The sequence below is a fragment of the Lemur catta genome, unplaced genomic scaffold (genome assembly GCF_020740605.2).
Source record: "Lemur catta isolate mLemCat1 unplaced genomic scaffold, mLemCat1.pri scaffold_63_ctg1, whole genome shotgun sequence".
Lineage (NCBI taxonomy): Eukaryota > Metazoa > Chordata > Mammalia > Primates > Lemuridae > Lemur > Lemur catta.
Genome location: NW_025423863.1, coordinates 463791 through 607969, shown reverse-complemented (window position 1 = coordinate 607969; position 144179 = coordinate 463791). Strand labels below are relative to the sequence as shown.

The window sequence follows — 144179 nt, the reverse complement described above, 5'->3', positions numbered from 1 at the left end:
GTCTAAGGTAAGTTAGGGTGATCTATGATGTTCAGTAGGTTAGGGTAGTCAATGCATTTGGGTTTTGGGGGATTTTTTTATAAGGAACATTTATTTCTGTATCATTTTATTAGTCTCTCTAAAATGTTTTTCTTTCTTTTGCTATGTAAAAAAAGATTTAGCAGGCAAATGTAATAGCATACAACACATTTTGCCCTGTTTTTCATCTGGGTTAGATTGGAACTCACACACCTAAAGAAAACAATGTTATAAAATAACAAAAGAACAGTAAAAATATAGGTACTCCCTGTGGAAATACCATTTCTTCTACTTTTTTCATAATCCTTTTTCCATATGAGAAGACACAGGAGTAAGAGACAATATTGTTCATAAGAGAGAGATTTGATAAAGAATGGGTGCAATTAATAGACTCAGATTTGGAAATTTTATATGACAATATTTTAAAATAGAACTTATGCTTATGTTAGACCTACAGAATTTTAAGTAGAAATCCCAGATGAACAATGGGAGGCTGAAAATTGAATTTAGTATTTTCACTACAGTATTTTCAACTTACAGTGGATTATTAAGGGCATAACCCCATTGTAATTTGAGGAGCATTTATACATTATCCCAATGCAGGGATCAGAGACAGTGAAAACATATGGCATATAAATCCAGATGTCCCTTATATAAAAAGATAAAACAATATTAAGGCTGAAGCTATATGATAATAAGTGGGCGAAAAGAGAATCAAAGGGGGCATTATCCATTAATGAATGCCATCGTGGACATGTACTTAATCACAAGGCATGGAAATTCTAAGGAATTGTCTGTATTCCAGACTTAGTCGTCTTCTGCTCTACTGTGAAGTATTTGTCCAGTTTACTCTTGGTAGTCTGGATTAATCACCCCAACTGGCACAGTAACTCCCTTCTTTGCCTTTTTTTTTTTTTTTTTTTTTTTCAGAGGCATGGGGAGCCCTAACTGGTCGGGAGGAAGACTTAACTTTCAGTCCAGTAGAATCATTGTTCTGTCTCCTGGTGGAAGCATTCCCCTCTTTGTAACTAAGACCTCTAGGTCAGTAGACCATGAAGTCACAGAAACAGGAAGCAAAATTTTTTCTAGTGGGTCACTAGTGGTAACAGTGAGTGGTGCCACTGCCATTCACACCCTTTGATCCCTAGACCCTTGAATTGTGGCTATAGCAGAAACAATGCCATGTATTGGATGCTGAGTCAGAGCATATGTAGCCTTCTGGGGAAGCTTGCCCTAGCCCTGCATGATATTGCCACCTGGCTGGTGCTGTAACTAAACATTCAATAGGCCTTCCACTGTTCTATCAAGCCAGTTGCTTCTGGATGGTGGAGTACGTGGTAAAGCAAGTGAATTCCATGAGTATGGGCCCACTGCAAGACTTCATTTGCTATGTAGTGAGTTGCTTGCTGTGTGGAATTCCCTAATGGTGGATAAGGCATTCTGTATGTTCACAGGTGGTAGTTTTGGCAGAAGCAATGCATGCAGGGAAGGCAAATCCATATCCAAAGGAAGTATTTATTCCAGTAAGAACAAAATGCTGCCTTTTCCGTGGTGGAAGCAGTGCAAAGCAATCAACCTACTGTCAGGCTAACCACCCAGGGAAATGGTGCCATATCAGGGACTCAAAGTTGGTCTCTGCTGCTGGAAGGTAATGAACTCAACCATGGCTGTTGCCAGGTTTGCCTGTGGGAGTCGAAGTCCATGTTGCTGAGCCCATGCATAATCTCCATATCTCCCACTAAGACCATTTGTTCATGAGCCCGTTTTTGATAACAGAGGTGGTTGAGGGAAAAATCTAACCAGTACCCACTGAATGGACCATGCTATCCTCTTTATTATTAAAATCCTTTCCCACTGAGGTTACCCTTTGGTGAACATTCACACGGGACAAATGTCTTCATTTTTCTTTCTTTCTTTCTTTTTTTTTTTTTCACCCATTCAGAGAGGTCTATCTGCACACCTCTTCTCCGTATCTTCTTGTCACTAGGTTAGATAGAAGTAATGTTCCAGTCAAGCCATTGGCCCCAACCCATGAATCAGTATATAATCATATGCTTGGTTATTTCTCTTCCAAGCAAAGTGAACATCCAGTGACGAATATCAAATGAAAAATGAACAAATAAATAAATAAAAGTCTTTAAAAAAGGGGGCTTTGAGTAAATAAATTATTGCATTCTCATATAAAGGCTTATTATTTCTCAATTAAAATCATTTTTAAATAAATATTGTACATACCTACATATATTAAATATGTTTATCATTTTTACTTGTGTTTTTAACATTCCTGCCAACTTTATATTTCAATTACCAATGAGAAGTGTAAAAAATAAAAACAAAAATTAATTTATCAATCCAATATTCCCTTTCACATCTTACCTCTTTCTCTTCTTAATTCAGAGCCAAACTTCTTTAAAGTATTTTACAAACTCGCTCCCTCTACTTCCCCTTCCAGGCACTCTCAACCCCACAAGAATCTGGCCTCTACACACATGAAGTTCCTGGAATTTTTCTCTACATGGACACCACTAACCTCTTGCCATTAAGCATTTAAGGAGAATTCTTACTTTACCTGACATCTTACTAGGATTCTATACTTTGGGAATTACTCCATCTTTTCAACTCTCTATGTTCTTATTTTCTAAGAAAGCATACTTACCTGATTTCCTTACTACTTCTCTCTCCATTTCATTTCAGGTTTTTGGTAAACTCTGCCTTCTCTTGTTGGAGTTCTACCAAATTCTGATTTCTCTTTTATTTTTATTCTGCATACCTTTGTAAGTGATTTCATTTATGCTCATGGTTTTGATTAACCCCTAAATGTGTAGGCTTCTTCTACATCTATAATCCAGATCTTTTTTCTTGAGCTTTAGACCCTGATAGCTTTCTCTCCCTCTCTTTCTCTTTCTTTCATTACGCTTGGTTGTCCCAAGGATGGTATTCACTCCCTTTTGCCATCTTAGTTTTTTTCTTTTCCACTACACCAGCAGTTTCTTCTGGGTTTTCTAGCCTCAGTATATATAATGACTATTCATTCAGCTATCTGGATGAGAAACGTGAGTAAGCCTTTAGTCTTCTTTTTCCTCATGCTCCTTAAAAATAAAACAAAACAAAAACTATTCATATTTTCTTCTCAGTTCATAGTCTCATCTCAATTAAATTTTTGATCCTCTTGATTCCAAACATATTCTGATTGTCTACTCACCCTAGCTTTTGAAATATCTAGGTTAAATTCAATTTGTTCATGCCATCAATCTCAGGATTTTTGTCAGGAAAATAGCAATCAGAATCACTAAAGGTATTTCAAACAGGAAAGTGTTTAATACTGGGAGTTTAGTGTTCAACAAAATTTATGCAATGAATGGAGGGAAAAGATCAGGAAAATAGTTTTCTAGTTATAGGGGTTTCTATTAAGTTTTCTAGTGTCAGAACAGTTCTAGAATCCACGGGAAGCCACACACAATGATCATACCTTTCTGGAGGCTTGGAAGTGAGAGATTTGCAGTGAAATGCCCTAGGGATGCTCAAAAGAAATCTTTTCTCAAAGCCCTGAACTTCCTACTACTGCTGGATGAGGTGCAATATGCGGCTGAAGCACTGCATGCGCATGTGCTCCCCTTCATTCCATGTCTTTCCTATGCTTGCACTGTCAGTCTCCATAATACCAATTTCAAATAAAACACCTACAGAATAAAATTATTTACTTTTCTTTGCCATTCTAGTAAGACAAATTACCAAACCCCAATTTTTAAAAAACTTTACTTACAGATTAAAACCTACTCATCCTATTTCATGGTTGACAAGATGAGCTATTTCTAACAGACTTCTTAAAAAACACACCACTATACCTGGCCTGAAGGAGTAGGAGTAGGGCACCTGCAGACATTACGGTGAGAGCTGGAGAGTGGCCCTCAGTGTCTGGCCTGGTAACATACATGGCCCAGGGCACACTCACAGCCCCTGTAGCAACTGCTAATGCCTAAGCAGCAGCAATAACTCTAGTCTGGTGGCTCCATTGTGAGATTCAATACTGAAAATATATTAAGAAAATATTTGCTTTCAAAAAAGTAAGTTTTTTAAAATATTCCATCATGAGCCTGGACTAGCCAAAGGTACTGTTCTCAGTGAGCATGCTGAACAGCTTCTCTGAAGGGATGATAACTGGGGGACAGCCCAAAACTCTGATAGCCAAAGCTGACAGCCCTGTCGAGGATGACTTCTTGAGGTTCCAGTAGGCGAACAGCTCAGAGCTCTGTTTTTCAAGCACTTCCTCTGCCAACTCTGCAAGCACCATGTCCTCAGGTACCTTTGCTCTCAGATTTTTCTTCTTCATCTTGGTCAAGAGTGACCACAAGTTCTCCTCTCCCACAAACTCTTATGAAGGGAAACCTGTATCACACCCATTGGAGGCAGGCATGTGATCTGAGGTAGAAGTAAACATTTCCGATGTTGTATCTGGAAAACCCAAAGGACTCAACCAGGAGACTCATGGAATTAATTAATGAATTCAGTAAAGTCTCAGGTTACAAAATCAATACACACAAATCAGAGGCATTCATATATGCCAATAACATTCAATCGGAGAACCAAATTAAGGACTCAGTATACCCTTCAAAATAGCAACAAAGAAAATAAAATATCTAGGAATATATTTAACTAAAGAGGTAAAGGACCTCTATAGCGAGGACTATGAAACACTAAGGAAGGAAATTGCAGAACATGTAAATAGGTGGAAAACCATACCATGCTCGTGGATCAGAAAAATCAACATTGTTAAAATGTCTATACTACCCAAAGTAATCTATAGATTCAATGCAATTCCTATTAAATTACCAACATCATTTTTCACAGACTTAGAAAAAATAATTTTACACTTTGTATGGAATCAGAGAAGAACCCGTATAGCAAAACCAATTTTAAGCAATAAAAACAAAATGGGAGGTATTAATTTGCCAGACTTCAAACTATACTACAAGGCTGTGGTTCTTAAAACTGCCTGGTATTGGCACAAGGGCTGGGACACAGACCAGTGGAACAGAACAGAAAATCCAAATATAAAACCATCCTCATATAGCCATCTAATCTTTGACAAAATAGACAAAAACATACTCTGGGGACAAGAATCCCTATTCAATAAATGGTGCTGGGAAAACTGGATAGCCACATGTAGAAGACTGCAACAGGACCCACAGCTTTCACCTCTCACAAAAATCAAATCATGGTGGATAACAGATTTAAACCTTAAATGGGAAATGATTAGAATTCTAGTAGAAAATGTAGGAAAGACTCTTACAGACATTGGTCTAGGCAAAGAATTTGTGAAAAAAAACCCTAAGGCAATCACAGCAACAACAAAAATGAATGAATGGGACCTGATTAAATTAAAAAGCTTCTGCACAGCCAAAGAAACAGTCACGAAAATAAACAGACAGCCTACAGAATGGGAAAAAATTTTCGCATACTACACATCAGATAAAAGACTGATAACAAGAGTCTATTTAGAACTCAGGAAAATCAGCAAGAAAAAATCAAGCAATCCTATCAAAAAGTGGGCAAATGACATGAACAGAAATTTTTCAAAAGAAGATATAAGAATGGCTAACAAACATATGAAAAAATGCTCAACATCCCTAATCATCAGGGAAATGCAAATCAAAACCACAATGAGATACCACTTAACTCCGGTGAGAATGGCCTTTATCAAAAAATCCCAAAACAACACATGTTGGCATGGATGCAGAGAGACAGGAACACTCATACACTGCTGGTGGGACTGCAAACTAGTGCAACCCCTGTGGAAAACATTATGGAGATACCTTAAACAGATTCAAGTAGACCTACCATTCGATCCAGCAATCTCATTATTGGGCATATACCCAGAAGAACAGTCATTCTATAAAAAAGACACCTGTATTCGAATGTTTATAGCAGCACAATTCACAATTGCAAAGATGTGGAAACCACCCAAGTGCCCATCAATCTATGAATGGATTAGTAAACTGTGGTATATGTATACCATGGAGTATTACTCAGCTATAAGAAATAACGGTGATATGACATCTCTTTGGTTCTCCTGGAGAGAGTTGGAACCCGTTATATTAAGTGAAGTATCCCAAGAATGGAAAAACAAGCATCACATGTACTCACCAGAAAATTGGTTTCCCTGATCATCACCTAAATGCACATCGGGGAAGGATACCAATTGGATATCAGACTGAGACGGGGGGTCGGTGGGGGGAGGGAATGGGTGTATGCCTACATGATGAGTGCGTTGTGCACCGTCTGGGGAATGGTCATTCTTGAAGGTGCTGACTCAGGGAGGTGGGGGGGAGGGGATGGAGGTATGACTACATGGTGAGTGCCAGGCGCACTGTCTGGGGAATGGACACGCTTAAGGCTCTGACTCAGGGGGAGGGGCGGGACACGGACAATGTATATAACCTGAGCTTTTGTACCCCCATGAAGAGCTGAAATAAAAATAAATAAATAAATAAATAAATAAAAATAAAAAATAGAATTCAACATTTCCATAGTTCCTTGACTAAATCCCACTGTTGCTGTTCTACTACCTCCTGTGTAAACAGAGAAGACTTGTAATGAGGGTCAAACAGTGTAGCAAAGGTGTATCTGGGGTCATGGAGGATGGTGGACAATCAGCTGACCACAGACTCCTTCAAGAACTTCAGCATGGTGTCGATGCCCACCATCTCCTCAAAGAGCACCTCATTTTTTATAGTGAGAATGTCGATCATGGGGATGACTTGGCTTAAAGCAGATACCTGTGTGGCTGTCTCCCAACTGTTAGCATGGAAGTGTTTTGGCACGTGTCACAGACTGGATCACCTTCCACTGGTCACAACCGATTAGTTTTCTCAAATTATGCTCTGTTGGCATCTTATTAATAGCCTTTTTTTGTTCAATGAGTCATTCGAACATATGAAAAGATGTCCTCCATTTGGATGCAGTATTTTGAATAAGATGGTGCTGTGGCAATTTATGTTGCTTCTGCATCTCTGCTAGCTTCTTTTTGGCTTTCAGTGATCGATGTACCCATTCACACATCTTCCGTGCAATGCTAAAGAAGTTCTGCACCACTCTGTGGCTCTTACTATCCTCACATTTACAATCAACTTGATCATATGACTAAAGCACTGCACGCTCCTGTACTTCCTTTAATGTCTTTCCTATGCTTGGATTGTCAGTCACCATAATACCAACTTGAGAGCCAATCGAGGTAACTGAGGCTTTCTAACAACATTCCAGCTTCTTCTGAATGCTGTTGCTGCTACAATCACCATCAATCTGTGACACATCTAAAAAGTGCTGACCAATGGTGGTCCTCATAGTGTGGTTACACTGACAACTCGAAGGAGACCCAGTGAGCCTTTAAATGGTCAGGTCCTCTTGAGTCTGGCTATTCACACATATTCCTGAAGTGAACTGGATCCGAATCTCACCTTTCTTAAGATGTGACACAATTATTTGCTTCGTATTACCACACATACCTGGAATAGCTATTCTAAAGAAGTAAGATGGGGAGGGTAAGGAACATGGAGTTTTCAAGTATTGGAGCAGTCTGTTAGAGCCATCATTGTCTACAAAGATGGTGGAAGGTCAAGTATGATCACTGCAGCTATTAGACTTGTGATCCTACTTTTGCAACTGGGTGAGAATCAGAAAACGTGTCATTGGTGTCACCAAAGGAGGGAGGTCCTAATAATTCTGTGTTCAGTGCCACACAGATGTCCGGAGAAGAGGACTGCACTGTCTCTGAGACTTTGGTTTCAGCACATTGCTGTGGAACGTCTGCAAATTTCTCAGGAGACAACGGGTGCCCAGGGTAGTTGGCTTCTTTCCTCTGCTGATCTGGCCACAGCATAATCACACAACTTCAGTCTGTGGAACAAACAGAAAAATGCTTCCACAGCTTTAAGGTCTTTTTGCTATTCATAGGAAACACAACCTGATTATATCTCATGACCGCTGTTTCCAAGTCAGTTCATCTGGAGAAGAAACTTTCTGCAGAAGCCAAGTGACATACACAGAATTTGCCAAACTTGCACAGAGAAAGCTCTTATGGTTCCTGACTACTTCAGAATGCCATCTGTGCACCGGTCTCCTCATCAGACAGCTTCTGCCCATGGCACCCTTCTTCCCCAGACTGATGACAAAACTGCAGTACTGCATGCTGTCTTGAGACTGCCCATGAAAACTGATGCCGACCTTCTGACTTCAGTCTTTTCATGACCTTTTTATTCTTCTGGAAGATAGCACCACACTCAAACATTCCAGACCTCAACCCTGGGACTGATGCTTCTCAGGAGAGGACATCATGGCCTCCCCAACATCACTGGAGGATGACAACACCAACACAGCTTCCATCAGCACATCGCCAGGGTCAAATGCAATGACAGGTCCTCAGTCAACCAATCAGGGAGGAGGAAGCTGAAGGGGACTCTTTGATCAGTTTTCCTGGAGATGACTACACAGACCTTAGATACTCCTCTGGAGACAGTAGAGAGGGTACCTGGTTTGGGTGGGTGGAGTACAGAGGCAGGATGCCCGGGTCCCCATTCTCCTGCACCACAGTGGAGCACTGTGCTCTTCACACACGTGCCTGATGAGACACCTGGTAGCCACATCCTTCCCATCCTTTCCTTTGCTTAACTCATTCATGCAGTGAACGCAGACAGCTTCAGAATTATCTAGAGGGCACAGGCAGAAGTGCTTCCAGACAGAAGATCTTCTGGACCCAGCTGTGCTCTTTGGAAGTGGTTAAGTTTCCCCCTATGGTTTTTCTGTGGTTTCTTCATGATGGAGAGTTGCCAGGAAGGGAGTCCCTGGAGCTGTAGTATTCAATCCTTCATGACACACACAAAAACATGTAGGGGAGACTTGCTTCTTGTCTTAATGACAGGATGCCTGCCATCTTGATAACATACAGAGTTTCCTTTTGCACTATACCTCATTGGCTTCCTAGCTCCATCTGAACATGGGCCCTGGCTGGTCTCTTCCTGGAAAAGGGATGGAAAGTGACAGGGTTTGCAAGAGGCCTTGGAGTTGGAGTACACTGACTTTGGGTCACCCCTGAGCAGGCTGCCTTATCAGTGGCACCGCTGCTGCCAGGCTGTGCTATGCCACCAGCCGGACAGCCCCACACTCATCTCAGTGCCCTCTCCTGGGCACGCGGCTCCCACTGATTTCATTCATTAGCTGTGACTTAGACCACCCGGCCCCAAATACCCCTGTGAAACCACCAGACACTGCGCCCCTCCTGTATAATATTTTTTGACATCAAATTATTCTAATGGGAAGCTATCTTACTTTTTGGAGGTTTACCTCCAACAACAGTAAATTTTTGTGGATTTTTCAAGAGTTCAATAGCTTCCTGGAATTCTTGTATAGCTTCCCTCCATGTAAACTGACACCGTTTACCAAATAATTTTAAGTAATGGTTAAATTTGCTTAGGTTATTGAGGCTTCATATTTGAAAATCTCAAATTTATTTGCATGTGAGTTAACTGGCCCTGTTCTTTGTTTCAGGGAAAAGAGTACACAAAAATGCTCCCTTTGTAACCACACAGTGGGGTTTCTCCTGATCCTTCTTTTCCAATTATGCAGTCTCCTTGCTAGCCTGACAAAAATCATTCTGAACTTCTTCCATTTTCTCAGTGAGAAAACAGAAGTCAAATAACGCATTGGGGAAGCTTAAAAAGAAACTACCTGGAAAGGAGCAGACCAAAACATGAAACACATCTTTAGGCCAAAGAGCATTCTGAAAATAGGAAATTAAAATCATGATTACATTGTATTTCTACAAAAGCTTACTAGAAATATTTCCAGGAAATACCAAAATTATTAAAAAGCAAAGTTTTCAGTTATTTTTGGTTGGGCTTGGAATGGTCTTTGAATGCTAGTCTGATTAAATCATTCAAAACTTCCTAAAATTTTTATCAAGTTAATGGTTAAAAACAAATCTTTGCCACTCCTCAGCCTAGGAGAAATGTGTACATTTCACACCAGCTACTCTTTGAGCCAAAACCTAGAAACAAAGCAAACGTCCACTTAAAATAGAATGAATATTGTGGTATTTGTATAGTAGATTGCTATGCAGCAAAGATAAAAACAAGTACAACTTCAAATAACATGGATGAATCACATACTCATGTTGGGCAAAAGAAGTCAGACCCAAAAAAGCCTATTCTACATGGATCATATTTACATAAAATTCAAAAACAAGGGAAACTAATGTACGGTATTAGACAGGACAACGATTACCCTTAGGATGGGGAAAGAGTGTAACTAGAAGGAAGCCTTAAGGAGTTTCTGGTAAAGTTTCTTTCTTGAGCTGGGTACTGGTATCATAAGTGTACTACCTTTGTGAAAATGGATTCAGCTACACATTTATGATTTGTATATTTTTGTGTGAATAAACTAAACTTCAACAAAACTTTTAGTTAAAATAAATTTACTGCTGGGTTTATTACAAGAGCGCCTTTTAAAATATTCAAGGATATCCATAAACTGAAAGGAGACTAAAATACATTTGATCAAATACTAGACATAATACCAACTTTAAATTGCAGGAATAAAGCAAAAGAGATTAAACATCATTCACTACTCAAATGAACTACAGTCTCTGCCCAGTTGCTGTGGCAGGAGAATTCCTGACAGAAGAATGGAAAATCTATTGAGAAAAATACTGTTAAGGGGATCAAGATAATGGATGAAGTTATAAATAGTCCCTATTAGTATTTTTAAGGCTGTGCATAAAACCATGCCTATGTAGTCAAAAGTACTGGGTAATGAAATGACATATAAGCTCTTTAAGACTCATAAAGATTGATCACAGGAACTACCTAATGGCAACCCTGCTCTACTAAATGCTATTAAAAATAACCTTGCTCTGTGTTAACTTAGATTTTATACCAACTATAAAATTGATTCTTTTTACCATGGAAAACTTTGTAAGGATCTACCTTAATTCTGAGGTCTCTTTTTCTAATGCTTAGTCATCAGCAAGTCTTTAGTTTGGGACTCAGAAATCCTATCACAAAAGAAATGTGAAATATTCAGTGAATAAATAAATACAATGCAGACAGAAAATAAACATGCCTTAGCTGACCACAGCCTTAATGCAAGTTCAATTTAGAGCAGGCTTTCTGACTGCAGACCTCGGATAGAATGAGAAGGGCCCACTGATGATTCACATTTTTAAATAATCACTGTTGGCAGCCTCTTCCTCAATTGTTCCCTTTTTACAATTCCAACAGGGTTCAAGGCTATTTTAATTGCAAAGCAAAGGAAACGACTGCTTGGTAAAACTACCATAATGATTTCTGATACCTTATTCCCCAACAGTCAAGGTTGAAAAAACATGGTTATTTATAAATAGGGCTACGAATATGGAAAGAGGAAAAGCACAAATAATATCATCAGCCTCTTGAGAGTTAGGCCTCTCCTTACCTAGATCATGTATTTCAAAAATCAAAGACAATCACCCAGCCTTTGTAGTTCACAGAATCAAATACAACCTAGCAGATATGATGGGAAAGCCCAGAGAAGACCACAGTGTGGGGCTACAGTTCCAGAACTCACATTTGCAAGACAAAAAAGAAACAAAAATCAGTAGGAGAAAAGACTCATCTTGATTGGTCTTGACATAATTCGTGATCCCCAACTTCCAGTGGGCCTGACAGTCACAATTCCCATTTCCACTCATTCTTCTAGTCCTCCGTGACTCCATACCTCCTCAATAAACCACTAAGCCCTCCTCTTCCATACATACTCTCCGCAGGTAACTTGAATCTGTCTTCGCTATCTGTGCATTTCCACAAACCTCCACCTACCACCTTACCATCATCTCCACTTTAAAAACTTTCCTGAAGCTTCAGAATCTGAATCCCATATAAACAGGGCAGATGTAGGTGGCAGCCTACCCCTGCAGAAGCTGCTAACTGTAGGCACCTGGGTGAGAGCACAAGGGCCAACAGATCTAAGGATGAGAGCAGGAGGAGCCAGGGCTGGGACTGGGGCTGGGTGGGAGACGCAGGTGGACACATCACTAGATGCTTCTGCTGCTGACTTTGGGGGCGACCGCCTCTCTGCCATACTGCCTGGAACCTGGCAGGTTGTGAGGGGTGGGCGACACCAGGAGCACTGTGCAGGGCGTGGCTGGCGACCATGGCGCCCTTACAACCTTCTCCTGTCCTTACCCCACAGCCCCTCACAAAACAGTCTCCCTCTTCCTCTACACTTTCAATGCCAGCAGCAGCACAGCCTAGGACATCCGCCACTCACCGTCATTCACATTGTATTGCAGAGCCACTCCTGGGAGCAGAAACCTAAGCCCACCCAGCATGAAACCACAGTGGAGAACGTGGTGGTGCTAAAGGGCATCACCTCACACCGGCCCCTGTAGTACAGAGGCTGAGCTTCACCTGATGCCCTCACACCCACTCTGCAAAATCCACCGGAAACCAACCGACAACTTAGGCCCACCGATGGGCGGGTGTGGGGAACATCACCCCTGATCTAGCTCCCTGCTGTACTTACACCCAGCAGCTACACAAACCGCTATGGGGAGGAGAAGCAGAACCTGGACACAGTGTCCCCCCACACACACACACACATGCGCGGTGCCCCTTTCCACTCACGCGCCCATTCCAGGTCTACAAGGCCTCTGAGTACCGAGGACCAAGTCCCTCCCACGTGCCAACTGAGTCCTTGCTTACCTGCCTCTCATGATAGGATCCTCACAAACAAGTCCCTCTAAGTCCTAGTTCGGTCCTTCCTTGGGTGTTGCTCACTGTAGGATGCTCTGTTCCCAGGAGATTCAAAGGCAGTTCTGGCCACAAAGCCCTCACCAACGGAAATCTCTCGGCCAGAGCAAAAGGAAAAACCACCAGACCCCTCAACAAGCTCTCAAGAGCCAAAGGAAAAAAAAAAAACAGCTTCAATCCGTAGCAGACAATTTATAGCCTCGTATATTCAAATGAGGTATTGTAAAATACCCATTCTGATTGGATGTCATTATCCAATCACAATTGGTCTGTCAATTTCTCTTTTCAAAGGGCCTCTTCTAGAATACCCATTCTGATTGGATTGCACCATCCAATCAGAATTAGGCAGTTTTTTTCATCCAATCAGAATGTACATTCCAGAAAGCCTTATTGGAATATGAAAGCCTATAAATGGCCTGCAGAGGCCAGAATAAGCCTTGTGACAGCGCTTCAGTCTTACTGGTGGAGAGTGAGACTGGAAACAGACCTGGCGCCCAGTGGTAGACCTCTTTTAGTCTCGGATTCCTAGGTGAGGAGAGGAAGAGCAGAATGCAGGGGACCTGCTGGCTCGCAGCAGGGATGGAAAGCCTTTCAGGAGCCCCTCGCTCCTTGTCTTGAGCTGTCCTTCTCCCGCAGCACCGCCTCTGCCTTCCGGGTTAGGTGTAGTTGGGTTTCCTCACCTCTGGCCCTTCTTAGGTTTCCTGTTTTCTTCTCTTTTCTCCAGCCACTGTGGGTCTCCTCTTCCTGCACATCGTGCCAATTTCTCACTCCCTAGGGGACTAGCGCCAGAAATCCTTACTCATCCGGCTCCCTGAGGAACCTGCAGCTTCCACTGTGTCTCTATTCTATTCTGTCCTGTTGCTCACAACTCAATCTCTCCACCTTTGTGGGTGGTTTTCATTTTCCCTCTTACCTGGTCTGCCCCACCATTATCTCTTGGGTTGTCAAAAACCTCCTGGTGTCTCCCTTTCCTTGCTCTTTCTGGGCCAATATTTACATTAATTTTTCATTTTTAATTTGAGATACTGAAAATTAAGGTTACAAAATTAAGGTTTAGAAGCTTAAAATTTCTTCCTAGATGTAAAAAGACGTAGACCTTTGGATGTTTATTTTATCCCCTGTGTAAACTTAGTCAAACACATTGTACTGTGGAATGAGATTTAAAAGCGCAATCCCAAAGCCTAAAAATAGGGGACAGTAATGGAAATTTTGGCACTTTGTACCTATTGGGCAATGACACAAGACCTGATTCTTTGAGAGTAATTTTAGTTTGAGGATGATTCTAAGAAAGCTTTGCCGATTAGCCTTTTTAGGAAGGCAGGAAACTGCAGCCAATCAACTCCCTGCAACTGGGAGCGGGAAAGGGGCTACCACAGCAAAACCCCACAGGAACCAGGGCCTGAGGGGAGGCTGCCCCAAGGCAGGGCGGGGAGGGGGCTAGATGCCTGGAGGCGCGTCTCCATTCTCCTGGAGAGGCTGAGTGCATCCCATCTGTAACCCCGTGCACCCGGAAAGGGTGCGGAGGGAAGCTTGGGGTTTGGGGGTGAAGGCAGGCGGCCTCCCGCGCTGGGCAAAAGGCAACGGGCCTGGGGCTCCTGGGTTCCCAGGGTCTCCCCGGATCTGTCCAAGTCCAGGAGACGCAAGCAGCCCGCTGGGAGCCAACTTTGTGCGCGGCGGTCGGGGTCGGGGATGGGGTCTGGGTACGCGTTACCCGGGCACCGGAGCGCGGTTGGCGCCAGCAGGAGCCCGAACGGCGGCGCCCGGCCCGGGGCGGCACGGTCCGACACGCGTGGTGGGCGCGGCGCGGGGCTGGTCCTCTCGCGCGCCCGGCCCTGCCCGCGGCTCCCGGGAGCAGCCCCGGCTTCTACGCCCGGGCGCCCGGCCTGGCTCACTCCCGGAGCGCCACTCCGCCTCATATGCAGGCGCGGGCTCTGCTGGCGCTTCCTCGGCTGCGCCTCTGCGCGCTCTCCTGGGCTCGGCCGTGCGCGGGCGGAGAGCCGGGGGCCGCCGGAGCTCAGCGCCCCGCGCCCTCGCCCGCCGCCCCGCGCTTGGCCCGAGTTGCGCGGCCCCCACCGCCGCCGAGGCTCCTGCGCCCCAGAGCCGGTCCCATCCCAGTCGCGCCGCCGCCGTCTCAGCCAGCCCCGCTGCCGGCCGCCTCTCCAGCCAGCCAGAGAGTGAAAATTAAATTCTTTACTATAGAAATATATACAAAAATAAATTGTACTGTAAACACTAATAAGTTTTATTATGAATATACTCTGAACTAAAACCTCTGTTCTATACATATACATAGATTTATTTCTTCATGTGCCTTATCATACAATTTTCCGTTTTCTGCTATGCTTTAAGCACATACTTGATTGAGTGGTCCTGTCTCTTTTTGTTTGTTTCTTCTTCCTCCTCCACCTTTTAAAAATGATTTACCCCAGCCTAAAGTTCTCCTTGCAGAATACTTTTCCTCAGTTGTCTATCCTTTCAGTGCCTCTGTCTTCATTGTTACCACATTTAGTTACAGCTTTCTACTGAGTAGCTGTTTGTGGCTTTCTTTCAACAATCGTTGCCTCACAAGTTTTATTTTTATTTTTTTTCTCTTTCTTGAGAGAACCTGAATTATACAGTAATTTATCTTTAGCATTTTGACAAACATAATAGAAGTGGTTTATACTATTAGCAAAGCCAACCCATTAAAATAAATTGTTACTAAAAACCGAACTGTAACATTTTCCCCGGCAAGAGATAATTCGTCCAAATGTGAATGATACAAACACATATCACAATATAACTCAAAATTGATTAACTATCTTAATGATAGTTATTTTGATAATCCTCTAAGCTGACTAGGTACATTTTTGCCCCAGGCTATTTTGGTTAAGAATATAATCCAATGGATATTACAGTATTTGTAGAATAATCAAGTATGGGTAAGGGTAGTAAAATTTTGAGGACATTTGTATCATCTTTTCATAATCTTCACCCCATGAGAAGATGTAGATTAGTAAATGACAGAATTGAGGGTTGAATCTGCATCCGATTGACTCCAAATCCTCTTTTCTTTGTGTTAGATCATATAGTAATGGTCAATGTTATAATTATTTTACCAGTTTGATACTTGTTATTCTTAAACGTATTGTTTTTTATTCTAGGATGTTCCACAATGAAGCTTAACAAACTTAATTACTGCTTCTCAGAGATCCAGGAAAAACTGTAAGCTATTTGAAGATAACGTATTCTTGTGTTATTCACTGATTGTTCATTACAAATATTTTCATATATTGTTTACTTTTTACTGTAGTAGAAGCAAAATATTGTACTGTGAGAACAGATGATGGAATCGTGTTTGAGGACAAGGTTTGTGATCATGCAAATGAAGATGTGTTTGAATCCTTTCCTACGTCAGCCAAAGTCCAGAGCTTTTCACATCCTTCATTTTGATCACCTGAGGCTCCTCTGAAACCTTCCTTTCGGTCATTGGAAAACTGTGGCCTTACAAAGGCAAGTTAGGATTTAAAATTTTTTCTCTATATTTTTTAATATACCACTCACCCATCCTCATGATGCAGACAAAAATGGTATAAAGAAATGGACCTCCTCAAGGCCATAATAGAAAACAAATGTAATAACAGAAGGAAGGATGTTCAGGATTGAGATTTGTAAAAAGTTGAGCAGAGTAAATCATTCTTAGGTTAGAAATTGTGGAAGGAAAGAATTAGAAAGCAACCCAAAAGAATAGCTCAACAAATATGGAAATGAGGAGGGGGATGAAGGAGAAGAATTCATTGAGGAAGGGTGAGATGGATACAAAGTTTGAATAAGAGTCAAAATGACAGAGATTATTATGAAAAGACAACAGAAATGAGTTAAATGAGAGCAGGAATTCTTCTATATGTTAGAAATTATTTTCATGCAAATTAAGAAAAGAAAGGCAATGAAAAAGAGGCTCAATTTCTTTTGAATGACTTCTAGGTGGTTTTATGAAAAAAGAAAAGTTAAGGGTGACTATAATGAAAATTCGTATATTGTACATTTAAAAATAGCTGCAACAGAATATTTGAAATGATTCTGCCATAAAGAAAAGATAAATATTTAACATGACACATATCCCAATTATGCTAAGATTCTGTGAATGTATCAAACCATATGTCCCTTCAAATACTTACATCTTTTATATATCAATTAAAAACAATTTTAAAGGGAAAAATCATTTTTAAAAAAATTACTGAAGTAATATCTTATATTTAATCAAGTAAAACCTGTGTTTCCAGATAATGCAAAGTGAAATATATTTTAGGCCTTATCTGATTTTTATGAATTATTAATTTTTTACTCTTTCGTTTCTTCTTTAAGGTTTCTAACTTGTCTTTTGTATATCCATAACTTAACTAATTTATCTTGCTGTTTGATTCAGTCTTTACAGCCATTTTAGATCTGTTTGAGAATAGAGTGAAAGAAATAAGCATTTTATTTGATCTTTTTATTAATCAAAATTAAAATTCCTGGTTATATGAAGGAGGTTCTTAATCCGTATCCATTAAATAAGAACTAACCCTCTTGAAGAAATAAAGGTAACAAGTATTTATTTCTGGAGGTATTCTGACTTATCTTGTGCCAATAATTTCTCCATATAATGGACACACCTGTGTATACATCACATGAATGCAATCATAATTGATCATTGTTCTCTAGAATAACCTACTTATTATCATAGAATTATAAAGAAGGGGCACCTGCCAACAGAGTATACACAGTCATCTCTGGAAGATGATTTTTTACCTTGAAAAATATCTCTAGCATTGGGAACATTTTATATTGTTCTCAGGAAGCTTTATCAAGTTCAGTATTGATAGTTGTTATATTTTGCACATAAATGTGTGTTCATCTGTAAAACTCAGAAATTCTGTAGACTTGCTTTTGTAGTCCTCTCTCCACTCCTCATGTGAATTTTGGGGCCTGGTTGACAATTGTAGTTGTGTTTGAAGATTCTTAAATCTTCAATTTGGGTAATCATAGCTTTATTTTCTGTATAATAGATGATATCCCCAATTTTTAACTACCTTCTTATATAATGTAAATATGAAATTAGAGCTATGAGTATGTTGCTTACGTGGGAGTAAGAAAACCATGTGAAACTTAGTGGAGGATTTTATGTTTCTTTCTTACATGATGGTAGTACTTAGAAATACCTCATAATTCTGCATCACATAAGCATTTCTCCTCTACAGTTTAAAATTTTAAGATTAATTTTAAAAATAATCTTCTTGCAGCATCTTAAATTGGCATTTTACAATTAAAATTTTATTCAATTTAAAAGTGCATATTACCATAATCAAGAAATAAATATTTTCATATATTAATGCTCTTGTATCTCATATCATTCAAATATTAAAAGGTATAACTGAAAAATTGAATCATATTTTTTCCTCCTCTTGTTTTCATTTTCAAAATTTCAGAGTTCTATGTAGGTTTTCATTATTTAATTCTACCCAGTTTAGTATATTTAAATACATTTTACAAATAGTCATCCTTTTTCTCACACTGCCCTGTCTAAAAACCCTTCATGTCCTTTTCCAACACTTTGTCTGTCTTTCATAATATGGCCATATATCTTTGCAGCATGTCCTGTGCTTCCCAGGTAGACCTCACTGCTCTCTCCTTTGTACTCTTACTGTCCTTTATTCACTTTAATGGTAGAAACAGTGAATTATTCTTTTCTTTCTTTCATTTATCTGATTTGATATATCTCATACATTTCTTGCATCTCAACCTCCTCTTGAATATTATCAGCGTCTCCCAGGATAGTGCCTATGATTTGACAGACACAGTAAATGTTTATTGTCTTACTGACTGACTGAGCATGTGAGTGAGTGAGTAAATAATAAGTGCAATGTTTTCTGAAGTTGGGATTTTTTTTTAATAGAATGAAGCAACAAAGCCAGTATCTGGACAAAAGGAAAATGGTATTGGTATTATTGAAAATGCTGCAAGAGAGCAAAAAAATATTGTCAATTTCTTATGTGTGCACACAAATAACAGAAGTGGTGAGTTAGTGAATACCTCTGACAATATTTGATCCTTAAATGCCATCATGAAAAAAACATTGAAAGTATGTAGACCCAAGTATATTATCCATTTCTTTTAAATATTTTTCTTTTGCTGTCTTTATTTTTTTCTTTTTTTTTTATTTCAGCTTATTATGGGGGTACAAAAGCTCAGGTTATATATATTGCCCATGTCCCACCCAGCCCCCTGAGTCAGAGCCTCAAGCGTGTCCATTCCCCAGACAGTGTGCCTGGCACTCACCATGTAGTCATACCTCCATCCCCTCCCTAAAACTGGTTCAACCTTGAAATTATTTTTGCTATTAATTTTATTTTATTGAAAGAAAAATGAATGGTGATAGACTTGTATGTGAATTTAAAATTTACATTAAAAATGTTTCTATGAATGTATCTGTGAATAACATGTTTTAGACAAGATGTCTGCATTGGGAACTGGACAAAATGAAGACACAGAATCACCTCAGGATTTGGAGGTACTGCCTACTGTTGTTATTATTTTAAAATATAAGTATCAAATGATATTAAAACCTAAAAGGAGATGTTTGGACTTTACATTCTCACCTCTGCATATGCCCATAAGAAATTATTTTCTTATATTTTCAGCTCATAATTAAAAAAGTGATTATTATTACATAGTACAACTCTGCTCATTGGTGGGATTCATTTAAGAAACTACTATAGTATAGTGCAAAAAAATAAGGGTTGGAACAGGAATCAGTTTGGGTTCCGATGTTATGTTTATCTACAATCTAAAGAATTATTCCAGGTCAACCTGTGGTCAAATGAATCATTAGATGTGTAAAAGTCCTAATGATATTCAGAGAGAAACCATCTGGACTATTGCGTTTTCCAACTTGGAACATAAAAAGATAATATCCATAACTTGAAGGTGTTAGTGTAATTGGGTTGTCAGGTATAGATCTGCAAGCAACATTTCAGGAGAAGGAAAGGTATGGGAACAGTAAATATGTAGGACTGTAGTAACAGTTTGGTTTAGTGCTGTTTTAGTAAGTAGAATTCCTTTTTAAAAATAGAACGCATTGGATATATTTGTGGCACCCATGTTTGTACTAGTGTAAGTATAAAATAATGACACTGTACATTAAGGTGACAACTGTGGAAAGGGATGGGAAGGGTCTGATGATAGAAGAGCTGCTGCACAGTGGCAGCAGCACTGAGTGGAAGACATGTTAGTGTCCTGGTACTGTCACTTACTAGCCATGGAATCTTGAAAGTAATGATTTATTCTATTCAGATATCAGGGACCTTCTTCAAAAACATGGTACTGACATCTATTCCTTAAGAATGTGTAATGAACCAATATGGTAAGAAATGTGAAAACATTTTGTAAACTAGAGGGTGTTTATACCAATGGAGGACCAAATGATTACACTGATATTCAATGACTTAATAAAGCTTGCAAGTACTTTTTGCAAAACAGAAGGCAATAGTGCTAAGAAAAGAATGGAAGTTATAACAGGCATATGGATTCCTAATTTGGGTTATTTTAAGTTTGGGCAGACTATTACTAGAGATGTCCTATAGGAATATAGTGATTTGATGCTTGAGACCCTCCTGATGGGATTTTAAATGTTTCGCCATTGACTAAATGTCTGTTATTGAGTACCAACTACATACTGAGCAGTAAGACATTGAAAATACAAGATGAGGAGGGAATATGCTATAGGAGTAGGAACAGAAAAACAAGTAAACAACAAAGACATATAAGTCACTATAAGTTCTGCATATAAATAAAACAGAAACGGTTTGTTTAGAAAATATGGAGGTAATTTGTAGTTAGGATGGGGATGGAAGTGGGAGTAGAATTCTGTAGTCAGAGAAGATCTTTCTGAGGGTGGTGACATTTTAGCTGCCCACTTTCACATGACTAGAGAAGGAGCCAGCCATGCAAAAGTCTAGGAGGACATTCTGGAAAGAGAGATCAGTGGATCACATCTCTTCATTTTACCCTTAACATCCTAGAATGACCAGGAAGTGGGATAATTACCGTCCTACTCATTTTTGTTATTATTAAGTATAGGAAAAAATGTGGAAATAAGTGTCCAGCACATTTCAGATGCCTCATGAATAAATATTCTTATTCTTTCCTATTTATTAAGGCTTGATATTCTTTTTTGAAGTATTTTTTTCATTGAGATTTATTTTGTGTATCTCTAATGTTTGCTTGCTTTACTTTATACATCTCTAACATTTGCTTGGTTTTATTGAAATATGACATAAAAAAATGCTTTTCTTACTACCTCATCAGCTTATTCAACCATTCATACTATTAGTAAAAATTTTATTAAAAAATATTTAGATATTTGCAAGCCCTTGTTTCCAAAATGGCACAGCTTGTTAAATGAGCTTTTCATCCTGAACTTGACATACGCTAATGTTTCTTATCATGCTAAGTATCTTAACACTAAAAATTTCTATAGTTAAAAGTATATTAAATATTTATTTACCTAATTATTACAGTAAGTGTATTAAATATATTTTTTAAATACTCTTATTCTTGGTGGGGATTGCAAAGCACAGTTAGGTATTTTGAAGTTACTTCCTTGTTGAAATGTGTATACCCATTATTATTTTTTCTGTGAATATACTCCCTTTCTCAACCATTCTTGGTTTTCAGAGTCAATAGCCATAAATAGGTAAAAGGTAAGCTTGCTCTAGATAACATATGTGAGGTTCCCTATTGAAATGCTTTGATTTTCAATATATGCTTCTCTCATTTTTAAATCTAATTGCTTTTAAAATAGGAAATTCAGATATTTTTAAGAATGTGATTATGAAATCTTGATGGAACTCATTGTTATTGTTTTAATTAAAACTCATTATTGATATTACTTTTTACAGAGTATCTCCACGAATCTTCCACAGAATTATGGTGGTGATTTATGTGGGGCTGAAGTTAACAAACAAAAAAATACAGCCAATGGACAAGTAGAAGGTAAGAACCATATTTTATTAAAAGAAAGTCATTTAAAAGACTTTATTTAAAAACATGTGCACTGATAATATTCTAAAATCCAAAAAAATATCATCCAGCATCAAGAAGCAGGCATATGCAATGGAGGGTGGTCAACTAAAATAATTATTCAGAAAAAGGATAAGCAGAGTGTTAGAAAGGTGGGACAAATAGTAAGTGAGCTTCCAATACCAGTGTGTGTCAGAGAAATATAGCAGACATTTCTCACTCTTCTTATCTCCCTCACTGTTGGGAAGGTATGAAGGATTGAGGCACCTGAACCTGTAGAACTACATTTTCTGTCCTACAGAGGAATAGAAGCATATATAGTCAGCGATGCATGTGTATAATTCAGTGTCATACGAAATGGTGTTACTTCATAGGATAGAATTATATAGCTCAAAATAAAAGCATTGGAAAGAAGAAGAGAATAGGGTCAGTTATGGAGAGATCAGGGAAGATAGAGGCTGATAAACAGCACATTCAAAACATTATGACTTGTAATGCAGTTTCAATTTGGGGGACATGATAGGGAGGAACTTGAGGCTAGATTCCAAAAGGGTCAGTTCAGGTAGAGGAAGGTGGAAGCATACTCAGTGTAGACCAGAGCATCTCCAACTTTCATCAGTCAGCTGGGGACCTTGTTAAAAATGCACACTCTGAGTCAGCATGTCTGGGATTCTGCATTTCTAATATGTTCTGAGCTGATGCTGGTGCTGGTGGTCCTTGGGTATAGACTTCCTTTTAGAGAAATCTGGAAGAGGAGCCATTGGATAACAGTTTAAGACATTACAGGATCGGGGAAAACATTATTTATTTATTTATTTTCTATGAGCATGTTTGTAGCCGGAGGGGAAAGAGCCACGTTATGAGGAAGGAGAAATTAGAGATGTAAGATACTACTGCTAAATAAAGAGGAAAGATGTGGTGGGAATAATACATCAAAAAATGTAGAAGGGGTAGAATAAGGACCACAGATCTCGAGATGACTGTTGTGAAGGAAGAAGGATTGTGAGGGGGTAAGGGGGGAGGAAAAAAAGAAGTTAGGAAGGTTATTTTGGAGTTGATGAGGAAACTTGGGAGGTTTTCAGATGACTTCAGTATGTTCACACTCAAACAGAAGCTTAGATTATTGCTGCTCTAAAAGTTACTGGAAGCAGGAGGGAGTGAACAATAGTAACCTATTTTTCCTGCCCATATCTGTCAGTCATCAAATATACATGTTGTATTAATATTAGTTAATCAAATGAGATTAATTTGAATATAGGAGCATCAGCTGCTTTTTTAACATAGCTGAATTTTTGGTAAGGTAATTATTTCATAAAAGTCTTTTAAAGACTACATGGTAACCAAACTAATTTTAGAAAGAAAGCAAATTATAGAGTTCATTCCTTAAATTCTAAAATTGTTATTTCAATATTGAAAACTTATGCATTTTTTCTTAGATGTGTTGTTGTGGCTTCTTGCATGAGTATATCAAGAAAGTTTAAGGTGACTAACCCAGAGGATACAAGAAATGTAGGCATACCAATAGCCCATATAACTAATGCAAAAATGAATATTTTCATTAACTAGCATTCTACAAATGAATCCAAGCTGATCAGAATACTTGTTCTGATGAGAGATGAATTATACTGTCAACTGAAATGCATTGCAACTGCATACTTCCTAAAGTCAGGAGGGAAGAAGCAGCCCCCACCCCACAATAACAGGGAGGAAGATGTGCTGAAATATCACATGTGAGGATGAAAGTGCCACTAAAAGAATCCTCGAAGGTGCCAGACAGACCACAAGCTAAAAGGCAGTTCCTGGGCACCCAGCCACCTGCCCTGTAAATCCTGCTCATCTTTGCAGCCTCTGTCAGGTTCCACCTGTGTCTGCCACTTGACCACGGTGACCAGCAGAGGGCAGCCATCACCCACAGATGACCAGCCCTCCCCAGGCACCTTCTGTTCCTGCCTCGCTGTGTGGGCAGCAGGTTCTGAAGGTGGCCCCTGGGGTTGGCACAGGGTCTGCCTTCAAGGAAGGACCTTTGCAACTACACACTCCCCGAGCACAGTACCGGCTTCTGCAGAGCCCCCCTCCCTGGCTCTCTCCTCGCTGCTCTGGGCCACCTGGGCATGCAGGGCTTCACTGCTCAGAGCAGACACCAGGAGAGGGCAGCAGCCTCCGGTATTGCAGCTTCCCCGCCACCTCCCCAACCCTTTAGCAGAAATGCATGAAACCGGCCCTCCCCAGGTAGGAGGGGCACTTAGAACTGACCATCTGGGATGACAAAGACCTTCCAAGGCAAGTGACAGTGAATGTGTGGAAACCCCTGTGGACAAGTCAGATTTCTGTCCTCTCTCCTCTCTTCCCCCTCTAACCCATTCCTCTCTGTTCTCTCTCTTGCTCCCCTCTCCCCTTTCTCACGCTACCTCTCTCCTTGTTCATGGTCATCTCTGGGGGTCAGAGGCACAAATGTCAGGGAATGCCTGCTTTTGTTCCAGTGGTGGACAAGAACACGTGATTCATTTGTGATGGTCAGTTTCCCATTTAAGGTGAAGTGACTGAGAAGATTCACCTGTGTCCCGATTTCGTGAATCTGCAGACAGAGGAATCTCTTCACTAGCACCTGCTCAGGCTTGGCGCTTACACTCTGCCCCAACAAGCTTCAGCTTTTGACATTAAGCATCATATCACCATCACTGACATCGTCAACACCATCAGCAACACAATCACCACCACTAACATCACATTATCATCGCCACAATCACCGTCACTGTCCCAACCATCACCATCATCACCATCATCATCATCACCACCATACCAACATCATCACCATCAACACCACCGTAATCATCATCTCCATCACCGCTGCCACCATCATCACTGCCACTGCCAGATGTCAGCAGCTACTTTTCATTGTGATATGATCTTCACTCACCTTATGTGATTACATAACACCCCAATTCTATACTTTTATAGACAAAAACAAGGTGATGATTGGGTTTGTACCTTGATACAAGAGTGTAAGAACCTGCTTTCTGTTGTCACAATGATCTTGCAATCAATGAAAGACAAAACTCATTTTATTCCTCGGCCCCCACCTTGCTGGCCCCTCCCTAGGTAGGTCTGATCTGGACACTCACATCCTCACTGCTCTGCTGTCTTCACCCTCTGATTGTGCTTCCCTGGCTCCAAAGTGTTGAGAGAGCTGCATCCGCTGCACAGGGAGCACAGGCATCCTGCCTTCCCTGGCTGCTCCCTTGCTTTTGCCCCTCATAAAGCCTCGGCTCTAGAGAAAGTGGACTCCTTAATGGTGTGCATACACACACCTGTCCAAGTTCACATGTTTGTCCCTCTGGAAAGGTCACCTTTCTCTGCCCTCTCCACCATGGATCTTTGCTTCCGCAAATCCTGCCTGCTACTCAAGTTCAGATCTACATGAACATTTGCTACAAATCTCTCCCTGGTCCAAGCAGCCATGGGTGAATGTTTCCGTTTGGGGTCCTATAACACTTTTGTGTTCACCAGAGGCATTTATCATTCTCCTGTCAGGGTTTTTTTGGACCAAAGGCCTTTTGTATCAAATATTTCACAACACTGTTTTGTTCTCACAGACTGGCAGGGACACATGGAGATGAAACTGTCCATATTAAAGTACTGTGAAGCCACAAAGTATAAATAGTAATCCAAGTTTGATTTTTATAGAAGTATAGATATAACCAGAAATCAACCATCCGATGTTTTCTAACTTCCTTGCTGCTGCAACCGGTTACTACTTAATTTCACTGTCCTCCCTGACAGGCACAAGATTTGTGACTCCCCCGACTACTTCTGTAAATAAAATTGCTATTGTTAATCCCAAGACTTTTGACTCCATTGCTGTTTAAATCTTAAGACTGGTCCTTAAGGTGTTTTTCAAACTCTGCATCCTGGAGACCTGCTGACACCAACCAGACCCGTGGACAGATGTGGGAATGGATCCAACAGCCTCAAAAGCCCCTACCCAGGAAACCTACCAACTGAGAAGATAATTTCTGCATTCCAACCCTAAGAGCTCATCCCTCACCCATCAGCAGACCCCATTCCCTAGCCCTTTGCTCACCAAACTGCACTTAAAAACCCTTTCTCCCAAATTCTTCAGGAAGATGGATTTGAGAAATTACTCCCCTCTCCTCGCATGGTGCCTGTGATAATAAAACTGTTTCTCTGCTGTAACCCCTGCTGTCTCAGTGTGTTGATCTCCTCTTGAGCAGCAGGCAGTGAACCTGGTCGGGCTGTAACAGATACTGGAGATGTAGAAGTGCCAATGAGAAAGAGCAAGTACAGCAAACTCCACACTGGGAGTCACAGGTTCCAAACTGACCCTCTCGGAAAATAACACTGGTCTTTTTGTTCTTAGAAGAACTCTTATGTTTTCAGCCTTCTCACATATTTCAGTCACATTTTCACAGTTAAGTGTTCTTTGTACAATGCAGTATATTGAAAACTGAGTCAAACTGCTTTACCCAAAATTTGGTTGACAGCCTTTATGAGATGGCCTACTTAGGATAATCTTAACCTTATCCCATTTTGACAGAAAAATGATTTAGGTCCAACTGGTTTTTATAAACTGGTGAGTTTATATGTTTTGCTATCTCATGACTAAACTCCTAAAATGAAAACTGTAAGACCTTTTTTATATGTATATGTATATATACACTATATATATATGTATATTGATGTATTGGTGCATATACACATGCATTATATAATATGTAATGTCTACATAATAAAATCTTGTGTAGTCAGCAAGAAATCCTTTCAAAAGTTGTATTGTGATTGGTTTAAATAAATGAACACTCATAAAATATTTAGTAATTAAATCAAATTAATTTTAGTTCATATGACAAGAAAAGTTTGGCAAATTAATTGTTTTAAAAATTAATGATAACATAAAATTAGAAATGTCTTTAAAGTTGTCAACATACTTTCTTGCCTGGTTTACCGGCTTACTGGTGAAGGTTTTTACATCCATGTAACTTTCTGTACTGCTTTCAAAGTCTTTTGATTATGATTTTGGTTAGATGAATGACTACTATTTTACAGTGTTCTCTGATTTTGTTTTGGTCAAATGTTTTCAGCCCTTTAACATCTTTGACAAACCTCCCCCAAATTGAATTCTAACTTAAGCATCTTTAACCTAGAATTAATTTTCAGATGGGACCCTGAAAAGATTCAAAATATATATATATATCTCATCTTAAAGGGATATTAAATGATTAGACTCATTGGATAAATTATATAAGAAACATGGTCCAATGATAAGTGATACTAGATCTTATTTAGTTTCATTTATTGGTATGTTGTTGATATGAATGTTTCAAAAATATCATTTCTATAAGCATGTAAAGTTTATGGAAGTTTAATATATTATCAGTCATAATTCTGGTTACTATCTGTCATAGATATAGTGAAGTTTCTTTATTGACTGTAAACTTTCATCAGATTTTTAAAATCTCTAAAAATCATTTACAGTAAGATTCATGAAAAAGACTCCAACAAATACTCTTACATACAGGATTCTGATAACTTTAAGGACAATGGACTAAATAAAAATTTCTGGAACTCTACTAAAGAAACTGGTGGATTCATGATACTACTAACAGAGATTAAGCAGAACAAATGTTGACTACATGACATTGAATACCTGATAAAATCATGTCTGTATGACTTTTTTTTATTCAGTATTTAAATAGTAAAAATAAAATAATATGCTTAGATTTTTTAAAACTTAATTTACTGATTTTTATAAGAGATGATGAATATAATAAAATTAATACTTAAATTGTAGCCAAAAATTTAGAAAGTCAGTGGGAAAAAAATCACTCAGAGATGTCTTTAAAGAAAATTATAATAAAAGGGACATTATTTTAATCTTGCTGCAGAAAAAGCCAATATTATTCTCAAGTAACATATTTTTGCATTTAAAGTATTATTAATAATTGTAGACTCTAAGGAGTATTTTTTTCAATTAAGTTCATGGTTCATACAATTGGATTTGGAAATAAAACTGATTTGGTTGCATTTATTTCTCACACGGAGAAGGAATGTACTTAACGAAGTGTGTCCTTCTGTCTATTGGGTAGATAGCGCTCAGCTATTTTTTTAAAAAAAAGCAGCATATAGTTTTATGCAATTAGCTTAGGAAGCAAAATAAATTATTCATCATCTGTCACCCTGATAAGCTCTAACTGTATACTTAAGTTTACCTGTTTGGAAACATTAAATTTTATTTCATGTTCAAACAACAAGATAGAGATCTGTGGACTCTCATTCCAGTGACCTGCTTAGGGAGTAAAACTGAGTTAAGAAAGAGTAGTTGGAAGTCTGTTCAAGAAGGAAAATACAGGCTTGCAGTGTGTACAACTCATGAACTTCTCTCTAGGGGGAAAGCTAAGCTGTTACCCGGAGGTGTGTTTTCCAGTGATAAGCAGATGATAGCTCTGTGTAGAAATTAGATGTGTAAAAAGTTGATTCAGTGCAGAGTGTCATGCAGAGTGCAAACTCCTGAAATACACTGTGATAATTTGGGTCTCCCTATGCCCTCCCTCTGGACACTTGTTAATTATCTGTCTACTACTTGAAAAGACTAGAACTTGGTAACTGGAAATAAATGGAACAACTTTTAACAACCAAGTGGCTGAATAAATTGTGGTAAATCCCTACAAGGGACTATTAGGTAGCTGATAAGTAGAGTTAATCAGATCCATATTGACGTGGTGCGCTGTTTGTGATATAGTAAGTGAAAAAACAAAGTTTCAGAATAATGTATTATTGTAAGAATTTATTTGATCACAACAAATCACAAGAGCAAAAATTCCAATATAAGGTATAAAAACAGTCTAGCAAATGTCATACTAGAAGACTTAATAATGGTCAGATTTAAGAGGGAAAATTTGGCAGATCTATTTACAGTTCCAATAGCAACTGCTGTAAGGAAACAGCTCAGGAAATGCACAGACTCTAAAAGAAAAAACAGGAAAGATGCCTTAAGGATGGATGGATGGATGGATGGAAAAAAGAAGAAAAGGGAAAAGAAGGGGATGAAGGAAATTACTTTTCTTCATCAACCTAAAGGAACCCATTTATTTTTTTAGCATCTTATGTTCCTTATGATAATTTTACTGCCAAAATGTCTTTTCTTCTTTTCATTCTTAGTGTTCTCATATTTCATAACCAGGATTTAGATGTGAGTCTTATCTATCTAAAAATATACATTCCCTTTCAGCTCTGAAAAGTATTTTCATATTGTTTCTTAGATAATTTAGTCCCCTCAATTTCCCCTGTTCTGTTTTCCGGCACTAGGACTTGCTGTTGTACCTCCTGGATAGATCCTCTCTCTGCCCCATTATTTCTCTACAACTTTTTCTGTCTTCTTTTCTTCTTGCTGTACAGTCTGGGAATTTCTTCACTTTTTATCTTTTTTAATTAAAAGGATCTTTCATACATTTGTTCCATTTCATGGCATCTTGTTCTTGCTTTATGTATAAATTGATTTTTAAGTTCTTTCTGTGCCCTGAATTATCTCTGTATCTGTGTGTTTATGAGGGTGAGAGAGAGAGAGAGACAGACAGAGAGAAAGTGTTATCCTAAAATAATTAAGAAACTAGGAACTGTAATTGCAATTAGAGGACAAGAGGTGCCCATAGATTTCTGGAAGACAGACAACATATTAAAAGGTATTGATGAGCGAGAAACAGATGAGGAAGCAAAGCTGCTTCTTAGAATGCACACTGAGAAATGGATATGGAAAAAGGATTGCACTTCCATTACCCAGATGATTCTAGACATTTTACTTAATTCAGAACTTTCACTATTGTTTCATAGATCAAATATACAAGGGTATGTAATATGTATACTTTAAAGAATTTGGTGTACCTCCATCACCCCACTTAAAACATTTAAAATTACCAGTATTTAGAAGTTTCCCTATGTGCTTCTTTCAGATCACAGCCCTCTCTCATCTCTGATCTTGATTTGTGTGTAAGTCATTTTTTCCATCAGTTTTTTAAGTTTGCCATTTATGTTTGTATCTATAAAATATATATATTTTTATTGAATTAAATATAATGTTAATTATATGCATATAACTTAGTTTTTTTTGGTTTTGAACTCATATAAATAGAATTATGCTGTAAGTGTTCTAAGACTTGCTTCTTCATTCAACATTATGTTCTTGAGCTTCATCCATGTTGAGACATTTACCTGTCATTTATTCATTTTCACTGCTGAACTTTATTTTATTGCATAATTATATTACCACTTATTGCTTCAGTCTACTTTTATCAAAATTAGGTAGTTTTCAGTTTGGGGCTATTGTGAGTCATGTTGCGATGAATATTCTTAGGCACATATTCTCTTGAATGAGTACTGTACATAATTGTTGAAACAAATTCTAGTGTTACAGAAATGCATAGGTTCCATAGCTTACTTGATGCTAACCTGATTTCCAAAGTTACTATACTATTACAGCCCAACCAACAGTAGATGAAAGTTCTAGTTCCTCCACATTCTGATCATTTTCATGCATTTTAAACCTTATCAAAAAGATGGTGTACCAGGGTGCCTTATTTTGGTTTCAATTTTAATTTCTATTAATACAAATGAATTTTAGCATCATGTCATATAATTTGAGACAGTGTATTTTCTCTTCTGTGAAAAGCTTTGCTTATGCCACCTGATCATTCTGCATAAGATTGTTGTTGTTGTTTTTTAAATCTATTAAAGAGTCTATCGATTTGCCCATGATCTTCAATCTTCACTAACAGTAATATTTGTTACTCATGGAATCTCCATACGGTCCTCCACATTTCCCAGTTCCTTTTTAGATAAATGGAGCCGTCCTTTTAATGTATGGGAAAAGGTTTATGAGGGGTCACTTTTAAGTCAAAGGACTTATGAGCTGGCACATGATCCTCTCATTCTTGCTACTCAGGCCATAGTGACCAAAACGGCCACAAGGCTCTCTCAAAGGTACAACTACAAGATCATGAAGGTTCTTTTTGCCTGGATCCCTGAGTGATTCTGGGGAGCAGATTACGCACTCCACCCCCACCCACCCCAGCCAACTCACACTAGATTTGTTGTAAGTGAGAAATGTGAAGGAGAATCTGTTACTACTGCATATTCTAGTCTGACCTTGACTTAACTGCTCTTTTATGGATCAAATTTCCATGCAGGCAAAAGTTGGTTTTGAGCTCTGTGTTATGTTCCACAGGACGCTTTGTCTATCCTGGCATGAACAGTATGCTATCTCAATGAGTATAAAGTCATAACAAGTTTTTTACCATCAGTAGGGAAAATCCTTGTACCTTCATCTATCTTGAGGAGGGTTTTGTCTATTTTTATTTTTTATTCTTTTATATATTTTTAGGATCATCTTCTCAGGTTCTGTGCCTGAAAACATCCTTTATTATATTAATCCCTAAATACTTCATATTTTCATGAAGTATTATTTTCTAAATAGTACCTGTTAAAAATTATTTCATACAATTGATCACTACTGGTTTATGAATGTTCAATTAATTTTACATTTTGATATGTATCCAGCCACCTGATTAATTTTATTATTACTTCTAATATTTAACTAAAATTTCTTTTAGATATTTCACATAGTCATAGCATCTGTGAATAATGACAATATTTTTTATCCTTTCAAATATCTATCTTATTTTAGAGATCCTGCCAGGATAGGTAGTACAGTTTTGAAAAGAAATTATAATAGCAGGCATCTTTTCTTGCTCTAAAATCTTACAGAAAATGCTTTCAATCTATCATCATTAAGTATTATGCTTGCTGTATAGTTTTGTAGAGGCCCTTTATCAGATTAAGAAAGTTTCCTTCCATTGCTAGTTTGCTGAGAGGTTGTGTTTGTTTTGTGCTGTGTTTTCATTATTTAGATGTTAACTTTTGTCAGACAAGTTTTCTGCATATATTGAGATGATTAGGTTTTTTTCCTTTAATATGCTAATGGAATGAATTAAATTGATGAGTTCTCTAATGCCAAACTAAGATAGACAAATCTGACAATGATAAATGTTATAATTTTATGTTAATATTTTGCTGGATTTGATTTGCCAGTATTTAGTTGAAGGGTTTTGTATCTATGCTAGTAAGTAAGATGGCCCTGTAATGTTCTTTTCTTATGTTTTTGTCAGGATTTTGTATTATCAAGGTTACGACAGTTTCATCGATGGGTAAGATAGCATTTCTTCTTTGTCTATAGTCTGGACTAGATTGTATATACTGGAACTGTTTATCCTAGGAAAGTCTAGTAGAACTCATTGAAAATTTGGGCTGGTGCTTTTTGTGTGACAAGTTTTTTAATTCCAACTGTAAATCTTTTGAAGTTTCTAGTTATATTCAGATTTTCCCTTGATCGTGGGTCAGTTTGGATTACTTGCACTTTCTTGGCAATTATCAATCTCAACTAAGTTTTCAAATTAATTGGCATATATTATTTTATATTCCATGCCTGACCATTTTTATGCTTTCTGCTGGTTTTCATTTAGTGGTATCTCCTTTCCTTGTGAATTGTGAATTTTTAACTGGGAGCCACTCCTTTTTATTTGAAATTTTACCTGTGGGAATTTTTCAATGTGCGTTTGAATTTGAGTTTTTACAAAAGGATATACATTTTCATCTGCCAGGTGCCTAAGGGCATTACCAAACTGCTACCACTTAAACTAAATGATCTGATTGAAATTTTCTAGACTGCAAAGGCCATGTGAAAAGGTATTAAAATGCACATGAGAGCTGGTTTATGATTACACATTTTTAGAAGAGATTTCTTTCCCCGCCATTCACCACTAAGGTTAAAAAAAAACACAAGTTCTATTGATGTTCCCTTCTGCACAGAGAAGTTTCTCTCTAGTTCACTTTACCCACTGGGGCATAGACCTTCCTTAAGGATCTGAGCATTGTGCAATCTCATAGCAGAGGTCCAGTTGGGGTGGGCCTAAGACTTACCTCCCATGCCCCATGCCCCACAAAGCCAGTCAGAAGCTCAAGTTCCCCAAGCTTCTTAGAACCCCTTAGGAGAGCTCCAGGAGCTGCATTTACCTGAATTACAGGGATCCTGCTTTCACTTCAGTTTGGTGGCCGCAGATTTAAAAAAAAAAAAAAAATACCAACTCAATGGGGCACTTAAATAATTTTTAAAAATATTCCATCCAATAAATAAATAAATAAATAAATGAGATTTGTGGGACTGAGGAATGAGCTACTTAATTTTAATATATTTAAATTTAAACTTAAATATCCACATGTGGCTAGTGGCTGCCATCTAGGACAGCACAGATATAGACAGTTTCCTGGAATAAAAGTAAGAGGAAGAAGCCAGGCACTTGTAAATCCTAAGGCAACAGTGAGTAGATGGAACTTGAAAATCCTGAAAAGTAAACTCAGAGAATGAACATGGATTAGATCTCTCCTACGTCTAAAGAAAACACTGGCTGAAATCAAGCAGAACTTGAGGGATGTTAAGTGCTATGTCCATTTCATCAAGAACTATAAGGCATGGGTCTGTCATACCAGCCGATCTCTTTAATAAAATGGCATCTTTAATTAAAAAAATATTCCATCCAACCTTTCATTGTTCTATTCTAATCCAGCAAATTGCCCAACCCACTTCTTTAATCTTTATCAAATAGATCTCTGCTGCCAAACAGAACTTTCTGTGATCATAAAATATTCCACATCTGCACTGACCAATATGGAAATCACCCCAGCCACATGTGGCCATTGAGCACTTGAAATGTGATTCGTGATTTTTAAAAGTGCATTTTTATTTTCACTTAATTGGTTAATGAATTTAACCAATTTAATCGAAATTTACATAGCTACTTGTGTCTGGTGGCTACTGTATAGGACAGTTCAGAAATAGTCCTTCATTTACCCCAGATGGTACTGATGCATAAGTGCTCTGATGAGGTATAACTATTAGAATTCCCTATAAATGAGGAGAAGAGATTCTGGCTACGTGATTTGGAATGTCATGGCCAAAGAAAAAAATAGAATAAAAGGAAGTCTAAAAGAGAGCCAGTCTTCCTCTTGAATATGCTAAGCCTCCGGCCTCATGTTCTTGTTCTTTTCTGTAAAACAATTTCTGGACATGTAGTATCTACCTGGACACATCACAACAAAGAAATTAGCTTAGGTTGTGTGATTCCATAAGCCAAAAACAGAAACAGAGCACAGGAAATGGCAGGAGGTGCTCCCCAAAAGGCTTCATTAGGATAAATATCTCGGCTGCAGCGGCATTGCCTCCCAGCACTGAGACAGCTATGACTCAGACTGAATTCTTGAATTCATGCCAAAGCCCATTCAGACTCACCACCGGCCTCTCACTGTGTAGCCTCTTATTATTTGTGGCATTGAATCTTTAGTCGGAACTTTAGGGAATCAGCCACTCGGCCCTAGGCTGTTAGGTAGATAGCGAAGGATTCCAGGTCTCCTGGGGACAAAAGTGGGTGCTGTTGCTTTGGTGCAATTGTCCCACCTGGGAAGAAGGTCCCCATCTTGGTCCTGCCCCACCCTAATCTCCCAAGCAACTACCATGTCTGGGGAGGAGGGAATACCCTATGAATCTGCCAATGATAACTTAGTATGCCAGCTGTAAAAGAATGCAGAGGACTCTCTAGCCCATGGCCCAAGCAGCATAGGTACCATACAGTCCGGAACTTGACCTAGAACAACCCACATGCACAGTACTGCAACTTCCAACTGTCCAATCAAAGTGGTTCCATGGTGACATCTGAGCCACTAGGGAGGTCCCCATCTGAGTACTATAACACAAGACTCAGACCATAACCAAGTCCCTTTTTTTGTGCCCTTCCTTTCGCTCTCCCTTTGCTGTGACAATGGGTCTGGTTGTCACCTGTGGCTATGTATCACACTCTGTAATCCTATATCTTGCTCTTCTTCTATAATCCTATTTTTCTTCAATAAACCTCATTTTCTTGCTTGCATTACTTTGGCATGTCTGGCCATTCTTCAGCCATGAGCACCCTAAGAACTGACATTTTCAGACTGAAACCTGACAGGCCCATCCACAGGGGTCCTCTCCCAAAGCTGTTGCTACTAAACACACAACATGTATATTTTCTTTAGGAATATAGATGAGTGTTTACATCAGAGTTCCATTTTGCAGACAATAGGCATAGTTCTGTGAAAACAGCATTGGCTCAGGGTCAGGAGAAATGGGTTCTTATCCCAGCTCTACCATTAGCCAGTTGCTTGTGCAAGTCACACAACTGTCCTGGGTGTCAGTGTCCCTAACTGCAAAAGGAGTGTTCAACACCATCAAAATTGAGATTGCTTCCCACAGTCTAAATGAAAAGATTGAGTTTTGCCAGAACTGGCACATATAAACAGGTAGGAGATGGGACAGATTAAGGTTTCTGTTTCTATACTGATGGGTCTTCGTAATAGGTCAATCCCAGTAGAAGGAAAACTGACCACGAACTAGTAACTGGGGACTTGATGATGAAAGTGGCACTAAATAGAGACTTTGAGGACACAGTATTGCATCCAGATTACATAATTTGTCACATGATGAGAGTTTCCTCATTGACATGGAACAAAACACAGCACTAACCTGGCAGGCCTGACAGGGATTCAACAGGTCAAGAGCTCCTCCTCTTTTTGCTCCATCTGGAACTTTTCAACCTGGCTGTGGTGGATGGAAAGTTTGAGCCCTCAGCATCACCATAGGCATTTTCTTTCCATACTAATCATTAATACTCCTGCTTCTCTGTGGTTCTCTGCAGTCTATCCTCCATGACCTGCTTTGTAGTTTATGGAAGATTAAACACACCCGGTTTCCGAGAGTGTTTCTGAGTCATTTTGTGGGGTTTGTGTCCTCTCTTTAAAGACAATATTCTATTTCCCATCAACATCAATATCACTTCCATAAATGGAAACGTCTTCCTACTACAGAGTATCTGAAGAGTTGGAAATCATAGAATGAACTATGTGTACTGTATATGTGAATCATATGTATTGTATGTTGTATAGATGGGGAAATTGAGCCTCAGAATGGCTAAGGGCTCAGAGTTCGTAAATACTAGGTCAGATCTCACATTTCATCCCACGTTGGTCTGCCACCAAAGCTATGTAGTTTGTCCCACAGTAAGTATTAATATAAGCATCTCAAATCAGAACCAGCTCCCTAACACAATTATATAATTTTTCTCATTGGGAGATTATAAGTAACAGCCCAAAACACTAACCAACGCACCATGAAGGTCATTGGATGAAGTGGTCTAAATGTCTTTTTAAAACTAATTTTGTGCATTTTGACATTTACAACATGATGTTATGGAATATATGGGGCTAGCACAGAAAGCACTAGTAAAGATGAGAACAATAATTTCTTTGAGTGGAGCAATGTCAGTGGATTCTGAATATATTGTACAGCGATTTCTGCTGCACTGAATCATCACCAAAGAGGTTCTAGAAGACATGTAATGTATTCTGCCTGTCACTGTCAAAATATATCTGCTGCCCTTTAAACATTTTACTTTAAAAACTCACCTCTATGAATATACATTATAAATATGCATTTACTACATCCCTGATGAGGGTTTGCCTTTATGTGGCTATAAATGTGTCTACGATGGGGCACTATGTGCCGCATTTGTATACCTATTTATTTTGTTCCACAGTGAATGTATTTATTCAGGCAGTTTCCAACACAAACTACAAACAGGCAGCACACTCAAAGAAAAAAAAGGGGAGTTCAGGTGTGGAATGCCATGCCTTCTGGCTTCAATTCAGGACATGGGCAAAGTTACCATACTAGGGAGACTCTAGGCCTCTAGTGTTCAAAAGGATCATCCCTGCCGAATTAGGGGAGATTGAAGGTTGCACTCCTAGATAAAACTGCATGTGCACCTTTATCTATGGGGTGGGATTCCGGGCAAGTAGGTTAACCTCTCTGGGCTCAATTTTCAGATTCTAAAATAAGAATAAAATGTTCAGATTCTAAAATAAGAACAAAAATATCTGCCCTTTTGTCCCTCATAGGATTATTGTAAGATGTCATTATAATATTACAATGCAAAAATATTTCTTTTATTACAATTACCCTTGTTTTTTTTTTTTAAAAAAAATATCAGTTAAACATTCAATGGGCTTCTTTAAAATGACTCCCTCTGCAAAGTAATTTATAAACGATCTTTGGGAACAAAGCCTTCTAATAGGTAACGGTAGTCTGCACAGGATGTTTTGCATGGTTGAAAGGAAGGGCTGTAGGTCCTATGTGCCCTGAGACCCAAGGCAGCAGCTCCTGTTTTTCTGTAACCCAGGCCCATCATGATTCAGTGTAACAAACACCATACACATTTGCTCTGTGGTTTGGAGGACAGAGAGGTGAAAATCGTGCCAGAGCTTTCTCACCTGAGTAGTAAACACTGAAAAAGAAATATAGGTGGAAAATTACAAAAGGTTAACCAACTCATACACTTAAAACTTTATGGCATCTCTTTGATTCCCCTGGAGAGAGTTGGAACCCATTCTATTAAGTGAAGTACCCCAAGAATGGAAAAATAAGCACCACATGTACTCACCAGCAAACTGGTTTCCCTGATCATCACCTAAGTGCACATTTGGGAATAACACCAATTGGGTATCGGACAGAGGTGGGGGCTGGGGGGAGGCGATGGGTGTATACCTAATTGATGAGTGCGATGCACACTGTCTGGGGAATGGACACGCTTGAAGTTCTGACTGGGGGGATGTGGGTGGGGGGAGGGGATGGGTGCATACCTACGTGATGAGTGCCAGGCTCACTGGGCAATGGACATGCTTGATGCTCAGACTCGGGGGGATGGGGGGGCATGGGCAATATATATAACCTGAACTTTGTACCCCCATAATAAGCTGAAATTTTTAAAAAAGTAAAAATAAAAGTAAAAAAAAAAACTTTGTTAAGAGTGTGAATTTCATGTTTTAGGGTTTTTGCCACAATAAAAATAAATAATAACTGAGCTTCTGTCCATAGGTGCTGATTTCTTCAGTGAATCAAAGATGCTCCATCACCCCCCTTCGCTGACTGCAAGAGGTTCTTAGGTGATCTTTTGGGAAGAGGAACATATGACTCTTAGCGCCTTTACCTGTGACAGACCTCAAGAGTCAGACATCTGATTTCCGTGTATCTAAGAAGTATTTCCTCTGTTCTCTTTATGGGTCCAATGCTGTTCTTCCTGGAGAACCAAGAACTCTTATCTCATCTGTCATTGTGATACAGGTGTTGCTAAGGAGGAGACTGATGGGAGCTCAGCCCCTTCCATGGAGCAAGTTGGGCCAGTGTGAACAGGGTTAACAATCAGGGAATGCCAGCAGCCATTTCTGGGTGCTGGTTCAAGTTTCTGTCCCGCCCCATGGGAAGTAAACAGAGGAAGGGGTGGCAGTATTTCACTACATGAAAGTGAGGCTCAGAAATTTGTAAATATCCAAAATCAAGAGAAGGTTCTTACATTTAGGAAAATATTACGTTTAGGGAAAAAAATTAACGATGCTATACAATTCTACTTTTTTTAAAAAAAATATCAAACAATGGTCGGGCGTGGTAGCTCACTCCTGTAATCCTAGCACTCGGGCAGGCCGAGGCGGGTGGATCCCTCGAGGTCAGGAGTTCGAGACCACCCTGAGGAAGAGTGAGACCTCGTCTCTACTAAAAATAGAAAGAAATTATCTGGCCAATTAAAAATATATATAGAAAAAAAATTAGCCAGGCATGGTGGCACATGCCTGTAGTCCCAGCTACTGGGGAGGCTGAGGCAGGAGGATCACTTAAGCCCAGGAGTTTGAGGTTGCTGTGAGCTAGGCTGACGCCACGGCACTCACTCTAGCCCGGGCAACAGAGTGAGACTCTGTCTAAAAAAAAAAAAAAAAAATCAAACAATAATAGTCTTCGTGTGTACCAAAAAATGAGCGTTCTGTAAAAATAAATATTCTTAACTGGTTTACATTTATTTCAGAAGTGTTTAGATTCTTCATAAAACTGCAAAAGTGGAATCATGTGTAGACTCCTATATGGATGCCATTTAATATTAGATTAAATAGTCTCATTAGTATTAATTCTATACTTAGCAATTTATGTCAGAGAATTTTTGTTCAGTATTCAAGTATAATTGCTTTGGGAAAATCTTTGACTTTTTAGAAGTTATAACTTTTTCATTAAACTTTTCAGAAATTACACAGCACTTACTCAAACTCACTGATGCAAAGATACATTAAGAAAAAGTTAATATTTATTCCCCTTGTTTCCTAGGTAACCAGAGAACCATTTCACATATTTCTCCACAACTCTACAAATACGTGTGATGTTTTGTAATATTTTTACAGAATGAATTTGTATTATTCACATTACCCTTTAACGTTTTCTACTCACTTAGCAATCATTCATGAATATTCCTCCAAGTCTTGGAGCTCTGAAGTCATTTATCATACCTGCAAAATATTTCATTTTCTGGTTGTACCACAGTTTGTCTAATCACTGCACAGCTGATAGACATTCAGGCTGTGTCCAGGTATTTTTTTTTTTTTACCGAGCTAAAAGCAAAAACTTTTATTTTTATTTATTTATTTATTTATTATCATTTTTTTTCTTATTTCAGCATACTTTTTCATCTTATTTCAGCATACTGTGGCGGTACAAAAGTTTAGGTTACGTATATTGCCCTTGCCTCCCCACACCCCCCTACCCCGAGTCAGAGCTTCAAGCGTGTCCATCCCCTAGACAGTGCACATGGGACTCTTTATTTATGTATGCGCGCATCCCCTCCCCCACCCACATCTGCCTGACACCCGATCAATGTTATTCCTAAATGTGGTCTTAGGTGATGATCAGTGAAACCAATTTGATGGTGAGTACATGTGGTGCTTATTTTTCCATTCTTGGGATCCTTCACTTAGTAGATGGGTTCCAACTCTATCCAGGAGAACAAAAGAGATTCTATATTGCCGTTATTTCTTATAGCTGAGTAGTACTCCTTGTTTGTTTGTTTGCTTTTTTGTGTCTGTTTATGTTTTGTACTACAAACAATTCTATGACAACTTGGTGAAGTTAATACAAATACCTTCGAGTCCTGGTGCTGTTACTAACATGGGATAGATTCCCCAAAGCAAGCTTGTTCGGTCAAAGGGCACGTGCATTTTTATTTTACCAGTTATTGCTTGCTTGTTTTCTAAATGCTATAGTAATTTATACACTCACCATCAGTGAAGAAAAGTACCTTTTTCCTTGAGTCATTGACAATATTGGATGTTGCTGTACTTAACATTTTTGTCATTCTAATAGTTGGTTGACTTATAGATTTGAAAAAAAGGCTATGCAATCCTCATTGTCTTGTAATCTGAAAGTCCCAACTATAGTATTATAGAATATTCTTTATATTATTATTTTTATTTTTACAGATACATAATAGATGTTCATATTTCCAGGGTACCTGTGAGATTTTGATATATTTGTATAATGTGTAAAGATCAAATCAGAGTAATTGGGATATCCATCACCTTAAATATTTACATTTTCTTTATGCTAGGAACATTCACATTATTCTCTTCTGGCCATTTTGAAATGCACAAAAGGTTATTGTTAAAGATTCTTTGTTTTAAGTATAAATGTTTGCATATCCTTATTTTCCCCATCATATTTTTATTACATTAACACTTTTATAACAGAACAGATATAGAAAGCAACCAACATCCCTTCATAAATACTTTCCAGATTTTGCTCCTATGCATTTGTGTTTTATAGATGTGGTTTTGGCCCATTGCAATTTTGTGCTTTTAATTTTTACAAAACATTATTAGTACTTTCCCTCTAAATGGCTGCTTAATGTTCTATGGTTTGTATCTATACACTACTTACTAATTCACCTGCTGTTGATTAGGTTACTTTCTGGTTTAGTAATTAGAGATAACTGTGAAGTGAAAATATTCATGAATGCAAAATGATTCGTTGTTGAGCTGATTTTTCTTTGGATCAATTTCCAAGAACAGAATAGCATTAAGTGTGTTAACAGATGTTGAGACATATCACCAAATTATTTTCCAAATGTGTTTGTACCTACTTATCCAGGCACAAGCAAAGAATTAGACTTCTGAATGTCATTTAAAGATCTTTAAATAAAGACCCAGAAATCATTATTTTTAATGAGTGTTTCAATATTTTAAAACTATTCCATGCTACTAGAAAGCAGTGGTTTGTCCTTGTGGGTGGTAGTAATGAGAAGAGGAAGCAAGAGAGTTCTAGGACCCTGGTCATTTTCAGCTTCTTAGGAACTGATTGCTGAGTGTGTTTAGTTTGTGAAGCTAAAAGAGCAGAACACTGAAGATTGGAGCACTCTCTCTATGTATGTTATATGTCAACAAATGTTCAAGAAATGCATTGTAGGAATTTCACAGGAACATCAGTCTCCCTGCAGGAAGACACACGAACAACCTGGAACATTTTGCCAAGCATCACTTGGTTGGAATTAGATGTCTACTTATGCTCACATATTTTTTTCATGTAAGTCATCACAGGTGTTCCAAAGCACCAAGTCTGTGGATATTAGAAAATTAACTCAAGTCCAAGGTGAACAACGTTCTTTATTTTCTAAACTTTAGCAGCAATGGCACCATTAGGAAAGTGAGATCTATCAATCTGGAGTTTACTATTTCTCAGAATAAACTTATCTGGTGACAAGGCCCAGGGGGGATCAAATGACTGCTCTAAGACACACTGCCAACTGGTGACAAGCTAGAACTAAACCCAGGGCCAGGGGTTAACATCACCAGGCTTTTTGCAACATGGCAGATTGCCTTGTCCCTGGTCTGAAATCAGCATCCAAAAAATAGATATTGATTAAAGTCTATCAGGCCAAGTTTAAGTTCTCTGATTCTGTTTTTCATTCTCTTCCCCAACGTGTTCCCAGTCCTATGTTTTTATTACTTCCTGACACACTTTCTCATCCTGGGAGAACTGCATACTTTTATGCTTTGCACCTGTTGCCTCTTTCACCTAAAAGATCCTCCCATGTTAAGTCTTTGCATGTATTAGCTCATTAAAAATAATACACACACTTAAAATAATACACAGTCCTGCAAAGTCAGTTTTACAGATGAGGACTTGTTCAAGAGCACAGAGCTACTAAATTTTCATCCAGTTCAGTTGAATTTCTAAACCCATGTTCTGAACCACTCCTCCTTGCCCTGCCTCTGTTCTTGTATCCATTGCAGGTGTGAACCTTGACAGTCACATGCACACTTGTCGGCAGTGCCTCTCACATTTTCCCTCTCTTACAACTCCTTGAGCTAAGGATTTTTACTGTTCCCGTTTACAGAAAGGTGAAGTGACTAGCCTAAGGTCACACCTTGCTTACGGTCTATGCTGCGTAATTTAATACCCAACTCTCTGTTACCTATTGAGGACTTACTGAAGAGCATTAAACTGGATGCTCTGGGCCTTAGAAATATCTTTCATGCATTGCTTCCTGTGCATGCATGAATTGCTTCTGGTGGGTGCTTCTGCTTCTATCTAGCTTGTAAGATCCGAAACAGAACAGAGTTTGTCCTGTATTGCTTGTCAGCGTCTCATAGTACTTAGTCCAGCCTTGGACCCAGAATTAGTAATTACACAGTATTAGACTGATTACCTCAGGATCATCTTGGTTTCGCTGACAAGATAACCAGATGTCAATCAGCCACCAAACATTCTTATCCTGTGGTTTATTCCAAAGTCATTCATCTCCTGGGTACCCTTGATTCCCTTCTTGGAAAAAAAATTACTTTTAAAAAGCGTTTCTATTCAAACCAGCCCTAGGCAACAAGTATGAATTCCAACCTCCAAAAATGTATAAAAAATCTTCTACTGGTTTGCCACCAAAAATCCTTTTCTAAGATGATAGTAAACACAAGTTCCAGGAAAAAAAATACAACAATTTTTTAAGCATTAACAATTCAAAAATGTTTGCTATGTTATTTAAGAATAAAGTTCAATGACACCAAAAGCACAAATAAGAAAAACAGATATATTGGACTTCATCATAATTAAAAACTTTTTTGCCTCAAAGGATACCACTGAGAAACTGAAAATACAACCTACAAAATGAGGAAAAAATTGCAAATTATATATCTCATAAGGGACAGGCATGTAGAATTTTGAATGTATTCTAATATCTACAATATGTAAAGAACTTCTACAATGTAATAATATAAAGATAAATTACCCAATTCAAAACTGGCCCCCAAAGAAGATATACCAATGGCTAATAAGCAGATGAAAAGATGGTCAACATTATTAGCCAACCAGGGAATGCAAACCAAAATCATACTGAGATACCACCTCATACCCACAAGGATGACTTTAATAAAAAAGTCAGATAATAACAAGTGTGATTGAAGTTGGGGAGAAATTGGAATTCTCATGCATTGCCAAGTGGGAACATAAAACAGTGTGGCCACTTTGGACAATTGTTTCTAAATGTTAGGTACTGGAAGTTCCTAAAAATGTTAAGCATAGAGTTCCTTCTATTCCTAGGTGTATACCCAAGACAATAAAAACTTATTTTCAAATAAAACTTTGTCATTATTCATATTAACCAAAATGTGGAAACAATCCACACATCCATCAATTGACAAATGGTAACAACAAGTGGTATATCTGTACAATGGAGTATTTCTCAGCCATACAAAGGAATTAAGTACTAGCACATACTACAAAGTGGGAAAACCTCAAAAACATTAGGTTAAGTGAAAGAAGCCATTTACAAAAATCCACATATTGTATGATTCTATTTACATGAAATGTCCCGAATAGACAAAGCTATAGAAAATCAAGTAGATTAGTGGTTGCCTAGGAGAGGGCAGTGGGGGGTAGGGGGGAACAGAGATTGAGAAAAATGGGGAATGGCTGCTAAAGAGTATGGGATTTCCTTTCGGGGTGAAAACATGTTGTAAAATTGGTAGGGGTCATGGTTGAACAATTCTGTGAATACACGAAAAACTATTGTGTTATATACTTTGAGTGTATTGTTTGGAATGGGAATTAATTATATGTCAATAATGCACTTTTCTAAAAAAAATAAAAAGAATAAAATACAGTCTTAGAAACCTCAAAAACATTACAAGCATATGTTTGATAACACATCTTTGCACTCAAAACAAGCTAAGGTATAATTAATGCACATCTTGCTTGTGGTTTATTTCTGTGAGTTTTATCATATGTTATGTATGTGTGATATCTTCATTATCATCAGCAGACTAACATGACAAGAACTATAAACCAACCACTTGGAAATGGAATTAGAGAAAGTTGCCAGGTTCCCAGAACTGGAAAAACAGGTTGAATACAGATTTGATATGTCACCAACCAAAGTTATGTACATTATTTCACTCATCGAAAGAAAAAATATTCATTTGGAAAAGAATATGATATGACTAAGTGTGTCAGCAATATCTTCTGGAAATTTAACTCATCACAGTTACTGGACAACTGACACCCCAGTTAAAGGTCAAAACCCAGTTAATATACAACCCTATCTTTCCCGTCTGTATTCAGAGCGGACTCAATTCATCACAATGTGTGTGTGTGTGTGTGTGTGTGTGTGTGTGTGTGTGTGTGTGTGATTTGAGAAAAAGGAAACTGACTATGATACTAGTAGTAATAATAATTTTAAGATTTTAGGAAATGAATGACATTTAACAATAAGAATAAACAAATTAAAATTACACACAATATGGAAATGTCTCACAATCATATTGAACAAAAGAAGCCAGACATCCTGCAAGATTCCATTAATATAAAGTTGAAAAGAGGCCAGGCTAACCTCTGCTGTTGGAATTCAGTATAGTAGCTCTCCTTCGGAAAGCTGGGACTGCAGGAGACAGGCTGGAAGTTCTGGGGTGCTAATGACGTTCTGTTTCTTGTTGGAACATAGTGTCCACATTTTCATTTGTACTGTGTCTGCAAATTACAAAGTGAGTCCTGCCCTTAGCTCTACTCATTGAACACACTTACTGGATTTGGAAATTCAAGAAAAAAATATTTATAGCAGCTCTTCAAAGTGTCATGAAACAATAGTTAAAGGTAGGAAGAAAAAAAAAATCAATGGAAGTCAAGCCAGTCTGAAGAGAGCAAGAATGCTTATGTACATAATAAGTACAGCAGTGCTGGAGCCATTCGACTTTGAAACATGGCTGCCTTATGGTTTGGAAAGGTGAGAAAAAGGAAAATAAGATGAACTTGACCAACTTTGAACCTGAATACTAGACTGTTATAAAACATCAACTTCTATGCTTTTCCTCCCCACTAAACAGAAGAAAAATTCATTTGATCACCAATTACTAATTAATCATGATGATTTATCTATTAGTTTTTGAAAATAATGCTGTTCAAATATTTTGATATAATGGATACTTTTAATTTTACAAGTCCATGCCTTGTCTCCATCTCCTCCACTAGCCTGGTGATCATTAGCCTCTTAAATACCAAATATTCCTTCCTGCAACTGACATCCATATTCAACATCCTATAGCCTATCCTCTATATAATAAGGATGCAAACATTGCTTTGAATTTTTGTTGTTGTTGGTTTGCTTTCTATTATTATAATTTTGTGGGATTTTTTTTTGTTTTGCTTGTTTTATTTTGCTTTAAATTTAAACTTCCAAAGTTAACAGTTTGCCTTTCCTTAAAAAGGCTTAAAATGAGGAGCATAAGTTCTTCCAATACTTTAATTTTTATAGGAAGACTATCTAGTCTTCAGCAATTTAGACTTTAAAATGATCCACAGTAATACAGTGGAGGCACAAGGGGTTGGAAGGAAGCTTGAAATTTATTGAAATCCAAGCTCTATTATGGAGTGCTTTTTAACTACCTTGAACTACAGCTAAACCATTCTTGAAACAGCTTTAATGCATAAAACAGAAATTTAATTACCTATTATGGTGAAGACAATTGTGAAGACTAAGTGAAATGTGGAAAACCCTGAGAAACTATCTGGAATATGAGTCAAAGAGCGAATGAGAGTGGCCACTTAGATACCAAAGAATAGCTTATCCTATAAACGACTAATGCACAATATTCAAAAAATAAAAAACTTGACCTTCATATAAATATAAAATGAACACATCAAACATTTCATTCAACTTATTAACTAATAAACAGTAATATGTAAAGACTAAGTCAAAGCAGAATCTGAGGAATAAATATAGAAAGATGTAGATATATGTATATAGAGAGACAGGAATGAAGAAATGGATTTTCTAACATTAATAGATGTGAACGTAGATACTGTACTCTTGGAAAATACAATATAATGGTGTTAGGGTTATCCTGTCAAGTTGACAGAAGTCAATTGTATCTTTACCAATAAAAATTCATTTGCATTGCTATCCACAAAAATTGTTTTCTACACATTAACTTTTATCCCTACAGAATTGTAAAATAGTCAACAGAAAAATCAATGAAAAGTTGCATACCCCTATAGTATTTGATGATCCTCCAAGAGTTCAGTAGACTATGTTTTGTCCTCCAAGGAAAGGACTCTTGTAATTTCATTCCCATTTCCAAGTCGTGGGCAAATTTTCCTACAAAATTATCTACTATTTATTTCAGCCTGTGTCCATGTAGCTGAATAGAAACAATTTGAAATGCGAAGGCTCACACACATCCACTTTAAATGCCATAGCAGGAAAATACGTTTGCTTGCTTTCTTTGTGTGTATGTGTTTGTGTGTTGTAAGGATCGATAGGTAGGTAGGTGAATTATTGCTGTAGAATATGATTCTAATATATCAAGTGGCGGGGATTATCAGTTTCTCCTTCACCGCTTTTCCTTTTCCTTTTTCCTTCACCTTTCCAACCCATAAGGCTGTTAAACTTTATTCTCATTCTACTAGCAGGGTAAAGTTACAGAGTAGAATACGGAGAAATAAAAAAATAGCACTAACCTCTTTGGACCTTTGTCTTCCAAAAGTGAAGTCTTTGAAGGAACATGGAGACACCCATGTGTGACACCAGCAGGCTTTAGGAGGAAGGGATGTTCCTGAGGAACTAGAAGAAAAGCTTCCAGGTTCCGAGGAGGGCAATCGGAAGAGAAGTCATGAGCAGAGGCACAGGTGGGCCACAGCGGAGGGTCTTGCCCTGCTTCCCAGGCAGTGCCACTAAGAGGAGGGAGGCCCCCTGACAAGGGGAAACAGCTGCAGAGGGAGTTTAGGTGGATGAGCCATAGCCGGAGATATAGGGATCTCTTATTCCTAGCCTGAGAAGGAGGGGGCAGAATGATCCCTTGCCTTGCCATGTGACACAGGAAAAGCAGAGAGAAAGCTCCTACAGCTGAAAGGGGAAAGAGAGCACAATGAGAAGATGCTTAGGAGCAAATCTCAATAACCACAGACATTGTCATTCTTCAAGCCTGCTTTTCCCAGAGCAACCTGATTTCATGACCACTCCTGGTAACTAGACCAATGAACTGATATTATCTCAACCACCTGGGGGAATGTTGGGGGTGGGGGTCTTCAAAATTAAAATTAAATTTGAAGACAAAATCATATTTTTTTGCATATGAATTGTGGGCTGATTTATGTGTGTTGCATTTAAGATTGCTGTGGCCAGAGAGTTTCAGTCCCCCAGCAGACCCAATGCTTGTCGCCTCTTAGAGGCCACACTGGTAAACCTCTGTTATTGTCAATATCAGAAGGGCTTAGCCACAAGCCCTTGGAATCTTAGAAAATGCATTCTTCCCAGGACCCTAGAACCACCTCAAGATTTAACTCTGGGGTCAGGCAACCCTAGGATGGGTTCACCCTTCAAGTGTCTGGGGACCACTTGGACTTTTGAAACCAGGTCATGACCAACAGGGATATAAAAAGATCCAGTCACATTTAGGAGTCCAGATAGATTGCCAAGTAAATTGAGAAACAGACTGAATAAATGCCTACCACAGGGTCTATGCATTCAAGATGTCTAGAAACTGATTTTAAGCAACAGGACTAAAAGCACTTGATGAACATTATTTTAGAGCCTCTAATTTTTACCTACATTGCTGCCTTACTATGGCTTCTACTATAAATCCCATGAACATGAAAAAGGTTACCCTGAGGCAAGCTACGTGCCATCTATATATGAGACTGACAAGGTCATCAAAATCCATATTCTCCTCTTTCCCAGACACAGGGCTAGACTACATTTCCCAGCCTCCCTTATGGTAAGTGTGGCCACATGACTGAGTTCCAGCCAATGGGATTGGGATGAAGCAAAATGTTCCACTTCCTGACCTGTCCCATAACCATTCTATAGGCTCTCTCTCCTTTGACCAAGGAGAAGGTGATGACCACAGTGGCCTTGGGAGCTATGATCTGAGAATGGCAGCACTTGGGTCCCATCAGTGTGGACATTGAACTTTAATTGAGTAGTGTGGTCCCTGCCAATGCCCAGGCCACTTTCTGGCTTCTTGGGTAGAAATACTGAATGTATCAGGGTTATTGGGGGCCACAGTCCTTTGAGCCTTCTAAATGGGAGACCTTACATCAGTCAGACTTGTAGCTTGTGATCATTGAATCTTTCCTCGTAGCTCCATGAGTGTCATTTCATCATTAGTAAGAATATTCCTGGATGAAGAAGAAACACACTTGCTAAAATTTTGCACCATAAGCTTTCTCTTTTATAGGTGGAGATAAACAAGATTTAGCTTAATTTGCCTAATCCTAGCAGAGCCAATTATCCACACCAGCTAGCCCCCGTGAGTGACTGACATATATTACTGAAACGAAAGTTGAGAATGTTTCATTAGACAAAGAACATCCAAGCCACTATCTTTGTACAAGCCAACTGGGTTTTTTTCCCCATCTTCTTTATTTGCAGATAAATTACAAGTGGTTGGTACATTTCCTGTGGTGAAACTAAGTATGAAGCATCAGGAATTGTGTGCGCCTGGGCATGGAGGAGAATGTGTTTTAAAGATGGCATAAACACCTAACTGTGCATGACTCATACAGGAATGTGACAAGAGCAATGAGAACCAGGAAAGAGGCTACTCTGAAGTCTGACTACTCTTGGGTTCATTCTTGTCACATATTTGCTGTGTGGCACCAGCAGCAAGAGCTCAGGGCAGAACAGGCAGACTCTCTGCGGCTGCGCTACTATGTAATGTTTCTGAGACTCAAAGCTAGTGGTCTGCCTTTCCTCTTTCTGGGTCACTGCCCCTCAGGTGAGTAGGGAAGTGTCCTCTGAGGCAGGTAACACATACTAACTGGGGCAATCGGCAGTCCAGAGACCCTGCTTGCATAACCTGCCAGTGCCTGTGTGTTACTCCTGCCACCAGAAGGAAGGGGCTGGGAGCACAAACTAAATACATTTTTCCCTCTTCAGCCACAAGGGATTTAATTCCCCCAAACTCTCTTGATAGAAAAATTCACAAACAACTCTAAACCCTAAAACTCAAACAAGTTTAGGTTTGAAAAAATTTATTGAATTGTACCTTAGGATTTGTGCATTTCACCGCATATAAATTCTACCTTAACAACAGAAACAAACAAACAAACCTCAGAGAGATATAGCAGTACACAGTCACCAGACTGGTTAAAACTTTTTTAAAAGACTGACCATGCCAAGTGTTAGTGAGGCTGTGGAACTGGGATGCCCATTAATGATTGGTGTATGGTGTATAAACTGGTGCAAACACTTGGAAAACTGTTCAGCAGTGTTTTTCAAAGTTGGACCGAGGCACACCTTATGTCCCAGTGATTTCACCTCTAGGTCCGTACCCAACAGAAATGTACATATATAGTTGTCAAAAGTTATATTAGAAAATTCACGACAGCTACAGCTTCAATGGCTAAAAACTGAAACAACACAAATGTCCACAATAGAATGGGTGAATAAATTATGGTATGTTCATAAAATGAAATACTATATAACAATGAGAATGAACAAGTTACTGCTGTCCACTATAAAATGAAAAACTCTCTCAAACATGACAATTGAGTGAAAGAAGTCAGACACTAAAGAATACATACTGAACAATTCTGTTTGTATCAAATCATGAGGCAGAAGTAACCTATGCTGATAGAAATTAAGATAGTGGTTTCTTTGGGGGAATAGGGACTCATGAGTAGCGGAGGGAATGAGGAGGGCTTCAAGATGCTAGACGTGTCCTATTTCTTCATCTGGGTGGCAGTTTCCAGTTGTGTTCACCTTTTGGAAATTCATTGAGCTGTATACTTAGTGTAAATTAGAGTGCAATAAAAAATGCTTAAAAAAGGGTTGGGATGCTCAACTTGAGAATGAACCTATTAAAGCCTTTAAGAAAAAGCACACACAATTGCACCTAGGTGACATGGCTCATACCTATAATCCCAGCACTTTGGAAGGCTGAGGCAAGAAGGTCACTTGAGGCCAGAAGTTCAAGACCAGCCTGAGCAATACAGTAAGACCCGCATCTCTATAAAAAAAAAAAAAAAAAACCAAAAAATGAGCCAGGGATGGTGATGTATGCCTGTAGTCCCAGCTACTTGGGAGGCTGATATAGGAGGATTGCTTAAACCCTGGAGTCTGAAGGTACAGTGAACTATGGTGATGCCACTGCACTCTAGCTTGGCACAGAGTGAGACTTTGTCTCAAAAATAAAATAAAATAAAAATAAACATACACATTTTCTACATTCCTTAAAAGAAAACAATAAGAGCAATCAACAAACTAAAGAGATCCTCTGCGACTCTTTACAAATTTTAAATTACTAGTAATAGGTACTGTGGTAGGCAGAATAATGATCCTCCAAATCCCTGGACCCTGAGAATGTTAACTTACATGGCAAAAGGGACTTTGCAAGTTATGGGTCAAATGATACAAAATTTCAGTTAAGAGGAATAAGTTCAAGAGATCTAATGTACAACATGATGACTATAATTAATAACAATGTATCATATACTTGGAAATTACCAAGAGAGAGGATTTTAAGTTTTCTTAACACCAAAAGGAAAAAAAAGAAAACAAAACTATGGTGAGGTGATGCATATGTTAATTAGCTTGATTTGGACATTACACCATGTGGACATATATCAAAACCCATCATATTGTACACCATAAATATATACAAATTTTATTTGCAATTTAAATTGATTAATTAGTTAAAAATTTAAAGAGACTTTACACGGTAATTGAGGTTATTTTGAGATTATTCTGGATTATCCAGATGGTTGTAATCTATCATACAATTTCATAAAAACAGAGAACATTTCCTGGATGTAGTGAGCCAGAGATGTATGACTAAGGAAATATCACAGAGACATAGCATTGTTAGCTTTGAAGATGGAGGAAGAGGTCACCACCTAAGGAATCTGGGTAGCCTCTAGAAGCCGGAAAAGTTGAGGAAAGATTCTTCCCTAGAGACTTCAGAAAAGAACACAGCCCTGCTGACACCTTGACTTTAGCCTAATGAGACCCACGTCAGACTCTTGAACTACAGAATCTATGATGATAAATTTGTGTTGTTTTAGCAAGTAAATTTGTGATAATTTGTGATAGTAGCAATAGGATATGAATAAAAGTGCCGACCATTTAATTTTCATTTATCATCGCTTGCTAGCTAGAAACACAAAAAAGATTCTATCAAAGCATTAAGGAAAATCATAAGTCAGTTTTATTTTTTCTACAGATAAAGCACATGCTAAAAGGCTTTTGAGAGCCTGTTCGTCATTCAAAATATGTGGTGCTTTTATGACATTATAACTAAAATTAGTGACTTTCTTTCTCCAACTATGATTGTAGACACCCTCTTCTTATATATATATATCCCACAAATCTTTCCTATGGAATACACAAGAGTACATATTTCCTGTCTCTCTCTGGAATTTATTGAGGCTTTACTCAATGAATGTGTCCAGTTTTTCTATTTGATGTATCTCTTAATCTTCAGAGCAATCTAATACTGATCATTCAAAAGACCCAATTGGACCTCTGATTAACAGTCTGATGGACTAACTGGGACTTGGTTGTCCTAGTTTAGGGTCCTGCAAACAGACTCTAAGACAAGGATTAGGGTGCAAGTAGTTTACTGTGAAGTGTTTTTAGGAAGAGTGGATAAGTTCAATGAGAAAGAGAAAAAGCTAATAATGGGTTTTTTTCATAAGAGTTTCTGCTGAGGGCAACAGAGCCACAATTCCATTGGGAACTCTTGAGAGATTAGACCTCAGAATTGTACCATAAATAGAAAAGACATGGGTGGTGTTTATTCTATAGATTCTGTTGAGGGATGCTCTCAGGGATGTAAACTCCCCAGCGTATCTGTCTCACACTGCACAGAGGACAACTCATGCTCAGAGAACCTGCTAAAGCATAGAGAGATACAGAAAGCGGCTAACACATCAGGGAACTCGGGGACCTCCCAGCTAAGCCAAGAGGGTATGGATGTACTTAGTCTGCTACGTGCGTATGATCTATTTCAGGGTAAAGGCATGTGATGTCAAATATGTACTATACATGGCTTTTCCAATCACAATAGTGCACAAAACCCAAAGGTATTAAAACTAAAATTAACTTGATCTTGATTAAGAGTGATAATTTCCACATGATATCAGACAATTGACATGGTCACTTTCTGGGTTTTCTCAGACAATTTCAAGGACTTCTTGGTCAATTCACATTTAATATTTGGTCACATGTAGCTAGCCTTCTTGTGTCATTGTTTATAACCTACTGATGAGACAAATATTTGGAGCTGAATTGTTGCTACTAGGAGAATTTTTCCAGACTGAATTCTTCAAGAAATTTAAGTACTTCCATGTAGACCTGTCAGTACATATTGAGATGTCATGATTTTTTGTACCTATTTAATAGATTGCATAATTTTAATAGATCAGGAAGGCAAAATAAAATATTTGTATTGATTACTTGGTCAATTCAATGAAATCTCACAAAGCATAACAGTTCTTATTATTTCTTTTCTTGATGGTTCTCAAGTCAACAGCTGAAGGAGAGGTGTTATGGTGTTAGGGAAAGGGGACTCATGCTAGACCCAGAGATTCTTGAGTTCTTGACCTACTTCTGCCACATATTATTCTTGTGGCTTTGGAAAAGTCACTTAACCTGTTGTAACTTTAGTTTTGACATCGGCATCACCCTCTGTTAGATAGGTAAAAATTGGGACACTGAGAATGAATTTCTATACACTATATAATTTTGACCATTTGTTTTGGTTATATCTTCCCTTTCCTGCCAACTCTCTATCCCCAAGTGTTCCAATGGCTTTTTCAGAAAACATCAAGCATCTCAACATCCCTGTCTTGCTGACTTCCACCCTGCTACCTCCTTTGTGTTTGCTCTATCAAAAGAGGAGCTGAGAATTAGACCTGGCATCTGGGCAAAAACACCACTTCAGAGAACACCACAGGACCATTGCTAACGAATTTTATCTTTTCCTTTAATGTATTAACAGACAGATGTATTTTTATCTTCGATAATGAGATATCTTGAGTAGAAGATACACAGGTTCTGCTCTTAGTTCTATGTGGGTGGAGACTATATTTTCTTCATTGCTATAGCCAAAGCCTTAGAAACTAAACTAACACATAGTAATAGTTATTCAAACATTTGTTGAGTTTGCCAGTTAACCTGAAATCTATTTAGTTATTCAGAGACACCAAATCTTGCTCGATATTTAGTCTGTGTTTTAGTACTGATCCAGTCTTTAAAGGTAAAGCTAGCACTCACTCAAACTGAACTCCACATTTATTTCTACTGGAGATGATGTGAAGCAATGAGCCACTGCTGCCTATGAACACCAGCAGTGCCTGTGCTGAATGGTTGGTGCATTAGGATGATATTGAGCACATGACAGCAATGCACATATCTCAATATGGCAAATAAAGCAGAAAAGCTTCGAGAGTGAGAACATGCAGCAGATATTTCCTGAAAGTCTACCTGTGATTATCTACCCTCGGCAATTGCAATTAGGGAGAAAAAGAAGTGAAGCAGAGTTCAACTGTGTTTTGAGATGTTTTGTCTACACACAGTTTTTGGGCCCTTTTAAAAAGAAAATACACAAGAAGAAAAAGAGGCCAAGGAATAACGGTGAGAGGAAAGAGAAAAAGAAAAATGTGAAAAGAGGAAATGGAAGAAGGAAGAAGAAAAGAAAAGGAGAAATAGAGGAAATATCTAATGTTCAGAATTTACTTAGTTTTCTCTCAAAATCCTTAATCCCAAAACAGCTTTGTATGGGGCAATAGGGCTTAATCAAAATAACATGGTGTCTTCAACTTGTCTTTCTAAGCAACATGAGGCATTCGGGCCAATAGTCATCAGTGCTCTCTCCTGCCTCTTCCACTCTCCACTCTGTAAGTCTTAGAAGGAAATACACATACACAGGTTTACGTCCCAACTGCCAATGTAATAGCCATGAAAGAGAAAGACCAGTGAAAAGCTATTAAATAGCGCTGCTTTGATGACAACTGACAACAGTTAAAAGAAATGTGGTAAAAATTTTGAGCTTGAGACACAGATTCGGCTGGGTGCACTTGGTATTAACTCCATCTCTTCACTTAGCCCAAGGACCTTGTCTTATTCCTCCAGCACTCCCTGGGATGGAAAATATGGAGACCCTCAATGTATGCAAATCATGGTTATGAGCAGCATTATCTTGTCCTCCTCTGAAAGCCACATCATTCTGGAGTGCAACCAAACCCTGCCCAAGGGAGCTGGGAACCAGGAAATGAGGCTCTGGAAATAGAGATCATTTCTGCCTTTTTGCTTTTGTGTGTTTGTTTGTTTTTGTCTATTACTCCAATAAATGGGTTTCTTTTCTGTGTGCCTGATGTTAAAGAAGTCTTGCTTCAGGAAAACCAGGTGGATGGGCTTGGGAAGACTCAACAGACTGCAAATGATTGACATTCTCCAATACAGCATGTCCCCACAGTGCCATTTGATGGTCATAAGATGAAACAGACCTCTGATGATCGGTTCATTGAGGAATAAGAGTCAATGAGTAAACCAGCCATGGTGGGTGAGGACTGGGACCCTGCAGTGGCCATCTGCATAACAGCACACGCCTCAGTAACAAACCCACACCACAGCATGACTTTCCTACCACCCCAGGAAACATCAGTCCACCAAAATGATTCGTCTCACTTTGTAGGTGGAAAAACTGAGGCATAAAGAGGGTAAATGGCTCCCCCAAAGTCACTTGATAAAGATAATGCAGTCACAATGAGAAACAAAATCCACGGTTTTACTGGAATTCTTGATGGGTTAGTAGCCCTCTTTGTATCAAACGTTATAATGTGAGTTGGGTTTTAAATGCTGTTTGTTATTTTATCATTTTTAAATCATGGAATCATTTTTAAATATCCAATGCAGCAGCATTAAGTACACTCACATTGTTGTGAAATGGTCCATCACAGTAACTTTTTCATCTGCCCCAATTGAAACTCTGTACCCATTAAAAAATAACTTTGCTTTCCCCCACCCCTCTAGCCCCTGGATATTATCTTACAGCAAAATGATATCAGGGCTTCCGAGCTTGGCTTACAATAAAAAAAACATAATTACATGCAACAGAGAATGAGCAGAGGAAGAGGTCAACCAGAACTGACTGTACTTAGAAAACTCTGTGTGTGTGTGTGTGTGTGTGTGTGTGTGTACAATCTCAATCATAAATCCAGATGTGAGGGCATCAGAGGTGCTAGTTCAGGACTCTTCAGGAGGAAAAGACCTCCTACTGTTTTATGGATTTTATTCATTTTGTTCTGGAGTTGGCTGCTGCGTGGAAGCTACAACATAGTCATTTTCCTAAGGAGTAATTATCACTCAGGGCCTTGGCAGGACACAGATGGATACTCGCTGTAGCAACAAAGGATGTTTAATCAAGGGACTATTCACAGATGTGGGGCCTGGTTGAAGGAAGCCAGTCAGGGTCAATGGAGCACCCCAGGCTTAGCAGCAGTGGGAAGCCGCTGGAGAGGCTGGGGCAAGAGGGAACATTGTCAGGTGCTAGGGAGAACCATAGGAGAGAGGCCGCCCTGTTGTGGCTGTGGTGACCCCAGCCTCTCTCTTCCCACCCAATGATCTCACATCTCTAGTGGACCCAACAGGAAACCAATGAGCAACAGCGTCCAGAGGGTGTGTAATCTGTCAAGGTCAGCTTCCTAGGGTAAAGGCAGGGGAAATAATGGATCTGGAGGAACAAAGGAAACTCACTGGCTGCCTCAGGCTGGTTAATTCTCTGTCGGAATCATCAGACTTAGCTGACTAAAGGGGACGTGGTTGCCCGAGCAGCAGAGCTACAGAAATATATGAGGTCGTCACAGCGGCAAAGAGCAGGATGTAAGGGCAGAATGCTGGGGAACATAAACCCCCCTCCAGCAGTAATGCAAACTGCAAGACACTTGGCAATGCTGAAAACAGGCTGCAGCCATCTCTAAATTTTAAATAGCAATTCAGGATGGATGTTTCCTGTGCATTGATATAAACCGTCTTTCTCTTCTGCTCTAAAGCTGTAGAAGGCCCCAGGGAAATTGCAAAATAAAAAAAGTTTTAGGTTCTTGAGTCATCTGCCAATCTCCTGGCAGATACCTTTACATCTCAGAGTTGACCCAGAGCAGTAGCATTATTTATATACATGCATACATAAAGAGGCATAAAAGTAACACAAATATAGAAATAATGCCATGGTCCATCAGCAGTGTGGCTCATCTGTAGGGTTATTCCACCCACACTGTCCATCTGCACTGGCTCCCGTCTCAGAGGGAGCTTCCAGACATAAAGTGGACAAAGCAGCCTGAGATCTTCAGACTCTACACAACGGCTGTGACCTGCACAGGGAATAAGCCTTTCTCCCAGGTAAATTAAATGCTGTGAGAGACAAAGAAAATAATCTCCCCAGACCCATGAGGACAAATGAAAAGCACTTGAGGTGCTAATTATATAAATGTATGTATGTGTGTGTGTGTGTGTGTGTGTGTGTGTGTGCGTGTGTATGATATATATCTATGGTCCCCAACCTCCGGGCTGCAGACCAGTACCTGTCTGTGGCTTCTTAGGAACTGAGCCACACAGCAGGAGGTGAGTGGCAGGTATTTACAGCTTCTCCCCACTGCTCACATCACCGCCTCAGCTCCGCCTCCTGTCAGATCAGCAGCATCATTAGATTCTCACAGGAGCTCAAACCCTACTGCGAAGTGCACATGCGAAGGATCTAGGTTGCTGCCACTTATGAGAATCTAATGCCTGATGATCTGCAGTGGGGCTGAGGCTGTGATGCTAACGGTGGGAGCAGCTGCAAATACAGATTATCATTAGCAGAGAGGTTTGTATGATTATTTCATTATGTATTATAATGTAGTAAGTATAGAAATAAAGTACAGAATAAACGTAATGTGCTTGAATCATCCTGAAACCATCCCCCCTACCCCCTGTCCATGGAAAACTTGTCTTCCTTGAAACCAGTCCCTGGTGCCAAAAAGGCTGGGGACTGCTAATGTATACTATATATTAACATACAGTTGTAGTATATGTAGACTGTACACACACACACACACACACACACACACACATATGGAGAGAGAGAGAATTAAAATGCAGCATAATAAATGCCAAGAGGGGAAGTACAGAGTTCTCTGGGACATGTTACAGGGACCCCTAACTCTGCCTTCGAGGAATATATATACATGTGTGTGTGTGTGTGTGTGTGTGTGTGTGTGTGTGTGTGTGTGTGTGTATAAACATATAAAATAGGCTAGAAAACATATATACATAAGCTTGAAACAACAGGCTTTCAATAAATAATTGCTGGTTTGTTCATAGTTGTTGTTACATAAACTAAGTATAAAATAAAGTGCTAAACTGAAAATGCTCAGGTGTCAAATTCACAGAGTAGGAAACCTCCATTGCCTGTAATCCTGGGGCACAGAACAAGGAGGAGGCGACCTGGTAAAGTATGTCCAACACTTCTACAGAGACAGGGACAACTGACAGACACGAATGTGGCCTTTCCCTAACAGCATTGCCACAGGTGGTGACCAGAAACGTGCCAGGCCTCTGTCATAAGATCAGGGTCCACCCAGGCCAGGACTCTGTCCTGCTCTAATGACAGTCCTTTGTTCCCAGGAGAATATGAAAGCCTCCTCCACTTTGATTGCATCCTATCACACTGATCACCCTGAACCGCAGATGCTCAGTGTTTTCCCAGGGCTACATGTCACTTTTCTTATTTATTTCCCCTTCTGTCTCCTCTGTGAACCATCTTCCATCTGTGGAAATGAAACCTGCATTGAGAGAATAAGGGAAGACTGGCTTTTCATTATATGTCTACTTTTTTTTAAGTTCTTTTTTTACTTTTTCCTGTGTGTTGTATAACATTTTCAGTTAAAAAAATGAGTTTGACAGAATAAAACTCTACATGTTGCCATCAACCATTCTTCCTGCCATCATTATAATATTAGCAGCAGCTAGACTCAAGCGAGACTTGCAGCCGGCCAGGAAGATTTGCTTTGATTCCAGCCTCTGACTCAATCCCATTTCTGCTGTAAAGTAGGGCAGTGAGATACAGCAGCAGAACTGGCCTCTTGCGCTCCATTTATTCCAGTGCTGCAAAACTATTTGACTTTCTTTAACTCCAGAAGGGCCAGTGCACAGGATGCAGCTCCCTGTGGCCTCCCTGGTGAGTTACTACTCTCTGAGCCCCTGTCAGAGGTTGGGTAAGAGAGAGAGACATGAAAAGGGGAAACCTACTGTGTAGTAATCCTCTTACCCAATATATTGGGTAGAAAGAAGCACAATGCTAACAGATAGTCAATTATTATACGATAACCCATTCTTTCATTGATCTAGAAGTTTCACAGTGGCTGACACTCACAGGACTCCAAATCCTTGGGTTATTCCTTCTTTGTGCTTTTACTAGGTGTCTCTGCCTCCTACTGTAAATGCCTCTTCCCCTCCCCTAGCTCGTGACCTCTCTGCTCACTTGGCTTCTTTTCTCTCCAAAACCCAGCTCTGTTCTCTGCTTTGGTGCTTAGCTACCACCTCTGCACCGAGGACCACGGAATGAAAGGAAGCAGGATGGATGGTTTGGAATTGGTCACAGGAAGCCAGAAGAGAAAATGAAGGAAAACAAAACTGAAAGGAAGGGAAGCAAACATTCTCTCTCGCTGGCAAAATATATTTTAGGAAAATAGGCTCTAATTTAGTTGTGTGAAGGCAGGTCTCGCCTTTCACCGCAAAATCATGGCCATCTTCTGAGAGTCAAACCAATTGAAGTTGATTCCTCTGGTCATAAAGACCTCATACGGACTTGTTTTTATATAAATTTTTTTTTTTTTTTTTGAGACCGAGTCTCACTCTGTTGCCTGGGCTAGAGTGCCATGGTGTCAGCCTTGCTCACAGCCACCTCAGACTCCTGGGCTCAGGCAATCCTCCTGCCTCAGCCTCCCAAGTAGCTAGGACTGCTGGCATGTGCCACCATGCCCAGCTAATTTTTCTATATATATTTTTAGCTGTCCGCATAATTTCTTTCTATGTTTAATAGGGATGAGGTCTCGCTGTTGCTCAGGTGGGTCTCGAACTCCTGAGCTCAAATGATCTGCCTGCCTCGACCTTCCAGAGTGCTAGGATTATAGGCATGAGCCACCTCACCTGGCCTATATAAATATTTTTAATTAATACATGCCTTCATCAAATACAAGAAGGATTAAGCTTTACCACTCACCAGAGACCCTGAAATTAGATTGATTGTCTGCATCTTAATTTGCTTTTGCAACACCACTAATTCATTTTTACTAGGTCTCTAATTAGCTTTATCTATTTCTCATTCTGCTTGGCAGACTCAAATGCCTGCAGCTCACCAGTCAGCCTCTGCAACCTTTAGGTACTGCTCTCTGCACAGTATATTAATTTTTAAATTATCTAGCCCACTGTGAGGAAGAACATCAATTAATTTCCATATGAGAGCCAGGCTAACACCTCTTCTTCCTCCCCCCCCCAAGAATGGTGAAATTTAAATGAAGGAAAGGGACAATATTAGGGATAATTGAACCAAAGTCAAGAAGTTTTCACTCATATTACAGAATCTGCTGCCCTTGAAACACCTTCCATCGGAACCAGTAGCTTTGACATCATTTATTGTAGTGAATAAATGCTCCTCTGATGGTACTTGTTAACCAGAGAGTGACCCATGAAACAGTGGTGAATGGAAGGCAGGAACATTTAATATCATGTTTCTTGATGTATCTCAGGCCGCAAGAACAGTACCTGGATGTGGTAGGCAATTGATAACAACTTGTTGAATGAATTTATTATAAACACTAGATTTTGCATAAGGCAAACACTGCTAATGCTCCCCAAACTGAAACATGTAAAATAGAGACAGAAGACAGGATGGTTTGCAGCAAGTAGAAAAGACAAGCAAAGTCAGAGAGAGAAAACACTAGCTAAGTTGTCATGACAAATGATTGAAAAGCAGATAATTCTTACCTCCTTGCTGGGCAGCTGTTGTTTATCAAGAATATCGCTTCCATATAGACATATCCATATCACATACCAGGTGAGGTGATCAGAGACATAATACGATTTATGTGGAGAGAGTAATTGTGAGAGCCTATTCTAGGCAGACCACATGTAAAGAATTGGCTTAATTCTGAGCCCTACAATTTAGGCAGGACATTGACAAACAGGTGGCCTCCAGAGGGACAGATGGAAACGGGAGGGCATGTGAAGAAAGGCTGTAGTATCTGGGAATTTTTAATCTAAAGCAAGCATCTGAAGGGCTGGTAACATCAGTATTAAACCAGATGGAAGAAGTGGATCAATGAAAACAGATACTTAGCTCAGCATAATAATATTTAAAGCAAATAAAGTGACCCCGGCTGCCATTCTAGCTTAGGCTTTCAGTATTTCTCACCTGCATAGGTGGACTAGTCTCTTTATTGAATTCCCTACCGTCTGACTTCCCCATCCCAATCTGTCCCAATGCATCCCTGCCAATAATGCCAGCCTGGCATTTCTAAAGTGCAACATTCACTGCATCATATCTAAGCTCAAAATCTCTTTAGTGGCTTCTAACTTTTCCTGTTGTACCTGATTCAAATTTCTCAGTCAGGGAGGATGCCACAGTAAGGCACAATTTACCCTTCCAGGGATCTTCCATGTACCCCACAGGCACGCTATTCTCCCAGCTAAGCAAAGCCTCTCATTCTTCCTCAAACCAACATTACACTTGCAAATGTCAGTCCTGGTTAATCTCTCTCCATGTGACATGATTCCTGAGCATCTCTGTCTGCCAAAAATCTCACCACCTTTTAAAGGACCCTTACAATTCCTTCCCATTTTTGATGAGATGAACAATTTATTATTCAAAAAATATTCAAAATCTCCCTCAAAGAGAAAGTTGTCTTTGTTTTGGAAATCCCCTTAGTAACTTCATGAGATAGGAAGAAAATCGAAACAGCAGAATCCCAAACAAGAAAGAGGAATGGTTAAGTGTCTGCACATGGGGAAAAGAGGGGACAAAAAACAGAGTTTGTTTTTCCTTTTTGCTAATACAGAGGGGTGGATACAGGAGAAAGAATGGCATGGAAAGGATTTTTGTAGGGTGAAACAGAACTGTGAGATTCGCCTGCTAGGATCACCACTGCTGTGTGGAGCGTGGATTGAGGTATGAGAAGGGAGGGCAGTTGCATTGATCTAGATGATGATCATGATGGCGCCACAGCCAAGGGCATGGTAAGTAGAGACGGTGAGAAATGGTCCGGTTGAAGACATTCACTGGGCAGATCCACCAGGATCACTGATGATCATATGTGGGGAGGGGACGAATCACAGTTAAGACCTCAACCTCTGACTTGAGCAACTGGGCGGTTGGTTGTTAGAGCCAATACTGAGATCAGCAACAGTGGGGTGGGGGAGGTGGAAAACAAACATTCCATTTTGGATGATTATGTCTCAGGTGTCTGTGAGATATACAAATGGAAATAGTTACTAGGCAATTGGATAAGTAAGATGAAAGCCCAAAGGAAAGATCTAGCTTAGAGAGATAAGTTTGGGAGCTATCATTATGAGGTGGCATGTAAAATTATTAAAATTGATTAAATTACCTAGGGAAAGGAAAAAAATGGGAGAGAAAAGAGGCCGGCCTAGTTCCTGGTCTTTGGAAATCCCAAAATTGGGGTTGGATGAAAGAAAAGGAAACTTCAATGCGGACAGAGGAAAGGCAGCCCAAGGGGAAGGGGCACACACGAGGGGTAATGCATGCAGGCAAGATGACCGGAGACTCACCCAGGAGCAGAGAATGCTAACCACATCAGTGTTACAGAGAAACCAAATAACAGGTGAACATAAAGTCGATTTCACCTCCTTAAAGCTGCTAATTCCTTTATTCCTACTGAATGCATGAAGAGATTGGATGCTGAACTTTTGAAGGCAGGAGACTTTGATAAGAGCGTGAACTCTTCCTCTACGATAGCAAGAGCAAGAAAAATATGGATACACTTAGAGATTCCCAAGTCTCCACAGAGCATAATGTCCCTGCAGGCAGCAGCTCTCTGAGAGAGGAAGCAGCTAATGATCTCACCTCCGCAGGACTCCAACACCTGCAGTCCCCTTCACTCTGAACTCCAGCAACACGATGTCAGTATGCCTTTCACAGCAGCAATTTGCGGATTTGCCTGCAAGAATATAAATTCCTGGAGGCGATAAACAATGCTTGTCTGCGTTCTGTGTGGCACCCAACACAGTATCTAGTTAGAAGTCTTCAATGTGTACTTTGCAATTAAGATCATAGGTTTTTTTCCTTTGAAACATTGCTGGAAAGTTCTTAGCATCACCAGTGTATTATAAAAGATAGAAGAACCTGACCCAGAAATTAGTAAAATCACAAATGACTTAATCTATAAATATATTACTTTTCCAATTTAAGAGAAAATCCTCACATGAGCTAAAGAAAAATAAAAAGGATTAATTACACAAGCGACAGGGCTATTTGATAACATATTAGGGATCGGGTAAGAGAAAAGCTCAAAGCTGAGTTCAGTATTTCTTCTGAACTGAAGATTGTAAGAGGAGCATGCCAGAAACAAAAGCCATAGTGTTTGCAGAAAATGTACTTTAAAATAATTTACTCCAGGGCTTCAAATTGCAATGTTCACTCACAACCCAAGGATCTGGAGTTCCAGGAGTGGGTTATGCCAGATGATGTTGCTTTTATGTCTCACACAGAGTAACCCACCATGGCCTTTCATTCAGAGCATATTACCCAGTTTACAGTCTTAAGAGACGGGAAAAGTAATCTTGGGATTTATAGAAGAGGCTTATGCAAAATAAGTGAGTCCAGAGGTAAGAGGAATTTTTAGGGAGAAGGCTAGAAAGAAATAAGAAAAAGCAGAGGTGAGGTTAAGCTATTTTTAAAAAGTCTTGAATAAAGTAGGATGCGGTACTCTGTGCAAGTAGGAAAGGGAGGTGGATGCATCAGAGAGGTGACAGAGAAGTTACTTCCGTTGCTGACCACAAATCTCACATTTTTATGTTTTCTGCACGAAGTAACTTGCAATTCCTTAACTCAATACTTTTGAAACAATGGTAATCTGAGCCCTCAGATTCTCCAACCAGAGCAGGACAAGTCTTTGCCACTATTCCCCCAGTTTTTAACAGAACTTCCAGATAACGCTATTGGTTTTCCAGGATGCTGGGGACCATCGGAACCTGCTCTGCCAGGTGGGTTTGCAGGCTCTGTGGACCACTTCAGCTGGTCTAATTTATCCATCTTGGAAAAGATCTCACAAACTACAGAAAATGCTTGAATATTAGAATCCAGAACCTTCCTTCCAGAACACACAAAAGCCTTAGTCCAACTTACTCATTTTAAAAAGGAGAAAAATGAGACACGGAGATACTATGTGAATTGCACAGCTAAGGCAAGAACTACTGATCCAGCATGATACCATGAATAAGTTTCTGAACTTGCGCGTCAATTTTTTCATCTGTAAGTATGATGATGATCACTTTGCTGGGTGGTGAGAGACAAAATAACTGAGGTATGTAAAATACATAGCACAATGATCAGCTTGATTGACACACAGCAGATGCTGAATAAGTTGGTCTCTCTCTTTCACTCTGTCTTAGACCCAGGACATGATACTTTACCTAATGCTATCAGAAACAACCATTAAATCAAACACAAAACTTTTTCTAGTTTCAAGTGCACCTAGAGAAAGGAATTTTCAGGGTCCCCTTCTTATTCCAAATGAAGCATGTTTTTTCATGTTGCACCCACAGTTAGATTATTAAATACCTTGGACTATTTAAAGAGATTTATGTTGCTTCTTAAATACTACCTTTATTTTTTCCCCCTTTTTTTTTTATCTCAGCATATTATGGAGGTACAAAACTTTAGGTTAGGTATATTGCCCTTGCCCGCCGCCCCGCCCCCCCCAGAGTCCAAGCTTCAACCGTGTCCATCCCCTAGACAGTGTGGATCGCACTCATTATGTATGTATACACCCATACCCTCCCCTCACACATCTGCCCGACACCCGATTAATGTTATTCCCAAATGTGCTCTTAGGTGATGATCAGTGAAATCAATTTGATGGTGAGTACATGTGGTGCCTATTTTTCCATTCTTGGGATACTTCACTTAGTAGAATGGGTTCCAGCTCTATCCAGGAAAATACAAGAGGTGCTATTATCATCATTGTTTCTTATACCTGAGTACTACTCCATGGTATACATATACCACATTTTATTAACCCACTCATGTATTGACGTGCACTTGGGTTGTTACCACCTCTTTGCAATTGTGAATTGTGCTGCTATAAACATTCGAGTGTAGATGTCTTTTTTTATAGAATGTCTTTTGTTCTTTTGGGTAGATGCCCAGTAATGGGATTGCTGGATCAAATGGTAGTTCTATTTGGATCTCTTTGAGATATCTCCATATTGCATTCCACAGAGATTGCACTAATTTGCAGTCCCACCAGCAGTGTATGAGTGTTCCTGTCTCTCTGCATCCACACCAACATTTATTGTTTTGGGACTTTTTGATAAACGCCATTCTCCCTGGAGTTAAGTGATATCTCATTGTGGTTTTGATTTGCATTTCCCTGATGATTAGAGATGTTGAGCACTTTTTTATGTTTGCTGGTCATTATTCTGTCTTCTTTTGAAAAGTTTCTGTTCATGACCTTTGCACATTTATTGATGCGGTTGTTTGATTTTCCCTTGTTGATTTTCTTAAGTTCTGTATAGATTCTTGTTATCAGCCCTTTATTGCATGTATAGAAAGCAAATATTTTCTCCCATTTTGTAGGCTGTCTATTCACTCTAATGACAGTTTCCTTGGCTGTGCAAAAGCTTTTTTATTTGATCAGATCCAATGTGTTTATTTTGATTGCTGCTGTGATTGCTTTGGGGGTCTTCTTCATAAATCCTTTACCTAGGTCAATGTCTAAGAGACTTCCCAACACTTCTTCCAGAATTCTTAAGATTTTATACCTTAGGTTTAAGTCTTTTATCCAACGTGAGTTGGTTTTTGTGAGGAGTGGGGATCTAATTTTAATCTTCTATGTGTGGATATCCAGTTTTCCCAGCACCACTTATTGAATAGAGATTATTTTCCGTAATGTATGCTTTTGTATGCTTTGTCGAAGATTAGATGACAATATGAGGATGGTATTATAACTGGGATCTCCGTCCTATTCCAAAAGTCTGTATCTCTGTTCTTGTGCCAGTACTATACTGTTTTGGCTACTATAGCCTTGTAGTAAAGATTGAAGTCTGGCAGACTGATGCCTCCCAATTTGTTCTTTTTGCTTAAGATTGCTTTGGCTATACAAGGTCTTCTCTGGTTCCAGAAGCAGTGTAGAATTATTTTTCCTAAATCTGTAAAGAATGATGGTGGAATTTTGATATGGATTACATTAATTCTATAGATCACTTTAGGTAGAATGGACATTTTAACAATATTGATTCCACCAATCCATTAACACGGTAGGGATTTCCATCTGTGCACATCCTCTACACTTTCTCAGTGTTTCATAGGTTCACCCTATACATATCTCTCACATCCCTTGTTATATATATTTCTAAATATTTAATTTTCTTTGATGCTATTGTGAAAGGTGTTACATTTTTTATTTGATTTTTGGCTTGACTGCTATTGGCATATATGAACACCATTGATTTGTAGGCATTTAGTTTGTATCCTGAGACTTCACTGAATTTATATATCAATTCCAGGGGTCTCTTGTTTGAATCTTTGAGATTTTCTAGGTATAATAGCATATCATCAGCAAAGAGTGAGAGTTCAACTTCTTCTGCCCCTATTCAGACACGCCTAATTGCCTTCTCTTGTCTGATTGCTATGGCAAGCACTTCCAGCACTATGTTGAATAGAAGTGGAGATAGTGGGCAAACTTGTCTGGTTCCAGTGCTAAGTGGGAATGCTTTCAATTTTTCCCCATTCAGTATGATATTGGCTGTGGGTTTATCATATATGGCCTTAATAATTTTAAAGAATGTTCCATCTATGCCTATTTTGTTAAGGGTTTTTATCATAAAAGTGCACTGTATTTTATCAAATGTTTTTTCTGCATCTATTGAGAGAATCAGATAGTCTTTATTCTTGCTTTATTCATGTGGTAAATTACATTTATAGATTTGCATATGTTGAACCATCCCTGCATCCCTGGGATAAAGGGACCCCACCCCCTGGTCATGGTGAATTACTTTTTAAATGCTCTTGGATTTGGTTTGCTAAAATTTTGTGGAGGATTTTTGCATCTATATTCACAAGAGATTTTCATCTGTAGTTTTCTTTTTTTTTGCTACATCTTTTCCTGGCTTCGCCATCAAGGTGATATTGGCTTCACAGAATGAGGTGGGGAGGATATCATCCTTCTCGATGTTGTTGAATAATTTCTGCAGTATAGGCATGAGTTCTTCTTTGTAACTTTGGTAAAATTCAGGTTGAATCCATCTGGTCTGGGACATTTTGTTTTGTTGTTGGTGGAAGACTTTTAATTGCTGCTTCAATTTCTGTGCTTGATATTGGTCTGGTCAGGAATCCTATTTCTTTCTGATTGAGCCTAGATATGTTCTGTGTAAGCATTTGGAACTTGAAACTTCTCTCTAACTTTAAGACTGTTTCCAAAAGTTAATCAGAAATAAACAAATGAAGGAATGAATGATCAGAAAAAGTGAAAAGCCTTAGGCAAATTTTATTTCTCCAAGAAGAAAGAGTCATATAAATCAGTGCTTAAAATTAAAATTATAAACAGCTGACATTTTGGCAGTCCAAGGATGTAAAACTGGCTTTCATTTGCAAGATCTACTTAAAAGTCTTTCACATTGTATACATTTTTTTAAAAAATTGGCACATATTTCCATGATGCTTTCTAAAGAATGTCTTCATTTAGATTTGACTCATCAGTGAATCTAGAGAGGAAGCTCTTCCACAGGAGAGTATCCAGCAGCACCTGGAAAGGAAAGACAGAGTATTCTTTACCTAACAGATTTCATTGGAACTAAGTGAAGGTGAGTAAAAAACAGTCAAGAAGTTTATCAGCGTGTTAATAGCAAAAAAAATATGTATGCACAAATGTAATATAAAATTATTATTAAATATAATTTGCCTGTAGTTGCACATTGAATTAATTGTCATTGTGGTTAGGTATCAGAGCTTCTGCTTTTCTGAGTCTTCATTCACTTACTCAACAACCATGTGCTAAGGTACTATGACAAGCACTGGTATACAAGGTAAGGATGATACAGCCACATCATTGACCTCAATAATCATATAGTATACTATGAAAAAGAAAACAGACAAATAGGCAATTTCCATGCAGAGTCATAGAGACTATAACAAGTTTAAAAGAAGGCACAATTGGAACACACAGAAGGGCCATATGACTAAGTCTTCTCTCCAACACTATAAACTTTGTGATGCAGTGATATGGAAGCTGATAGCTGAGAGACGAGGAAAATGTGTGCCAGATAGAGGGCAGCAGCAAATGCAAAGTGCTGGACGTGAGGAGGAATGCTGTAGAATTCTAAGTAGTGGAGTTTAGTGAGATGCTACGGCAAAGGGGCAGAGTAGGTACGTGGTAAGAGATAAGGCTGAATAAACTAACAAGAACCACATTAATATGGGTGCTTTCTCCCATGCTAAGAAATATGGAACTTTTTCTGAGGGCAAAAGTACACCAATGATATAGTGAATGACTCATTTACAATGTCACCCGTCAGGTGACTGCATGTGAACTGCAAGTGCTTGGCTAAATGTTGCTAGTGAATCTGGGGTCTTTTGGCCTGAAGTTGCTAACCTAAAGGTAGAAAGTTGATGATGCATTGGTTTTCTGAGAATAGTTCCAGTGTGCTGGCTGACACACTGACAGATTCATGGGGATGGCAGGAGTAAATAAAGTGTAGAGCCAGAAAAAAAAAGTTACATACACTTCATGAGATTTGTAAAAAGCTATGAAACATGATGATGCAATCACGAGGCACAAGTATACTCTTCAGTATGAATGCTAGTGTTTTCACATCTTTAATTACATGTGTGGATCAGGAAATATTTAATGTAGTATCTATTAACCAAACAATGGAGAGGAAAGCCACTTGTTTTTTACAGTTGATCTCAGAAATCATTTTGTTAATCTCAATTTAATTCATAAAATTTGACAAGATACCTTCTTCCAATTCTATAGTTATTTCTTCATAATATTCCTGCCGCATCTCAAATAAGTCAAATACTATTTATAATATTTAGGTAAATCAGATATATTTTCATGAGACTATTGTCAAGACTAAACTTCACTTGAGAAGTGCTTAAATAGAAAAATACTCATAGAAATAAAATAAAATTCCTATTTATTTACATGCAGACAATAGAGAATATATATGTGTGATGCTACTTACATTAATCTAATAAAAAGCACAATTAATATTGGTCTATTGAATATACATCATTTCAAAAGGGTGACATTTTCTCTTATTAGTACAAAGGGTGGAGAATTCAAGTAACATTTTCACATGAATGTGTTACTTTGTAATTCTCAGAAAAATCCTGCCTTTTATATAAAAGTATGATGAGTTCTTCTCACTTTGATGGATTTTTCCTTAAAATTAAGTTGCTATAGTCCACTTCTAGAAAATTAAAATTTTAAAATACGCTTTATGCTGCTAACTTTTTAGCTCAAAATCTTAAATACACACATGAGGAAAGTGGCACTATCATAATGTCATGTGAATATTGTGACAGAGATTAAGTAAAAATATTTTGCTGTCTGTATTATGACTAACGTTTTTTCATATGAACACAAAGAGTTTATACAATTTGCTTGAAAAAAGGATAAATATGCATTACAGGCAGTTTTCAAACCTAGTTTCTTTGATTCATGATTTTCTAGAATTAGAATAAGGCAAAAAATATGTAGTTCTTTAATTGTTACTTTGATTTATTTTCAGAAATTAGTACCAAGTTTTTGAAACATCTGACTACTTGTAGATGCAATTATCTACTTGTTTATGAAATGTGTGAAAACATTTCAAACTATATTGTAAATGTTCTCATCTAGAAGTTTCTTATTTAAATCTTTTATATAAAAGATATTGTCCCTCTATCCTCCTTCTTAAGCCTCCCAAGTAGCTGGCACTGCCGTATGCACTACCGTGCTGAGCCTTTAAAATTCTCCCCCTAGTCAAAAATGGTGAAACATTGGACAAATATCTTAAACTGGGTCAAGTATACTTGAACTATTTTTTTTTTTCCTAAACAGCTCTACAATTACCATAGCTTTTCATTGTTGGATTCATTTTGAGATTTTCCAGAAATAGATTCTTTCGTGAAATCAAATTTTGGATTGGGATGCTCTTCTTACATCGTCAGGGGACATGGGCACCATGTTTGGCATTCCATGGAGTTCTGGGTAGGAAGAATATAATTGATTCTGTTTGGTCATCATTGGTGTTTAAAGACTCTTGATGGTCTTTGCAATCATAGTCACAATCATTCAAATGATACCAACACAGAGAGACAGAAGTGAATGCCATTTTAAAAATTCAGATGTTTGCTTGATTTCACTATTTAAAAAGTGCTGTGCAATTGCCCATCAACAGGCACATTTTACAGAATTGAGATAAAAATACTGTAATTTCCATGGGAATTAAAGATGTATTACTACTTATGTGTAAGAAAAAGAAAAATCTTTTAATTTAAAAAAAGAAGTTAATCTTTGTAGTTCTACAGGTTTATTTAATTCATAAAACTTATTTATCTTGGATTGTTATAAATAATAAACATCCAGATGTGGTTAAGTGTTTGGATGCCAATCATTCCCTTATGATTAAGGGCGGAAAATTTGATGTGGTAGAGGAAAACCTTAAAAGTGTTATGAATCACAACCACAGTCAAACTAAAATCAATTAGAAGGAAGCCAAAGCACCTCTCAATATACTTTCTGTTATTACGCAATAAGATTCAATCTCTAAAATTTAACTTAAATGCAGCTTTTGAAGAAATTTAAAAAGTGTCATTTTCATTACATATATTGAATAGCATTAATATTACTACATAGGTAACTCTTGAAAATGGGAGCTGCAGGGACTTTAAGAAAATGGAAAAATTTCCCTTTCCTCTCTTTATTAACACAGAGAATTATAACCTTTGCTTAGCATGCATAGGTCCTTTAAACAACTCAGTATTTCACCAAATAAAAACAAGTATTATATCAGAAATTGGAAACCCAAAGGAAAGAAGATAATATAACTAACCTCACTCAAGTTGTTCTTCATGCTGGTATGTGAAGTCCATGGGCAGGAAAGAGAGAACGTTGAGTATTCTTTTGAAGTAAATTCTCTGTGAAGACCTAAACCATTATTAAGATTGCCACCAGGACGTGACTATAGGACTGTCCATGAGTGGTAAAGAAAGTTCTGGTCTCCTGTCTCCACAAAAAGATTGCTACTGAATGCTGCTAGTCTCTCAGTAGTTCTGTGTAGACTGCAAAAGACAAAGCTTAGTAGTTCATTTTTTTCCGAAATGATTCCTCAATGATTATATTTTTTAAAAAGTGACCTTGAGAGTAAATGGAATTTCCCACTAAATAGTGTTTTAACTCGGAAAATGTGTCACAGCATGCCTACTCTGTGCAGTTATAGTTTTGCAATTGTTCTAAAGAAGTATAAGCATTCCTAGAGTAATGTCTAAAAATAGTAATTCAAATAAAGTAAGGAGTAGAGAGAAATCTCTGACAATAATGTGAGGCTTAACAGGTAACACTTGCTGCCTTCTGGAATGGGTCTATTTATAAGATTCTTGAGGGTGTCATTAGAAATACTTGTATTTAAAGGGTTAGTAAGTGAAACATTACTAACCTATTGGAAATATGTTATTTGCTTGACTATAATTGCCATTCACTATGTGTAAGTAGATCAAAACACAACATTGTATTTCTTAGATACATACAGTAAAATGCTTATCACTAAGAAAAGGTAGATATTATTGTATTTAGTAAGGCAGTATAAAGAAGTTAATGTACTGAGTGCCAGAAACAACCAAGAGTAGTTGCAGTAATTGACTCTTTTGGTTTACTTTGTAATCTTTCAAAAAGTAGTTAAACTCATTAATATTTCCATTTAGGGACTGGTAACAAGCAATTTTATAACAGCATCATGGTCTAAATTATAAGACTTCAAAAATATTTAGCTGAAAGCCTATTAGGTCAGGTTAATGACATGAGAATATTAAGGGGAAAGAAAGTCATAATAAAACAAAAAATATGGAGAGATGTAAACTGTTCTGGACTACCATTAAAATTATAGTATGTACTTAGCTTTCACGTCCCACTAATGTCATAAACCTGTCTCACTAAAAAGCATGTTTTCAAGGCAAATTAATGAACTAAATTTATTTTCTATTCCATACTTTGACTTACTTTTTAATTTTGTTTGACAAGTATTTTCTAGCTTCCAATTCTAATTGATAGAGGTGCTTGTATTTTCCCAATTCAATATAATGAAAGACTTCTCAAGAAGTTTTCCTGTTGGAGACTTCAGATTCAAGATCTTTCATTCTGAGTTCCATCTGACTTCTAAGTGAAGTTCTCTATATTCTTCAGATGCTGCTTGTGCCTGAATCAAATTAAAAGGATACATTTTTAGCAGTGACAACCTGAACAATTCTTGCATATTTGTTTCCTTCACTTTTCAATCAGACAGCCATTTTATTTTATTTTATTTTATTTTATCTTAAATTTTCGAGACAATGTCTCCTGTCACCCAGATTGGAGTGCAGTGGCCCAATCATAGTTCACTGCAGCCTCAAATTCCTGAGCTCAACCTATCCTCCTGCCTCTACCTCCTGAGTAGCTGGGACTGCAGGTGTGCACCACCATGCCTGGCACATTTTATTACTTTTTGTAGAGATCAGGTCTCATTATGATGCCCAGGCTGGTATCAAACTCTTGGCCTCAAGTGATCCTCCCACCTCAACCACCCTGGGAGGCATGAGCCACTACACCCAACCTCAGAGAGCAATTTTAAATATGTGACAAAAGAAGCTGAGGTTTAAAACATTTAACATCAATTGTCAACTAAATTGATAATTTCATCTGGCTTATAAAGAATTGAATCATTCCTCAATTACTACTTATGTGATCTGATAGTCCAAAGAAAAATAGGTGTAATTTAAAATTTTAAAATTTGAACAATTTAACAGAAATACACTTCAAGAATATGGTACAATTTCTAAATCACAATCTTTTTCTTTTCCTAATAGTCTTCTTTTATGCTAACTGGCCTAAATAATCAAATGATTCTTTAAGGAGTATCAGCCTTCTCAAAGATCCATTTAGTTATAATGATGACAGAAACTAAAAAAGCTAAAGGGAGCAACAGAGGCAACCTTCCTTCTAGAAATCTACAAATCCAATTGCTGTAATGGAAACAGAGGAAACACACACAATGTACACATCAAAAATATAATGTGCAGTGAAATAAAGTAAGTGCATTTCACAATTAACTAACCTGTAAAAATATATTGACTTGTTTGAATTTTTCTACAATACCTTTCTTGTGCTTTCTTCAATCTCTCACTTATAGTGTTCAACTTCACCACATTGAAAGTGCAAAAATCCTGTGGTGCTGGATGAAGTTAGGAGATATCAGTATATACAGAGATGAATATACAGATTACATAGAGATATAAGTATAACCATGGGTTCATACACACACAGATTTTCTAGTTCTGACTGCCAAGAAGCAATGAAAATAAATCTTCGTTTCTATTTTTTCATCTTTCATTTTATTAGTTGTTTTTATTTCTTGGATTCTAAACAACATTTTCAACTATAAGGAATCAGGTCTTTGGAGAAATGATTGATTCTAGGACCAGGCCAATGAAAATACCAGATGATTCTGGAGCATCCTGTGGCGCCAAAAACAAATTTAAAAATGTGTCCAAGAACAAAACAAGAGGGCACGTCAAAGAGGCATGGAGCTTACCTGAACAAGCTACCAATTGCCAAAGCTAGCACTATCTGAGCAACAACAAGAAAGAGTGTTATATTGGGGGGTTATAATTCAGAGTGAAATATAAATATACATGAGTCATACTAATAAAAATAATATGATGAATAAATAAATGGGAGAGAGGAATCATCTTTCCTATGGAAGAGTTTCCAATAATTTATGTAGAAAACATGGGGAAATAGAAAATCACTATTAGAACACCACAGCAGTAGTCACTGCAGGCAAGATCCAAAGTCGGATCGATATTATTGGGTGAAACCTGAAAACAAGAGATTTGTAAAACCTCAATATATATTTAACCACATATTTACTACCTGCTGTGGTTAGTCTGATGCAATTATAACATACACAGTGTGGAAAGGGAAAGATAGTAAGTGCACACTGGAGAAACGTGGCAGACTCCACCTTAACCAGGTGATCATGGTTAATGTCAGCAGTGATATCTTGCCCCCGTATGATGTGAGGAAAAGGTTGCTTCACCTTTGTGTTATTCTCCCCACAAATCCATACCCCCAAACTATACAGAGAAGCATAAACTAGGGGAATTCTATAAATATATAATCTTTATTCATAAAAAGTGTCAAGGTCATGAAAAACAAGGAAAAAGTGAGAAACTGTCAAGATTTGGGAAGACTACAGAATCATAATGACTAAACACAACACAGTAGCTAGTACTGGATCCTGGAACAGACAAAAATAGGAATGGGAAAATGGTAAAATTCTAATGAATTATACAATATATTTAATAGTATCATAGCAATGTTATTTATTTTTTTTTTAGTTTTGTTAAATGTATTATAGTTAAATAATATGTAAACCTTAGGGGAAGTTAAGAAAAGGACATGTGGAAATTCTGTGCAGTCTCTGGAATTCTTCCTTAAATCTAAAATTATTTCAAAATATATTTCTAAATAAAGCATGGAGGAGAATAAACTCTGCAAAGTATGGAGGAGAGCAGTAGGATTTTTGTTTTCATAGGGAGGTCAGAGAAGTTCTGACACCATTGTCATATTGTATCTCCAGCAAAGAGGAAGCCAAGCCTGGGCCATGTCTACAAAACCCTGACGACAGAGTGAACAGCAGATAGAGGGGAACTGAGGCAAGACGCTGGCATGTTCAGGGAAAAGCATAACAGCAAAACCAACAAGGCAGGTAAGACAGGGATGAGGTCAGAGAGGAGCACTGGGAGTGGCAGGAGGGATCTGTTAGCCCTGGGGAAGAATCTGGGCTTTGCTGTGTCACCTGAAACCATCTTAGGTGTTTGAACTGAGGGGTGGCTTGCACTGTCTTGAAGGCAAGACCCTCTTCTGGTTTCTGAGAATAAAATGTGGATGGGCAAGGACTAAGGCAGCAGAGGCCATCTGAGATAGAAAAGGACAATAAAAACTACAGCAAAAGATGATGCTATTGGGGTGAGAGCAGTGGTGGACAGGCAGTGAGGCCTCACAGATACCAGATAAAAGGATAATTTAGGGCCCCAGCACTGGTGGATATATGACATATGGGTTTAAGTGAAAGAGAGACAACAGGGATGACAGCAAGAACACTTTCCTAAGCTACTGGTATGATGTGGTTGCCATTAACTGAAAAACAGAAAGACTGGAGAAGGAGAAGATTGCAAAGCAGAAGAATGGGAGAATAGTGATTCCAAATGACTCCCAGGTACAAAGGCTAAGTGACCCCACAGGCAACTGGACATCCCAGACTGTAGATCAGGAGTGTGGGTCCAGGCTGGATATATAAACTCATGAGCCATCAGCACAGTGATGTTATTTAAAGTCATCAGACTATATAAACTTCCCTGTGAAATAAGTTTAGAAAAGAAAAACAAAGCAGAATAAAAACCAACTATCAAAGGAGTCTGCAAAGGAATGGTTCCTGAGGTAGGAGGGTAAATGAGAGAATGTGGTGTTCTAGAAGCCAAATGAAGACAGATTTAGAACTAGACAAGAGTGGGGATGAACAAGGCCAATGATTACTCCAATATTAAATTAAGATGAAGGCTAAGAATTAAACTTTGGATCTAGGAAGAGGCCAATGATGACTGACCATGGCAAAGTTGGTAGAAGGGGAAGATGGCTTGTATGAGTTCTATATAGAATTGGAGGAGAAGAATTGAAAACTGTAAATATTGATACAAATTGGAAAAGAGAAATAGAGTGGCTTGAGGAGAATATATGGTAAAAAAATAGGTATTATATATTTATATTCAATAAGCAAAAATTACAAAATAATAGTGAGGAGAAATTCTCAGTGCGTGAGGGGGCATTGGTCAATGTCTAGAGGTATATCCATGTGTAGAAGATGGTAGATAGATTCTAGTGCAAGGGGGAGGGTTTGGTGTGAAAGGAGCATGGGCAGTGAGCATGCCTATGGCATCAGGAGAGAAGGCAAGGGCATAGACACACACAGCATGCAGGTGGACAGGTGTGGAGGAAATATGGAAGATCCCTTCTGATTGTTTCTGTTTTCTCAGTCTCAGTAGGAAGAAGGACCTCGACCAAAGAGTGAGCACTGGAGGTTTTGGAGGTTTGCAGGAAGAAAAGCTGTGAAATATTTAAAAAAAATACCATGGGAGCATCACCAGACTAGAGAACATGTTAGAATTTGGGGGCAACACTGAATGCCTTCATGAAGTTACTGGTCATGTGTCAAAGTGACACCAAAGCTTAGATACCCTAGCAGAAATCTTGTCTGGATGAGATGCTGGTGGTTGATCATTAGATTCTTCACCTAGCCCAGGGCTGTTGGTTGATGCCTGAGACCCATGGAGGAAGGGACAAAGAATCATATGTAAAAAAGCAAAAGAAAACACTGCACCACTAAAAGCTTTGAAATATTAACATTACTTTAAAGCACGTAAACAAAAGATGAGAAGATGACCATCTCTCCCCATCCCATCCCTCATCATGGAGCACCTCAAAGAATCTCCTGCTTTGGCACTGGTGGAATTTTCAGCCTTACCAGGTGAAAGTGGTGGTGACCTGAGGAGGATTATGGGACCTGTGAGTGTGCACAAGCAGGAGGACACTGCTGGACCCAAGAAGAGGAAAAAGATCAAGATGTGAACACCATGTGGTGACTGACTAGAACGTCTCACCACGAAGGTCCCTCTGAGAGTTCCCAGAAGGACCTGAATGTAGACTCTGTCGATAAAAGATTCATGAAGATTTGCTGTGGGAGGAGGAATTCTAAACACAAACCTTGCTCTGGCTGTTACAGAAGAGAAAGTCAAAAAGATTTGAAGCACAAGAAGACCTGACACATCACTGCTTGCTTGAAGACAGAAGAAAACCCATGAGATGGAGTGCAGATAGTTATAAGATGCCATGATTGGACCTTGGCTAACACCCAGCAAAGAAATAGACCCCATCCCTAAAACTGTGAGGAACTGAATTCTAGCAACCTGAATGAGCTTGGATGCAGACTTCTCCATAGAGCCTGCAGACAAAAAACCCACCTGGATAACACTTTGATTTCAGTCTTCTGATACCCTGAGCAGAGAATCCACCCAAACTGGGAGCTCTTTGTTAATAAATGAGTGTTGTTTTAAGCCCCTAAATTTGTGGTAGTTTGTTATGCAACAACAGAAAACTAGTACACTAGTCTTTATACATCTTTAACGCAGGACCTCATGAGTTTTAGAACTAGGCCATTCGTGTCTGGTCGGTGGCACTCCGGGAACTCAGTGAACTGGGGCCATGGGACATCAGGTTCTCTCAAAGGCATCAACGTATTTGGAAAATTGTGCTCATCTCCACAGTGATGGAGTTAGTTCCTGAGATCTTTCCCCCAAACTGTTGGGTTAACCTTTGACCATGATTCAGTTTTAAAGCCATTATATTATATAGCATAATTCTATCCACAGACTCCCATTTACTTATAGAAGAATAGTAGGACTTTAATAGGCTGTGAAACAGTTTTACTATGTTGATAATCACAAATGAGACCCTATTAACACTCATTATATCTGTGCCTCCAGTTCATTATTTGTTAGGATAATCAAATGAAGTTGTCACATGGGAGGACTATTGTTTTACTTGTGGAAATGACAGTTTTTTCCCCCAGGTGGCATGCTAATTCTCTCCAACCTAATCACCAGAAGATTCAAGGATTTAAAAAGGAATAAAATACACACACACACACACACACAAATTCTAACTTTAAGACAATTAAAATCTGGTTCTAGCCAAGTTGGAGAAGCCTCAGCATTACCATGTCTGCCCTGTTCCAACTAAAACCCTGGACCCTGGATATAACACAACAAGCAAGCATAGGAAGAATCTGAAAGGTGAAAAGAAGGTGCACTTACTGGGGAATAACACAATGATGAGTTCCTTGGGTCTTCATTTTCTTCGCATATGCTCTGGAGAGAGTGCTGCGGAAGCCTCCAATCAGGACCACTAATAGGCACAGACAAAACAAAACAAGAAGCCTGCTCTCCCAACCAAAGGATTGGAAAAGAATGGCCTAACAGCAGAAAACCTTGCTGGCAATACCCACCCAACTCCAATGAAATACAAGGAGGGTTTCAGTGGAGTCCATTGGGGAGCAGATTATCGACTTCGTATCCACTGAACAGAAGCAGCCATGCTTTGATGTTCTTGCCTGCTGGTATTACTGGCACCAACGAAGGAGCTCATCTTCTATTTCCCATCTGGCAAAAGTAGGCATTATGATTTTTACTTTGGAGTGGTAGCAACAGACAAAGTAGGAAGCTGTTCTCCATCCCCTGCCTGACAAAAAGAAATAATTTTACAGTTCCCTTGACAATGTAGTATCAATGGGGTCCAGAGGCAACCTGAGCCCCCACACCCACCCAGGATGAAAAAGACTTACCAAGACAGTGTGAGGCAGAGCTAATGTCATCTTTGCAGCCCTGATGGCATTGGAGTTCAGCAGGAAGCTGAGCCTCCACCTCAACTCAATAATAAAAAGTCCCACACACTGAGAGGCAAGGCTAGTGTCACCTTCCCTACCCTGGAGTCACTGGAGACAAGTAGGAAGCTGAGCCACCACTGCAAGCCAGAATCAACACACTGACAAGATAGTAGAGTCCAGGCTAATCTGCACTTCCATTTCCCATACTTCTTTTGTCAGCAGGGCCCAGCAGGCACCTGAACCTCTACACTGCCCCAGCTACAATGAGACTGAGTGAGGTCATGCCAATAAGCAATTAGGAATTGTCTGGAAACAAATGAAAACCTTAAAAATTTCAGGAAAGGAAAAGAAGTTATGAGAAACAACCAAATGGTTATGGGGGGTAAGATGGTGGACCGAAGGCACCACCAGCCAGAGCATCTCTATAGAAGGAGAAGTTTTAGATGAAAGAGAAAAAACAGACAGACAAATGTAGATCAGAAAGGGGGCTTAAGGAAGGGTTCCTGAACCCACAGGAGACTCCAGGGGAAGAGGAAGAGCAAGACTGGAAGGAGAAAGGCACCGGCAGGGAATTAAGCCCAGAGAGGCTAGGAGTCCAGGCGGAAGGGTACCTGGATCCAGTACCATACCCCTCCCTTGTATCTCAGACTCTTCCTGGGCTCTTGAGGTGCTGGAGAGACATTCTGTTGATGCAAGCCCAGACAACGCTGCTCCCAGTGAGTGGAGAGCTGCTTTCAAAAAGGCCACCAGACTCCCAGCACCGCTTAGTGCATCTCATGCCGCACAGACCCAAGCAAGATGGGAGATTCCACATTGCTTTTTGACACACCTGCTGCCTTTGTCTTCACCAGGGTGCCCCAAACATTCTGGTTCCATCTTCCTCATCCCAACACAGACATTTCTCAACTCTGGCCCAGACTGCAGGAGCCACATGAGTGCAGTGGGTCCTGGATGATGAGAGTGATTCCACACACCCGTCATTCTGGGTGGACTGCCTCCCAGAGAGAGGTTTGAAGAAGACGAGAGAGTGGACTTTCCTCCACCTAGACTTTTTTTCTTCCCTTCCCCTCCCCCTCCCATGGCTACTGAGAGAAAAAATTGAGCCACCACACAGAGGCTCCCACAGGGAATGGAGCTCATACCTTTTCTCTGGAGGTCCTGTAGCAGAAAAAAGAGGTGCTTGGACTGTGAGTGCACTGCCTGCTGGCCATCCCTGGTACTGTTGCTGGTGACTTCAGCAGAGTGGGACACAGCCCAAAGTGGAGGGACATTGATCCAGCTTGAGCATCCCAGGAGGGACTTGGGAACAGTATGCTTCTCCCTGCTATGTTCAGGGATTGATCTCCAGGGCCCAGAGGATGGGCCCACATGTCAGATCCAGTACACTCAGGTCCCAATCACAAAACCCAGGGGCAAGAGGGGATATTTGTGAATAATTCTCATGAGCTGTGGATGCCTGCAGGGGCAGATTGGGAGAGAGTGCAGTTTGGGTTCACACCTATGGTGTACATGTGGGGGCACCCCTCCTCCCCCAGAAGGGCCCCATTCCCAGCTCTGGCTGGGATCCTGGACAGGGAAACTCTCAGTCCCCATCACAGTCATAGTACAACAAGGCTGGCTTGAGGTCCTGCCTGCCAGCAGAGGCTTGGAAGAAACCACAGAATAGGGGAGGGTGGAAAGAAGTGAAGTTTGTTCCAGACTACCTGATTCAGGGTCTCAGACAGCCCTGCCTCCACACACAGGCTTTCTGACTCAGTAGGCCCTACTTCAGCCCATCCCTGGCAGCTTTGCCCAAAGGCAGGTAGCAGAAATTTGACCCCTGCTAAAACTTCTGTGGAATTTTAGTGCAGGTTCACGAAATCAAGCCACACCCAGCCTCACTCCCCTACCTGGACCTGCTGAAGTGTAAAATAAGGACACACCTGCCAGTTCCAGAGCCCCACCCACCACCTGGGACACTAGAGTTCTTCTGAGTAACTAGACGAGGTCACAGGAACCAAAAACAACACTGAAGCTTGTTCTTCCCAGCAAGCAACACCTACGGATAGGGAGGTCAGTTTACATGCCCTTTTACTACATTTACTGACTCACCATACAGGGTGTGGTCAGTTCTCACACAGAAGCATGACCTCAGGGCTCAGATATTAAACTTGGTATATGTCATTATGGAAACAAAAGAAAATCGAAAGGTTTTACCTCCAAAGAGGTAAAAATTGCTCCATACGAGAAAGAATCAGCAAAAGAACTCTAGAAGTATGGAAAATAAAAGCTAAAGAACACCCAGGAAAGGCTTCACCAGCACTCTAGCAATGGATACCAACCAAAATCATAACACTGAAATGACTGGTGAATAATTTTGAACATGGATTGTAAGAAACCTCAATGCAATTCAATAAAATATGGAAATACAACACACAAAAAAAACCAAAGTGCAGGAAATGAATGAAAAATTCACTAAAGCAGTTCAAGTATTAAAGAAAAATCAAACAGAACTTCTGGAGATGAAAAATTCATTCAAGGAATTACAAAACACAGTAAGAAGCCTTAAGAACAGGTTAGGTCAGGCAGAAGAAAGAATCCCAGAGCTTGATGATACCACCTTTCAATTAAATCAGTCAGTCACAGAGAGAGAACAGAGAAATAAGGGAAATAAACAAAGCATACAAAAATATGGAACTATGATAAGAGGCCTAACATAGGAATCATAGGCATTCTTGAGGCGGCAGAAGAAAATACACAACAGTTAGATAATTTAATTGAGTGAATGATTGAGGAAAATTTCCTTGACCTTGCTAGAATTCTAGATATCCAGGTACAAGAACCTCCTAGAACCCCTGGCGGAGCCATGATGAAGAGGAAAACACAACACATAGTCATCAGAGTGGAGAAATTAAACATGACAGAGGTGCTCTTATGAGCTGTAAGGGGAAAGCAGTAAGTAGCTTACCCAGGGAAACACATCACACTAACTGCAGACTGCTCAAGTGACACCTTACAACTGGGGCTCTATTCTCACTCTTCTCAAAGGAAATAAGGCCCAACTAGAATTTTGTATCCTGGAGAACTAAGTTTCATATATGACGGAGAAATAAAATTGTTCTCAGATAAGCAATCTCTGAGGGAGTTGTTCAAGACAAGACCTGCCATGCAGGAAGTACTCAGAACTGCATTAGTCATGGATCAGCACAATAGAACTCATCAGTGTAAAATTACCCAAAAGCTAAAGGTTAAAGGCCAGATATCACAATGGCACAGAGATAAAACAAAGCAACAGAAATCTAATCAACAGGATGAACAGATCTGACCCACTTATCAAATATTTCAATAAATATGAATGACTTGAACTGCCCACTGAAGAGACATAAATTAGGTGAATGAATACATATACATATGCCAAGTAACATCTATCCTCAGGAAATACATCTAACTCACAAAGACTCATTCAGACTCAAACTGAAGACATGGAAAACAATATTCCATGGAAAGGAAAACCAAAAGAAAGCTGGTGTAGCAGCTCTCATATCGAATAACTTAGTCTTCAAATCAACAAAAGTAATGAAAGACAAAGATGGTCATAATATAATGGTAAAAGGAACAATTCAACAAGAAGACATAACAATTCTAAATATTTACATGGTCAACAGAGCTGCACTCATATTCATGAAGCAAATACTACTTCATCTAAGCAAAATGATAAATGGCAGCACCATAATAACTGGGGTCTTCAAAACCCCTTTCACAGAACAGAACAAATCCTCCAAATAAAATATAAACAAAGAAACAATGGACTTAAAGTGAACTCTATGAGAAATGATCCTAACAGACATTTACAGAACATTTTACCCAAAAACTGCTGAGTATACATTCTTCTCATCAGCTACTGGGACATTCTCTAAGCTTCACTATATCCTAAGCAATAAAACATGTCTCAACAATTTTTTTTAAAAAATGCAAATTATACCATGTATCCACTCAGACCACAATGGAATAAAATTAGAAATCAGCTCCAACAGAAACAATCATCTCTACACAAATTCATGGAAACAAAACAACATACTTCTGAATGATACTCAGGTCAAGGAGGAAATTAAGATGGAAATCAAAAGATTCTTTGACCTAAATGATAACAGGGACACAAGTTATCAAAAATCTGTGGGACACAGCTACTGCAATCCTGAGAGGAAAATTATAGTCATACATTCTTTTTTCTAAAATACAGAAAGATCACAAACCAACAATCTAATGAATCATCTCAAAGAACTGGAAAAGGATGAGCAAACCAATTCCAAACCCAACAGATGAAAAGAAATAAGAAGGATCACAGCAGAACTAAATGAAATCAATAATAAAAGACCTATGCAAAAGATTTATGAAACAGAAAGTTCATTCTTTGAAAAGAAAAGAAAATTGGCATGATCCTGACTAGATTGGCAAGATCCTCACTAGAACCAGAAGCACAAAAGTCAGGGTGCTAATAAGCTCAGTCAGGAATGAAAAAGGAGAAATTACAACTCATACCATGGAAATACATAATATCATGTATGAATACTATGAAAATGTCTATGCAGGTAAACTTGTAAGTGTGGAGGAAATGGACAAATTCTTAGAATGACAATGCTTCCCTAGGCTCAATCAGGAAGAAATAGAATTCCTGAACAGACCAATATCAAGTACTGAAATTGAAGCAGCAATAAAAACTTTCCTAAAAATAAAAGTCTCAGACCAGACGGCCTCACAGCTTAATTTTATCAGACCTACGAAGAAGAACTGGTGCCTATACAGCAGAAATTATTCCACAATATTGAGAAGGTAGGATTCCTCCCCAACACAGTTTACAAAGCCAACACCACTCTGATCCCAAAGCCATGAAAGGACTCGCCAAAAATAGAAAATTACAGACCAATATCCATTATGAATATACATTCAAAAAATGTCAAGAAAATCCTAGCAAATCTAATTCAGCTACTCATCAAATAAATAATCTATCATGATTAAGAGGGCTTCATCCCAAAAATGCAGGGATGTTTCAACATACACAAATCTATAAATGTAATTCACCACATAAACAGAAGTGTAAGCTAAGACCATATGATCCTCGCAGTAGATGCACAGAAAGCATTTGATAAAATTTGGAACACTTTTATGATAAGAACGCTTAACAAAATAAGCATAGATGGGACTTACCTCAAAATGATAAAAGCAGTATAGGACAAACTCTCTGCCAACATTATACAGCATGAGGAAAATTTGAAAGATTTCCTGCTCAGAACTGGAACCAAACAATATTGCCTTCTATGACCAGTTCTGTTCAACATAGTGCTTGGGTTCCTAGCCAGGGCAATTAGATAAGAGAAAGAAAGCAAGCCAATACAAATGGGGGCAGAAGATGTCAAACTACTGTGCTTTGCTGACAATATGATATTTTATCTAGACCCCAAAGATTCAGCCAAGAGATTATTGCAATTGATAAGTTCAGCAAAGTCTCAGGTTACAAGGTTAATGTACATAAATTGGTAGCATTCATATACGCAAACAACAGTCAAACAGAGATCCAAATCAAAGACTCCATACTTTTCACAATGGCAACAAGGTAAATAAAATACCCAGGAATATATTCACCTAAGCTGGTGAAAGACCTCTACAGGGAGAACTACAAAACACTGAGCGAGGAAATAGCAGAGGACATAAACAGATGGAAAGCCACACCATGCTCATGGTCATACTGCTCAAACTGATCTACAGATTCAATGCAATCTCTATTACAATATCAACAACGTTTTTTGCATATCTCAAAAAAATAAATGAACACTTTATATCAAACAAGAGAAGACCGCCGTATAGAAAAAGCAACCTTAAGCATAAAGAAAAAAATGGAAGGCACCAATTTAGCAGTCTTCAAGCTATCCTACAAGGCTAGAGTATCCAAAACAGCATGGTACTTGCACAAGAACAGAGACATAGACCAGTGGAACAGGACTAAAAACCCAGATACAAAACCATCCAGATAGAGCTATCTGCTCTTTGATAAACAAGAAACATACACACAGTGGGGAAAAGAATACCTATTCAATAAGTGGTACTAGGAAATTTGGATAGCCACATGCAGAAGACTCAAACAGGAACTGCCCTTTTTGCCTCTCACAAAAATCAATTCACAATGGATTACAGACTTACACCCAAGGCATGAAACCTTAAGAATTCTAGAAGAAAATGTTGGAAAAACTCTCACAGACATCAGCCTAGGCAAAGAATTAATAAAGAAGACCCCAAAAGCAATCATGGCATCAGTGAAAACAAACAAATGGGACCTTATCAAATTAACAAGGTTCTGCACAGCCAAGGAAACTCCCATGAGAGCAAACAGACAATCTAGAGAATGGGAGAAAATATTCACATGCTACACATCCAATAAAGGGCTGATAACCAGAATCTATATGGAACTCATCAAACAAATCCATACAAAGTGGTCAATGACATGAACAGAAACTTTTCCAAAGAAAAGACTAATGGCAGACTAATGGCCAACACACATCTTTAAAAAGTGGTGACCATCTCTTATCCTCAGGGACATGCAAATAAAAACCACTATGAGATATCACTTAACTCCAGTGAGAACGGCTTTTATCAAAAAGTCCCAAAACAACGAATGTTGGTGTGGATACCAAGAGATAGGAACACTCATATACTGCTGCTGGGACTGGAAACTGACACTACCCTCTATGGAAAGTACCATAGTGATAACTCAGAGAACTAAAAGTAGAACTATCATTTGATCCAGCAGTCCCACTATTGGGCATCTACCCAAAGGAAAAGATATTCTATGAAAAAGACATCTGCACTCGAATGTTCATAGCAGCATGGTTCACAACTGCAAAAATATGAAAACAATACAAGTGCCCATCAATACATGAGCAGATTTAAAAAATGTGGCAGATGTGTACCGTGGAGTACTAGTCAGCCGTATAAAAAAATTAAAAATGATTAACTACCTATTCTATTATATTGGATGGAGCTAGAGTCCATTTTTTTAAGTGAAATATCATAAGAATGGAAAAACACCACAGGCACTCACCATTAAATTCGTACCAAATGATCAACACTAATGTGCACATATGGGAAGAAACATTGATAGGGTGTTGAGCAGGTAGGAATGGGGAAGAGGGATTAGGTAAATCCACAAATAGCTGCTATGGTGCATACTCCCTAGTGAATGGGCACTGTTTTGGGACAGTGCAAAGGCAATTATGTAATCAAAGCCTTTGTAACCCTATAATACTCCGACATACAAAATAAAAACAAGGAACCAAATGGAAATTGTAGATTTTAAAACTATAATAACTAAGTTAAAATTTGGGGGATAAACTCAATAGTAAAAGGGAGAAGATAGAATAAATGAACTTCAAAGCAAATCAATAGAATTTCCCTATTTTGAACAATAAAGGAAAAAACAGATATAAAACAGAACAAACAAGACAGCCGCGGGGACCCATCAGACAGCATCTGTATCATCAGAGACCCAGGGAAAAAAAGAAAGTCGAAAGAGACAGTAGGACTGAAAAAATATTCAATGAAGTAATATCTGAAAATATCACAAATTTGGCAGACAAAACCCTACAGATTCAAGTATCTAAGTGAATTCTACATACGATAAACCCAAAGAAGTCCAGATCAAGACATGTCCTTTAAAACCTTCTGAAAACTGAAAAATGAAGACAGATTAAAAACTCTTCAAAGCATGCCCAAGAGAAATGATGTAGACTGAGGGAGAGATATGGATTCAAATGACAGATTTCTCATTCAAAACCATGGAGGATGGGAGGAAGAGGCCTAACATTTTTAAATTGCTGAAAGAAAAGAACTATCAGCCACTAAATCTGCATCCAGCAAAATTCACACTCAGAAAGGAAGGGCAAATGAAGGCATCCTCAGATGGAGGAAACTAAGACAAGTTGTGCTTAGCAAACGTCCTCTTACCAATGTATAGAGTGAGTTCTCTAAACAGAAAGGAGCTGGTATCAGAAGAATGCTTGGAACCTCAAAAAGAAGAACATCAGAATGGGAAAATAGGGGAGGATAAAATATGCTTCTTCCCATACGTTTTTGAATGATATATGATGTGGCATCCAGTGCAACAGGGGCGTCACTTAGCACCATTCCATTTTAAAAAGTAAAAAGCTGAAGGAAGCTAAATGGAAATAAGGTTTCTACATTTCACTTCAAATGGTAAAACATCCACACCAGTGGACTCTGATAAGTTGTGCATGTATAATAATAATTAAAGTCACCACTAAGAAAATTATAAAAGATATATTATCAAAAACACTGTAAAAAAATCAATATCTAATCCTAAAACTCCTGAAGTATCCAACAGGAGGGTAAGGAAAGAGATGCAGAGGAAAGAGCAAGATAATTAACAAACAGAAAACAAATCAAAAAGTAGCACACACCTGACCCTTAAGCATATAACAATTCCCTTGAATGCAAATAGTGGGCATGTGTCAATTAAAAGACAATACCAAAGTGGAGGGGGAAAGAGCATGATTCAACAAAATTTATGCTGCCTGTTAATGAACGCACTTCAAATTTAACAGCATAGTTACAGCGAATGTAAAAGGATGGAAGTGATAAACTACGCAACCTCAGTTCTCTTTAAAAACTAATATGGCTATGTTAACATGAGATAAAGTAGACTTCAGAGCAAAAACAATTACTAGACATAAAGAGGTACATCACACAATAATGGAAAGGCCAACAAACAAGAAAGACATAAGAGCTGTTTAAATGTGTACACAATATGGCCTCTGTACACATGAAGTACAAACTGACAGAACTAAAAAGAGAAACAGATAAATGCACAATTTTACCTGAGGGCTTCACCACCCCACTCTAGTAATCTACAGACAGAAGATCAGCACAGGCGTAGAACAAGTGAATAACACTCTCAGCCCCCACAAGTGGGTAGTCATAGAACAGTCCACCCAATAATAGCAGATGAAACTTTTTTTCCAATAATCCATGATGAATTCACAAAAATAATCCATATTCTAAGTCACAAAATAAACTTCAAGAAATTTAAAACCATTGAAATCATACAAGTACGTTCACTTAAAATAATTGAATACACCTGGAAATTAATGAGAAAGGTAACAGAAATTCTCCAAACAGTTGAGAATTAAATAGTACCCATCAAAGAAAGCCATGGGTCTAAGAAGAAAGCTGAAAGGAATATAGAATACATGAAACTGGATGAAAATAAAAATATAACTAATGAAATTATGTGAACGCCACTTAAACAGTGCTGAAGATGACATTTATTGCACTAAGTACCTACATTATTATAAAAGGAAAAGTTCAAATCAATAGTCCTAGTTTAAGAAACTAAAAAAGAGCAAGAGAAACTGAAAATAAGAATGACGAGGAAATAGTGAATATAAGAAGAAAAATAATTATATGAAAAACCAGGAAAATAATAAGAAATCAAGAAAAGAAGTAGCTAGTTCTTTAAAAAAATAAATAAAATCAACAAAAATCTGACAAGACCGAGAAAGATAAAAACAGAGAAGATACAGATCACTAATATCAGACATGAGCAGCAAAAAAGGCAGATGTTACAGCCATTAAAATGATAACTAATGAATGCTACAAAAAATGTCATGCTCATCAACTTAACTATGTATAACAAATGGAGCAATTTCTCAAGAACCACAAATTATCCAAACTGAGCCAATATTAAATAGATAACCTGAATAGCTCTGTAACTATTTAAGAAACAAATGGCATTTGGAATAAAACAGCTCCCTCTCCCCAAAGTCTCTAGGCCTAGAGGGTTTCACTGGAGAATTTTAACCAACATTCAAGGAATTAACACCAGGGTTATACAAACTCTCCTAAAAAATTGAAGAAGACAATTACTTACCAAATAGTTTTATAAAGCCAGTATCACCTTCACATCAAAACCAGACAAAGACAGCAAAAGAAAAAAAGAGAACAACAGACCAAAGGATGTCACTAATTTAGAAATAAAATCTGCACCAAAATATGAGGAAATTGAAGCAAGTAAGGTTAGTGTAAAAAGAATTACACACCTGACTGAGTTAGATTTATTTCAGGTACTATGCTTGGCTCATTCAGCAAGTCAAATCTCAAACACAGCAGATACCACCATTAGCGGTCAATGCTAACATCATCAGGAATAAGACAAATCAGATGTGGATCCCATGTTAGGATGCAAAGAGAAGATCCACAGGATCACTTCTGTGATACACTTGTCAAAACACACATGATCTAAATCTGAATGAACAGAAAAAATCAAAACAGTTAGGCAAACTTTTTGTCTCTAGGAAGAAAGAGCCATATAAATCTATGCTGAAAATTAAAATTACATAAGTCTGATGGCACTGTAACAATTGTAACACCTCCAAACATTGACAATGACCACAGTACCTGAACCAAAATGATGTCTGTCTAAATGTAAATTTATCATTATGTATAGTGATGAAAATGGTAAAAGACGAATGAGAAATCAAGTAACTTCACTAAAGTATTCATGAAAACTTGCGTGTTTGGTTATTGAAAGAGCTCACACTTTGACAGTTTGAGGATATAAAATTGGCTTTCATTGGCAAGATCCAATTAAAAGTCTTTCACATCATATAATTTAAAAAAAAATTGGCATATATTGTTGAGATGCCTTCCAAAGAATATATTCATTTAGACTTGACTCATTAATGTATCCTAGAGGAGAAACTCTTCTAGAGGACTGTATCCAGCAGCACCTGGAAATAAAAGTAAAGAATTATATTCTTTACCTAAAAGATTTTGTAGGAAATAAGTGTAAGCTAGTAAGAAAGAGGCAAGAACTTTATTGGTGTTAATAAGAATGATAAATATATATGTAAACAGGCAATACAAAACTCGTATTGTAATATTAATATTATATTATCATATTATTATTATTATATTAAATATTATTGCCCATAGTTGCACATTAAATTAATTATCATTGTGGTTCAGCATCTGGTTTTCTCAGCTCCCTTCACTCATTCAACAACCACATGCGAAGGAACTATGACAAGCACTGGAATGACAAGGTGAAGATGACACAGTCCACATGACCGACCTCAACAATCGTATACTGTAATATGCAAAGAGGAGAAGCAAGGAACACCCTGCAGAGTCAGAGAGACCATAACAAGTATAAAATGGGCACTCTTTTAACACAGACAAGGGCCATCTGTCCAAGTTTTCTATCAGTAGAGTACACTTTTTGGTAGGAGTGATACATAACTTGATAGCTGAGGGACAATTATCAGATAGAGGGAAGAAGTAAAGGAAAACAGGTGGCCGTGAGGAGGTACATTGTGGAATTCTAAGTAGTCTAGTTTTTGAGATGCTAGAACAGAGGGGCAGTGTAGGGTATGTGGCAAGATATGAAGTTGAAAAAATTGACAAGAACCACATTGATGTGGGTGATGTTTCCATGCTAAGAAATATGGAACCTTTTCTGAGGGCAAAAGTATGCCAGTGAAAAAGTAGATGATGGATTTAAAAGGTCACAGGTCAAGTGACTGCTTATGAACTATAATTGCTTGGCTTAGTGTCACTAGATGAGTCTGGGGGTTTTGGCCTTAAATCATTATCATAAACGTAGAAAGCTGATGATGCCTTCGTTTTCTGAGAATAGTTCCAGTGTGCTGCCTGACGCATGAATAGGTTCATAGGGATGGTAGAGTGAATAAAGTGCAGATCCAGAAAATAACAAAACAAAACATAAATTTCATGAGATTTCTCTGAAGCTATGGAATATGATAATGAAATCATGAAGCATAAGTATACTGTTCAGTATGAATGTTAGTGTTTTCACATCTTTCACTAGATTCATGTAAGAGGAAATATTTAATGTAGTATCTATTAACCAAATAATAGAGAGGGATGCCACTTCTTACTTACAGTGGATTTCAGAAATCAAATCATTACTCTCAATTTAATTCATAAAATTTGACAGCATACCTACTTCTAGTCCTACAGTTATTTCTTCCAACTCCTGCTGCATCTGAAATAAGTCAAATATTATTTATAATCTTCAGGTAAACCAGAGACATTTTCATGGCATTGCTAGAGAGACTAGACTTAACTTGAGGATTGCTTAAATAGAGAAATAATCACATAATAAAATAAAATTCCTATTTATTTCACATTTAGATAACAGAGTGTGTATGTGTGATGCTGTCTACAATCATCTAATAAAAAAGTACAATTAATATTGGTCTACTGAATATACATGACTCCAAAAAAGGTGACATTTTCTCTTATCAGTACAAAGGTTGGACAATTCAAATCACATTTTCACATGAATGTGTTACTTTGAAATTCTTAGAAAAACTCTACCCTTTATAAAACATGATGAGGTTTTTTCACTGTAATTGATTTTTCCTTAAAATAAAATTTTTATTTTCCACTTCTAATAAAACTAAAATATTAAAGTATGTTCTATGCTACTAACACTTTAGCACAGAATCATGAATACACACATGAAGAAAATGGCACTGTCATAATGTCATGTGAATATTCTACTGGCTAAGATTAGGTAAAAATATTGTGCTGCCTGTCTTATGACTGACATTTTGTCATATGAACACTAAGATCTCCCAAAATTTGCTTGAAATAAGGATAAATATAGGTTAGAGCCAGTTTTCAAACTTAGTTTCTTTGATTCACGATGTTCTAGAATTAGAAAAGAGGTCAAAAATATATAGCTCATGAATTGTAATTTTTATTTCTTTTCAGAAATTAGTACCAGGTTTTGGAAACATCTGGCTGCTTATAGTTGCAATTTTTAGTTATTTCTAAAAATGTGTGAAAACATTTCTAACTATTAATGTATTGTAAATGTTCTCATATAGAGGATTCTTGTTTAACTCCTTTGTATAAAAGGTATTCTCCCTCTAAATGCCCAAAACGGGGCCTGAAAGAGTATATTCAAGCTAATAAATATATTGTGGTGATAATCATAATATGACATCTGATGCCTTCACAAATGTCTGACTAACACTTTTCCCAGTATTTTGAGAGACTGTTTTCCAGAACACTTTTGTGAGAACACCACCATAGAAAGGCATGAACAAATGAATAATCTGATAACAGTATTACCAGCCAGGTGTTGTAAAAGTACGACTCAATACCAGATAAAGGGAGAAGGCTTTATCAACAGAATCTTACGTTACCATTAATAAACACTATGTAAAATGTACATCGCAACGTGACTTGAACTAAGGGCCTATTAATGTAATAATCTTTTCCCAGGTTACATATGAAAGCTCAGAAGGGAAAGGGACGGACCCAGATCCCAGCAAGGGAGCTGCTCTGGGAGGGGCACCCAGAGGCTTAGGAAAAGGGTCTGGAGTATTGATGCTTCTAGTTTTGTCCTGGCTGGTGGGAGGCTTGAGTGATTTTATCTATATTGACAAGTGAGACTGTCAAATATTAAATGTTTTAAAAGACTCTTTCATTTTATTCTTACTTTCCCCTTAAATCACACATTTTCCTCATATTTCCCTTACTAGAAATTCAGAATTGTTGTCGCCTGAAGGGCAATACAGTGCCTGGCACAGATTATAGAAGGAAAAAAGACAGCAAAATGTCTTGATAGATTTTCCATCTTAGTCATCAATCATTCAAGTGATGGCAAGATAGAGAGACAAAAGTGAATGCCATTTTAAAAGTTCAAGTACATGCCTCATTTAACTAAAAAGTGCTGTGCAATTGCCCACCAATAGGCAAATTTTACAAAACTTGAGATTAAAAGGCTGTAATTACCTTAGCAATTAAACATGTACTTTTATGTAAGGAAATGACAAATCTTTTAATTTAAAAAGAGAAGTTAATCTTTGTAGTACTACAGGTTTATTTAATTCATAAAACTTACCTCTCTTGGACTGCTATAAATAATAAATATCCAGATGTGGTTAAGTGTTTGGATGCCAATCATTCCCTTGTGACTAAGGGTGGAAACTTTGAGATGGTAGAGGAAAACTTCAAAAGTGTTATGAACCACAACCACAGCCAAACTAAAATCAATTGGAAGGAAGCCAAAGGACCTCTCAATATACTTCCTGTTATTACAGAAAATTCAATCTCTAACATCTAACTTAAATGCAGCCTTTAAACAAATCTAAAATGTGTCATTTTACTTACATGTATTGAATAACATTACTATCTGGGTATCTCTTGAAAATGAGAGCTGCAGGGAATTTAAGAAAATAGAAAACTTTCTCTTTCCTCTCTTTATTAACTCAGATAATTATAACCGTTACTAATCATGCATAGGTCATTTAAACAACTCAGTATTTCACCAAACTAAAAACAGTAATTATATCAGAAATCTGAAACCCAAAGGAAAGAAGATCATATAACTAACCTCACTCAAGTTATTCTTCAAGCTGGTATCTAAAGTCCATGGGCAGGAAGAAGAAAACAGTGAGTATTCTCTTCCAGGAAATTCTCTGTGAAGACTTAACCTGTCAACAACAGTTCCAGCAGAAGCTGACTCTGTGCTCATTGTACAAGGGCCAGAGAAACTTCTGGTCTCCTGTGTCTCTGCAACAAGACTGCTACTGAACGCTGCTGGCCTCTCAGTAGCTCTGTGAAGATTGCAAAAAGACAAATGTTTAGTATTTCATTTTTTCTTAAATGATTCCTAAATGATTACATTTTCAAAAAGTGACCATAAGAGTAAATGGAACTTCCCAGTAAATAGTGTTTTAACTTTGAAGATGTGTCAAAGCATGCCTACTCTGTGCAGTTACGCTTTCACAATTGTTCCAAAGAAGTGAGTGAGTGTGTGTGTGTGTGTGTGTGTGTGTGTGTGTGTGTGTATATATATATATATATATATATATATATATATATATATATATATATATATTCCTAGGGGAATTGCTGAAAAAGAAGTAATTTAAATAAAGTAAGGAGGGTAGAGAAATGTCTATCAATGATGCAGCAATGTATGGCTTAACAAGTAATAATTGCTGCCTTCTGCAATGGCTCTATTTATAAGATTCTTGTGGATGCCATAAGAAACACTTGTATTGAAAGGAATAGTAAGTGAAAATGAACAATGTGAATTTATCAGTTTGGTGCAATATAATGGCTATTTCACTATGTACAAACATATCAAAACATCATTTTATACTCCTTAAATACACACAACAAAATGATTATCCCTATGAAAAGGTAGATTAGTAGTATTCCATAGTTACATATCTGAAATTTTACTAATCCACTCATGTATTGATGTGCATTTGGGTTATTTCCACATCTTTGCAATTGTGAATTGTGCTGCTATAAACATTGGAGTGCAGATGTCTTTATGAAAGAATGTCTTTTTGTTTGTTTGTTTGTTTTCTGAGACAAAGTCTCACTCTGTTGCCCAGGCTAGAGTGCCATGGCATCATCCTAGCTTGCAGCAACCTCAAACTCTTGGGCTGAAGCAATCCTTTTGCCTCAGCCTCCTGAATAGCTGGGACAACAGGCATGTGCCACCATGTCTGGCTAATTTTTTCTGTCTATGTTTAGTTGTCCAGATAATTTCTTTGTGTTTTTAGTAGAGACAGGGTCTTGCTCTCGCTCAGGCTATTGCTCAGTCTCGAACTTCTGAGCTCAAATGATCCACCTGCCCCGGTCTCCCAGAGTCCTAGCATTACAGGTGGAAGCCACCATGCCTGGCCCTAGAACATCTTTTTTTCCTTTGTTTAGATGCCCAGTAGTGGGATTACTGGCTCAAATGGTATTTCTACTTTTAGCTCTTTGAGGTATCTCCAAATTACTTTCCACAGGGGTTGTGCTAATTGGCAGTCCCACCAGCAGTGTAAAAAGTGTTCCTATCTCTCCGTATCCAGGCCAGCATTTGTTGTTTTGGAACTTTTTGATAAGGGCCATTCTCACTGGAGTTAGGTGATATCTTGTAGTTTTGAGTTGCATTTGCCTAATGAGTAGAAATATTGAGCACTTTTTTATATTTGCTGGCCATTATTCTGTCTTCTTTTGAAAAGTTTCTGTTCCTGTCCTTTGCCCATGTATTGATGGGGTTGATTGTTTCTTGTTGTTTTCTTAAGTTCTATATAGATTCTTATTATCAGCCCTTTATCAGATGTGTAGAAAGCAAATATTTTCTCCCATTCTGCAGGTTGTCTATTCACGCTAATGATAGTTTCCTTGGCTGTGCAAAAGTTTTTTAATTTGATCAGGTCCCATTTGTTTATTTTTGTTGATGCTGTGATTGCTTTGGGGTTCTTCTTCATAAATTTTTTGCCTAGGCTGATGTCTGAAAGAGCCTTGCACCTCTTATATTATCCTGGACAGAGATCGAGCCCGTCCTTTGATGTGAGGTATCACAAGGGTTGAAAACATGCACCACATGTACTCGCCATCAAATTGGTACTAACTGACCAACACTATGGTGTTCACATGGTAGTAATACTGAGTGGGTGCTGGTCGGGGGGAAGGGTAGAGGGTAAACCCACAACTAATGGAAGCAGAGTACACTGTATGGGGAAGGGACATGCTTGTAGCCCAAGCTTGGGCAGGGCAAACAGTATTGTATGCAACCGTTAGGTTTATTACAGGTAGAAACCCAAAAAGGATGTATAGGACAGAATGTGGTTAATGCAAAGCTTAGGCTCATAAAACAATAGCCACAGCAGTCTGGGGAGACCCCGGACTTTGTAGATCAGACAGTTGCAGCCAGCATTCCTTCCCGCTCCCTCCCTGATGTAGACCAAAGCTATCCCTCCCTAGGTCTCCTGATAAGGACTATGCCAGAACAGAAGGATGGATGCGACTGGGGAAAGGGGCCATAGGACTTGGTCATTTTAAGAAAAATGTACTACAAACAACTGTTGTGCCCACTGTCCTCTGCTGCCCATAGCAGGAAGCAATTCTCCACCTGCCAGTGTGGCCCAGAAACAAAGAACTGAACACAGCTGGTGGGAGGGGGTCGGCTATCCCGGTTTATAAAAAACCTGATTGAACTCCCTTCTGTGTTGACACTTCTGACTCAGCCCACCCACACCCGGGTGAATAAACCAGCCACATTGCTCTCACATAACCTGTGTGTGAAATGTGTCCTTTAGGTCATTCATTCACCCTTTCAGTAACCAAAATGTTTGTACCCCCATAACATCCTGAATAAATAAAAAAAAAAGAAAATGTAGAAATTATTATTTTTGGTAAACCAATATAAACAAGATAATTTACTGAGTGCCAGAATGCACCAAAAGTAGTTGCAGTACTTGGCTATTTGGTTCGGGCTGTAGTCTTCCAAAAAGGAGTCAAACTCATTAATATTTTCATTTAGGGGGATGGTGACAAGCAGTTTTATGACAGTATCCCTCTCTAAATCATAAAGCTTCCAAAATACTTAGCTCAAGGACTATCAGGTCAGGTTAACTACGTGAGACTATTAAGGAGAAACAAAGCCAGATAAAACAAGAAAAGAGGGAGAGATGTAAACTGTCCTGCACTCCCATTTTAAAGGCAAGTTTATTTATTAATATAATTTTCCAAAATTATATTATCTAGCTAGCTTTCACTTCCCACTAATCTCATGAACCTGTCTGTCTTAGTAAAAGGCGTGCTTTCAAGGCAAATTAATGATCTTAACTTATTTTCCATTCCATATTTTGACTTACATTTTTAGTTTCTTTGGCAAGTATTTTCTGTCTTCTAACTCTAATTGATAGAAGTGTTTATATTTTTCCAGTTCAATACAATGAAAATCTTCTGGAGCAGTTGTCATATTGGAGACTTGGGATTCAAGATTGTTCATTCTGAATTCCCCCTGACTGCTTATTGCAGCCAGATGATTCTCTCTCAACTGTCGTCTGTATTCTTCCGATGCTGCTTGTGCCTGAAACAAATTAAAAGGATACATTTTTAGCAGTGACAACCTAAACAATTCTTGCATATTTGTTTCCTTCACTTTTGAATCAGACAGTGATTTTATTTGATTTTGCTTTATCTTAGTTTTTAGAGAAAGTATCTCCCTGTCACACAGGCTGGAGTGCAGTGGCCCAGTCGCAGTTCACGGCAGCCTCCAATTCTTGGGCCCAAGCGATCCTCCTGCCTCTACATCCCGACTAGCTGGGACTGCAGGTGTGCACCACCATGCCTGGCACATTTTATTATTTTTGGAGAGACGGGGTCTCATTATGATGCCAACGTTGGTGTCGAACTCCTGTTCCCAAGTGATACTCCCATGTCCACCACCCAAAGTGCTGGCAGGCATAAGCCACCACACCCATCCTCAGAGAGCAATTTTAAATACATGACAAAAGAAGATGAGGTTTAAAATATTTATCAGCAATTATCAACTAAATCGATCATTCAATTTGGGTTTTAAAAAATTGAATCATTCATAAATTAGTACTCAAGGAATCTAATAATCTAAAGAATAGAAATAATTTACAATTTTAAAAACTGAACATTGTAACACAAGTACAATTCAAGAGTATGGTAGAATTTCTAAATCCCATTTTTTTTTTCTTTTCCTAGTACTATTGTTTTATGCTAACTGCATGCTAACTGGCCTAAATATACAAATGATTCTCTAAGGTGCATCACTACTCTCAAAGATCGATTTAGTTGTAATGACGATAGAAACTGAAAAAGTTAAAGGGAGAAACAAACGCCACCCTCATTCTAGAAATCTACAAAACCAATTGCTAAAAGTGTAGTAGAAAAAACACACACAATGTACATATGACAATATAATCTGCAGGGAAATGAATGCAAGTGCAGTTCACACTTAACCTGTAAAAATAGGTTGACTTCTCCTAATTTTTCTGCAATAAACTGTGTGGCTTTTTCTTGAATTTCCTGCTCCTACTGTTGAACCTGACCACGGTCTACCATGTTCTGTTCCAACCTAAGTGCCCGTCAATTCATGACTGGATTACTAAAATTTGGTATATGTATACAAAGAATATTACACAATTGTGTATGACAATAAGAAATGACAGTGGTCTGGCACCACTTATGCTTTTCCTGGATTGAGCTTGAGCTCATTATCCACAATAAGGTATCACAGGATCAGAGGAATAGCCTCCACATGTACTCACCATCAAATTGGCACTGACTGATCAACACTATGGCGCTCACACGGTAGTAATATTTTCCAGGAATTAGGGGTTTGGGGAGGGCATAAACTCACAACTAATGGACATGGTGAGCATGGTAGAGGGGAAGAGCGTGCCTCTAAACCCTGCCTGGGTGAGGCAAAGACATAAAATGTAACCAAAACGTGTGTACCCTCATAATATCCTGAAATAAAATATAAATTTAAAAAAAGTATTTTTTATGTATAACTTTTATTAGCTGGAAACAAGGTATGTTTCTAGCCTGATATTGCAAATACATTTATCATCTAGATATGTTTATATTCAACTAGATTCAACATATGGTCACAAACAAAGATTACTTTAAATTTTCTTTCAGGAACTTTGAAAAAGATTTATGTTTCTTGATACTTACTTCTTCTGGTTTCCCTTTTTCATTTTGATACAGCCTTTCTTTCAACTGATTGCATTCACCGATTAACTGCTTAATTCTATCTTCTAGCAGACGGGTTTGCTTTCCGTTCTCAGCTAGAAGGTTTTTCACAGTATCTTGAAATTGCTCTCGCATATTCATCAGTGTCTCCTCTTTATGCTCTGCTCTGCTGTGAGCGTACACCAGTTGCTCTCGAAGCAACATATTTCCTCTTTCTAGTTCAGATATTCTCTTCTCTAGATATTCCTGTTGTCCAATGTATTTCTTCACTTGATATTGTTCATTTTCATACATTTGATTGATCTTTTCCATTTGACATTCTGTTTGGTAGAGGTGTCTTTGGACACATTCCAAAGACAGAGTGTTATCTCTCCGAACATTTCTTGTGCTATGGAGCTCATCTTCCAGGCTACCGATTTGACTTTGAGCCTTAGAACAGTTTTGACCAAAAATCTCATGGTTTTCTTTGAGATCAGACACAGGTACATTTATTTCATTCCGTAAGCAAAACCACTCATGTCCTGCTCTCTGGAAAGACATTTTGACGTCTCTTCCTGACATCAGAATTTGATCAACGTATTGATCATGTATTGCAGCAGTCAGTCTAGAACTGCAGGATTCAAGTTCTGCTTGCAGTTGTTCCTTGCTCTCTTTTTCATTTTGTAGTTGAGCATTTAGCAAGGCATTCTCACATGCCAGAGCATTAAGCTGGTCACTATACTGAGATACTGTGTCTGTTAACTTTTCCACATTCTTTTTCATGGTCATTTGAAGGTTCTCATTCACTTCTTCCACAATTTTAATGTGGTTGATATACTTATTTTCTTTTTCCTCATTCTGATATTTTATTGTGGCTATTTCCATTTGTAGCATGGCTATTTCTTCATGCAACATGTCATTTGTACGCATGAGAAATCGTTCTTTTTCATAACTCTGATAAATCTAAGTACAACAAAGGGAACTTTTAGTTAGCACTCAATGAAATGACATATGATTTCTTCTTAAAATAAAGGAGAACCTATCCATTTATACATTGAAAATGATGCAATAAGAGGATATCCAACTGGAAATAGAAGATGGATCAAAACCTCACACTGTATAATAGAGCATAAATTCTCAAACATCAAACATTCATTTCTGGAAAATGAATCCATGAAAGGAAAAAGGAACCATTAGAGAATTTTTAAGAATCTCAGAATTGGAAAAGCCTTTCCCTGAATTACAACAAAATCAAAGGCATAAGAAGAAAGATTTATAGATTTGACTACATTAAAAAATTGGGTTTACACTGTAACAGCTAACCTCTGCATTACCCATAGGAAGAGACTTAGCTTTGCATATATTTGGACAGATAAAATTTCCTTATAGATATTCTACCTTCCTAGCTATTTGTAGTCAGTGTGTATGGTACATTGGTGGACAAATGATGTATCTAGGCTTTGTCCTACACCATTTCTACATACATCAACAAACTCATTTAGTTATCACAGTTCTGAAAAGGAGAGGTTAACAATGTAGGCAAGCTGTAGAATTTCCCCCAGGTCTTCTGATTCTACCTCTACCAAATCACAGTTACTTCTCTTGTGTAAGCATATAAACACAAAGGAAGCCTTTCATTTCAAAACACCAACCATAACTAAGATAACATTGATTGAGCTCTTCTTAAGAAAATCATGAATTGCCATCACAATGGCTCTTATTTTCTCCTGGTTACAATGTTTGAAACCGTAATCAGTGTGAACAGGGGAAAATGCACTCAATCATTTTACTAGGAACAAAACACTTATCAAAAAATTCTCACTAAGTCTATGTTATGGCATACTATTGTTTGCAAAACCTCTTTGTACTGAAATAAGACACTACTTGGAGCAAATTGTAACTCCTCTCCACAGTGAGGAGCATGGCATCCCAAATATGGTCTCTGAACTGGCTGTCCTTTTCCTCCTTAACCATCAGTGCAAGTAATAAACTAACCTCTCCATTAATATATCAAGGGAATGGAATCACTTCCCAAAACTAGAACATCTATTCTTAGTAGCAAGGGATTTGAGATTATGAAAATACCATCAATTCCTACAGAAAACATTAAAAGCCTCTGATTTGGATGAGGCCATTGTGACTATAACTACTGGACTATGGCAGAGAAATGTAACTGAATTGAGAACAATATTTTATCCAATGGGCCAAAAATGCCACCACCATCACTGCCATAGATGTATAAATACACAGACACGCAGCTTAAAATACTTTATACTTTCCAAGATGCATATAGTTTGTGTTTTACATATTAATATATACACATACAAGCACACACAAACATGTATGTGAAAATGACTAAAGAAAATACCTGAGATTCCATTTCCCTCAGAGTCATTTCTGTTTCAGTTTGTGTGTAAAGTTGATTGGCCAGAATCCAACCTTGTAATTGTCTGGCATTCCGCTCTCCATATAGCTGCCTCTGACTCTTGTTGTACTTTTCTGCAAGCTAGAGATATAGTAAAGGTTTTGGTCTAATAGCATCAGGGAAAAAAGTCCAAAAAGTTAATTAAGAGTATAACCTTTAACAAAGCTGTGAAAAGCAAGAGCTTATGGAAGACAAGGACTTTTATGTCTCAAGAATTACTCCAATTTTAATTGAATAAATGACAGCTAAATTCATCAAAGAACAACAATTTTAAATACACACATATATAGTACTGTGAAAAAAAATTTACAGAACATTAAACTAGTTTCATTAGAGTTTCAAAGCTATAGACCTTACTGTAATATAAAAATGCCTAAATTAACATTTTTATTAGTGATTAAACTCAACTTTCCCTTCATTGCTCCATGCAGAACGCATATACTGAACACTTATCAGATGCCAACATTTATAATAAGGAATTTTAGCTAAAAATGCCATAATTCATTTTTAAGATAACATTTTTCTTGTGTTTTAATCCTACATAACATATATTTTACCAAATTGATGTAAGCAATATTGTTGACATAAAGTTAATCTGGGGAAAGGACATGGTTGAAGTTCTGACTCGGGGGCGGTGGGGGGGTGATGGGCGGGACATGGCAATATATATAACCTGGACTTTTATACTCACATAATAAGCTGAAATATAAAAAAAATAGAAAGTTTTACCGAAGATCAATTTACCTCAGACAAATAGTTTCTTAATATATTCATTTCTGCATTCAGTGTTTTGACAGACTCTTCAGCTTGTTGTTTCATTTCAACTTCTTTCCTGCATTCCTCTTCCTTTTTTCTTATCTCTTCTCGAGTGTTTTCATATAACAGATCAGCATTTCTTCTCTTCTCTCCTTCTTCTTTTAAGGTACATCTGCAATTAAATACACTTATCTTTTAAAATTAGTTTTTTGTAGAAAATACAAAGTCCAATTTATGATCTGCCTCTTCATATGTTGGTCTATTATCCTAATAAAATTTCCATGCTCTTGAATATTTTTCCTACTTCTCAGGTTTTTAATTTCTCATTTCAGTCTCTTCCAAAGGATATAAAGAGTACTGATGAAAGAACTATCTGCTAACTGATAAGTTTGTGTTACTAGTACCTCTGGTAAATATTATGGAAAAGAATACTGGCAATGATCCACTAAAGATACAAGTTGAAAGTTTCCTTGTTTTCACACAGTCATAATTACCCCTCAATTAGGGCAGATCATTTCAAGTTAACTAAGTTTTAAAAAGTCACTGTTTATAAACAAGCTTAGACATTCAGTAGAAATAAATTGTCAACTTCATGACATATTGCAGGTATCCCTAACAATAATTTACCGTGTAGGAGAGCACCTTCCCATGTCTTTCACAGAACATGTATCTACAGATTACCATGATCCAGGAACAGCCTAAGGAGTCCAGTATCTATTACCCCACACCTTTTGCATTTCTTTGTTTGGTAACATGTTCAGTGTATCTTGCTCATTATTTTATATTTCATAAAAAATTTTAAAATCTGCTTTGGAACAAGAGAAGATCTAATATTTAATTAAATAACATAGGATAATATGTATTTTAACATAGAACTTTGAATTAACTTTATCTCTGTATGAGAGAGTGATGTTGAAGAAACAAATCCGTAATTATGTTCCATGTTACTTTTTGTTCCATGCATATTCAGAATAAAAGCATATAAAATTTTTAAAATTCATTCTGGGTTGAGAAAAATGGCCATTTCACATTCTGTTCAATTGTAAATTAATATGAAGTTTCTTGAGAAAAAAATATCAATATTGATCAAAGATCTTTCTTTAAAAGTTCCTATACTTTCACCAAAAATTCTACATTGAAGAATTTATTCAAAGTAAATAGTTAGAAATGTAGGAAAATATTTATATCAAAGCTGTTCCTTGTAGCATTGATTATAATACAGAAAATTTTAAAATTCAAAATATAATTTCTGGAATAATGAGATTGCCAAATTTTAGACTTCTATGTAGCCATTAGCATTAAGTAGTAAAAGAATATGCATTTGTTTATTAGTAGACATATTCACAGTTTATAACTTACTGTCTTACTTTGAAGAATTTCACACTCTACAACATCACAGATTTTACCCCTGTTAAACCCCAGAATGGAAGTAGCAATTACTCAAATTTTGCTGTAGATCTTTAGTGTGAAGTAAACAGTACATGCAAACATTTCTTTAAAACTAGGATGTCATACCTCAAAGTAGAGAGTTCACATTCCCATACGGCTTTTTCATAATTTAACTGTGACATTATTTTTTTGGCTTCATAGAGCTCATCTTGCAGAACGCTAACCTCGTTTTCCATTTTTCCAATTTTTATTGTGAGTCTTTCACACTCATTGCTTTTAAGTTCTACTAATCTTTGCTGGGAAAGAATGGCATCTTGCATTTTCAATAGGATAACAAAATCTGTATTAGGGAGAAAACAATAAAGATATAAAATACATGAGTACTTTTGGGATATAAAGGACTGCACATTTAACAGTCACTCATTCATACAATGAACAAATATATAGTGAGGGCCTGCAATGTGGAGGACCTTACACCCAGCTCTGAAGATAAAACAGGTAAGACCTCTGTTCTTATTTAAATACTTTAAGTGTGGTCAGGAACAAAGACAATTATAAATTCAGATAGATGCTATAAGTAAAGAGAGTTCTATGAGCACTTAAGAAAAACTGATCTACACTGAGCCCAGCGAACTGTCTCTGAGGAAGGGATGGCAACACTGAAAAACAGAAGATGAAAGGAAGCAGTTGAGCAAAGGGAGAAGGAAAACATTCCAGCCACTCTACAGCCTGGGCTGAAGCTCCACTGCAATCTGCTTCCAGCCAAGTTGGAGGAACAGGTGCTGATTGACCTTCTTACCTGAAACAACCAGAACAAAATAGACAAGGCACATTAAACAACGATTTTCAGGACAGTGGACTTCAAGCAATGGAGACCATGATCCCCGAAAGAAAGGAAACAAGTGAGGTAAGCCTTATGAATGCCTCAGCTCTCTGCCTTGACAGACGTTCCAGGCCATGACTGAGGGAGGAAAAACCTCAGGTAGAGTCTCCCAGACTCCCCGAGTTGAGGTGATGAAGCTGAGAGTCTGGTAAAACCAAGGCAGAGAGAGATCACAGGACAGAACACTGGATAGGAGAGAATAGCACAGGGAAAGAAACCTGGAGACCTGCAGAGATCCCCTGTCGGGTATTTAGTAGAGTAACGAACAGTGCATGTATGCTAGGAAACTACCTAAACCAAGGGTGGGGGGTGGGGAAAAGCTAAAAGAAATAGAGGAAACCATGCCTGGTGTTCACACAGAGCCAGGAAGAGTGGCCATTCCCATGAGCCAGGCTGGGAAAAAAATCATACTAGCAAAAAACAAGCAAATTAAAATTTTAAAAATATTTACGACTTCATCAAACAATGAAATACAGATAAAACTGCTAAAATCAAGAAAACCTATACACTGAAAACTATACAATATCACTGAAATAATTAAATTCCATTATATCATTGGAAAGATACCGTCTGGTGCCAGAACAATTGAATATCAATAACCAAAAATGAACTCAAAATGAGACCACAGATCCAAATATTAATATAAGCCCTAAAACTAGAAAACTTCCAGAAGAAAGCACAGGAGAAAGTCTTTGTGATCTTATGCTGGGCAAAGACATTTTAGACATGCTATGAAAATCAAAATCCATAATTGAACAAATAGATAAATTGGACTTCATTAAAACTATAAACTTTTTCTCTTTATAAGATACTACCAACAGAAAGAAAAGTTAAACCACAAACTGGGACAAAGTCCTTGCAGAAAAAAAAAAACAAAAACATTGTTAATAAAGTAAAAGTATCCAAAATATATTTTAAAAAACCTCCAAAAAGATAGTTCACAAAGAAGTCATACAGATGGCAAGTAAGCATATGGGAAGATGCTCAAGGTTATTAGTTATTAGGATAATGTATATTGAAACCATTGTGATATGCACAATACACACCCACCAGAATGCCTAAAATTTAAAAATTCTAAAAAATGGCACAACATGGTGTTTGTGGCAATACAGCGCAACCGGAACTGTCAGATACTGCTGATGGCAATGAAAAACTGTACAAATACTTTGGAAAACAATTGAGTAGTTTCTTAATAAAGGAATATAAAGGGGCATGAGAAGACTTTTGTGAGTGATGGATGTTAACTATCTTGACAGTGGTGATGGTTTAATGTCTCCATATGTGTCCAAAATTATCAAAATGTATATTTTATCTATGTCTTTATCATATATTAATTATGCTTCATGAAAGCCATTGATTAGAGCGACAAGCATCTAAGATGGTGGCTGGAACACAGAGAGAAAGAAGGGTAGAAAATTATGCAGTATAATGCTGGAGAATTGAGATCTTTAACCTTATAGCAATGAAAGGTGATAGCTGCGTTTTAAGCAAGGGAGGACCATGATGAGATCTGGAGTTTTCAAAATATATAATTATGGTTGAAGAGTAGACCACAGTTTGGGCAGCTAGGGTAGAAGGGAAAACAGTTTTAAGTGTATTCCAATATTCTAGGTGGGAGTTAATGGCAACCTGCCCTTGGCTATAGGTAGGAGGAGAAGCAGAGTCAACAAAAAGACTGGGCATGCCATTCACACAGAGAAAAACACAGTGGAATTATCATAACTCTTCAGCTGACAGTGCACAATATACATTAGTTCTAATTGTACATTAACATAAGGTATATTTCTGGGATGAACTCGTGACTATAGCACATCAGTGCTGTATGGTGCAGTGCTAAGCAATGGGTACATATATGTTACTTAGGATACGTAAGAAGGTCTTACATTTATACAATGGTTCTACCTTTACAATACATTCCAAGCTGTTCAACAAGCAAGATAAAATGCTGATAGTAAGAGGAAGGCAACTCACAATCCTCTGGGGCTGTTGCAGATGACCAAGTTAAGTCATCATGGTCACTCATAGACTGTATTTGTTCTTTCACCTACAAAATAAATAACACTGCTTCAATATGTCTCCAAATACTCATAGCATAAAAAAATGTACAGAAGTGCTAGTTATCCAACTTTTATATGAATAAAATCATAGGTTCTTCTAAAAGAAATGGATTTTTGTTCAAAGGATACCTTTATCGATGCCTACTGCTTCTTACCACTTTTTCAAAGCAAATGACTTTACAACAAAATGTCCACTATTTTCTTATTTTATGTTGTATAATACATATTCTAACAATATTTTTGATAATTTATTTTTAAATACCTTGTTCTTTTCATTAGGTGTTCTCTTGGAAGGCCTGGAAAAACACAAACAATTTCTTTCAGACAAACAATAAATATATGAAATACAAAGAATAGCTAAAACTTTTGTATATATAAAATGTCTAATTTTTATATGATAAAATTCATATGTAAATTTATTTCTCCTCTTCAAAATGTGACAGGTAATTATATTTACAGGCAATATAAAATATAATAATTTTTACAAGGAAGTTTAAATGATAGAAAGTAATATGAAGAGATACAGAAAATATATTAATAATATAACAAAGAATTAAATTTAGATCAAGCTTTCTGATATTCAAAACAAAAGGAAACACATCTTAGCTACATTATTTGATAGAAAGAAATCTATCAGGGTATTTTTATTGTGATTATTCTCCTTTTCACTAAAAACAAGCTTTTACTGGCACTGAAACCTATTTGGGAAATCATACTTATGTCGTTATATGAGGGAAACGTTTTTCTCATGATGGTATTAGCTAGCTCATTCCGAACTTATTATGCAGATACTATGCATTATTTTAAGCACTGTGCATGTGGTAAACTCATTTTTGTCCTCACCATAATCCTGTGAGGTAGGTGACACATTAGGTATTTTATAAAGGAAGAAGCTAAGCACAGAAAGGCCACAGAACTTGCTCAAGCCCATAAAGCTTGTCCGTAGCAGACCCAGCATTCAAACCCAGGTTTCTGACTCCAAAGCATGGGTTTCCCCATGTGATGTGAAAGTAACATTTATTTTTAAGTGTTTTAAGTGAGATGATAGCAGAGGAAACAATATTATCATTCCATTTCTTTCCAAAATCATACATAATAATTTCTAAACCTTACAAATGTTTTCTTAAAAGGTTTTATACTCAACCAATTTTGGAAACCTATTTTAATAAACTAAACATTTATTTTTTCTACAGAACGTCATCAGCAAGCATTCATTTATCTATTCAACTGTTCATTCATGCATTCAACAAATACTTATTCAGCATGTAATACATGTGAATGACATTGTTGGTACAATGAAACTTTATTTTATACTTTAGAACTTTATAATCCAGAAGTAATAATCTGTGGTAGATCATAATAGTTTGCTTTTTTATTGTACATGAAGAAAGCCCTCCCCACAATCTAAATAATTATAAAGTTGACACATACACCTGATACTTTAGAGCACCTTACCAAATCATAGGTATTTATTATGCTACTGGCAAAGGTACTGTAATATATACATGGTCAAAAAGGAATGTTTAAACTGTAATAAATATGCCTTAAGTGTCTTTGTGTTTTTACTACACTTTTTAAAAATCCTATCTATTACAGTTTAATTTTTAAGTCATCATTGGCATCTTTAATTCAATTAGAAAATTTCATTTCTGAACCAGTTCTGAAGAAATAACATCCTACTATAAAATCATACATGAATAGAACTTCTAAGGACAATTAGTTTACTACAAATGCTTAAAACATAATGTATGAAGGTACTAGTGCTCAGACATGTAAACAAAATTAAATTTCCTTCTCTACTTGGTCATTCCCAACAGCATACAAATATATTCTCTAAAAGCTTCTAGTTTAAAATAAAGAAATAAAACTCCCTTGAATCCCACATTCTTCTTCAGTTATTACCCATTTCTCCATTGCCTTTCCCAGGAAAATGTCACTCAAGAGCTGTCCATGCTGTCCACTACAGTCAGGGTTCCATGGTAACCATTTATTGAAACTGCTCCTTTCTTGAGCTACTTCACTTAGGACAATGGTCTCTAGTTCCATCCACTCTATAATAAATTACAACTAGCTAAGGGGCACACACAGACACACAGGGAACTGAAAGTCATTGGAAATCAAGCAGGGGGAAATAGGGAAAGGGGCACAGACCGCCCTGAAGGGTATACTGAACACTGCTCAGAGGATACGGGCACACTCACAGCCCTGACTCAAGTTTTACAAAACCCACCCATGTAACAAAAACATTTGTACTCTCTTAATATTTTGAAATGAAAAATAATAATACTTAGCTTAAAATACAAAAAAAAAAAAAAAAAAGAAACTACTGCTCTACTCCTTGTCCAAGTTCACTTGTCCTCATCTTAATCAATCATTTCACAGCATGGATACAGTTGAGCATTCTCTAGTTTTGGCAGACAACACTATTATATTTCCAGTAAAAGTAATCACTGCTGACATTCTTTCACAAGGACATAAAGGACTTATAGATTTTATGTTCCTTCATTCTATTTCACTTCAGCCGCTGTCATCATTCACACCTCCAGGTACTAAACTGGCCTTCTCATACACTGCTCATCACAGATTCGTTTGAGGTCTGTTTTTCATTTTCATTTTTCTTTACTTCCCTTATATGCAATGCAGGACTAGTACTTTAAAAAAAACACATAAAAGAGATAATGTTTTCTAATAATTCTATTGACAAGATATAAAAGGGAATTTTTTATAAACTTCTACATCTTCTCCATTTCAATTCACTTATTAATTTAAAAAAATATTATGAAGCACCAACAATATGCAAAGAAATACATATTCCTTGCTTCAAAAAAAAAGGTCAAATGCAATTATGATACAATGTGTTACACAAGACTGAATCTTTTTGAAAAGTTCTACATGAACCCAGGGAAGGCTTCACAGAACAGACAAAATACATAAAAGAAGCTCACCAGGCAAAAAGTAGGAGAAAGCCAACCAACTTAAGGAAAGAATGTGAGTACCAAGATGAGGCACAGGGTGTCTAGGTGTTTCTTAGGAACTTGAAAGGAAAAGTGTAAAATACATAGAAGCAAATGCTGAGAGGTGAATGCTACGCTGACCTTGAATCCTACACTGAAAGCTGGGAGCTCATTGCCTACAAGAAATGATTCTTAGGCATAGGAGCAATAATTAGATTTGTGCTATATTTTTGGTTTTCTGTTTAAATATGACAATGTTTCACTTCAAAAGTTATAAAATAGCATGAAGCACACATAACATGAATGTAAGAAATCGGCAAATATCTTAGGGGAAATCCTTACTTTTAGAATACCTATATATCATTCTATATAGGATTTATAAATGGTAATATTGTGATGAATTATAATTTTGTTTGAAAATAAAATAATTTTTTGACTTTTATCTACTTTTAGCCTAGCTAATTCTAATGTAAATAGTAAGATATACCAACAGAAAAGTGTATTTACTTTTTTGTGGAATAAACACATGTGTAAGAAAATCACTATCATATACGTATATGAATTTACAAAGAAACCAAAATTTCCCACAGGAGATTATGTTAGGAGTTGAGCATGAGCCTTTAAATATATCAAAAACAAAAACAAAAGTAACAGCTATAAAATGAATCATGTAGATAACTGTTCTGTTTAAGACTAAGCAGGCCAGAAAGAAAAGGAGGTTGGGGAGAAATCTTCCTGAGAGCAATTATCAAACAACTGCTCTTGACTCAAACTGCAAAATAAGTTTACGATTCTAGAATAACAAATAGTTTTCATTTTGAACATAGTTGATAGAAGGCTGATTACAACACAAAATGTCTGGTCCTCACACTTAGAAAATGACTGATCTGTAGCCATGGTAACAAATAGCCACCCCCAAGTAGTTTTAAATCTAGTCAATCCATCAGTGACCACTGGCCTCATTCACCAATCAGTATCAGCCACTTGCTTCTGAGAGACAGCCAGTCAGACACAAACTCATTCCAATAAACATGCCTGGGAGTGCCCAGCACTCAACCACTGTGTCACTCAAATAACCGTGCTAGTACAGATGATGTCAACCCATGTATTCCTCTGAAAGGCTGCCAGTCCTTCAATGCCACTCTTCCCAAAACCCTGTGTAAGATCAGCAACTGCTCTGTCAGAAGAAACTGCCTCACCAGCATAGCTCTCTTACTAGAGAAAGCAATAAATTCCAACTTCATCTTCTTATTTCAGATATTGAAGGCTCACCATTCTTTGGAAAGAATTGTTAAGTCCATTAAATTTATCTCACTTATATTTTACTTTTCTTAATAAACACAAATGAAGTTTGCAATTCCTTTGATCTGTCTTACCATATGTAAAACAATCATCATTACAGTAAAAGAGTAAATACTGAGTAAACACATTATTGGGCTTTTCTCCCTAAATGAAAACAAATAAATATACAGAATATAGCTTATTAAAGTGTACATAAGAATTCAAAAATGCATAATCGCTAGGTAAAGTTGTCACAATGAACCCATGTCACACTTTTAAATGAGATTTAGTCTAATGATTAAAACAATACCCACAGGGTAAACTCCATACACTCAGTTAATACAAGTGTATGGAGTAGGTCCTTATGACATTACATGCTAGGCTGTTTTCCAGACACAGGGGTATGGCAGTGAACATGCAAAAGTCCTATCATGAGAGTGAAGGAAACACACAATGACAGTAAACAGAACAGCTGGGCAAACTGCATCATATGTTAGAGGAGAAAAGGTAAAGCAGGATAATGAAATGTTTATGTGTTGGAGAAGAGGCATGGTGGAAATGTTAGCATGTCTAGAAAAAGCCTTGCTGAGAAAACAGTTGTTAAGGAAAGAACTGAAGAAATAGACAAAAGGAGGCCAGAAAGATTTCTGAGGAAAACCATTTAAAATAGACAGAACTGCCAAGTACAGAGGTGTGCCTGTAGAGTTTAAGGAATAGTGAGAAGTTCAATGAGGCAGTAGCAGAGCTAAAGGGATTAAAAAAAATGGAAAATTAAGGCAGAGGGACTAAAGATCAGATCATGTGCTTCCTTTTAGGTATTAAGAAGAATGGTGACATATACTCTGACTGAAATGGGAGGCAATTGGGATGTTCTGAGCAGAGGAATGACATCCTCTGACTTGTTTTAATATGAGCACTGGGTTAAGCACTGATGGAAAGAGGACTAGAAAAAAAAGACCATTTAGGAGTGCGTTACACTCACCTAGACAGCAGATGGTGGTGGCTTAGACATTGGTGGTGGCTTCACCAATCTGTGAATGGTTTCTGCATCTATTTTGAAGGAAGACCTGACAAGATTTGCTGACAGATTTGGTATGAGATGTCAGAGACAGAGAGGGAGAAAAAAAGAGAGAATGAGAGAGAGAGATGTCAAGGATTACACCAAGGTTTTTGCCAGAGTAACTGAAAGGGTTCCCATTAACTCCGGTAGGAAAGACTCCATGATGAGGGTGAGGTATAAGAAAGAACATCAATAGCTCAATTTTGGACCTCGTAAGCTGTGATACCTAATAGCTAACCAAAGAGGGAGGTCAAGTAGGCAGTTTTGTCTATAGGTCTGGAATTAAGAAAATCATTAGCACACACAAGGTAGTAAAAGTCATGAGAAAGAAGCCTGAGGACTGAGCCCTGGGACACTTCAATGTGCGAAAGGTGGGGTGTGAGGATGAACACACAAAACAGACTAAGATGGATGAACTAGAAAAGAAGGAGGAAAAACCAGGTGAGTGAGTGATATCCTGAAAGTCAAGGGTAAAAGGGATTATGGAGGAAAGAGTTTTTCACTGGAGAAAAGATTGCTGACAGAGTGAGTAAAATGAGGTCTCAGAAATTATATCTAGATTTATTAAAGTGAAAATCAGTGGGAACTTTGAGAAAACCAATTTTGCACTAGAGGTGGGAGTGAAAATTGCTGGAATGAGTTCAAGAGTGAATGGCAAAGAAATTCAAGTCCATGTGCAGACACTAGGCAGTTTTTTCAAGGCCATCATACCTAAGTGGCATGATCATGGACACTCTAATGTTCTTCTTGTTTAGCTATATATTTCAATCACTATAAAATAATTATATAGTATATTTTCACACTTTAAATGTTTCCAAATTGTATACATATGGCATTTTAAAAAACGCCAGACCAAGGTATTAAAGAATAAATTCACAAAAATTATAGAATTACAAGATCCTATGAACATTTCTAGATCATATAAGCTGATTTTTGCTTATACTTTTGCCCATACTTATAAAAAAGACCACAGAAACACCAAAACATTCAAAAGTAGTATTTTTGCCTTTAGAAACATCATCCGATTGCAGGATATTTTATACTCATCAAATATAGAAAGCAATCACTCATACTAAAATACTGATTCAAGGACAGGAATAAAAGGGGTAAATGCACAAAATAATCTCATTTTTAAACTGAATGTTTGTAACATATAAAGTCACTGTAGAAAATACGGTATGATGCATACTGACATACATTTAAAAGGAAGGTTAATGCCATGAATTCAGGCTATCTTTACAAAGAAGATTCACCACATTAGCAGCACCTTGATGTTGGCACGGGGGTCAGCAAATTAGTGTCTTGGGGCCAAGTCAAGCCCGCTGCCTGTTTTCTTAAGTAAAGTTTAATTGGGACACCACCGTGTCTATTTATTTACTGTCTATCACAGTTTGTGGACTACAATGAACAGAGGCCCTGTGGTTCACAAAGCCTAAATCATTTACTATCTGGCTTTCTACAGAATGAGGTGGCCAATACTTGGTTAGTAGATTAAAGATCCTTTGATGTATTTTAGTAAGTTTTACCCAAAATATGAAAATGTTTATATGGGATATGGATATGCAATCCCTTGGCAATATCTGGATTAATGTGAGGATCCAGCAGGTGAGCACTCATGCATTGAGAACAAAACCCCAACAAATCAATAATTAGCAATTCTGTTGGGAACAAGGTAGAGCTGCAGTGTAGCATGCAGCACCCTTTTGAACCTCAGCAGATATTACAAGAATTCTAACATAATTTGCTTAAGATGTGTCATCAAACTATATGCTTTAAATATCCGTCAATTGTGAAGTAATCAGTACACTACAGATCTAACTTTGTTGTTTAAATGGTTGCATATGACATTATTATATGGACATGACAATGTAACTATTTCCTTCTTGATTGGTATGTAGACTACCTCGAAGTTTTTGAGATGATGATGTTACAGTAACTATCTTTAACATGCATATACATGTATGCACGTAACACACTTGTATAAATATTCTGAACACACATATATTATAGATCTTTGACATACATAGGCTATCTATTTTATGAATATATTGGCTTCTTGTATGTTATATATAATATAGAATAAATGTCCTTAACTCGTATGTGTTTACATGTGTTTCTACAAGTCATGTTTTCCTGCAGCATCTAGTCCCAGATCCTAAGTTCCTGGTAGGCCAAAGGAGTGACATATTGGAAGTGTTGATACATGCTACTAAATTACACTTCAAAAAGGATTTGTCAATTTTATTTACCAACAGTGTATCAAAATGCATTTTCCTCACATTTGCCAACACTGCTAATCTTTTAATAAAATGCCAGTATCATTGGAAAATATGTTACATCATTAATGTGCATTTTTCTGATCACCGAGCAAGGCTGAATATACCTACGGAAAGCATAAAATTTGGTAATCATGAATATTAGTCCAATTAGAATTAATTGTATAGCACAATAAAATTATCTACTGTTAAATATTGCTATAGGCTTACCTATCACACACTTCATTCTCCATCCTAGGAAATTGCCAACTGTCAGTTTTTCTACTCTTTCTTTCTTGAAGTAATGCGTCATCGTCACTGTCATCACCAGCACCATCACATAGGTTTTCTGATGCTGCCATTTTATTGCTTTTGTGCTTCTCCTTTTCTTCAACCTTTAATGAAAGCTTGATAGTACGAATAATTGTTATTACCTTATCAATAAAAATAACTTTTTCTCTTTTCATTGATTTTATTTCCTGACTCACCTTAACTGTCATATTTTTAATCATTAAATATTTTGTGCTTACTTGAATATTATTGTACATAATTATCATATAATTATAATTATTATGGTATTATTGAAATTTTTATAAAGTCTACTTCATTTCTGTTTGAGTGAATGAAACAGAATTTTCCCAAATTTCTAAAAGGGCCCTCCTTAATTTTTTGCTGTTATTCACATCCACTCTTCTCTGGATAATAGGAATTTCCACCCCCATTTGACTGGCAGAGACAGAAAGAAAAAGACAAAGACATAAATCACGTCTTCTTCTGTCTTATCACCTGGATTTTACATTAAATGGCCAGATTTAGAGGATGCAATATTGTAAGGCTTCAGGAACAGAGAGAAAGCTTTCCCTTTTCTGCACCAAGTTAATCTTTTGCCACTGCCATTTATCATTCTTTTTTCATTTGGGTAGAGAAATATCAAAAGATGAAGATACACACAAATGTATATGAACCAAGTTTGTCACCACACAAGGAGCAGAGTGCAACTGCTCAGTTGCTGGTGTGGAGTCCTGAAAAATGAGATGCTTCCCAAATTTCACATTCAGTAGCCATACAATTTTACAGTTGGAGGATGTACAGTATAAAGTAATTATCTATTTTAGCTCCTTCACCTACTGATAACAGGAGTAAAACCAAGAAAGATTAAATGATTCATTCAAAGCTCCTAAAGTGGCATTACCTAGCAATTTCTGACAAAAAAAGAAAAAGAGATAGTGGAATTGCATCATGCTGAATCAGGTAAATTACGAGATTAAACTAGTCAAAAACTAGTCAGATAAATTAACTGTCTGACTTTGGCAAAATAACTAAATGCCTTAATTGGGGGGCAGGCCTCATCTACATTGACATTTAAAAAAGAGTATCTCTAGATTTTTGTGTAGCTTTAAAACTCAATGTACAGAACTCACCTTTCCATTTTGGAGTCAAATACTGTATTTTTGGCTGGGGATTTTTCTACTCATATGATCAAATCATACTTGTCAAATCTTATACCATATTTCCAACATAATGTAAATTCTGATTTCACAAACATTTGAGAGTGGCGATTTTAAAAGCTATGTGGAACTATATATGTTTCTGGTCAATAATATTTAAAGTGGTTATGATGGAATTTTAAGTTCCAACAGTTTGAATCAAATAGATGAATCTTGCACACATAAAAGCACATTAAACAGATTCACTTGGCTGGGCATATTTGTTGCAAATCTCAAGGTTAGACACATATTTATCTCTTCTCTGTCACTGCTTCCTTCCCACTGTATTTTCATTTTATTGTTCAAATCAATGCAATTCATCTTTAAGTCACTAGGGGGTGAAAAAATCCTAGACCTTACTACATACTTTTATTAACTTATTTTACATTTATTCTTGTTCAGATGATATGGCATGTGAATGAATTAGCTTCCCAGTCCTTAGGCCACTTGGAAGACTGGTGATGGAGAAACAGGTTGATTAAGGAATAATGATTATGAAAAAAATATTCTGAACTCCTATCATTTACATAACAGATAAAATCTATTTCTATATACAATTATATCTTTAGATAACTCCATCTTACCCATGAACTTTTATAAGTAGAAAATCAGAATGGATCAGGCAATTGATGAAGAGAAAGTAGAAAGGGTAGCACTTAAGTAATTTTTCTAAAGATTGCTAACTGGAGAGTGTCACACTTCTAATTATTAGGATCCAAAATCAACACACCAATTAGAAAGAAAAGGAATTTCTTAAATGTTAATTCAAATGATATACCATAAGATGATAATGTCACGAATCTAGATGGACAATCTGCTTAAGACTGGTTCTAATATAGTCTTGTTAGAAGAGAAGTTTCAGAGACAGGGCTGAGATCACATGTGGGGACTTGCAAAGTGGGAGCAGATGTTAAAGTAAATAACCCTTAGACAGGAGCTGACTACAGGGGCTGTTAACCATAGGCAAGAACCAACTTCAGCTGGCTTGTCATTATGGTTTCTGTCATTTTACATGAACTTAGGCCAATTATTACTGGAGTTTTACAATTGCTCCACCCTTGAAATCACCATGATGGCTCAAAGACAGCCATATACAGTATTAAAATGAGAGCAAACCCAATTTTAGGAATTACTACCCAAATTCATAGCAAAAGTCAGCCCCTTACTCATAAATACTCCTCCCCTCGATTAATAAGACTTCAAAACACCAAAAACCTCTTCCTCCTGATGCAGATGCTCTTTTCAAGCCTGCCCACTCTCTTACTCTTGAGAGAGTGCACTGTGGCTTCCAATCATTCAATATAAAGCTTCCTGCTTGACTTTCATGGTCCATCCTAAAATTCTTTTCCTGATTAACACCAAGAACTTGGAAAAAACCTCCATTCAGAGGCCACTAACAGTCTAAAGTCTCCTAATGACAGTGAATTTAAAAATATAATAACATTTCATGATTTCCCACATTAAAACAAGTTAGAAAGTTGTTTGTACCCTAACACCAAAGGACCCCTTCTTAAAGATATGAGTCCCTTAACAGACAGTACAGATGACTTTATGACCCTATTCTCACCCTGGACATAGACGATGAAGTCAATTAGAGACCACAAGGCAGAAGAAATCTTTAACCATGCTATTAATGATTGATAACATAAAACTGAAAATTCTGAACCACTGGCAATGGTTACTCCTTTGACATGAATACAACTCAGTGGTCATCACTCTTAAATTACTCATAATTTCTATTGCTTATAATTCAATATTTGATGTCACCCTCTTTATCATGTAAGGAAGTTGTAAAAATGGAAGAGTAAACAAAATTTGGAAAAACATATGCCTCAACTCCAAGGTAAACATCAGCTATAAGTTACTAGAGATTGTAAGAATATTTTCAGTTGCATAACTACTTTAAATGGGGGTAGGTAAACTCATAACTAATGAGTGCATAGCACACTGTATGGGGGATGGGCACACTTGTAGCTCTGGCTTGGGCAATGCAAAGGCATTACACATAACCAAAATGTTTGTAGACCTATAATATTCTGAAATTTTTTTGAAAAATGAAAATAAATAAATAAATTGGAAAAATAAAAATATAAATAAATAAAATTATAAAATAGTAAATGATTATTTACTCTAACAGGTTAGTGCAAAATGATGTTATTAAAATGAAGAAAATTATGTTAAACCAGAAATTTAAATTTAAATCTTTACATACCGGTGGCTGGTTATTTTCACTTCCTTCAGGACTCTCTTGCTCATTCTCTGATGTCACTTCTAGGTCTTCTTCTGCTAAAAAATCCATACATTGAATTAAATTGGATTAGTTAGAAGAGTGAGGTAAAAGACAGTCTTTATAGAAATAGATAGAAAATAAAATTTTCATTGTATAAATTTAGAGTTTAAATGAAGCTAAATCTATGATGAAATACTTACTTCTTTAAGAAATACTTCTAATTAAAAAAAGAAAAAAAACCCAAGCTTCAAGAAACCACTTGGGGAGACACCTGGTCCAAGGCATACAACATCTCAAAGATTCACTCACAAATTCTATTAACTATTAGCTATGTCTGTTAACTGAAGAGGAAAGTGGCCATAGATCTGTGTGAACATGCTGATTGATGAGGGGAAAAGGGATCATTAATCAGTGGAGAAAGTCATGACCCTGAGGGGGTAACCATCAAAACTGATGGGAGAATGCTACAGCATATCTGTAACACAACCCAGCAGAATTATTTGTACCATTATACTATAATTAGTTATCATGTTCTTCAATTTGTCCCACGATTTAGAAGTACTCAGCTGCAATGCAGTTGAGAGCATAATTCATCTTTCATCGGAAAAACTATTCTGAACTGATCAGTTTGGATTCATTTGTAGAATGCTAGTTAATGAATATATTCACCTTTTTCATTAGTTATATGGGCTATTGGTATGCCTACATTTCTTGTATCTACTGGGTTAGTCATCTTAAACTTTCTTGATACACACACATACAAAAAGCCTTAACACCACATCTAAGAAACAATGTATAATAAATTTTCTATATTGAAATAACAATTTTAGTATTCAAGGATGAACTCTGTAATTTTTTTTCTTTTTAAAATTAGTTTGGTTACCAAGTAGTCTTTAAAAGACTTTTATGAAACAATTACCTTACCAAAAATTTAGCTATCTTAAAAAAGCGGCTGATGCTTCTATATTCAAATTAATCTCATTTGATTAACTCATATTAATGCAACATGTATATTTGCTGTCTGACAGCTATGGGGAGGAAAAATAAACTACTATTGTTCACCCCAATTCTAGCACTCCCTCCTGCTTCTACTAACCTTTAAAGTAGCAAGAATCTAAGCTTCTGTTTGAGTGTAAATATAATGAAGTCATCTGAAGTGCTCCCAAGTTTCCTCATCAACTCCAAAATCACCTTCCTAACTACTTTCATTCCTCCCTCCTTCACCCCTCACAATCTTTCTTCCTTTACAGCAGTCATGTAGAGATCTGTGCCCCTTATTCTCCTCCTTCAACATCTTTGATTTATTATTCCCACCACATCTTTCCTCTTCATTTAGCGGTAGTACCTTATATCTCTAATTTCTCCTTCCTCATCACTTGGCTCCTTCCCCTCTGGCTACAAACATGCTCAGAAATGATAACAAAATAATGTTTTCCCCTGATCCTGTAACATCTTAAACTGTTATCCAATGGCTCTTCTTCCAGATTTCTCTAAAAAGAAGTCTATACCCAAGGCCCACCAGCAGGAGCATCAGCTGAGAAGTTACTAGAAATGCAGAAGCCCAGAGCTGCTGACTCAGAATGTGCATTTTTAACACAGCTGATTGATGAAAGTTTGAGACGCTCTGGTCTACACTGAGTGTACTTCCACATTCCTCTACCTGAACTGACCCTTTTGGAATCTAGCCTCATGTTCCTCCCTATCATGTCCCCACAAATGAAATTGTATTACAAGTCATAATGTTTCTAATGGGCTGCTTATCAGCCTCTATCTTCCCTCATCTCTCAATAACTGACCCTATTCTCTTCTTCTCTCCAAAGTTTTTATCTTGAGCAGTACTAATTCTACCCTATGAAGTAAGAACATTTCAAACCACATTAAATTATGCATGTGTACAGCTGACCACATATGCTTCTATTCCTCTATGGTATAGAAAAGATAGTGCTGCAGGCTTAGGTGCCTCAATCCTTAGTGCCTTCCCAACAGTGAGGGAGATAAGAAGAGTGAGAAATGTTTGCTATACTTCTCTGACACACTCTGGTATTGGAAGCTCACTTTATATGCTTCCCACATTTCAAACACTCTGCTCTTCCTTTTTCTGAAGAATTATTTTATTTGACCACCCTCCATTATATATGCCTGCTTCTTGATGCTTGATGATATTCTTTGGATTTTAGAATGTATCAGTGTACATGTTTTTAAATAAACAGTCTGTTAAATGATTTTCTTTTAATAAAATATGGTTCTTACCTTCTACTTGTCCATTTATGGTGTATTCTTGTTTGTGAACTGCAGCCCACCGTAAATCACCACCATACTTCTGTGGGAGATTCGTGGAGACATTCTGTTAAAATTAATATCAATAATAAGTTTCAATTAAAAAATAAAAATAATGAATTCCATCAAAATTTTCCAATCATATTCTTAAAACTACCTGAATTTCCTATTGTAAAGGCAATTAGACTTAAAAATAAGAGAAGTATGTATTGAAAAACCAAAACATTTGTACAGGGAACTTCACATATGTTATCCAGCTCAAGGTTACCTTTTATCTATTTCTGGCTATTGACTCTGAAAACCAAGAATGGAGGAAAAAGGCAATATAGTCACAGACAAAATATTAATGGGTATGCACATTTCAACAAGGAAGTAACTTCAAAATACCTGATTGTACTTTACAATCCCCACCAAAAATAAGAAGAGTATTTAATATTTATACATACATACAATACACCTACTATAATAATTACATAATTAAATATTTAGAATAATTTTAACCTTTGAAATGTTTAGTGTTAAAATAAGATACTTAGCATGATAACAAACATCAGAGTATGTCAAGTTCAGGAAGAACAGCACATTTAACAAGCTGCATCATTTTGGAAACAAGGGCTTGCAAATATCTAAATATTTTTTAATAAAGTTTTTACTGATAGTATAAACGGATCAATAAAATGATGGAGTAGTAAAAAAACATATCTTTATGTCATATTTCAATAAAACCAAGGAAATGTTACACATGTACAAGGTAAAGCAAACAAATATTAGAGATACACAAAGTAAAGTATATGTAACTCTTTCCCAATTGAAAAGAAAACTGCAAAAAAGAATAGCAAACCTTAATGAAGAGAGAATTATAAGAATATTTATTCATAAAGCATCTAAATGGTGCTGGACACTTATTTGTACATTTTTTCTATACTTAATAATAATTGAGTAGGATGGTGGTTGTCCCATTTCCTGCTTCCTGGTCATTCCAGGATGTTAAGGGTAAAATGAAGAGATGTGATCCACTCATCTCTCCGTCCAGAATGTCCTCCTCCTAGACTTTCACGTGGCTTGCTCATTCCTAGTCATGTGAAAGTCGGTGATGTAAATGTCACCCTCAGAAAGATATTCTCTGACTACAGAATTCTATTCACATTTCCATCCCCATCCTAACTACAAACTACCTCAATATTTTCTAACCAGTCTCTGTTTTCCTTATATGCAGAACTTATAATGACCTATAGCTCTTTGTTGTTTACTTATTTTTCTCTTCCTACCCCTATAGAATATTCCCTCATCTTGTATATTCAGTGTCTTACTTCCCAGCATGTAGTTGGTACTCAATAACAGACATTTAATCAACGTCAAAACATATAAAATCCCATCAGGAAGGTCTCAAGCATCAAATCACTATATTCCCACAGGACATCTCTGGTAATAGTCTGCTGGGAAACTGAACATAACCAAAATTAGGAATCCATATGCTTGCTATAACTTCCATTCTTTTCTTAGGACTACTGCCTTCTGGTTTGCAAAAAGTACCTTCAGCATTCATTAAGTTAGTGAATATCAGTGTAATCATTTGGTCCCTCATTTGTATAAACACTCTCTCCAGTTTACAAAATGTTTTTATGTTTCTTACCACATTTGTTCATTGCGTGTACTTAAGGAATAGATGTTAGTACCATATTTATGAAGAAGGTCACTGATATCTGAATAGGATAAATCATTCATTTTTTTCAAGATTGCATGGCTACTAAGCGACAGCACCAGGACACTAACATGTCTTCTGGCTTCCACTCAGTGCTGGTACCACTGTGCAGCAGCTGTTCTATCATCAGACCCTTCCCATATCTTTCCACAGTTGTCACTTCAATGTACACTGTCATTATATTATGCTGACACTAGTACAAACATGGATGCCACAAAAATATCCAATGGCTTCTATTTTTAAAAATGAATTCTACTTATTAAAACACCACTAAACTGAACTGTTGTTACTATAGTCCTACATATTTACTGTTCCCATACTTTTCCTTGTCTGGAAATGTTGTTTGCAGATCTATACTTAACAACCCAATTATACGAACACCTTCAAGTTGCAGATATTATCTTTTTAAGTTCCACGTTGGAAAAGACAATCGTTCAAACAGTTTCTCTCTGAGTATCATTAGGACTTTTACACACCCACATATAACATAGAATGATTCATTTGATCATAAGTTGACCTGGAATAATTCTTTTGTTGTAGAAAAACCTAAGTTGAGAACCCAAACTGATTCCTTTTCTAAGCTTTATTTTGTTGCACTATACTATAGTAGCTTCTTAAATGAATCCCACAGGTGAGAAGAATTGTACTATGCAATAACCAATTTGTTAATTGTGAGCTGAAAATACAAGAAACTAACTCTTTACAGGCATAAACAGAGGTGAGAACATAAAGTCTAAACATTTCCTTTTAGGTTCTAACATCATTTGATACTTATATTTTAAAATAACAACAACAATAGACAGTACCTCCAAATCCTGAGGTGATTCTGCATCTTCATTTTTTCCAGGCTTTAATGCAGACATCTTGTCTATAAAATGGTATTCACAGATACACTCATGAGAACATTTTTATCATACATTTTAAATACATATACAAGTCTATCACCATTCATTTTTATCTCAATAAAATAAAACTAATAGCAAAAATAATTTCAAGGTTGAACCAGTTTTAGGAAGAAAAAAGTAGACAGTATCAAGAAAGACAGCAAAAGAAATATATTTAAAAGAAATGGATAATATATTTGGGTCTGCATACTTTAAATGTTTTTTTTTTGTGTGTGATGGCATTTAAGGATTAAAGAGTATCATAGATATTCACTAACTTACCACTTCTGTTATTTTTGTGCACATAAATAAAATTGACATTACTTTTTGCTCTCGTGGAGCATGTTCAATAATACCAATACCATTTTCCTTTTGTCCAGATGCTGGCTTTGTTGCTCCTTCCTATTTAAAAAAAAAAAAAAATCCCAACTTCAGAAAACATTGCATTTATTCCCTCACTCACTCACTCAATTAGTCTATAAGACAATGAACGTTACTCTGTCTATCAAATCACAGGCACTATTCTGGCAGAAGCTGATAATATAAAAAAACGGTGGATTTTGCCCTAGATTCAAGAGGAGTTTGAGATGTATGAAAGAGAGATGGAAAAGAATAATTCACTGATTCTACAATTAAAGTGAATAAAGGACAGTAAGGGCACAAAGGAGAGAGCAGTGAGTTCTCCCTGGGAAGATCAGGAAATACTGCAAAGATATATGGCCACATTGTGAAAGATAGAAAAAGTGCTGAGAATGGGTGTGAAGCATTTCAAGACAGGGCAATGTGAGAAAAAGGATGAGTATTTGTAAAGTATATGAAAATGGTAGAATTAAATAATGAAATTCTATACAGAACTCAGAAATTTTGAAAATGAGAATAAGAGGAGGAAAAATACAGTTCAATTTTTTCAACTATACTTTTAAAAATTTGAAGAATGTGAGATATAATAGTACTAATATATGAAAATATTTATTTCTGGAATATTATCATAACATACACTTTTAAATTGAATAAAAAGATTTAATTCTAAAGTACCAATTCAAGATGCTGCAAGAAGACTATTTTTAAAATTAATCTTAAGTTCCATCTGGATCTCTCCCTTGACCCAGTAATCATTCAACAAGAGATTGTTTAATTTCCATGACCTTGTGAAGCAGTGTTTCTGTTGGAATTGATCTCTAGTTTTATACCACTATGATCTGACAAGATACATGGTACAATTTCTATGTTTTTAAATTTGTTGAGGTCTGATTTGTGGCCTAGGATTTGATCAATTTTGGAGAAAGTTCCATGAGATGATGAGAAGAATGTATATTCAGCTTTATTTGGGTGGAATATTCTGTAGATGTGTGTTAGACCCATTCGTTCTAGAGCTTTGTTTAAGTCCATGATTTCTTTGCTTACTTTTTGTTTGGGAATCTGTCCAATTCAGTCAGTGGGGTACTGAAATCTCCTCCTAATATGGAATTACTGTTTATCATGCTATTTAGATCAAACAGGGTTTGCTTTATGTATCTGGGTGCTCCTGTGTTCGGTGCATAAATATTAAGAATTGTTAAGCCTTCTTGTTGGATTTTTCCTTTCACCATGATTTTGTGACCATCTTTGTCTTTCTTTAGTCTTGCTATTTTAAAATTTATGCTGTCTGAAATCAGAATCACCATGGCCTCTCTCTTTTGGTTTCCATTTGCTTGGAAGTTTGTTTTCCAGCCCTTGACTTTGGGTCTGAAAGTATCTTCAAACTTTACTACAAGGCTATAGTAACCAAAACACCATGGTATAGGCACAAGAATACAGATATAGAATTTTGGAGTAGGACAGAGATCCCAGACATAAAACCATCCTCATATTGTCATCAAATCTTCAACAAAGCAGACAAAAGCATACATATGGGAAAATAATCTCTATTCAACAAGTTGTGCTGGGAACACTGGATGTCCATGTGCAGAAGATTTAAACTGCATCCCCACCTCTCACCTCTCACAAAAATCAACATACGATGGATAACGGACTCAAACCTGAGGCACGAAACCTTAAGAATTCTGGAAGAAAATGTTGGGAAGAGTCTTTTAGACATCCACCTAGGCAAAGAATTTATGAAGAAGACCCCCAAAGCAATCAGAGCAGCAACAAAAATAAACAAATGGGACCTGATCAAATTACAAAGCTTCTGCACAGCCAAGGAAACTATCATTACAGCAAACAGACAAACTGCAGAATGGGAGAAAATATTTGCTTTCTACACATCTGATAAAGGGCTGATAACAAGAATCTATATAGAACTTAAGAAAATCAACAAGAAAAAGTCAAATAGCCCCATCAATAAATGTACAAAGGACATGAACAGCAACTTTTCAAAAGAAGACAGATTAATGGCCACCAAACATATAAAAAAGTTCTCAACATCTCTAATCATTAGGGAAATGCAAATCAAAACTACAATGTGACATCACCTAACTCCAGTGAGAATGGCCTCTATTAAAAAGGCCCAAAATAACAAATGCTGGCATGGATACGAGAGATTGTGACACTCTTATACTGCTGGTGGGACTACAAATTAGTACAACCCATGTGGAAAGTAATTTGGAGATACCTCAAAGAGCTAAAAATAGAGATATCATTTGATCCCGCAATCCCACTACTAGGCATCTATCCAAAGGAAGAGAATAAAGACATTTGCAATCAAATGTTTATAGCAGCACAATTCACTTTTCCAAAGCTATGGAAACAACCCAAGTGCCCATCAATACATGAGTGGATTAATAAAATGATATATGTATACTGTGGAATAATACTCAACTACAAAAAAGAACAGTGATCTAGTACTTCTTATGTGATCCTAGATAGAGATTGAGACCATCCTTTTAAGTAAGGTATCAGAAGGATGAAAAAACATGCACCACATATACTCACTATCAAATTGGTACTAACTGATAAACACTAAGGTGCTCATAGGGTAGTAATACTCACTGGGTGCTGGTCAAGTTGGGGGGTGGAGGACTGAGGGGAGTAAACCCACAGTTAATGGAAATGGGGAACACTGTATGTGGGAAGGACACTCTTATAGCCCTAGCTAGGGTGAGGCAAACAATATTTCATGTAACCAAAATGTTTGCACCCCCAAAATATCCTGAATTAAAAAAATTAAAATAAAAAAAGGAATGACACTAAAAAAAATAAAATTAATCTTAAAATTTTAAACTGTAGAAGAGAAATGCTTATGTGATGCAGAATTATGATGTATTTCTAAGTACTATGATCATGTAAGAAAGAAACATAAAGCCCTCCATTAAATTTCACCTTGTTTTCTTACTCCCATGTAAGCAACATACTCATAGCTCTAATTTCCTATTTCCATCATATAGGACGGTAGTTAAAAATTGGAGAGAGCATCTACTATAAAGAACATAAAGCTATGATTACCCGAATTGAAGATTTAAGAATCTTTAAATACATCTACAATTGTCAAACAGGCCCCAATATTCACATAAGGAGTGGAGAGAGGACTACAAAATCAAGTCTACAGGCTTTCTGAGTTTTGCAGATGAAAAAATTTATGTGCAAGATATAACAACTATGAATACTAAACTTAATAAATCTTCCTGAGAATAATATAAAATGTTCCCAATGCTAGAAATATTTTGTAAAAGTAAACAACCATCTTCCAGAGATGAATGTGTATACTCTGTTGACAGTCACCCCTTCTTTATAATGCTATGACAATAAGTAGTTTATTCTAGGGAACAATAATCAATTATGATTGCATTCATGTGATGTATACATATGTGTGTCTGTTATATGTAGAAATTATTGGCACAAGATAAATAACATGTCCAGAAGTAAACAATTGTAGCATTTATTTCTTCAAGAGGCTTGCAGCTCAAAATTTATATTCTTATTTAATGAATACTGATTAAGAACCTCCCTTATATAACCTGAAATTTTAAAAAAGATCAAATAAAATGTTTATTCCTTTCTCTATTTTCAAACAGATCTAAAATGATTGTCAACATTATACCAAACAGTAATACAAATTATTTAAGTAAGTTATGGATAAGCAAAAGATAAGTTATAAACCTTAAAGAAGAAATGAAAGAGTCAAAAATTAATAATTCATAATATCAGATATGGCCTGAAATATATTTCACTTGGCATTATCCAGGAACATAGGTTTTACTCGATTAAATATATTACTTTAATAATTTACTAGATTAAATGTATTACCTTAATAATTTTTTAAAAATGAGGATTCATTTTTTTCCTTTTTACATAGTTTTTATTTGAGCATAATAGATGTACAAATTTTGAAGGGACATAAATTTTGATACATTTCTAGAATCTTGTCAGTGTACTTGAGATATGCATCATGTTAAATAGTATCTGTTCTTTATGGCAGAATCATTTGAATTATTCTCTTATAGCTAGTTTTAAATGTACAATATATTAATTATAGCCACCCTTAACTTTTCGGTTTGTTTTTCATTAAAGCAATCTATAAGTTTTTAAAAGAATATCAGCCTCTTTTTCATTGCCTGTCTTTTCTTGATTTGCATGAAAACAATTTCTAACATACCTTACGATACAGAGTTCCCACTCTCATTTATCTCCACTATTTCTGTTATCTTTTCATAATAATTTGTGTGATCTTGTCTCTCTTAATCAAACTTTGTATTTATCTTGCCCTTCTTCCATGAATTCTTCCCCATCATCCCCCTCTTCATTTCCACATTTCTGAGCTGCTCTTTTGGGTTGCTTTCTAATTCTTTCCTTCTACAATTTCTAACCTAAGAATTGTTTACTCCCCTCAACTTTTACAAATCTCAATCCTGTCCATCCTTCCTTTTGTTATTACATTTGTTTTCTATTATGGCCTTGAGGAGGTCCATTTCTTTACAGTATTTTTGTCAGCATTATGAGGATGGGGGTACATAAATATATGGGGGAGAAAAGTTTTTCAAATAATAACTTACCTTTGTAAGACCACAGTTTTCCAATGACCCGGAGGAAGGTTTCCGCTGAGGCTCAGGTGGTGGAAAGGAAGGATTTAAAAAGCCCTGGACTTTGCCTGATGTTGTGGGAAAGCATTCAAACAGATCTTCCTTTGGATGATCAGAAATCTTGTCCTCAAACACGTTTCCCTTACCTGTTCTCACAGTAGCATATTTTGCTTCTACTACAGTAAAAAGAAAGTAAATAATATATAAAGATATTTGTAATGAAGAATCAGTGGATAACACAAAAATAGGCAATCTTTAAAGAGCTTACAATTTTTCCTGGATTGCTGAGAAGCAGTAGTTAAGTTGGTTAAGTTTGGTTCAGAAACATCCTAGAACAAAAAACAATAGCTTTAAGGATAACAAGTATCAAAGTGGTAAAATAATTATAATATTCACCATTACCATATGACCTAATGCAAAGAAAAGAGGTTTTGGAGTAGATTCAACCTCAATTCTGTCATTTACTAATTTACATCTTCTCATGGGGTGAAGATTAGGAGAGATGGTACAGATGTCCTAAGAATGTTACTCCCTTTGCCCATAATCGATTATTCTACAAATGCTATAATATCCATTAGATTATATTCTTAGCCAAAATAGCCTGAGACAAAAATGGACCTAGTCAGCTTACAGGATTATTAAAGTAACTATCATTAAGATACTTAAATTAATCAATTTTGTGTTACATTGTGAAATGTGTTTGCATGATTTGCATTTGGATTAACTATCTCTTGCCAGGGAAAATGGGAGAGTTTAGGTTTTAGTAATAACTTATTTTAATGGGTTGGCTTTGCAAATATTATCAATCACTTCTATTATGTTTGTCAAAATTCTAAAGATAAATTATTGTATAGATTCAGGTTCTCCCAAGAAAGACAGAAAACAATAATAAACCTTGTGGGGCAATCATTGAAGAATGAAAGCCACAAAGAGCTACTCAGTAGAAAGCTTTCACTAAATACGATGACAATGAAGACAAAGAGGCACTGACAGGGTACACACTGAGGAAATGCATTCTGCAAGGAAATATTTAGATTGGGGAAAAGCATTTTTGCAAGGTGGAAGAGGAGGATGAAACAAACAAACAAAAAGAGACATGACCACTCCACCTAATATGTGATTAAACCATGGAAGAAAAGGAAAAATATTCTGTATGATAAGGTACATGGAGAAATATGAGAATAAAACAGAGACTTTAGTTTACAGTATATCCATGATAAAACTGATAATTGATTAATATTTACTCTACAATTTACTTTCCTATATTCTTCTATAGGAAAGAATTTAATTTAATTACCATAAAACAATAAATTATTGAAACATAATCATCTTCCACTATGTGGAAGCTGTGACACTATTGCTACAGAGATAAAAAAATCAGAAAAAGAAATATTCCATCTCTTTTGTACTTGGAGAAAAAATTGGTAATTAGAATTATAAAGATTCATGTATTGCTTAAAAAGACATTTTTTAATAGAACTTCGGTTGAAGATAAGGAACACTTAAGAAATTTTAATCTGAAATCCTAATCTAAACTTCTAGTTGGATGATACTAGAAAAGATACCATAATTCTCTTTCCTACTTATGATATGTTGCTAATTTGTTCATTTTTATGAAATATTTTCTCATAATAACTCTCCTGAAGTTATACATTCTAATTACTAAAGGGGAACATAAATTTAAATTATATTTTAAAAATTCAATAGATTTAATTATTAATTATATTATGGATATTGTTACTTTTAACATTTCATTATAACCTTAATATTCTAACATTTCTTTCCACTAAAATTCATTTATCTATTCATTTATTCCCATTGAAATATATTAAAATGCTTTATACATGCCAGATTACATTCTCTGTACTCTAACACACACACAAATATGTTTCCTAACCTGTAGTAACTCATAGTAATACAGGAGTCATAAAATTATTATTTAAATAACTAGGAAAAACATGGAGTGGATATAGCTTAGATGGCTGAGTAGAGACATCAGAAGCCAGATCATCTCAGAAAGAAGAGAAAGTTTCAGATGAAATCCTAGCCCAGGTGTAATTCTGAAGAAAGAGTGCCAGAATCTGCCAGAGACACCAAGGAAAGAAGTCACAGGAAATAACAAGAAGGAACAAGATTTTAGAAGAAATGAACCCCCAGGGAATTAGTGGCCCCATGGAAAAGGTAGGTGGGTGTGTTTGATTTTCCTCCTTTCACACCTCTGGCAGTCCTAAGGCTCCAAACTATTGAGTAGACACTGTAGCCTCATAGGCCCAGCACTGCTGCCGTCAGTGAACTGAGAGCTTCTTGACAATACAGCACCAGGCTTCTAGCCCACTGGTTATCACTCACGCTTACCACAGACCCAAGTTGAGGCAGCAGTTGTCATACTGCTTTTCCAGCTATTGTGTGCCTTTGCCCTGCCCAGGGGAATTCAGCATTTTACATTTCTTGACCCTGGAACCCACACAAATATTCTCTAATGCTCAGTCAGATTGCAGTAGCCACAGGGCACTGGTAGGTCTTAGGGGAACTGTGTGATCCCAGAGCTTGGACATACACGGTGGGCTCCCTTCAAGTAAGAAGAGAGTGCATCCCCTGCAGGGTACACCTTGGGAAAAAGAAGACCAGAGTGCCAGCTCTCCTTCATTCAGACTCTTCTCCCCTGACTCACAGCACTGGACCTGCTCTACAGAAAATGCCCAAAAGTGCTCTAAAAATCAGAGTACAGTCAAACTCTACAGTGTAAAAATAAGTAGAAGTTAAAACTCACAATTCTTACAAAATAGTAAATTAAGTGAGAATACAAAGCTACCGGTAAAAATCAACAAGACTGAAACAGTATTTCACTAATCAATATTAACATTCAAAGTAAACCTTCTAAATATCCCACTGCAATGTATCAATTCGTGGCATGGATAAAAAAAACAAAACCCAAAAATATCATGTCTCAAAAAAATACATTTAATTCATAAAGATTCTCACAGAATCAACGTGAAGGTCTGGAAAAAATATTCGATGCAAATGGATATAAAAAGCAAGCAAGAGTAGTTAATCTTATACCAGGTAAAATAGACTCTAAAGCAACAATAATGACAATACCAAGATGGCTATTATATAATGATTAAGAGATCAATTCAATAAGAAGATTTAACTAATCTAAATATATATGTACTTAACACCAGAGCTCCCCAATTCATAAAACAAATGCTACTACAGCCAGGAAAAGAAATCAATAGGGGCATAATTATACTGGGGGACCCTAACACTCTACTGACAGAACTAGATAAATCACTGAGGCAGAAAATCAACAAGGAAACAATGGATTTAAGATGGTAGAACACATGCACCTAAGAGACATTTGCAGAATATACTGCCAAAAAAACTGCAGAATGCACATTCTTCTCATCAGCACATGGAACATTCTCCAAGACAGAACTTATTCTAAACCACAAAACACATCTCAGAAAAGTTTTAAAAAATCAAGATCATATCATGTATTTATTGTCTCATACTACAGTGGAATAAAATGAGAAACAATTCCAAGAGGAACTCTCAAAATTGTACAAATATATAGAAATTAAACCACTTCCTGTGAAATGATCTTTGGGACAAAGATGAAAACACGACAGAAATGAAAAAATATTTTTCGATTGAATGACAATGGCAACAAAAGCTATAAAATTTTCTAAAATGCAGAAAAAGTAATAACAAGAGGGAAGTTTATAAGAGCAGAAAATATCTACATGAGGAAGACAACAAATTAATAACCCAATATCACACCGCAGGAAACTAGAAAAAATGAAAACAAACCAATGCCAAATCTAGCAGGAGACAAGAAATAACAAATAGCCAAGCAAAACTAAACAAAAGTAAAACCAAAAAGAAAATACAAAATGTCAATGAAATGCAAAATTCGTTCTTTGAAAAGATATAACCATTGACAGACCATGAGCCAGATTAGTCAAGAAAAGAGATGATTCAAATAAACTCAATCCAAAATGGAAAATGAGACGTATTTTAAAACAAAATCTGAGATTACTACAAACACCTCTATGCACACCAACTAGAACATCTAGAGGAAGTGGACACATTTTTTGGAAAAATGCAAAGTCCCCTGCTTGAATCAGGATAAAATAGAAATCATGGATGGACCAATAATGAGTAATAACATTGAGTCATTAACAAGAAAACTCCCATGGAAAAAAAAAAAAAGCCTAGGCTGAGATGGATTCACAGGTATATTTTACAAGAGCTACAGAAAAGAACTTGTACTATTCTACAGAAATTGTGCTACAACAAGGAGGGAATCCTCCCTTACTCACCTGTCAAAACCAATATCATCCTGATAACAGAGCCAGGTAAGGACACAACAACAAAAAAAGAAAACTATAGGCCAATGTCCTTGATGAAAATAGATTTAAAAATTCCTCAAAAACAAACAAACAAACAAGCAAAACCTAGCAAAAAACACTTCAACAATATAATTCACCATGATCAAGTGGGTTTCACCTGAAAGAGGCAAATGTGGTTCAACATACAAAAGTCCATAACTGTAATTCACCACATGAAAAGAATTAAAAACAAAACCAAAGCCTAATCTCAATACATGCAGAAAAAACATCCAACAAAATCCAATACCCCTGTCATGACAAAAACCCCCAAGACACTAGGCATAGGAAGAACATGCCTCAAAATAGTGAAAACCATATATAAAAAACTCACTGCCAACATCATACTGAATGGGGGACATCTGAAAGCATTCCCTTGAAGAATTGGAACGGACAAGGATGCCCACTTTCACCACTTCAATTTAAGACACCACTGGAAGTCCTAGCCAGAACAATGAGGAAAAAGAGAGATAAAGCGCATACAAATTAGAAAAAATTGAAGTCGAACTATCTTTGTTGGTTCAGGATATGATCTTATACAAAGAAAAACATAAAGACACCTCCAAGACATTCCTGAAATAGATAAATAAATTCAGTAAAGTCTCAGGTTACAAATTCCATGTATACACATCACTAGCATTTCTATGCATTAACAACAAACAAGGTAAGAATAATATCAGCAACACAATCTCATTTATAACAGCTTCCAAATAAACAAATAAATAAATAAATTATCTGGGAATATACTTAACCAAGATTGTGAATCATCTCCACAAGAAGAACTACAAAATACTACTTTAAAAATGTCCTAGATGATACAAAAAATTGGGAAAGTATCTCAGGATTATGGATTAGAAGAATAAATGTTGTGAAAATGGCCACATTGGCAAAGTAATCTACGGATGCAATGCAATTTATACCAAAACACCCATGTCACTTTTTTCACAGAATTAGAAAAAACAAACCAAAAAAATCATATGATACCAGAAAAGAGTACGAACAGCCAAAGCAATGTTAAGGAAAAAAGAAATCAGGTGGCATCGCATTACATGATGTTAATTTACACTATAAGGCAATATTAACCAATAAATCACACTACTAAAATAAAAGTAGATACATACACCAATAGAACAAAATAGAGAACCCAGGAATAAAGCCAAATACCTACAACCAACTGATCATTCACCAAGGAGACAAAACCATAGATTAGGGAAAGGAAACCCTATTCAATAAATAGTGCTAGGAAAATTGGATATTCATATACAGAAGAAAAAAACTTGATTTCAATCTCTCACCATATACAAAAATTAAATCAAGATGGATTTAAGACTTAAATGTAAGACCTGAAACCATAAAAAAAAATTTAGAAAAAAAACACTAGAAAAAACTATCCTCAACATAGGGTTAGGTAAAGAATTCATGTCTATGACCCAAAAAGCAAATACAATACAATCAAAAATAAATAAATTGAAATTAAGTTAACTAAAATGCTTTTACATAGCAAAAGATGTAATCAACAGGGTAAAAAACCTACAGAAAGTATGCACAAGCTCCGTATCTGAAAAAGGCCTAATACCCAGAATCTATAAATAACTCAAATCAACACGAAAAAAGAAACAAAACCATCAAAAGTAGGCAAAATAAATGAACATTTTTCCAAAGAAAAGAAACAAATGACTAATAAACATATGAAAACATATCACTATTCATTGTACATCACTATTCATGAGAGAAATGCAAATCGAAACCACAATGCGATACCACCTTACCCCTGTCAGAATAGTTGTTATTAAAAAGTCAAAACCAATAGATGCTAGTGGGGATGTGGTGAAAAGAAGAGGCTTATACACTTTTGGTAGGAGAATAAATTACAACAATCTCTATGGAAACTATATGGAGATTTCTCAAAGAACTAAAAGTAGACATACCATTGGATTCATCAATATCACAACTGGTGATCTACCCAAAGGAAAAGAAGTCATATTATAAAAAGGACACCTGTAGGAGATCTGAGAAGAGCAAGATGACCAAACAGAAACCTGCAACAATCATCCCTCCACATGAACACCAAATACAACAACTAGACACGCAAGGAAGCACCTTCAGGAAAACCAAAAATCACGTGAGTGATCTCAGTACCAGGTTTCACATTCAATCAATGAAAGAGGCATTGACTGGGGCAGTAAAGAGCCTTGCACACTATCCCTCCTCCATCCACAGGCAGTGCCACACCAGCACATCAAGCAAAGAGAATACATTTCCCTGAGTCAGAGAGAATGAAGTGATTGTGGGACTTTGTATTGAATTTCTGAGGAACATAGCACAGGTCAGAATACTGCCAGTGCCCACAGAGGGAGCATTTGGACCCACCCAGCCAAAGAGAAATTCTCTGTCCTGAAACCTTAGTTCTGACTACGTCCATCAACTGGCTGAGAAAAAGCAGCCTGGGGCCTGAAATACATTCGTAAGGCAGTGATTTCACAAAGGACACCATCCTTGGGTAGTTCCTGTGCCTGTGCTGGCTCCGATCCAGTGGGCTTGAGGTACACATGACCCAGAGATACACTAATGGTGGTGGCCAAGACAGTGCTTATGTCACCCTTCCCACAAACACCGGCAGTGCAGCTCAGGGAGAGTCTTCTTCCATTTGAGGAAAGGAAAGGAAAAAATTCAGAAGACTTTGTTTTGCAACTTGTATGCCAACAGCAAAATAAAGTACATAGCAGACTCCTAAGGCCCTGGATTTAAAAACATAGTCCATGAATTACACTCCTAGAATCACCTTGAGCCAGAAAGATACGCTCTGCTATTAAAGGAAAGACCCAGTCCTGGCAGGATTCACAACTTGCTGACTAAAGAGCCCTTGGGCTAGCATAAACATCAGAGGGAGCCAGGCAACAGTCACCAAGGGCTTTTGTTGAGATTGGCTGGGTTCCAGTGTGACCTAAGCAAAGTCTTAGCTATGGTGACCATGAGGGAGTGCCCACATTGCTCCTCCCCCAACTCCACCAACTCAATACACAGAGTGAGGAAAGAGAATGAGAAATTTTCCTTGTAATCCAGGAAATTCTCCTATATCATTCCCAACTCCACCAAGCCAGTACTACAAGGATCTAGCAATCGTCATATCATTACTGGACGTGGGATTCCCCCTGTGCTGATTCACCTGTAGTAACCAACAAGTTACTTAACAACACTCAATTTCCTTTGAATATCTGGAAAGCCTTCCCAAGAAGCTCATGTTAAATGGAGCCCAGATCAAGAAGTTTAAAATAAATAACTGCAAGATGGTGAACCAGAGGCACCACTAGCCAGAGCATCTCTGTAAGAAGGAGGAGCTTTAGATGAAAGAGAAAGAACAAACAGACAAACGAACACAGATTGAGTGACAGTCTAAAGGAAGGGTTCCTGAACCTACAGGAGACTCCACAGGAAGAGGCTGCAAAACACAACTGGAAGGAGAACGGCATCAGTGGGTATTAAGCCATGAGAGGCTTGGAAACCTACAAGAAGGGTAGGTGGAGGAGGAGTTAACATCCCCCTCCCTCACATCTCAGACTGTCGGTGGGCTCCAGAGCTGCTGGAGCATCCTTCTGCCCACCTAAGCCCAGAGAATGTTGCCACCAGTGAGAAAGGAGCTTCTTAAAAACAGGAAACCAGGCTCCCAGCCTCCCTGGACACCTCCCACCCTGCTGGGAGTCAGCTATTCTCCAAGAAATACAGGTTCCAAGCAGGATCCTCGCAAGACATTTGGAAATAATAGCGACAGAGACAAAGTGTAGTTTAAAATGATGGGGGAGGCAGAGGTCCTCCAGCATTCCCGTGAGCCAAGAGTCACTGAGTGAAATCCTGCATCAGTATTTATTGGCACAGCAATTAGCTGTTAGCGGTTACAGATTTATGTGTACAGATCATTCATTTAGGTTTAAAGGCTCCCCAAAGGTTTCAAGAGATCCTTTAATTAATTATATCTACGTGAGCAAATGGTTACAAAATTTTTCTCAGATAAACTTCTTAAGCACTAAGTTAAGAATAGACCTACCTGTGTATACAAGTTAAAGATAAAATTACCAATTAGCAATAAAGCTAAAACAGAAATATAGAGACCATGTATTTCTTTATCTAGTTTGTCATTAACTGAGACATGTGGTCAAGAGCGAAGCAGGAACTGTCCATGAGGCTAATTAGCTTTAGCTACAGGTGCCTGCTGGGCTGGCATCCTTTGATCACTTCCTTAACCTGTGACCCTATGCTGAGCTCCGCCTTACACAAGCTCCAGGTGCTGGCCTGCAGGCCTCGAGACAGGCATAGCCTTGCAGTCGTCCCTGGACAGTGGAATGCCTCCCCTGTTGCTAAGCAGCTTCTGGTATGTGAACTAATATGCTCAGTTTCCTTCAAGCAAAGCCCTGAAAAACTCCTGCAACTTTCCATGTCTCTTAATTCTGTATTCCAACAACACCCCACAAATCTGAGCTGGACAGCAGGTATCATATTTCTTCTCTACCATCAGACACCTTTGTCCTCCCTAGGGGGCTTCAACCCCTCAGGTTCCATATTACTCACCCCCACATAGACATTGCTCAACTTTGTCCCAGACTACAGGAGCCACAGGGGTCCTGTGGGTCCCAGGTGATCTGCATGAATCTGCAACCCCATCATTCTGGACAGACTGCCTCCTGGAGAGAGGGCTGGAGATGACCACAGTGGATTTTCCTCCAGCCAAACTCTTCTTCTCTCCTTTCCCTCCCCAACCCATCGCTGCCAAGAGAAACAATTGGGCGACCACATGGAGGCCTCTACAGGAAACAGGGTTCACACTTTTCCTTATTGGTCCTGCAGTAGACAGAGGGGTAACACAGACCATGAGCTCCCTGTCTGCTAGCCATCCCTGGTGATATTTTCCCAGCAACTCCAGTAAAGCATGGAACTACCAAAGGTGGGGGGACATATAATCAGCTTGGGTACCCCATGGATGACTTGGGAACAGCATCCATATCCCTGGTATGGTCAAGAACTGGATACCAGGGATGGGCCCACACGCCAGATCATGTATGCCCAGGTCTCAATCGTATTGCCCGGAGGCACAGAAGAAATATTTGTGAATAAGTGTCATGAAATGTGGGTGCCTGCAGGGACAGACAAAGAGGAGAGTGCAGTGGGGGTCCTAGATGTAGTGTGCTCTAAGGGCAACCCTTCTTACATGGGAGGACCGCACTTCTAGCTGAGGCCAGGATTCTGGGAAGGAAACATCCTGGCTTGCACAACAGTTGTAGGGGACCTTGGCTGGTTTGAGGGCCTAATGGCAGAGGCCTGGGAGAAACCATGTAATAAAGGAGGGTGGAAAGGAGTGAGGCATGCTCTAGACTGCCAGATTGAGGGACTCAGATAGCACTGCCTCCTCACACAGACTTTCTGGTTGAATGGGGCTACTTCAGCCCCTCCCTGGCAGCTTTGTCCAGAGGTAGGGAGCAGATCTTCAACCCCTGTTAATAGCATTTTTCATCTTGATGGCAAGTTCACCACCCAAGCCAAACATGGCCAGCCTCAGTCCCCCACCCACAACTGCTGTGGTGGAAAGTAAGGGCACACTTGGAAGTCCCAGGGTTCATCCAACCACTGGGGGCCAGAGAGTGCTTTTCTTGAGGGACTAGACCTGGGCACATGACCCCCCCAAAAAAGCATTGCAGCTTGTTCCTTCTGGCAAGCACCAATTACTAACAGTGAAGTCAATTTGTACATCTTTTTACTGCATTTACTGACTCATCATATGGGCTGTAATTGATGCTCACCTCCAAGCACCACCTACTGGTTCAGAGAATAAACTGGGCATGTCATTCTCTAAACAAAAGAAAATCCAAAAGTAAGAAGCAGTATCTGCTCCAGATGAGAAGGAATATGAGACAGAACTCCAGAAGTATGAAGAATCAAAGCAAAAGGACACCCCCAAAAGGGGACACCACATCTCTGGCAATGGGTAACAACCAAAACCAGAATATTGAAATGACACATAAAGAATTTTGAACATGGATTAAAAGGAAGCTCAATGAAATACAGGATAACAAGGAAACCCAACACAAAGAAAGGACCAAAACAATGCAAAAAATGAATTAAAAAAACACCAAAGAGACTGAAATATTAAAGAAAAAAATCAAACAGAATTTCTGGAAATGAAAAAATCATTCAAGGAATTACGAAACACAGTGGAAGACCTTAAGAATAGGTTAGATCAGGCAGAGGAAAGATTCTCAGTACTTGAAGACAACACTAGTTAATTGAACAAGTCAGTCAAGAGATAGAGCAGATAAGCAAGAGGAACAAGCAAAGCCTACAAGAAATATGGGATTCTGTAAAAGGCCTAACATAAGAGTCATAGGAGTCCTTGGGGAGAAAGCCAAAGTAGCTGACTAGAGAAAAAGCTTGCTGGACCATCCCAGCAGAACAGTTGAGGATTGGACTGAGGAGAGCAGAGAGTGATTACCGCTTGGAAGTAGACTTCAGGGATAGATACCACTGGAGTCCAGGAACACCACCAAGAAGAACTGAGCTACTGAGAGAGGAAGATAGAAGGGAGTTATTGGCATGAACTACTTCCAGGGAGTCCTGGAGCCCAGGGAAATGGTAAGGGTTTTGTTTTCCCCTCCCCCACCCAGAGGCCTCAGGGCAGCAATGAGATGCAGGGTTCTCATCCATTAGGGGAGGGCCAGAAGGACAAGGGAGTTGGCATCGCTGCATTCAGATGCCATCTCCTATGCACTCCCCGACTCCTGGCATCACAGGTAGTAATTTTGGCTCAAGCAACTCCTAGCCATGTGGCTGCACCCACCTCATAGTAACCACCAAAGCACCTTGTACTGAGTGACTTGGTTCCACACAACAACACACTCCCAGCTGAGCCTGCCTTGGGCCAGGGAAGCGCACTCCCAGAACCCATGCCAAGCTGAGCCTGCCTGGGTCAGCAGAGCTGCCACCAGGGCTCAGAGAGGCAGACAGACAGGTGTCACTCCAAACTTCAGAGTGGTGCAGGAAGTCCACAGCCCCTTCCCCAAACCATAGCAGCCCTGGAGTTCTCTGTGCTCAGTAGCACGCTTCAGTGCCAGGGGCACTTTTCCACCCACAGCCCTCAGTTTGTGATCTTGCTGCCTACAGGTGCTTGGTGTGTTCAGCTGCTAATTGTGCAGACAGAAGGGCAGGGGCCATGGGGGAGAGATCCAGTTCTAAGTTCAGGTGGCAAGTGAGAACCCATCCCCATTGGGAGGGTGTGGAGAGCACAAGAGAGCAGGGTTCTATGGGAGAGCCCAATGCCCCCTTCCCCACTGAGAAGTGCCATATTGGAGTTGGCTGTGCCATTGGGACTCAATTTGCATAAGTACTGGTTCCTATGGAAACCAAATGCCTTAGTGCCACAGGCTGAATCAGAGCAACCGTCCCTATCCCCACTCACTTTAATAGAGAGTTAAGCTTGAACCAAAATTTCCTTTAGCTGCCATTATTCTCCCAGTGGGAGCATCACTTTAGTGGTGACTTTGGGGGGTAGAGAGGCCCACCCACCTTGCGTTGGGGTCTAGTGGCAGAAAAGCGGTGTACAATTGGAGATCCCCCTATCTGCCAGTGACGTGCAGAGACACATGCCAACAGGCCAGATACACAAACAGTGGGGAAGCTTGAGAGCCCACCTTGGGTGAAGAGGAAACAAAAGTGGACCAATCAGAGGGGAAAGTGACCAGGTTTGTGGATAGGAATGGAAAATCTGGCCAGAGGCCTCAGCAATCACATGAGTAGGCACCTGCCATCAGGAGCAGCCCTCTAATCTTCCAGAGACCACTCTCAACTCTGTATCAGTGGCTCCCCCTAATGGCCAGATAAGCAACCTCTGAGCCCCATGGAAGCCCACACAACCAGGCTATTGCACCCCAGCTGTGATCCATCTTGCTCCGCCCCCTACTAAAGGAGGGAGCAGAGTCCAAGCAACAAATAGAAGCTAACGGCCCTCCCAAAGCTTAAGGCATTCGTATACCCCACCTGGTGAACCAGAGCCTACCATGGGCACAAAGGATTACCTCAGTAACTGGCTCCTCCACACAAACTAAAAGCAATGACAGCAGGAACAACCCCATAGCTAAACACAGTTCCCTCCGTCTCAAGCTAGTAAGGAGCAGTGGATTCGTACCCACAAGTACAGTCCACAAGCTTGAAGCTTAAGCTGGGGGAACAAACTCCCTACACTCCATTGGGAAGAGGTGAAGAGGAAGACAACAGGTCAGAGGTAACAACAAAGGTTTCATCAAACTTATGTAGAATGGTTTTCTCTGACCAATTTTCTATTATAAAGTCATATGTAAACCACTGCTAAATTTTAAGAGAAAATACTATACAAAAGGAGATTCAGAGTAGTAAAATAAATTTCACAAGAAACCACTTTACCTTGGTATCGACACTGCTTAAATCATCAATAGTCGGGTAGGTGGACATCCTTTAGAGAAAAAATATACAACAAAAATAAATGAGGTTATCTCCTTAAAATAAAAACATCTACAGGGTTCTATCTAGGTGCACCCACTCAGAAAAAATAAAACAACATGAAAGGTCAGCTATCTAGATATTAAATGATGTTTCTTGATATAATTATTAGTAAAATTTGGTCTCTGTTTTAAGAAATATTCTAGTTACTTACCTCTGTCTCCACCTCTCACAGTCTATGAAGTAGTCAATGAAGAATTACTTTTAGCTTCATAACAGATATCGACCACCAATATATTAGCAAATCCCAAGTATAATATGTCTTCACAAATTGTCTGTTCACTTAGTCACTGACATGACTTTTGTTACCTGAATTGGAAGAAACCTGATAACCTAAAACAAGGTAGAAAAATATGCTGTCCCTTCTCCATTACATGTCTCTGTTTCAAAGACTAATCTGTATAACTCAGAAAATTGGGAGGCTTGCTTCTTCAGGAAGGAAAGCACCTAAGAAGGCCCTATATCTCCCCTTTACTCTAAAACCATACAGGTAGTTCCAGGAAACATCTGAAATGTTTGAAGGACAAATGTACAAAAGTAAAAAAAAATTATATGTTGTTATTGGGGATATTCTTCCAAGAAAAAGTACAAAATTAAAAATTATATTACCCGATTATTTTGCCCATACAGGTCATTCCTTATTCAGGTCTATATAAACTAGCAATCCCTTAAAAACGTTCATAGACACTCAGATACTCAAGGAGAGAGACTACTGGAAAAGGAGAATCCTGGTAGTCATACTTCTATTTCCCAAAGTACTATCTAAGTACCTTCTTATGGGCTCCTGATTCCAGATCCTTCTTCTGGAGGACTCCATGGCAGTCTTCAAACTTTTAATCTTCAGTCTAATACAGCACAGGTTCCTGAAAAATAGGCTCAAATGACCAAGAGCAGAAACCCTCTATTTCCCTCATCCTGATAAGAAGGCTAAACGAGTCTCAGTCATCCTCTCCCAGGATAGGCACATTACCAGCTACCCCAGCTCCATGACTGATTTCCCAGCAAATCTTACCCCGTCTCTACTCTACATGTACATGGGAAAGACATCAGTGAATTGGGAAAGAAGTCAGAGGTGAGGGGACACGTGCCATGGGCCACAGACCTATGTAATTCAGCAACCGCTAGCCCCCTAGTACTCAAGGGGCTCTAAGCCACCCCTGTGTAGGTTGGAGTGGAAGTAGATGATACCACATTCCTATCTGCTACAGAGACTCTTCCCAGTGGCTCAAATTCTTTTAACATCTTTTGACAGAAATTTCAAGTTTGCCAGTTCCTCCAATTAAACAAACAAAAACACAGCAACCTGTTCAGAACTCCCTCAAACCTTCTATTTTAATGTGCCTTTCTAGATAAATCCCAACATCCTTTTGATTCATTCATATGATTTCTCTTTATCACACTTGTCAGAAGCCCCAATATTCTGATCTCTTTTCTTAAACCTGTATTTCTCTCCAACCCAGCATTGTTCTTCTTCAAAATTGGCCTTCCAATGCTAATTCCACTCTTATCCACTGCCACTGGGTTCAGCAGCTAATTTCATTCTTATTCTCTTCCTTTGGGTTCCCTAGATCTACTCTCCATTTCTATTATTAAAACACTCACCTACAAAGATGATGAAAAAGGAACAGTACTGGGCTTGAATGAAGAAACACGAGTTCAAATCTCATTTCTGCCTCTGACTATATTCAAATAAATCACTTAAATATCTTGGGTTTCAATCCTTTGTTATTTACCAAAGTAAAAAGTTTCAGGTATGCTATCTAAACAACTACTTGACCAGGATGTTAAACACAGATTAAAGTACCAGAGGATATTTTTATTAGTCCCTAAGATTCCTTAAAATCATGAATTTCTATGTGCTTTGCATTCTCTGTTTAGAAAAGCAGGGAATATTTAACTGGAAGAAAAAAAAACAATAAAAAACCAAGAAATGCAAAGTAGAAAGTAAAAAAATATTAAGACAAAATTACAGAAAATCATGGGAGAAAAAAAAGATTCTAGAAAAAAAAAAAAAACTTTCATGGGATTAGGCAAGGATACCAGCCTAATGGGAAAACTAAACTGGTAAGTCATTAAGTAGAAAAATCAATTAGAAAGAAATTCTAAATAGCTGATAAATAATTAACATAACATAGCCTATATGTAGATAACCTTCACTTAAAGTAAAACAATTCCTCTCTAGGACTTGCCTGGTCTTGCTTATGTAAACCTATGGTCCTACAACCACAGCGAAGTGAGATCTGTCCTAAAACCTTTGATGTTAAAAGGAAGGACCACTGTCATTCTCAAATACATCAGGACATGCTCTTGGAATAACCAGATTTATAAGAAGAACTCTTGATGAGAATTAATATATAACTAAATCTGACTTTCTAAATTGATCTAATTTGTACCTGTACCTTGATACAATACTGCACAGGTTTCTCTTGATCTATGCTACAGGACAAGCAAACACATTTGGGAGCCAGTCAGGCTGATAATCAAACTATGGGATCATGGAGCAATTAATTAACTTGTTGGAACCACAGTTACTTAATCAGTAAAAAGTAATAGCATGGATTCTTTGAGAAGCAGTTGTGATGACTATAGAAGATATGAAATGTTAAGCACATAATGTGATCTGCAGCCCAGAATAGAACCCTGAAAAGTTAGGTTATTTTCTCTGCATTCCCTTAGCTAACATACAATTTTTTAAAATCTGCAAAACCCTACCTGATTGTAGAGTCTTCAGATATTCCATCCACTATTAAAAAAAAGCAAAGTATTTTTAAATCAACAACAGACAAATATAGAATATTAAAAGCATTGAAGAGTATGGTGTTCTAAGAGATTAACAATGATAACAATAAAATAGAACAATTACATGATAGTCTGTGCTGTTATAAAGCCATGGAAATGTGGTCTCTCAAATTATCTCCTTGTACATACCCTTCTTCTTCTAGTGATATGTGAGATGATACAATGATACAATGCCTACATGTTGAGATGAATTAAGTTGAGTAACATAGCAGTTTTAGGCTACAATTGACGTTCTGACATCAGAAAGATGAGCATCTGCTTTGGATGATCCTGAATCGGGAAGCTGCAATCATATTGATATTTGGATCTTAGGAGCAGAGCATTTTGATGACTATTAGGTGGATAGAACATCGAGTTTGGATACACTGGTCAAGTGAATGATTCAGGTCCTAGACAGGATGGAGTGGGATGGCTGAAGTTTTCAAGATGCTACTTAGAATGACATGATGAATGGCACCTGCATTAAGTTCAGCTACTCGAGAGGCTGGGGCAAGAGGATCCTTTGAAGGGTTCGAAAATAAGACCAGCCTGAGTGACACAGCAAGACTCCACCTTCACAAAAAATAAATAATTAATGCACACTTTTGTATATGTTTTAGATTTTGGACCAAAATAAGAAAAAGACTCATGCTTTGTTACAAAGGATTCTTTTGGGGTCATACCTGAGGACTATACTAGTATTAATATTATTGATACTATTGGTAGGCAATCAATACATTAGTAACAGTTGCCTCCCCTCCTTTGATTTATCAAATGCAAGGGAGACTGGAATTTTTCAAAATCTGATACCTACAGGTGAACCGCTGTGTACAATCATCATAATCCCAACTGAAACATACCAGAGTGACAGAAAATGGTCTCACTAGTAGAGTCAGTATTGTAAGAAGACAGTGTCAAACTTAAACAGCATGATTTCTGGACTAACCGACTGGGAGATGTAATCACAGAGTATACAGCAGTCCCCCTTGCTGCTGTATGTTCTCACACCACAACAGCAATTATGAACACAAAGGACTTCTTTGACCAAATGTGGTGGTGGTTCAGGGGCTCCCCATAAACAATTAAGCAATTCATTCTGCTGGAGAGGCCTGTTGAGAGTCCTCCAATTCAGTTCCAACAGTATCTTCAGATCCCACAGGTTGGGGCTCAGTTCCCAAGGCTGGCTTTTTCCCACACCAGTAACAAATGTGGGCCTCCAGAACTTCTGAATGATCAGATTCAAATCCAGGTTCCTGTAATACACTCTTTGGGTTCCACTAATTTGTCAGAATGGCTCACAGAACTCAGGCAAACATGTTGCAAAAGATATGGATGAAGAGATGCATAGGATAAGGTATAGGGGATGGGGTAGAGCAATTCCATACCCTCCTGGGGCACTGCCCTAGAACAACTTCCACATATTCAGCTATCTGGAAGCTCTCTGAACTCAGTCTTTGGCTATTTATGAAAGCTTCATTACAGAGATATGACAAATTAAATCATGGGCCATTGAAAATCACATTATCTTAAGCCCCACTCTCCTCCCTGGAGGTTGGAGATAGAGTGGAAGTCCCAGCCCCCTAATCATGCCTTGGTCTGTGATGACCAGCCTCCATCCTGCAGCTACCTGGTGGCTGCCAGCCATCAGTCAATCCTTCACAAAAAAGATAATCACTTTGGAGAGTACAAAAATTTTAGGAGTTGTATGCCAGGAAACCAGATCAAAGACCACATATATATTTCACAATATCACATCCCCTGTTTTCATTTCTGTGGTATCAGTTACCCATGGCCAATCATGGTTCCAAAACGTTAGGTGGAAAATTTTTGAAATGTGGAATGCAGATGCCATTCATCATGCCATTCTAAGTAGCATCTTGAAAACTTCAGGCATCCCACTCCATCCTGTCTAGGACCTGAATCATTCACTTGACCAATGTATCCAAACTCGATGTTCTATCCACCTAATAGTCATCAAAATGCTCTGCTCCTAAGATCCAAATATCAATATGATTGCAGCTTCCCGATTCAGGATCATCCAAAGCAGATGCTCATCTTTCTGATGTCAGAACGTCAATTGTAGCCTAAAACTGCTATGTTACTCAA

General features: G+C 37.7%; 2 protein-coding genes and 3 long non-coding RNA genes across 5 annotated transcripts; all 5 read right to left on the bottom strand.

Annotated features, from left to right (window-relative positions):
- Nucleotides 1–67217: 67217 nt before the first annotated feature.
- On the bottom strand, nucleotides 67218–77866 carry LOC123629936. Its single transcript, XR_006732405.1, has 6 exons — nucleotides 77852–77866; nucleotides 77661–77751; nucleotides 72886–72961; nucleotides 71755–71950; nucleotides 70592–70820; nucleotides 67218–67296 (listed from the first exon to the last, which is right to left on the bottom strand). It is a non-coding gene; the product is annotated as an uncharacterized LOC123629936 (long non-coding RNA).
- Nucleotides 77867–79492: 1626 nt separating this feature from the next.
- On the bottom strand, nucleotides 79493–88433 carry LOC123629937. Its single transcript, XR_006732406.1, has 3 exons — nucleotides 88315–88433; nucleotides 88146–88172; nucleotides 79493–79685 (listed from the first exon to the last, which is right to left on the bottom strand). It is a non-coding gene; the product is annotated as an uncharacterized LOC123629937 (long non-coding RNA).
- A 389-nt stretch (nucleotides 88434–88822) lies between these two features.
- LOC123629916 (ankyrin repeat domain-containing protein 26-like) lies at nucleotides 88823–113214 on the bottom strand. Its single transcript, XM_045539283.1, has 11 exons — nucleotides 113045–113214; nucleotides 105526–105559; nucleotides 105178–105250; nucleotides 102450–102663; nucleotides 100923–101106; nucleotides 100122–100259; nucleotides 97757–98716; nucleotides 95917–96134; nucleotides 92646–92868; nucleotides 90239–90281; nucleotides 88823–89004 (listed from the first exon to the last, which is right to left on the bottom strand). Exons 1-11 carry the CDS (start codon nucleotides 113173–113175, stop codon nucleotides 88964–88966), a joined length of 2259 nt encoding a protein of 752 aa, XP_045395239.1. The 5' UTR covers nucleotides 113176–113214; the 3' UTR covers nucleotides 88823–88963.
- A 3332-nt stretch (nucleotides 113215–116546) lies between these two features.
- On the bottom strand, nucleotides 116547–121357 carry LOC123629934. The gene is made up of 3 exons (XR_006732403.1): nucleotides 121316–121357; nucleotides 118781–118874; nucleotides 116547–116586 (listed from the first exon to the last, which is right to left on the bottom strand). It is a non-coding gene; the product is annotated as an uncharacterized LOC123629934 (long non-coding RNA).
- Nucleotides 121358–121666: 309 nt separating this feature from the next.
- LOC123629915 (ankyrin repeat domain-containing protein 26-like) lies at nucleotides 121667–142027 on the bottom strand. The gene is made up of 7 exons (XM_045539282.1): nucleotides 142008–142027; nucleotides 140066–140158; nucleotides 139200–139248; nucleotides 126659–126719; nucleotides 126364–126566; nucleotides 121756–121795; nucleotides 121667–121680 (listed from the first exon to the last, which is right to left on the bottom strand). Exons 2-7 carry the CDS (start codon nucleotides 140110–140112, stop codon nucleotides 121667–121669), a joined length of 414 nt encoding a protein of 137 aa, XP_045395238.1. The 5' UTR covers nucleotides 140113–140158; nucleotides 142008–142027.
- Between the last annotated feature and the right edge of the window lie 2152 nt (nucleotides 142028–144179).

Excerpts from the sequence above, each read along its gene's own strand:
- LOC123629916 (XM_045539283.1), bottom strand. The coding sequence starts at position 113,175 with ATGGCAGCATCAGAAAACCTATGTGATGGTGCTGGTGATGACAGTGAC. Across the intron at positions 105,560-113,044 it reads GAGAATGAAGTGTGTGATAG|GCCTTCCAAGAGAACACCTA; the intron begins GTAAGCCTATAG and ends GTGTTTTTCCAG. Across the intron at positions 90,282-92,645 it reads TGAAGAATAACTTGAGTGAG|ATGCAGCAGGAGTTGGAAGA; the intron begins GTTAGTTATATG and ends GACTTATTTCAG.
- LOC123629915 (XM_045539282.1), bottom strand. The coding sequence starts at position 140,112 with ATGGAGTCCTCCAGAAGAAGGATCTGGAATCAGGAGCCCATAAGAAG. Across the intron at positions 139,249-140,065 it reads AATCAGGAGCCCATAAGAAG|GATGTCCACCTACCCGACTA; the intron begins GTACTTAGATAG and ends TTTTCTCTAAAG. Across the intron at positions 126,567-126,658 it reads TCAGCAATCCAGGAAAAATT|TAGAAGCAAAATATGCTACT; the intron begins GTAAGCTCTTTA and ends TTTTTACTGTAG.